We start from the raw sequence: 129,192 nt of genomic DNA, 5'->3' as shown, positions 1-129,192 counted from the left end.
ATAAGCAACCTAGCAGAGCTTCCAATCCATAGGGAATGGTTCTGGTCAGCCCTGAGGTGTGGCAGTTGTGTAACATCACAGCTGATGATATGGAGCAGTGCTGTCCAACGGGACATTCTCTGGTGATGGAAATGTTCCATAGCTGCACTATGCCAGAGGGTAGCCGGTAGACATGGTGGCTGTTGAGCTCTTGCAATGGGGCTAGTGCTACTGTGAAATGGGATTTTTGGATTAATTCAAGTAGCCGCATGTGGCTAGTGAGCACATTAGTCAGTGATGCTATGGAGCAGTAATTAAGAGTTACCTACCTACCATGAACTAGGCCTGCTGGGTTCTTTCTGTAATCCTCCAAAGAGCAACTCACAGGTGCTGTTGTTATCATTACCGTACAATGAGGAAATCAAGGAGCTGCTGCTCCAGGCATTGGTGGCCATGGGAGGAGTGGAATAGGTGTTACTTGGACCCTCTCTCCACCACGCTGAGTCACACTACGTCTCGGGTCATCACTGGTAAAACTTAAAATTGCAGCCAAGCCTCAAAGATGCATGAGTAACATAAAGAGTGAAAAAGAATCTTTCCCTAGTAGGCACACCCTCTAGAGGCCAAGAGAAGCCCCCATAGTGGGTTGACGTCGGAGCTTTCCTCTTTAGTTCATTTTCCCTACCATGCTGCCTCCTCACGGATTTGGCCCCCAAGTTGCGATGGGCGCTTGAAAACTGTGAGTGCAAAAATTAGGTTGGGTGACCCTGGTGCTAAATAGAAAATTTGGAGCTTTAAAGCACGATGAGAAAAATGTCAGCAGCGATAGTTCTGCCACACTTTGACAGTCACATCATTTCCCCCTCCTAGTCAGGGTGCTATTTTACCACAGAGGGCCCACTTCTGTTCACTACCACCACCTGAGGAAGCTTCCCCACATCTCCTTCACCTTGGTGGCAAGCGCGCAAAGTCGGGAAAAGTCGTGCCAGAGGGAGAGGCAGCCCAGTTAGCCCATTGGTGGCAATGGGAGGAGTGGAACAGTTGGCGCTTGAACCCCCTCTAGAAATTTCACTATTAGGTAAAAAGGAAATTTCCTAGAAGGAAGAGCTCACATAACAAATCCCTGCAAACAAAGTCAGACTAGATGAAATTACCTTGTTAGACAAGATGAAGTCATCACAGGAAGGAAAGCCAGTAGATAGGCGGTAACAAAACAGATTATTGGCATCAAGGAACAAAGCCATGTTAGAGACAGAAACCTGAATCAGCTTTCCTTTAGCCTTAAACTTCACAAAAGTATCAAATGTCTCCCTTTTGCTTTTACTTAATCACCTATGTGACTAGGATCGAAGACAGTGAAATGTTGAATTATAGTGTAAGCCATTCATTTGAAAAGAGAAGAAAACCTTGTGCCTTTTCAGTAATGATTTTTCCATGTTTGCTGTCTCATTTTTAAAAACAATCTAAAAAGAGCAACAGAAGTTCTGTATAGAAAATACAAAGAAGCAAAACAGAAAAGTACAAAACACCCATAATGTCACCAGCACAGATGACCAATGTGAATCTATTTAAATAGTTGAAACACACCTTCCTTAGCCTTGGATCTTCTTGTGTGACCCTGATGTCATTCTGACTCACTGTAGCAGCACTATCAGAACCAGGTGATGTAATGGGAGTAGCAGGGACCTTGTCGCCTTCCTGACTGTAATGGGATTGCTGCTCTTCCACAGGATCCGGTGAGTCACACTAAATTGGATGTGCTGTAAGCAAGCTAAAGTCTCCTCTTACTTTTAGTTTACTGAAAAGTTCTTTAAGCAATAATTGATGTTGAATTTTATCAACTGTCTTTTCAGCATCTCAACATGATCCTAGACTTTTTACCATTTGGTGTATTGCATTAATAAATTTCTTTACATTTCTCCATTAGAAATACTCATTTTGATGATTTTTAACATACTTCAATACTTAATTGCTGCATTCTTCCTTAGGTTTTTAGATCTATTTTCATAGAAGAATATCATGTAGGTCCTTTTCAAGAGCTGATTCCTCTTTTTTAATATTTTATTTATTTATTTTTAGACAGAAGGGAAGAGGAGAGAGAGAAAAACGTCAATGTGTGGTTGCCTCTCACACACCCCCTACTGGGGACTTGGCCTGCAACCCAGGCATGTGCCCTGACTGGGAATCGAACTGAGACCCTTTGGTTCGCAAGCTGGCGCTTAATTCACTGAGCCACACCAGCCAGGGCAAGTGCAGATTCTTGAAGTTTATTTTTTTCCTGCTTTTATATTACCATCTTGAAAATGTTATAGAAAGATTTCTAACATTGTCTACATTTACGAATACTTAAAAATGCAGAAAAAACACAAAACTCAGAGTTGAAGAATGTGGACCATACACATTTTGGAGGAAAAGTTCTTTCAAAATTTTCATTTCTTATATTGTCATTTATTGCAGGTTTCATATTTCTTTCTGAGTCCTTTTTGGCTATTGACAATTTCCAAGAAAACCATTCATTTCATTAAGGTTTTCAACTATTCTTGTGGACTTTATATATTTTCCACAAAATATCTACATTCATAGCTTATATCCCCTTTATATTTTCTGGTGTGTACATTATTTCTCATTTTCCATTATCTTGCCAGAGGTTCATCTAGTGTTGTTGTTTAATAATAGAACAACATCTTGAATTAAATTTTCAATTTTTTTTACTGCTTTGTGAATCATCAATCTTATTTACATTTATTAAATCCTTACCCCTGTTGTCAGTACAGAGACTTTCTTGTTCTTTTTATAACTCTTGAACTGGCTAATTGGCTTACTTATTTTTAATGTTTCTCAGTTAGTAATGAAAATATCTGTGACTATTATAAATTTTCCTTGGAATACTCTTCCGGCACATGACATAAGAAGTACAGATGTGCCCTGGCTGGTGTGGCTCTGCGGATTGACTGCCAGTCTGCAAACCAGAAGTTCACAGTTTGAATTCCCAGTCAGGGCACATGTCTGGGTTGCAGGCCAGTCCCCAGTAGGGGGTGCTCAAGAGGCAATCACACATTGATGTTTCTCTCCCTCTGTATTTCCCTCCCTTCCCCTCTCTCTAAAAGTAAATAAACAAAATCTTTTTTAAAAAGAAGTATACATGTACAGTGATCTCATTCTTCTTTTCTAAAAGGTCTATAATTACGGTTTTAATTTTTCTGTACTCAGGTATTTGCTTGGAAATGTATTTGACAATCGCAAAAGAAACAGAAGCCCAAAATGAAATGATTAAAAATATCATTTTTATAGGTCCTGTGAGGTGAATAGTAAGAGAAAAAAGTATAACTATAAAGTAAGACATTCACTTAAAATATGAAGACTCTTACAAGGTATGGATCACTTTTCACATGCTAAAAATGATTTAACAAAGAACTTGATAGCTCAATAAAATAGGTGGAGCACAGAACTAGATACTATTGTTTTTGCCTCTTCACATACTATCTTTACTTTCTTATACTTTTCAAAATATTGTATCAATTTAGTCTTTATTTTCATGCACAATTTTAAGTATTAAACCTCCAGAGAATTCATATCAAACTTGTTTCATACAAGGCTCATTTCAGCAACTCCACATATGGGCGCCTAATAACTTATTAGTAGCCGTGGTAATGATGACAAACAAAGCAGTTTCAATCATTCTGAGTATGTTACTATTGACTTCTGTTCCTAGCTGAGAGAATGTAAATAAAGGGTTGAGATTATTGTTGCCCTGAGCAATACAAAAGGCATTGAGTCTCCTGAGACAGGAAAAGAAAATTGATTTTTCCATGTTTTTACATACTCCACAACAGTATTAAAAAGCAGTTTGTTGGTACATAACTATTGATCTACTGCTCTGGAGGGCTAATGTGAGATCACATGAAAACATGTGAGTTGTTCTTTTGATTGATGCGAGATGTCTTTTTAAAGTTCATCAGAGCTGTAAAAGCACGTGGGGATATGCACACTCCATCTAGTGCCTTCAATAAAACAAGAGGCAGAAAGAACCAGTATTGCTTTTAAATCTTGACCCTGATTGTTGTTTTATTGTCACATACAGGTATTTCATAAACCTGTAACACTTAAAACTAGTAAACTGTGAAACCATTTCAAATATAACTTTACTCTGTAAATTTCTGTAAAGATTTTATTTATTTTTAGAGAGGGAAGGGAGGGAGAAAGAGAGAGAGAGAGAGAGAAACATCAATGTGCGGTTGCTGGGGGCCATGGCCTGCAACCCAGGTATGTGGCCTGACTGGGAATCGAATCAGCGACACTTCGGTTCGCAGCCTGCGCTCAATCCACTGAGCTACGTCAGCCAGGGCTACTCTGTACATTTTTATTGGGTTTTGAGAACTGTATCTAGCCGTGACATTAAAAGAAATCACACCTTTAATAGCTGAACATGTAAATTTTATAAGATTTTATAACCTTGAACTTTGTAAACTAATGGTTCTACTCATTTACAGTATTTTCTAAAATAGAGGTTGTAGAATTTTAAATAAATGTGATTATTCCTCATTTAAACGGAAATGAAACTGATATTCTATAAAATAAACAATATCAAGCTGTTTATAGTAATTAGTCTAATATTTTCAGTATAATTAATAGATAAAAAATTATTCTATTCTCTCTAAATTGTCAGTGTTAAGATGCATGACAAGATAAAGAATTTTGTCTATTGTGAAAAATAACTATATTTTAACTCATTGGTTCTCAATGGGGGTGGATTTTTTCTTCCAGAAGACATTTTGGCAACGCCTGGGGACATTTTTGGTTGTCACAAATGGGGGAGGTGTGCTACTGGCATCTAGTGGGTAGAGGCCAGGGTTGGTGCCAAACGTCCCACAAACTTTAGAAACATCATTTAGGCCTTCATATGGTACCTTTTCTCTCCATGTGTTTGAGCTATTGGAAATAACTCACGAAAGGCACAGCAGGAGATAAAGGGGAACCAGATTGGTGTGTATGCATGTAAAATCAAGCATACTATAAGATTTTAACATAATTTGTTCCATATTCTGATATTAGTAAAATGAACTCATTTATCTTTTTATTAAGACAGCTATAAGAAAAAAAATAAGCCTGGTTGCTGGACCCAGGCCAACAGCCCATGATTAATAAGCATAAACACATCTAAAACTCACTGTCATTGAATGTTTCTACATTCCATTGTCCTTCTTCTCCCTGTCATTTACACATGTCCACATTAAAATCTTCATTTACACCCCAGTGCCTATGTCAGAGAATCTAAACTCTTGAATCTGTAAGATCTGAACCTAATTTGGGCTTTCCAGATGTATCAACACTAATGTCCCTGCCCCGTCTTCCTTTAGGCCATTCTGCCAGCTAGTCTGTGCAAGTGGGCCAGGTCCTACCTCTGTTCTTTGTGTGTATTTGTTTGCACACTATTTCCTTAACTTCAATACTGTGTGCTTTCCCCCTTTTTACCTTGAAACATATTAGCCATTGTTACAGGCCTATCTCAATATCACCTCCTTTGAGAAATTTTTTGGTTTTTATTATAGATTTTTCTTTGTTTTAAACTTGTCCAATCTACTAACTTTCTATCTTCTCGTTCTCCTGTGTTCCCATAGCATTTTGTTCACATTCATACAAGCATCTATTGCTAACATGACTTCACTTTTCTATCCTACAAACCTTAATTCCTGGAGGGCAGGGACTGGTTCAATTCTGCATTTCTCATGGCTCATGAATATTTGATAATTCCATAAAACTGAATTGACTGACATGAATTATAAACTGGCATTCTAAGAAGCTCAAGGCTGTGGAAGTAAAGTATCATGAGGCATCATTGCGATCTTTTTTTTCCATTCCTAGCCAGAGAAAAACAACCTCACTATCTTTGATAAACAATCCTGGGCTTTGGAATGTTTTTGTCTCTGTTTTCATACCGTATGCCCTTTCTAAGATGAAAAAAAAACCCAAAAACAACCCTGAACATACAATACTCAGAGAGCTCATCAAATTTTGTAGGTTAATCCTGGCTGGCGTAGCTCTGTGGATTGAGCACGGGCTGGGAACCAAAGTGTCCCAGGTTCAATTCCCAGCCAGGGTACATGCCTGGGTTGCAGGCCATAACCCCCAGCAACCGCACATTGATATTTCTCTCTCTCTCTCTCTCTCTCTCTCTCTCTCTCTCTCTCTCTCTCTCCCTCCCTCCCTTCCCTCTCTAAAAATAAATAAATAAAATCTTAAAAAAAAATTGTAGGTTAATCAAAAGCCACGGCCCTTGTGCACTTTGTCTCTTTTTTTCACAGGGTAACATTTTTCTAGTTCAGAGAAAGTTAATCACCACTGTGTGGAAATAAAGATTAATTCAGACAAACTGAGTGAGTGTAATCCTGCCAACTTAACATTCTTAAAGTAGGAATTTAAAGGAGACTGTCTTATATAGAATGCATGTGTGCCTGTCTGCATGCTTCATCTTGTGTGTGAAGACCAACACATTAAAATGAGTCCCATGTAGTAAAAGCAAGAGTTTACTGACATTTCTTCCTAGATGTTTAACTCTTTCCAGTGTCGCTTGATTGTTACACAAAGAGTATTCTCATGGTTTTGGTAAGACACGATTTTCTTCTAGGCTAAAATTATTGCAGCCATGCTCTGTAGAGTAGCATTTGTCATCCTTGATCATCTATTTGGTTGACAGTTAGTGTGGCCCAGCTGCGGTTAGCCTTGCCTGTAGGTACTTCCTTTGCCAACCTCTATAAAGAGGTGGAGGGGCCATCGGGCCATGTATCTTTTAGGTTAGATGCTCTTGTTTTCATAACAGAATCTTAAACTAACCTCGTTCCAGTTGATATACAAAGCATATGAATGAATCAACATATCAAAGTTTCTGCCCTTAAGCTCTGGCCAGCAATAATGACCTTCGTCGTTCTATTGTCTGAAAATCATCAAAAGCTTACAGTTAAGAAAAGTTGTTTTTGAGGACTGACTAAAAGACATGCATGCTAGACCTCTATTGCTACAAATCTGAAATGTCAGATAGGATGTTGTAGCCACTCGTCCATCCTGCACCCACCACAGACCTTGTTACTCTATTATAGAACTTTTTCCTTCTCACTGTGGACTCAGCCACAAATCTTCCACAGGCAGTGATTAAACCAGATGACATGTGAGTTGAGACTTAGTTGCCATCATGGGGAATGGTGATCTAAATGCTGTCCCAAATAAAGCCTGTGATCTCAAATGCAAAGGGAGTGCGGGTGCTTTGTGATTGTGGCAACAGTTTACATGGCAGATAGCTACATAAAACTTCTTACAGTACTGTGTTCCTGCTTCATGCACAGTATCATGATAAAGAATCAGGATTTCACTATAAGTCATACAAAAAAAACTGTGCTTCTCAAAAACAAACAAACATGGACCTGGAGGGTAGTATGCTCACAGAAATAAGACAGAGGCAAATAACGTAAGATCTCACTTATATGTGGAATCTAGAAAACACTAACAAAAGCAAAAAAAGAAAAACTCATGGACACAGAACAGATTGGTGGGTTGCCAGAGGCAGGGTGAGGGGTGGGGGTAAAATGGGTGAAGGAGGTCAAAAGCTAATTCTAGTTATAAAATAAATAAGCCACATGATGTTTTGTACAGCACAGCAACTATGGTTAATTACACTGTATTGTAGATTTGAAAGTTACTAGGAGATTTAATCTTAAAAGTTCTCATCACAAGAAAAAAGAATCTGTAACTATGAATAATGATATATATGAACTAGACTTTATGTGATCATTTTGACATGTACACAAGTACTGAATCATTATGTTGTACACCTGAAACTAATGTTATATGTCCATTTTCCCTCAATTTAAAAAAAAGGCACTTACCAAGTTTTTTTCCATCTATTAACCAACCCTTCTGTACCACAACTTCTTTAACTGTCTCATCAATTCTTGTCCCATCCAAACTCGAGTGGGGGTAACTTTAGGCTGTAAGCTCCTAATGGTTTTCCTGTCACTGGAGCATAGTACCCCATAAATGCAATGTAAACCAATAGCCGAATGGCTAATGGAAAGTGCCCCTAAACGAATAGGGAATAGCTGAATGGCTAATGGAAAGTGCCCTGCCCACGGGAGTGCCTCTGCCCCCAGGAGTGCCGGTTCAGAGATTTCAGGACAGAAAAAGAAGGGGGGGGGCGGGAAGCCGTTAATAACCGCTTCACTTTTTTCGTGTGGGCCCAGAATTGTAAATGAAGGAGGTAAAGAGGAGTAATCTCGGGGCAGGAGATCATAGGCAGAAGCCTAAGTATGACATTGTCGCCACAGGCCTAGACAACAGGAGGGCACTAGGTGCCTAGGAAGTCATTTTAAGAACACAGCAAGAAGTATTGGAGCGTGCTTACTCCGTGCTAAATGTCAGCTGAGGGACTGGTAGGAACACAGTTCCAGTACGTTCCCAGTTATGTTTCCTATCCAGATTCTCCTCATAGCTGTGGTGTTTGGAGCTGGGAGAAATATGAAGACAAGTGAATTATTAGACGAAGATCTAGAACCCGCAGGCTGGTTTCATTATACACGTGCCGCTGACGTCCAGGTCTGAGACCTGGATGGTTTTCTTAGGAAACTCGTGGGCCCCGCCCACTCCTCCGCTGCTTGCTAGGACCAAATATCCCCAGCGGAGGCCGAGCGAGAGGCGTGGACTTGGTCCGCAAGGAACCGAAAGTGAGTGGCCTGGGAACCCAGGGGGCGGCCACGACCTAATGCGGAAAAATAAGCAAGGAGCGCAGTGAGCCAGACCAATGAGTCTTGACGGGTATCAAGGCAGAACCTCGGGATTGGCCAGGACAGAAGGGAAGGAACGCCCACCGGACTGGAGGGGCGGGACCTGGAACCGTGGGAAGGAGCGCGGGCGACCGCCCTGCCAGTAGGGGCGTGGCCTAGGCGGGGCCCAGGGGCAAGGCCGAAAAAAGTGGGACTGTAAGCCTTAAAGGGCGTGGCCGCCAGTAAGACACAGTTGGTGGAGATGGTGGGAGGGGTAAGCTCAGGCAGAGAAATTTTCTGAGTTAAAAGCAGGAACTAGAGCACAAGGGAGAGATGTGGAGTCAGTAAAACGAGGGTGGCCCGAGGGAGTAGCTGGGAGGTGAAAAGATTCAGAGCTGGTACGGAAACACGGATGAAGAGGCGGAGCCAAGGGGTAGCGTACCGGACACGAAGGACGTCACAGGGAGGGGCGTGGTTGTAGGCGGGGAGCAAGGACGCACTTTGAATGTGAGGGCGCGCTCCTGCCGTGGGGCGTAGCTTTCTCCGTCACAGAGGCGTCACGAGGTTCGTCCGGCTGGAAGCAGGGTTGGACCCAGGCGGAAGGCAGGGGCGCGGCCAAGTTAGCGCGCAAGCGCGCAACCGCTGGAGAAGCTCGGAGCGACCTAACCAGGAAGCGAGACCGGAGCGGGGGCGGGGGACTGCGTAACGTGAATACGCGAGGTGACGTAATCGGCGTGAGGGGCGTGGTGGAACGCTAGGGGGCGGGCCAAGATGGCCGCGCGCAGGACCTTCTCTTTCCAGTGGTGTGGGCGGGGGTTTGCGCTCAGAAAAAGGTTCGGGTAAGTTTCCACGGGGATGTGCAGCGTGGGCAGCAAGAGAGCCTAGCTTGCTAGAGAGCTCAGGGACCCTTCCACATATTCTACCACGCTCTGCGATGCGTCCTGGAGTCGGGGCCCCTGTTGACCTCGCTAGGATGGCCACATTCCGACGGGACTTGGGAATAATATTGGGGAGGAGGCAGGTAATCGTTTCTTTCCTACTCTAGTCCTGTTCCTCCACGCTGAGTGTCACTGAACAGGTACACCCCCTTGGCGTTTGTCCATTTAAAAGTGGAACAGCTGTTCCAGAGCATTTGGGAGCTGTGGGCGTTGCAGTTCCAGAAACCGAGGCGCCTCAAGCTGGACTCACTCAGACCTGCATTGTTGATCTTTCCCCTGTGTAAGGAAGGGGGTACAGAGAGATTCACAGCCATCCCCAGGGCGGAAGGGCAGTAGCATAGCTGTGTCATTTGGACAACTCTGAGCCTTCTCTACTTCTCAATTCTTCTTTTCTTTTTCTTTTATACCCCGTCTCGGGAGCTGAAGGGGAAGAACCTACAACATGGAAACTTTGTTGGTGCCTGTGATCCTTTGTGGCGTGAGTTAAAAGCTACTGCTTTGAAGCTACTGGAAACTTGTTTTAATAAGTGTAATTCCCCTCGTTCAATTTTGCTGAGAAACCTTGAGAAGTATGGGGAGATAACGAAGTTGTGTACACTTTAATTTGGGTAGGATTTATTTTCTGTCAGTGAAAACCACGTTGCTTTCTGCTTTCCCTTCTTCCTTTACTTGCAATCTGGTCATCTCCACTGTGCAATTTGAAAGTCTTGCAATTTAATTTAAAATTGTTGGAATATGAGGAAAAGTCAGAAATCTCTGATGGGAAGCTGCCCCATACCCTACCCATAATCTGCCCCTGAAGCTTCAGAAAGTTTCCTGTACTGAGCCTTCCTTGGCATCTACAGTGAACCAAAGTTCACCCCACCCACCCTCCCTCCCTTCCTGGCCCTGGTAAAGAGCTTCACTGCTCTTGACTATTTGGAAATGAAAATCTGCAGCTTTCCAGGGCTCTTCTCCTTTACTCAAAAACTGTAAACTCAGTACTGGACTGAAATTCACCTAAAGGCCAAAATGGGACAAGGGCTCCATTCCTGTGCCTGTGTACACATACCATGCAAAAGGCTAGCACCACTCACAGCTGAAACAGTAAACGTGAATTGTGGCTGAAGATAAATACTGGCAAAATCTGACCGAAACAGGGAAGTGCATTTCACCTGTCAGCAAACAGCCTGCTCATTTGTTTTGTATTTGCTTTCCTTCAGTGATGTTTATCACATCCTAAATTGTCCATTTAGGTGCAGTTTCAGTACTGGGGACTGTTTTTAGCTAGTCATCAGGTATCTGATTTTAATTAGCATTCTATTACAATTGTATGACAGTGAAATGTCGGTTGTTTTAATGTTTTCTCATTTATTGTCCTTTAGCTATACAAACATAAAGAGCTACAAAGATTGGAGTATACTGTTCCTCAATTAAGGACAAGGTAATATTTTTTTTTTGTAAGTTACTTGCATTATGTTTATGTTTCAATCTCAGACTAGGGATGCTAGCAAGGCCCTTTGTGTTGGGAGATGTTACTCACCTCAGTGGATTCCGCTGGTGGGCACTGGCCACTCTGGTTTTGCTGCTGTGCCACTGAGCACTCTGGGACTCAGGAATATGATGGAGTCCCCTCCTCTGCTCCTGACACCTGCTTCTTCTCAGTCCTTGCGGAGACCCTCAGAACAGCCTCCTTAACTCTACCCTCCCTCAGGCACAAAGCAGAGAAAAATTGGACTAAAACTTGGTTTGTCCACCTTTAAAGAACACTCACCTGTATCCTTCCAGATGGGTGCCTTTGTCCAGCCCCAAGACCCACTGTTCAATATTCTGAATACCAAAGGGGCCACTCCCTGGAAGTCCATATACTCTCTAATTCTTTCCTTCTCCCTTCCCCTCCATCTCCTCCTTTTTCCTTCCCTCTCTCTCCCTCCCTTTGGAGTCCAGGGTCCTGGCTCCTCCTAACTTGCATTGCATTTTACAAAGGGAGAGGACTCTACTAGACTCTTGAAAAAACAAGCCACCTTATTTATGCACCAGCCACCATGCAATGCCTCCCGACCACCCACTGGAAACCCACTAGAATGGAGGGAGGACACGGGCTCTGCTGTGTTCCCACCGAGGAGTGTCACAAATACACAGCTAATCACAGGAACAAGGCCTGGCCCTGATTTGGCCCTAAGGTGCCCAGAGGGCCCAAGGAGCCCCTCTGGACCACTGCTGGTCCCCAGACACTGCTAGCATCATTGCCTCATCATCTCCTTCCTGGTGGTTTTCACCATGACATAATAGCTCCGTGACCCCTTCTCTTGGCCAGGACGCCCTGGTAGAATTTGGGTCATTTGACCCTGCCTGCCTGATGCCCACCTGCCCGGATTACTGGACCTACTCGGGATCCTTGACAACCCCACCACTCTCTGAATCTGTCACTTGGATCATTAAGAAGCAGCCTGTACCCCTGGCTGGTGTGGCTCAGTGGAATGAGCACCAGCCTGTGAACCAAAGGGTCACCAGTTCGATTCCCAGTCAGGGCACATGCTTGGGTTGCAGGCCAGGTCCCCAGTTAAGGGTGCATGAGAGGCAACTGCACGTTGAAGTTTCTCTTTCTCCCTCCTTTCCCCTCTGTCTAAAAAAAAAATACATACTTTTTAAAAAAGCATTATGATCAGGTACATTCTTTACATTTCCTCATATGAATATTCTAATTTGCCCCTTCAGAACAAGGCTAGGCTCAGACTTTGAGATCCATTCTTAGCATCTTACAATGGTTATACATTTATTGTAAAAGGTGCTAACTTCTCGTCTAATTTGGGTATGAAGTAGGAAATGCTTCAGTTAACCAGAGAAGTTAAAACATAGAACATAAGCTTTTTGCTTTCATTCTTGACAATGATATTTATTTTACTGTATATGCATTGGGTGGAATCTCTATAATAAAGTTAAGACTCTTTTAAATGAAAAAAACTGGCCCTGGCTGGTATGGCTCAGTTGGTTGGAGCATCGTCCTGTAGCTGAAAGGTTTTGTGTTCAATTCCTGGTCAGGGCACATAACTAGGTTGCAGGTGTGGTTCCTGGTGCGGGCAGGTATGGGAGGCAACCTGTCGATGCTTCTCTCTCGCACTGATGTTTCTCTCCCTTCCTCTCCGAAAAGCAATCAAAATATGCCCTCAGGTGAAGATAAAATAATAATAATAGTAATAATAAATGTAAAAAGTGAAGGACAAAAGCAGCTGTTTTAAAACCTTTCCATTTCACCCTGGCTGGGGAGCTCAGTTGGATAGTATTGTCCTGATAGGCCAAGGTAGCAAGTTCCATCCCTGGTCAGGGCACATACAAGAATCAACCTCTCTCTCTAAAAGCAATAAATAAAAAAAATATTTTAAAGTGTTTTTTAAATGTTTAAAACTGCCCTGGCTGGTGTGCCTCATTTGGTTTAGAATGTCATCCTGTAAACCTAGAGAACATGGGTTTGATTCCCAGTCAGGGCACATACCTGGATTGTAGGTTTGGTTTCAGGGTCAGGGCGTGTGACATGCAACCAGTGGATGTTTCTCTTCCTCTCTCTGTCCCTCTCTTACCCCTGTCTAAAATCAATGGGCATGTTCTTGGGTGAGGATAAAAAAAATGTTTAAAAGCTTTTAATTTCCTTAAGGGAATTTTACTATGGAATCTCAAAGACAGAACCCCACAATGCCTATGTAGAAATTTTATTGTAAATTAGGAGTTTGGACTTGCTATTTGTTTGTCCTTTAGAAACTAAGTTTAACTGGTGATCACTACATCAACACACAAAATCCTGTTTAATAAACTGAGCTACAATAACTATTTTTATGTGTTTATATTGAGTTTTTATTCATTACATTTTTTTACAAGAACAAGATTCCCAATTCTTTTTTTTTGAAGGCAGTGTAACATTGAAATCAAAACCTACCAAATACTGGGGACCCCCCCCAAAGAAAGTAAACAGTAGGCTAATATCTCCCAAGAATATTTAGGGGAAAAAAGAAAGTTAAATCAAATATTAGGAACAGAAGCCAGAATACATCAGAAGAAATATATACTTGCTCCAAATGTAGGGTTTTTTTCAGTATTGCAAATGGTTCAGTATTCGGAATGATACAGTTATGATCAATATACTTCATCCCCTCAGCAGATCTAAAGGGAAAACTCGTATTTTCATTTCTGTAGATTCCTAAAACATTTGACAAAATTCATCATCTGTTTCTTTTTAATTTTAATAAAACAAATGAAAGGAGAATTTCTTAACTTCATAAAGTATATTAATCTCAGCTCAAAAGTAAATAGTATGCCTAGTATGGGAAGGGTAGCCACTCATTCCAGTATTTTTAGCATTTTAAGTATTGAATTAAATCCCAGTAGTAGCCAGTAAAGCTAGACAAAAATAGATAAAGGAAATTACAGAAACAGTGGAGTCACATTAATTTATAGAGGTCAACTCCTTTGACATATAAAAATCACAATGAAAAGATATAAGAAAGAGCCCTACTTATAATAGAACCTAAAAAATTAAAATACCTTGGAGTGAACTTAACAAAATGTCAACAATAAAACTGGAAAACATTCCTAAGGGACACAATGAACTTCAACTAATAGAATTCATACCATGTTATTAAATAGGAAGACATCATAAAGGCATCTTTAATGCCTGTCCCCTTATGTTATTCTCCAGGAATTGTTTATTCTCCATAAATTTAACAATGGTTATGTTGTGGGGGCTGTCCTGTGGTAGTATGTTTCGCAGCATCCCTGGCCTCCACCCACTGGATGCCAGCAGTACCCCTAAGTAGTGACAAAAATATCTTTAATGTCCACTGCAAACTTACCAGTCATAATATGCTAATTTCCAATATCCACTGACTAATGAAATCCATATGTCTTGGCATGAGAAGAAACAGACATCATCAATAGCCATGAAAATGGGTTTTAACTAATCGACATGTTGATTTACCAGTAAAAGCATATGGGTGATTCACTCACCCATGCTTGTAGCTCACCAGCAGAAGAATGGTTTGTCAAGAGGGTCATTAGCCTCAAATCAGAACAACACCCACTAGGTTATATTGTGGACAGGATGTGGGAAATTCTGTCGACATTGGAAAAAAATATATAAGAAGTCCATACTGAATGATATTAGGCCATTCAACCTGATGCTATTATCACCTTTAAAAATATGGTAGATATCTATGAAGAGTCATTCTATCATGTAAAATGTCTTAAGAAGAAAAAGGAACTTTTATTTTCAAAATCATATCTAGAAATCATTGCTTAATTAAGGAATTGGTAAAACTAAGTAGTAAATTCTTCAGTTTAGTGCTAGGGATCTCTTCCCCAGTACCTACCAGCTGGCCACCCTCCCCTGTGTCAAGAAGATTGGCCCATCTCAGACCTCAGAAACCTGGTTCTCCCTCATTAACATCTGTTCAGTGTTCTTGCCATTCAGCGGTTCACCTCTTGGGTCTGGGTGCAATCTGTTGCCCATTCTTAGATTTGGTTGATTGTGGGCTTTTACTTTCTACCTCACATCCCAGCATGGGGGTGCCTTCTGCATGAGCCTTGAAGGGAAATTTTCACAAGAACGGGATGATTTACACCCCCTTGAAGCAACCGCCAAACCAAAGCACTATAACCAGTTCCCAAGAGCCTTTGGATACTTTGTTGTTGAACTTGGGGGGATATTTTCAACTCCAGTGGAAAATGTGCTTCATTCTAGTCCAACATTTCCAGTAGAAATGGCCTCAGTGTTCAGAGAAAACACAATCTGCCTATGAACCTGAAAATTATGTGAGTCCACATTAGATCGACATGGTCAGTACTAGATCATAAAATCCTGAATGAATTTCACCACTTCCTTAAGAGCAAAATTGCAAACAGTGACATTAGCAGCCGTTTTAGAAGAATGATACACAAATCCCCTTTATTAGTAAATGTAAATCCATTGTTTTTCCTTAAAAGAGCATTCGAGTACATTATGTTCATTTTTACAATAATGAAAGTGTCCTGTCAATTTTCCATACCCAGAACCAGGTAGTAACCATTATATTTTCTCTCTCTAAATGTCAAATACCAGAGCTGAGGCCTCTTAGCCCCCCTGCCCAGAGCCAAGCGCCTGGGGCCAGCAGTGGGAAGCTGGAGGTTCCCCAGCCTCAGACAGCAGGGGGGTTCCACGAGTTTCCATTGTATGGAGGGGGGGCACTGTCCTGGCATGTGCAGGACCCTGCGCACAGAGGGTGCCCATATGCCGTCACCCCGCGCACTACCCTTAGGGCCCCATTCCAATGATCAGCCTAGCCCTACCTGCTTCAAACCTCCAACTAGGAGGAACGTCTGAGAGTTGAATCGCCTCTGAAAGACCCCCAACAGCACGGCACCACGATCATGGGCAGCTACCTGAGCAGGTACCAAAGCACAGCCAATACCATGCTGCGCCACGCCCACTGCCCCAGCACTCCCTTTCCCACAGTCCGGGCAGCAGGGACCAGCGCCCAGGCTCCTAGGTGCCCACTGGAACCTCTGGGTCCAGACCCAAGCCCCACCCATCATACCGCCCAGCTGCTACTAAACCAGAGTCTGGAAGGAGGTGATGCCCGAAGCTTGGAGGCGCTTTCCCAGCCGGCCAGTAGGTCAGACCCCCGTGGGGCTGTGTTTTCCAAGTCATCAGAGGAGTATCATGAAGCAGTGGCTTTGCAATGCCCACCACCACCCCCTATGCACCCAGAGCCCGGTGACCATCAAAATTGCTCTGCTCAGTACAGAGAGAGCTTCTACACGTGCGCACACACCCAAGATCACCCTGACCCCTACACCAAGGAGACCATGCTGAAGGCTCCCAGCCAACCCAAGAAAGGCAAAAGCAGTTCAGACCACTCTGGTTTGAGACCCTGGACACCAAGAGAATGAGGCAGAGTCCAGGGCACAAGCCAACTGCCTTGAAGCCATCTAGAGAAAGGGGTGATCGTTTCCCTTGTGCCCAGGCCTGGGCCTCTGCTCCTGGAGCAACAGCATCCAGAGGAGGACACTGCCACCACCCTCCCTGAGCCTTCCCTGTCTGCAGCCCACCCTGATGCAAGGACACCACCAGCCCAGGCCACACAGTCACAGCCTCAGCCTAAGGTCACCACTGTGTCCTGTCAGTCAAGGTCCTGAGGCTCCAACCCATGGTTCTTTTGGCCTGGAGAGTCCTGCTCTAGGCCTGCGTGAGTCACGCCCATCCCCAGGCCCCCTCCCACGGCCCCTGCTGGCAGGTCTGCTGAGCCCCACACCCTCCCCCAGCCTCAGCTGGCAGCTCCCATGTGCAGAATCACTGCTGTGATCAAACCTTTGCCTGCCTCCCATCCACCCCTGCTCCTGCCTTTTCCCAGAGCACGCTCCTCAGGGAGGCATCTCTCCCCCATTTGCCCACTTTCTACACTTATGAGTGTGTTCTTATGTTAAACAGCAATTACAGACATCGTTATTATCATGGAGATTCTCAGTCTTTCTTTAAAGATACATACAATAGGATTTCCTCCACGCTACAGTTTCTCCACCTTGGCACTGTTAAGATTTGGGGCCGGCTAAATCCTTGCTTTTGTTGGGTGCGGTCCTCTGCATGTCAGGGTTTAACAGAATCCCGGTCTCTAACCTCTGGGTGCCAGCAGCATACCCACCTTGTGAAAACAATGTCATTGCCGAATATTCCAGGGGCCGAGGTGGAGGCTTGGGGGTGTGTGTGTGTGTGTGTGTGTGTGTGTGTGTGTGTGTCCAAAAAAAAAAAAAACTCTGGTAAGAATTGCTGGGGAACAGTGACCTCTACTGGCAGAAACAGTCAAGCTTGGTCTCCAAAAATGTGGGATTTTGAAACACATCAAACATGCAGAGATGAACAAAATCAAGTGGTGCATGCTTGGAGAAATATTTACCCAATTTTATAGAATGAATTATGCATGGTTTTGCCCTTGTTAATAATCAGACAGTGTAAAGTTTTTACCTAAATGAGCTACTCATTTAAGCTCGCCAGGTTGGCAAAAGGTAAAAATGTTAAATAAGAACACATACTGGGCCCTGGCTGGTGTAGCTCAGCGAAAGGAGAGCTGGCCTGTGAACCAAAGGGTCGCCGGTTTGATTCCCAGTCAGGGCACATGCCTGGGTTGTGGGCCAGGTCCCCAGTTGGTGGTGTGTGAGAGGCAACCACACACTGATGTTTCTCTCCCTCTCTTTCTCACCTCCCTCTCTAAAAAGAAATAATAAATGAAATATTTAAGAAAAAAAAGAACAAATGCTGGGAAACATGCAGACAACTGGAATCTCAGACAGGGCTGTGGGTGTCAGTGGGTCCAGCCATTCTAGAAATGTTTTCTAGAACAGTGTGCGGCTACCAGCAGTTCTCTTACATGAAGACAGAGAGAGAGATGCTCTCCGCCAAACTCTTTGTCAGAGCCGAGAACTGGCACAACCTCAATGCGCATCAGTAGGGAACAGATCGAGTAAATCTGCTATGGGCTGTCAGGTGAGTCCTAGTCCACAGGTTCAAGGGAAGACAGCCCAGTATGTCTAGACTCCTGGGCTATTGAGCCAGATCAGTCTGTGTTGTCTATGGGCAGATGTGCCATGCATTTCAGGATGTTTAGCAGCTTCCTGGCCTCTGTCATGGTGTAATGTTATCGTGGAATACTTGCCATTTACACCAATTACACATATACAAAGTACTACTGCTGGCACAAGGGAAGAAGCCAGCAGCCAGGTAAGAGGCAAACATGAATTTCATGGCATTTTTCTTTTGAGAGTCAGAGAATGTGCCATAAGCCTAGCAAAGTCCCTTGTCCCCCGGAGCCTGATTTCTAAACGAGTGGACACAGAAGACAAGCAAATAAACAGTGTGCACACCATCGAGGGGGCAGAAGTGCGACGAAGGAAAGGAACACGGGAGAGGAACGCACGCGCTCCCTAGGCGCCACAGGGCCCCCGTGGTCTCCTGTCTTCCCCCTGCGTGGACCCATGCTACCCCTCACCAGGGACTCAGATCCCTTACTCGGGGTTTCTTTAGCCTGGCAACTCATGCTTTCATGGGCACCTCAGCAAATAAAATAATAAAATATAAATATCTTCTCAACTTGGAAATAAAGATTTCCAGAAGATTAAAATGGTGCTGAAAAACACACTAAATCCAACAGACATTTTCAATGAAACCGTTCCTGTTAGATACAAAAGCCTTGGACTGAAACTCTACAAATGGAGCTGTGATTTTGAAGGTTCCTTCTCATTTGCTAGACGTGAGACAGGGCATTTCATTCTACCCGGGTTACGAGAAAGGGGCTGAGACCTCAGCGTGTCAATGAAGCCACTGCTGGTGTTTTCAGTAGGGAACTCCTCCTTCTGTGCAAATGTCCTGAGATTGGTGCCACATTGATTGTCGCTGACCCCCACCCTTTCATTGCCAGAACAGTCTCCAGGCACAGATATGACCCGGCAACGTACACATTTCCATTTGCCGCAATACGTGGCCAGGGTCAGTGCCATACCCAGGCGACAAACACTGATAAATCTCTCCAGATGTGTCAAGGGTGTGAGAAATGAGGGAAGATGGAGAGACTGTCAGATTGGATCAGCCTAAAGAGGAATGGGTTCCAGAACAGAAAAAGAACATTAGTGTAAAAAAAAAGGAAATCTGAAGATGCTACAGTTTAACATTATTGAGCCAATGGCAATTTCTTAATTTTCATACATCTGTCATGGTTATTTCACATAGCAACCTTAGGAAAATGGGTGAAGGTTCAGCAGGAGAATTTCTCCACCTCAGCACTACTACAGTTTAGGCTGGCTGACTCTTGCTTGTGAGAGGCTGTCTATATATCTTTTGAAGGATGCGCGGCAGCATCCCTAGGCTGCACACACGAGATGCATGCAGACATTTCCAAATATCCTTGGGAGCAGCGGAGGCACAAACTGGCCCCAGGCTGAGGACCACTCATACACAGAATCTCTCTGTATTATCTTTGCTACTCCTTTGTGAATACACTTTTTTTCTAATTAAATACAAACACTCACAAATACAGGAGCACGGCAGTTATTTTTAAAGTTCCCTGGGCACACTAAAATGATATACAAGAATGAAACAAGGCAATGATGAATAATGGTTCTTACTGGCTTCACTGTTAAAGACAGGACACATACACATGTACTTAGAACAATAAGGAAGAGCTGAGCTCAAATGCAAAATAATGGAACTGTCAACGTAAGGGTGCTCTGAATACTTATCAAAACTTTCTAAATCTTGGTTCTGTTGTATCTTCAACTGTATCAAGTATTTCTTACAATACATCCCACTGTACTAGTGTCTTAGGAAGCACCATTTCCATCCTTTACCCAAGGTTGACATTAGCAAAAAAAGGGAATAGTTTTAGCTGTTTCGGCTCTTCTTCAACAGAAGAAACTAAGCATCCCTCCTGCATGATGCTTCCGCCAGGAAAAGTCAGTCTAAGACATTAAACAAACAAAAGTCAATCTAGAACATTAAACAAACAAAAGTCACTTGTGCTCAACAAACAGCAACCGCAGAAATCTGATTGCAGACGTGTGTGTATATTTTGTTCAGATGCAGGCAGTTGAACTAGCAATGAGTAGGCACACCTGCTAACACAGCAAGGGGGAGGGGAGGGCCAGGGGAAGCACAGCACGGCTTCTGGAGGTGGCTGCAAGACCAAGGCCCTAGAAGAAGATGGGGACACGCTCAGGGACTGGGGCTTCCTCCTGCTTTGCATGGTGCTCTGAGAAATCAGCTGAAGTCTTGTCCACCCCAAGAGTATGAAAGTGAGGCTCAAGGAGGGAGAAAACCCAGGCAGGGGGCAGCTGCTTCGACTATGGCCATTATCAGTCTTAAAAGACCTCAGCACAGAAAAACTCTTGTGGCTGTGTATGGTGACAAATGCTAACCAGACTTATTGTGGGGATTGTTCCCCAATATATGCAAATGTTGAACCATTGTGCTGTATACCTGAAGGTAGTACAATGAGGTAGGATGGTTACACCTCAGACAGATAAACTGAAATGCCATTAGCACCGCTCAGTAGACAAACTATGCTTTCAGGCTGTACATAGAGATGGGTCTGCTGGAGTTCTTTCAATTTACTTCAATGACCATTTTGACCAATTGGAAATATTTGCATCCAATTTTCCCAAATGTTTTTACCTTTGCAAAAGTGATTTTAACACGTACATGAGTGACTTCCTTCAGCCAATCACTGAAAAGGAACAAGTGTGGAGAGCCCTGGTCTGAGGGGGGGTGTGTGAGAACTGGCTGCCCTGCCGTTTCCCTCCAATGGGCCGGGCAGGGCCAGCCCCGCCTCCAGTGGGCGCTGGGAACGGGCTCTTGTTTCTGCAAATCAAAGGACTAAGCAGGAGCTGGGCCGTGTCTGTCCAGCACAGAGTGTTAATCCCCTTACCATGGGTACAGCGCTATGTTGTTCCTTCTCAGGTCACAGGACTTATCCCTGAATAACTGGGCAGAGGAGGAAATCCATTCTCTGCCCTCCGCCATTTCACTCAGAGACAAACTGCCTTGCCAGAATTAGACTTGTACCTCTCTTGCAAAAAATACATTATTGTAAAACATTTTGAGTAAACTTGAGAAATATTCTGAACTTTCAACTGAGGGTAAAGCTTGCTTAGAAACTACGTTCAAAATTGTAATATTCCTGTCACAACTAGTAGATAAATAAGTCTTACAGATCTAATGAAAAGTATAGTGATGATGGACAACAATACTATACTGTAAACATTAAACTTGGTAACAGACTACTTCTTAAGTATTCCACCACAAAAAAAGAAATGATAATTATGGGAAATGATAGAACTATTACCTAATGCTACAATGACAACCAGAATATATAAATATGTCAATTCCAAATGTACACCTTAAACTTACACAATATTATATACATTTCGATTTGTAAAAATCCCTGTGAAGCTGTTTTAATAAATCTGGCCTAAGTCTTATTGTAAAAACTTGAGCCCTGACTGCTGTGGCTCAATGGGTTGAACATCATCCTGCAAACCAAAAGGTTACTGGTTCAATTCCCAGTCAGGGCACATGCCTGGGTTGCGGCCCGGTCCCTGGTTGGGGTGCATGTGAAAGACAGTTGATAGATGTTTGCCTCTCACATTGATGTTTCTCTTCCTCTTTCCTCCCTCCCTCGTTGTCTCTGTACAAAAAATATTTCAAAAAGAAATGGTACAGCAGTGCATAAATATTGTTTTGATTAGCAATTTTTCATTTCATGTAAAGCTGAACATTTTATATATAACATGGTCATTTGATTTTTTGTAACTAGCTTAGTGATACTTTGTCTTTTTTTCTGCCAAAGTGTTCATTATTCTTAAAATTTTTTGCACCAATATGTGTCTGTACAGACATTGTAGGTTATCAGTTTCCCCTTTCAATTTGATATGATTTGTTTTGCATTTTCCTTGCAAGTAGTCCTGTATTTCACATCACCTACACATCATTTTAATTTTTTCTCCTGTTTTTCAACAGTAATACCTAACTGTTGATGTCGTTGTTGTTTTGTCTCATTGTAGTGGCCCTATCAGAACTACAACATAACGGTGAGGAGCCTCGTCGTCTTCTCTACTCTAATGGGAATGCTGATGTTCTACAGGGTCTGGTGACTCACTTTCATTAAGATGTGTCTAGCCCTGGCTGGTGTAGCTCAGTGGAATGAGCACGGGCTGCGAACCAGGCATCGCAGGTTCGACTCCCAGTCAGGGCACATGCCTGGGTTGCAGGCCACGGCCTCGAGCAACCACACATTGATGTTTCTCTCTCTCTCTTTCTCTCTCCCTTCCCTCTCTAAAAATAAATAAATAAAATCTTTTAAAAAAAGATGTGTCTTGAGATAAAGGTGTCTACTATTCTTAGTGTACTAAAAGTTGTTTCTATCAAAAATTGATGTTGAATTTTATTGACTGCCTTATCAGTATATATTAGTATGGTCATTGGGTTTTTACCAATTGGTGCATTATACTAATACATTTCTTCACATTGATCCAACCCTTAGAAAAGTTCATTGTGATGATGTTTAACATGCTACCTTACTTATTTTGCTATTTGTTTCCCTTGGATTTTTGGATCTATTTTTACAAGAAGAATAGCACATGGGCTCCTTTTCAGGAGCTAAATCGTGATGATTCTTTTTTGTCGTTATATTGCCATCTTGAAAATTGGATGCAAATATTTCCAACATTTTCTATAAAGAGAAATACTTTAAAAGCATAAGAAATAAAAACTTTACAGGCAAATATTCTAGACCTTGCCTATTTGGCACAAGGAGTTTTCTGAAAACTTTTCATTGTTAGTAATTTTAGATTTTATACTTCTTTCAAAAGCCATTTAGGCTCCTTATAATGTCTAAGAAAATTATTTAATTCATTCAGATTTTTTCAATATTCTTGTGAGATATATCAAATATTTGCCATAAAGTTTACTTGTTGCTATGTTGGTAGTGAATACATTAATTTTTTTCATTTTTCATTAGACTTGCCAGAATTTTTGCTATTTTTTTTTGTTGTATTATCAAAGAATGTGTTCTTGGATTAATCTTCTATTTTTATTCTTTCTGGTTTCTGGTTTATCAATCTTATTTACATTTACTAAGTCCTCCCTCCAGTTTTTAAATTTGTTTGCTATTATATTGATAATAACTCTTGAATTGACTGATAAGGTCCTTTATGTTTAGCTTTAGTTACTAATGGAAACATCTGTGGCTATTAATTTTCCTCTGAGTACTGGTATGGCCACATGATGTAACAACTATAGAAGTACAGTGATCTCACCCTGACCTGTGTGGCTCAGTTGATTGGGTGTTGTCCAGGTCAGGGTAAATGCCTGGGTTGCAGGCTGGTCCCCAGTCAGGGTGCATGTGCGTGCAAGAGGCAGCCAATCAACGTTTCTCTCTCACACATTGATATTTCTCTCTGTTTCTTTCTCCCTCCCCTCCCCTCTTTCTAAAACTAAGTAAATAAAATCTTTAAAAATGTACAGTGATCTCATTATTATAAATTATCAAAATAATATAATTACAATTTTTTGTAACCCAGTAATTACTTAGAAAAGTGTTTTCCAAATTTCTAAGTACTTTTCAGATTTAACTATAAATATATATGTATATATTATATTCTAAATGGTATTCTCATTGCCCTGGCTGTTGTGGCTAAGTTGGTTGGAGTATTATCTTATAACCCCAAAATTGCAGGTTCCATTCCCAGTCAGGGCACATGATGCCTGGGCTGTGGGTTTGATCCCTCATTGAGGGTGCATGTGACCCCTGCCCCCTACCGTCATGTCTATGTCCAGTCCTGGTGTGTATGGGAAGCAACCAGTCGATGCTTCCCTCTCACATTGATGTTTGTCTCCCTCCCTTCCTCTCTCTTAAAAAAAAAGCAGTGAAAAAATCATGTCCTCAGATGAGCATAAAAAATAAGTGAATAGTGTTCTTATTAGTCTCAAATACATTAATATGTTTTCCATCTTAGAATTTATAAGAGGAAGTTTGTATGGTTTTCCCATTATCTCCAAATATATTTTATTAAAAACTTCAAATAAGCATCTAATAATATTCTTTTTAAAGGAATCAAGAATGAACACTACACAGAGTAAATTTCCAATACTTATAATAGCATTATATGTGACTATTTTACATTGTTTTAATATAGATATATCATAATATGAAAGATCTATAAAATGGAAAATTTCTCAAGGTAATAAGATTTTGATATCAGGATAAAGCAAATTTCTGGTGATGGGCCGATGTACTTATATGTTTGGATTTGTTTGACAACAACAAAAGAAATTGTCAGATGTATGGCCCAAGATGGCATGATTCAAAATATCAACTTTTTAAAAAGACTTTATTTATATATTTTGAGAGACAGGGGAAGGGAGGAGAAAGAGAGGGAGAGAAACAGCAATGTGTGGTTGCTTCTCACACACCCCCTACTGGGGACCTGGCCTGCAACCCAGACATGTGCCCTGACTGGGAATCAAACCAGTGACCCTTTGGTTCACTAGCCGGTGTTTAATCCACTGAGCTGCACTAGCAGGGCTCAAAATATCAACTTGTATAGTTCCTGTCAAGCAAATAGAAAGAAAAAAACTCAAGTGACAAATATGAGACACTGTCAATAACTTGACTCAAATCCAGAGATACCATATGTTACATATCACATAGAAAGTACAAAAAATGAATTAATTGTTAAATAGCTTGATGAAAATCTCAATCTAATAGATGGAAAACAGACCTGCATACTAGAATTCTTGCCTCTCAATGTACTGTTTTTACTTTCTTATACTTTTCAAAATCTTGCACAAATTTAGTGTTTGTTTTGATGTACAAGTTTTAAGTAGTGAATGTCAACAGGATTCGTATCCTTGTAACTTGCTTCCTACAAGGCTCATTTCAGCAATTCCACAAACAGGAGCGTAATAACTAATTATTAGCAGTGGTAATGGTTAGAAATAAAGCAGTTTCAATCATTCAGAACATGTTACTATTGACTTCCAATGTTCCAAGTTCACAGAACACAAATAAAAAGTTGAGATTACTGTTGCAATGAGCAATACGAAAGGCACTGAGTCTCCAAACAGGAAAAAGAAATAGATTTTTCCATGTTTTTTCATATTCCACAACACTATTGAAAAGCAGTTTCTTGGCACATGACTATTGAGCTACTGCTCTGGAAGGTAAATTAAATATGAGGTCACACAAAAGGAAAACACATGAGTCATTCTTTTTACTCATTCAAGATGCCTTTTAAAGTTCATCAGGGTTGTAAAAGCATGTGGGCATATATGTAGGTTTTATTTACCTGTAATAAAACAAGAGGTAATGAGAACCAATGTTGTTTTTTAATTTTGACCCCAATTATCACAAACAAAAATTTACTAAATGTATAGCACCCAAATCTACTACAGTAAACCATGAAATAATTTAAAATATGATGTTACTTTGTACATTTTTATGTTTTTGGAAATATATCTGGCTGAGACACTCTAAAAGAAATTAAAATACCTTTAATTGCTGAATATAGAAAACTTTTATAAGATTTTAAAAACCCTGCACTTTTAAAACTAGCATCTACTATATTTAGCACCACTCACTAATTTTCTAGAAGTTTTAGGGTATTAATCAAATCTCATTCTTCACCATTTAATTAGAATTAAATGGATATATAATAAACAATTTGAAGAGATTTATAATAATTACCCCAATATTTTCAGAACAATTAGAGAGGTAACACATGATTCTATTCTCTTTAAGCTATCGTCAGATTAAGATATACTCGTTTAGGGGGAATAAAACATGTTTGCCTTTCTAACAAACCTATTATATTTTAGTCCAGTGGTTCTCAATCAGAGGCAATTTCCCCCTCAAAGAACATTTAGAAATGTTTGGAGACATTTTCACTTGGTAGAACCTCAGGAGGCCGGGAGTTCAGTGGCACCTAATCCGTAGGTGGAGACCACGGATTCTGCTAAACATCCTACAATGCACAGTACAACCTCCACAGTAAAGCATTGTCCAGGCACAGATGTCAAGAGCACTGAGTCTGAGGAACCCTGTTTTAAGGTAACAAATGGTGCTACTTTCATTGTATAGATGCTTTTGGGTCAGGGACCACATATTCCTAGTTTCCCAATATCAGAAACAACAACCTAGAGTCTAGTATATTGGAGAAAATAGTTGCCAGTGACAATATTGGCATCATCACTCTTCTTGTTCACATGTTTAAATAAATAAGCCACATGTCATGTTCTGTGGAAAACCTCCTAGCTGTAGGTGTAGTGAGTTTTCTCCTTACCAGCTTAGTTACCAATGATCAGGTGCAATCTTGAATGTTGCATAGAAACTACTTAGGAGTGCACAGTTTACCTTGAAGAGTTCTCAACTTGGACACACCAGTATTATATTGAAAGAATGCAATAAGTTTGATTTTAATTAACTTTTTACACTGCTTGTGCAAGTGAAGTTAGACTTTGACCTAAGTCTCTTCTCTTTTAAAACTGTTTTCCCTATGGTGACTACAGCATTTCAGCTGTTCAAAGCTCTATATTTATGAAGGTTTCTTTCCACATTGCCACCATCTGTGTAACTTTTCAATTTGCAAATTTCACCAATCTTTGTCTCCCTTTCTTGACTCCCATTCTTCTTATTTGGGGTTATTTCCATGAACACAACTAATAAGTACAAAGAAAGGACCAGTTAAAGACCTAACTAATATTTCTCTAAAGATTACCATTTAATAAATTTCTGGGATACCGATTAAATGAGAGATCAGTCTAACATATATAATATATAATTTTTTCATCACACATATTATAAGCTTATCATTTATCATTTTCTCTAAATTCTGAATACATTATTATAATAAGTTCATTTATCTCACTAAGATGGTTAATTATAGAGTAGAATAATTAAATCTATTTTCTTATTTCTACTTAAATTTCAAGATCATTACCACCATAACTGATTAATTTCACGCTCCCTTATCTACTTTATCTAACTTGCTCAATCAAAATTTCATTTTATTTTTCTGTTTAAGACTTATAGGGAAAAAATCTAGACATTTTGATGGTTGTCAGATGGGAGGGGTTTGGAAGATGGGTGAAAGGTGAAGGGATTAAGAAGTATGAATTGGGCCCTGGCTGGTGTGGCTCAGTGGATTGAGTGCCAGCCTGCAAACTAAGGGGTCGCTGGTTCAATTCCCAGTCAGGGCACATGCCTGGGTTGCAGGCCAGGTCCCCAGTGCGGGACGCATGAGAAGCAACCACACATTGATGTTTCTCTCCCTCTCTTTCTTCCTCCCTTTCCCTCTCTGTAAAAATAAATAAATAAAATCTAAAAAAAAAAAAAGAAGTACGAACTGGCAGTAACAGCATAGTCATGGGGATGTCAAGGACAGCACAGGGAATGTGGTCAATACCATTCTAATAACCATGCATGGTGTCAGAGGGTATTAGATTTATCAGGATGATCACTTAGTAAGTTATATAATGTCTAATCACTGGGGTGTACACCTGAAACTAATATAATATGGTATGTAAACTAATTGAAAAATAAAAAATGATTTACATTTACAAAAAGAAAAATCTTGCCTTCATTTGTACTCAATTTTATCCCCTTACATATCCCCTTCTTGAGTAAACATTTAACTATTAGTATTAAGTAACAATATTGAAATTCCTTTCTTTAAAAGGAATTCATTTATTTACCCCTAGAGAGAAGGAAAGGGAGGGAGAAAGAGAGGGAGAGAAACATCAATACGTTGTCAATTGGAGATATGGCACCCCAGGCATGTGCCCTGACTGGGAATCAAACCAGTCACTTTATGGTTTACAGGCCAGCACTGAGCCACACCAGCCAGGGCTGAAAATTGTTTACAAGAAACAAGACTACATGGTTGCAGCACCTTCCTCTTGGGACCAGTAAGTTGATTCCCATAAAGGCTGTTTGTGGAAGAAGCCAATTCTCTTCTCCTTGTGTCCCCACTGGGGTCCTGCAGGCCCTCACTTTCCTGTAGTTTATGACATTGGGGCTGTTTGGAAACTCCTCTAACTAAAATGCATGTATACTGCCAGTATCACTGTGCGTTCCACTCACTAGTACCTAATACCCTTGCACTTGATAAGTACTTATAGGTTGCTTTTAAATAATAATGTTAAATTACAAATTTTGATGGAAAGTAGAGTTTGTGTATCTTTGGATGTATCACATGATTCCAAAAGATCTAGCTGGTAACTAAGAATAAATGATTATAGGATTTAAAAAAATTTTTAAGTAATTTATTTATTTTAGAGGGGAAGGGAAGGAGAAAGAGAGGGAGAGAAACAGCAATTTGCAATAGACACTTCAATTGGTTGCCTCTCACATGGCCCCAACCAAGAATGTGTCTCACAACCCACTCATGTGCCCTGACTGGAAATCATGACCGCAACCTTTCTGTTCACAGGCCAGTGTTCAATCCAGTAAGCCACACCAGCCAGGGCTGGATTTAAGAATTCCTAATAATATAAGGGTTGCATTTCATGGCCCATCAATATTGGATTGTTGAATATCACTGAACTGAGTAATCATAATCATAAACTGGATTTCTAAGTAGCCTAAAACTGTTATAAATGAAGTATCTTGAGGTACACCATATTTTTTTCTCATTCCTTAACAAAAAGAAAAAAAGCACTTTCAGGATCTACCATAAACAAGGCTTTGGAATATTTTCATCCTTATCCTGGTCTTTTATGGTCTATTTTAAGATGAGAAAATCTTATGAAACTAGGGTATTCAAATGGCTCATGAAATTTTGTAGGTTAATTAACAGCCATAACCATTAGGAACTTTGGCTTATATTTTACAGGGTAACATGTTTTAACTTCAGTGAAAGTTAATCACTATCACTTGGAAACAAAAATTAGACAAACTGAGTGTCATTTTGCCAGTGTTATATTCCTACAGTGGGAATTTAAAGGGCAGTCACTTAAATGAGATGTACGTATGCCTGTCTGTGTGTCTCATCCTGTGAATGAAGACCAACAAATCGTAATGACTGCCATGTAGTAAAAGCAAGACTCACAACAAGTCTTCTGGTATTTCCACATAGATGTTTAAATATTTACACTAACTGCTTCTTGGATGTTACATTGAAAGTTTTCCATGGTGTTGGCACATGATGCTTATTTTTCTAAGCTAAAATCCTTGCAGCTAGAAAAATCTAGTAGAACTTTTTTGGTCTTTAATCACCTAATAGGCTGCCCGTTGTAGTTTGCTCCAAGGTGTGTAGCCTTGCCTATGTATACTTTGTCTGCCACCCTTTATAAAGAGGTGACAAGGCATCGGGGCATTGGGACACTTTTGATAGGTACTCATTTTCATAACAGAACTTTAAACTAGCTTCCTCCTCAAAGCATATAAATGGATCAATGTCTCAAATTTTCTGCTCTGAGGTTTTGACCAGTGACAATGGCCTTGTATTCTGTACCACATAGGATAATTCTCAACACCCTATAATGAGAAATGTTGCTTTTAGAGACCTGCACGCAAGGCCTCAATTCCTACGAATCAGAGATGCCAAATAGGTTGTTGCTCACAGCAGCCACTCACCCTTCCTGCAATGTTAATCCCAAAACTTTTTCATTCTGAGTGTGGGCTCAGCCACAGAGCTTCCCAGCACAGCTATGCAGGCAGCTTCTGAGAATACATCGGCGTTGAAATGTAAGTTGAAATTTACTTGCCATCCTGGGTGACGATAGTGCAAATGCTACCCGGGATTCAGCCAGACCATTCACGACTTCTGCTCTTTACTCAACTGAATAGGAAAGTTTGGATAGTTCACAGCATCGATTTAAAGCACTGTGCTTTGTCATTGTAGCAATGGTTTCCACTGAGGGGAACTGTGTAATTCCTTATGACACTTATTTTCCACAGAGCTCCCATCACCTTTATGAGGGATCAGGATTTCTCTTGGCACTAAAAATCAAGAAAAACTGTACTCCAGACAAATCAAACAAAAACCCAGCTTTTATATCTTATGAACATAGGAAAACCTTTAAATTATGGTCATTCTCTCTATGGGCATTCCAAAGTTTACAGTCAAATCTCTGGCCCACTTTAACGAGGACATTTTCCTCCATGCTCACAAGGACAAAGGATCCACTGCATTGCCTGCTTGTTTGTCTTATCATTGGCTGAGTTATTGTCTTTCTGTTAAGTTCCCGTTTTCTTGATTCTTTCACATATGTCTTTAATCCGATAATGCCTATATTTTCATAAGTTGCATCAAGTCATTTGTGAAGAAGTCAGCTATTGTTAACTACATAAATATTAACACAGTAACTTAGCATGTATCAGGTCCCACTTCCTGTTATTTCTTAATGGCAACAAATGAATGCCATTTAAAACATTTTATATAAATGAAGCAGAGTTCCCAGGGTCAGAGTGAGCCTAATGAAAGTGTTCTATTGAAAAGTTGTTCTTTCTCTGTGTTCCTTCTAGTGCAACTTTAGTGAAAGTTCCCACTGTCTTCAAGACAGAAATGGAATAGAGGATGGGAAGGGAAGAGAGGGGAACTAATATGTGATCTTAAAATCTTTATTGCTGGCATATAAGGAATTATATGTAGTCAATCTTGCTACTATGGAGGGAAAAATATAGCTGTCTACACAAGTTAAAGGGGCATGCGTTCAATGAAGATTTATTGGTAATTTATTGTGTAAGGGGCTGTAGTAAGTACTCTAAAATTGGCTTCCTATGTGTTGTGGCCAAAGATATTCCTACTAATCAGATTAAGAAGACCTGTGGTTACTGTCAAATGACAAAACAAACAATCTACTAACTGCTTTGATGTCCTTTATTCAAGGGAATACAGTCCATGGGTTGAGGGGGTCTAGCGCTTCCCAATCAGAGGAGCTCTCTTCCCGAGGGATTCCAGGCAAGAGCAAGTTTTGTAGAATATTAGAAGAGGCAACACGGAAATGGCGCAGGATGGGCCAGAAGGTCGGCGATTTTTTTATGAGGCAAGCAGGTCCTATTTTCTAGGGTAAGGTAAGCCAGCTAAAGCTGACTCGGACAATTGTGATTGGTGTGTGTTAGGTTTCCTTAACAGGCACGCCCCATAAGTCCAGGATGACTTAAGTTTACATTGGTGACATGGGCTGGGTCACCGGGGTGGCCTCCATTTTGTGGGTCCCAATAATACAAATTAACTTTACCATTACCAAGTCCTTTTCCATCTATCAATCCCCTTAACACGCATTTCTTTCTAGTCATTTCTTGTATCAAAACCAAAGTTGAGGCAACTTCAGGCTGTAAACTCCTTGAGGTTAGTCTTATTTATCACTGGAGTATAGTACTTGATAAAGATCATTTGAATGAATGAATGACTGAATGGCTAACAGAGAGAGCCCTTCGCCTAGAAGTACCCATTTAGAGATTTCTGGACAAGAAAGAACTCTGGTTATAACCTCTTCAATTCTTTTTTCCTTCTGGACCCAGAGCTGTAAATGGATGGAACAAGGGTCACATGAGTACTAGACTTATTGGGGTGATCACTTCATAAGTTATATATAAATGTCAAATCACTATGTTGTACACCTGGAACTAATATAATATTGTATGTCAACTGTTATTGAAAATGTTTAATTATTTTAAAAATCTCTGGCCCACCTTCAACAACTGTTTTGGATCTGATGGTGAGCATAATAAAATACTAAAATTCTCATTGGCTTCTTTATTCTCCATCCATTTAGTTCCCCTTTCCTTGGCCCCTTCAATTATTTCTTTTATCTAGTAATGTCTATATTTAGTAAGCTGCCTCAAATCATTGGTGGAAGAAGATGAGGTAGGACTAACTGTATGAGAATCAACTCAGTAATTTATATAGGCTGTATTTGGATCAATTTCTAAGTTAACTTTTCAGGCGAAAATGAATGACAGCTGAAATATTTTATAAATGAGTCAGGATTCTCAGGGTCATGATGTTCTACTGAAACTTATTCTTTCCTCTGTGTTCCTTCTAGTGTAACATTTTGAATATTTCCACTGTCTTCAAGCCAGAAATGCAATGGAAGATGGGAAGAAAAAAAACTAAATATGCTATCATAAAAGTTTTATTGCTGACATGAATAAATAAAAGTAGCAAATCTTACTGCTAGGACATGGGAAAATGTTATCTTTCTACACATGTGAAAAGAGCAAATATTCTATGAAGATTTACTGAGATTTATTATTTTAAAAAGTGCAGTGTTGTATTCCTATAACAGTGGTTTCCTGTTTGCACCCAAAAGCATTCCTACTAATCAACTGAAGGAGACCTGTGACTATCAAATTCTTTTCCACTTGTCAACTACTTGCCACATCATCTTTAATGTTCTTGTCATAATTGTTGCATCTAAACCCAAACTTGGACAACTTCAGACTGTAAGCTCCTTGAGGCTCGTCTTATTTGTCAGGGGAGCATGTACTCAATAATTATGATTTGAATGGATGAAACATATTTCTGTACAGGGGTAGAAAATCTGGTTAGATCCTCATCACTTTTTTCTTGTGGTGAATGGAGAGAGTAAGGCTAGCTGAGTAATCTCTGAGCGCAGGCTGGGCTGCAACCAGTGTTTCAGTCTAAGTGTGTTGTCCCGACAGGCCCTAGACACGAAGAGCTCACTGAATGCCTAGGAAAGTTCATTTGGAGGAGACATCAGGAAATACAGGAGTTTCCTTTCCTCCTCTCATCTGCCTGAGGGACTAGAAAGAAGTTCAGAGGGTGTGAAAACTGGCTCGAAGAAACTCGGGCGAAGTGGACATGAAAACTAGCAGGAAGGAGCACAACTGCTGACCTGTCCAGTCTTTGTGTTTCCCTCCTGAGCCACCTACTCTTAGTATATCACATTGGTGTTTGGAAATGGTAAAAACCCGAGGAAAGTCACTTTTTAAAACTAGGCCCTTAAGCTTGTAGGTGTTTTTTAAAATTGTTGTTCAAGTACACTTGTCTCCCTTCTCCCCCCACGATGCCACGCCCCAGTCATCCCCGCTTCCCGCCCTCACACCTACACACTTTGGCTCTGTCCATGTGTCCCTCATACATGTTCTTTGACAACCCTTCTCCCTTGTCCCCCCATTAACCCCTCTCACCTCCCCGCTGGTTACTGTCAGTTTGTTCGTAGTTTCAGTATCTCTGATTCTATTTTGCCTGCTTGTTTGTTTTGTTGATTAGGTTCCACTTATAGGTGACATCATATGGTATTTATCTTTCACCGCATGTAAGTCTGCAGTTTGACTTTGCTGGACAAAATGACGCCAGTGCTCGTGCTCGGGCAGGAGGTTTTCTCTAGAGACAAGTTGGGGGGGGGGGCGCCCACGCGACATCGAATTCCTGCGACCAAGTCCCGCCAGGGAGGAGGGAGGGGCAGGAGCAAGGCGCGGGCGGGATAGGAGGGGCGGAGCTGGAGGGGAGTGGAGGGGCAGAACCAAGGTGTGGTGGGCCCTAGGGTAGCTCAGCAGCAGGCCCCAGAGAGGGATGTGACTGTGGGGAGATGGAGCTGGAAAAGCCAAAGGCAGAGTGGCACTTTCTGGAGTGGCGTGGCCAGGGCAGCAAGTAAGGACGTGGAGGTGGAGTGACCAGTCAAATGGGGCGCGGTCTAGAGGTGGGGGCGTGGCCAAGACATTGGGGCATGACGAGGGGGCGTGGCTACGATGGCTAAATTTGCAAGCTGGAGTCTCGGGAGCAAGATTCCTGCTCTTCCGAAAAACGCTCAGGTAAGGGCCCACTGCAGTGTGGCGGTGTGGAGCGGGGCTACTACAGGGACTGACCGACTGGGGAGGGCTGGACACTCCTCACGCCCCTCCGGGTCCTGGAGCTAGTACAGCTGTGTGCGTGTATCGCCGCGGTCCCGGTGGGTTGCCTGGTGGACTGGGTAGCCTGGCAGGGCATTACCCTCCCTTCCTCCCGTCCCCCCTCCGGCCCCGGCCCCGCAGCCCTCTTCTTCTATGGGAGTCACCACGCAGAGGGCTGCACTTCCTTTAGGGTTATTTGCACTTGACGGGGAAACAGATGCCCCAGGGAATTTGTAGGGGGTGTGAGGACAGTCCCTTAGGAGGGAAATTTGCTAAGGATCATTGGCTGTGAATAACTCAAGAAGCTGTGAAATGGCTGGACACGGGTAAGGACTACAAATCTGAGATTTCGGTTCTACAAGCCAAGGCACGGCTCGCTGGGACTGACTTGGGTCAGGATTGTATTTCTTCCCTCTCCTGACTATGCCAGGGTTTGTGGTTGGAGTCACAGCCACCCCCTGCCCCACCCCAAGGCAGGGGATCGGCATGACAGCTTTGTTGAGGGGACCAATCTCAGGCTTCTGTGTTTTGCAACTCCTTCTTGCATTTTTGTTTTGTGCCCTGCCCCAGAATTGGAGGAAAACCACCGAAGTACAAATGCTGATGGCAGTGAGTCTTTGTGGCATTCGGTGTTAAATGCTGCTGCCTTGAGGCAGGTGGCAAACCCTTAATATTCATGTAAATGCTCTCCTTTTCCAAGCATTTTAACTGGACAAGTTGGAGAGGTGCAAAAAGTTAATGCGTGCACCTTAATTTGAATAGAACTTGTTCTCTCCCAGCCACTGAAACCACGTTGCTTTCTGCTTCCCCTACTTCCATTACTGCTAAATCTGATCGTCTTTACTCTGTTAAAAGTCTTGCTGGAATGTGGAAAGGAGTAGCTAGATTTCTCTAGCGAGAGAAGCTGCCTCATACCCTACCCCGGATCTGTCCCAGTGCATCCCTCAGGGCAGTCACAGTTCTTGGATATGTTAGAAATGAGAAACATTTCAGCTATAGAGGGCCTTCTGCCTTTACTCAGGTGATTTTTACGTCAGTACCAGGACTGAAATTCACCGAAAGGCCAAGAGCAGCAAGGGTACCATACTCTCTGCCTGTACATACCTCCCTGGAGTCAGGGAAGAGGATGTGAAGGTTTATTTGAATGCAGTAAAGACTGAGTGAATTGTGAGCAAAGGAGTGAATGTGAATATTTTAGAAATCTGATGGAAGGAGGATAGGCTACACTTGGGAAGTTAGTTGCAGCACACTAAGTAGTTACTAAAATGTATTTTGAAACCTTTGGCAACCCCAGATTAGAAACATACTTTCAGGAAAAAAAAAAGTGGGTGAGAGGAGAAAGCTGCACTTTCTCAGTCAAGACATGGAAACATAATCTCTAATTTAAATTCAGAGAATGACAAGAGGCTGACTTCCTTTCTAAATCAGGAGGTGAGAAAATTAAGGGCCAATCTGATAAGGATAAAGAAATTTTTTTAATGTAATCATAACCTTTAGTAGGAACAGCTTTGCTGTCTGCTCTTCATATGTATAATTGGGTTAGTGAGGCAGAGTTCAAACTATTTGTCATTTAATAAATACATGACTCATGAATGACTTCTTTCAAAGCTTTCAGAATTTTCACTTTTCCACACATATCTAAGTCTGCAAAACAGCAGATAAGAGATGTGTTAGTAAAATCCAAAGATATACATAAATAATGAGATATAGCAAAGTCACGTAGTATAGAAAACTTAGCATTCCTGAGGTCCATCCAGTCTATGCTTCTCTAAAAATTAATATGAATGGGACCACTTTGAAATGGGATTAGAGCTGTCCTCCAAAGGAACTGCCTTGCTCGTCTTACTCTTCAAACCTTTGAATGGTTAAACCTGGGCACACAGCCTTTGGACTGGGCTGATGGCATTGTATACCAAACAACTGCCAAGCTAATAGGAAAGTAGACATGACTATATGACAGAAAATGAAAGACATTCTTTAAACTTAGCATCACTCTGTTCACCTATCTATAGCTATAGAAATTCCTTCCTTAGCTTATTAACACCCACAGAAATGCCTTTTATTCCTGCACTTACTCTCCTTTCCTTTCTCACAAAAACCCCTTGCCTTCACCACTTCATCAGTACACTATTTGGGTTTCTGCCTGAGTCAGTGCTTCCTGAATAGCTATTCTTTCAAATCTCAAATAAACACTTTGTCACCTCTCACTTTAACCTTTTATTTTTAGGTTAAAGCTTCCACCTTCAGGGATAGACTTAGGTAAGGACAAATTTTCTGTGAAATCCGGTAATGTTGTAGTAGTTTGTCGTTATGTATTATGTTTGATAATTAAACATTATTTGTGGTTTCACAAGCTTGCATTTCATGAGATCCTGGGTAAGTTTAAATAACCATCTCTATAACTTTCGATGTAACAGAGAGGATTGGCTTTAGGCTTGAGTATAAATAATCTCATGTATTATAGATAGAGATATCTATAGAGATATTGTAGCCCAGCATTAGCTATACTGAGTGTCTGTTTATTTGGATTTTCCTGGAACCCTCCTTGCCCCTGGCCTTCCATGCTCCATTCCTTTCTTGATTGCCTTTGACTGTTCCTTCTCCATTTCTTGGCAACCTTAATCACTCCATTTTTTTCCGGTATCCCTCTCTACACCTGTTACTGCTGGAGGAAAGGGGTGTCCCTTCTCTCTCTAGCCTTATAGCCTCTCCTGAGCACCAGAGCTGTATTGCCAATTCTCCTACACCTTTCCTCCCAGCCCTACCTTGGACCTTAAATCCACTGTACAATTAGATGAGGACTGTTATCTTTCCCTTCCCACCTCGTGCCAGGTTCTGTTTCTCTGATCAGGGATGTATCCTCATTCTACCATCAGCATCATCCACCTGTAAAATCACAAAGCCACCTTCAACTTCTTCCCTTTTCTGTCCTCGAGTTGAGTGCAAAACTTACAGGTGTTTTGTTTTGCTTTGTTTTATTTTTACCAAAATGGTGATCTCTTGAATGCAAAGTGCCTTGTCCATCTCTACCTCTGTGCAGTTCAGTGCTTCATATTCTCCACTTGGATTGTTGGGATTTCATTTCAAACTCCACATGCCCAACTCTGAGCTACTAATTTCCCACCCCAAACCTGTTCCACCCACTGTTGTCCTCATCTCAATTCACGACAACTCCATTCACTAACTCCATTCAACTCCATTCACTCCATTCACATTGTCCTCAACTCAATTCACTAAGCAACTTCCAGATGCTTAGGCCAAGAATTTTCAGTCATCCTTGACTCTTCTCTTGCACATTTTACGGGCTGTATTCCCAAGGTGTAGCAAACACCCAACCACTTCTCACCACCTTCACTGCAATATCCTTAGTTCCAGCCCTGGATTATCCTGAATGGTGTCTCTGCTCCGTTCCTGCCTCTCATCCCAGTCGATTTTCAGTAGAGCACCCTGAATGATCTCTTAAAAATATAAATCAGCCCTGGCTGGTGTAGCTCAGTGGATTGAGCACAGGCTGCGAACCAAAGTGTCGCAGGTTCGACTCCCAGTCAGGGTACATGCCTGGGTTGCAGGCCATGGCCATGACCCCCAGCAACCGCACATTGATGTTTCTCTCTATCTCCCTCCCTTCCCTCTCTAAAAATAAATAAATAAAATCTTAAATATATATAAGACATAAGATTATGTCCCCCCTCTGCTCCAAAAACTTCATCGTGTCCCCATTTCGCTTAGAGCTGTAGTTCTGAATTGGAGGTGATCCCTGTTCTCCAAGGGCCCTGTTCTCTCTTCTGCCATGTCTGGAGATAGTTTTGATTGTCACAGTTGGAAGGAGGGTACCACTGGCATCTAGTGGGTAGAGGCCAGGGATGCTGCTAAATGTCCTACAATGTACAGGTTGCCCCACCGCCGCCACCACCACCACCACCACACACACACACACACACACACACACACACACACACACCTGAGTTGGAGAAAGAACCTTTACAATGGCCTGGACGTCTCCTCAATCTGGTGTTTGTTATCTGTCAGCCTCATCTCCTCCTACCCTCTTCCTGTTTGATTCTACTCCTGCCCTATTGAGTTCCTTTTCCTCCCTTGTATGTGCCAGACATTCTTCTGCCTCGGGATATTTCCACAGGCAATTCCCTCTGCTTGGAATACCCATCTCCCCGATAGTTGTATAATGAATTCCTTCACCTCCTTCAATCCTTTGCTCAATTTTCACCTTCTCAATAATTCTTCCCCTGAGCAATTTGTTTAAAGAGCCAACACCCCCTCCCAATGGCACTCCAAATTCACCTTATTCTGCTCCACCTTTTACTGAACATACTTTGTCTCTACAACTAACTTATGTATTAAATTGTTTATTATCTATTTTTCCTTACTGGAATGTAAGTTCCACAAGGGTAGAGTCTTTGTTTTGTTCTCCATTGAACCTAGAATGATGTCTGGCACTTAATAGGTGTTTGATTGGTATCTTGGTGAATGAAAGAATAAAAGAGTGATGGGATTGAATGAAGGATGGTTGAAGGAATCACCTCATCACTGGCTTCCCTGGCTCCATTGTTTGCCCACTCCCATCCATCATGCACTGTGCTCATCAGAAACCATCTGTGCTTCCTCCTATACGCATGAAATAATATCTAAAAGCCTTCCAGTTCCTTGGAAATTCACATTCTACAAATGAATCTCAAATCCCCAACCATCCCTACTTTCTAATGTGTCCCCTGGGCATCTGCTTGGCCAACACATTAACAGACTTGGAATTATGGGATCTTTAGATACATTTTGCTTTCTTACAAAAATAGGATTTTACAGGATTTAATTTATGTTTTTGTCAAAAAGCACAAGGTAATCTTCAGAGTCAGTGTCTCCTACAGTAAGATCAGCAGTATTCTTAGGAGACAAACAGAAGTTCAGTCTTCTAGACCACTATGTGCAGTCCACTACTGGGTGGGCTTTGTGGAAGAGGGCAACCTAGAAGGTGAGGTTGATTGACATCCAACCCTCTGGAGCTCTTGTGCCCTTGTAGTCCTAGAGAGCCAGTCTGGAAGTGGACGAGAGACACTTACTATGGGTGAAGTATCATCAGCCACCAACCACCCTTGGCATTGTGACAGGCAGCGTGACTGCAGAATGCAGAGCAGTCCCCAAGGCATGAACACTGCCTTGGAATTCAGCTCTAGCCTTCTGTGCCAGCTCAGCCTTGCCTTAGGGCTTTCCTGATGGCTCTGGAGCTAGACCAAGGATCAGTTACCCAGACTGCTCTAGGAGCCACAGTAACGGGTCTCAGACCCTCTCATGGCCCCTTGTGCAAGTCCAAGAGCATGCCTACTCATTTTTACAACTCTCTTGGTAGTCAGGCATGCTGTTGACCTTGTCTTATTATAACATTCTCTTTGAAGGACAGACCAGCAAGTCCCTTTTGTTGAGTATACCTTGTTTGTACTTGGCATTGTGTTCCCGGAAATCACTACATCTCTTTTTTAATTTAAATTGTAAGCAAGAAAGGAGTCCTTTTCCACATGGTTACTCACCATGCCCCCTGACACTGGAATTGATTACTGAAAAAAAAAAAAAAACAAGGTTCTGCCAATTTCAGCATCAATTGTCCGATCTGGCCTTGGCTCCTAAGCACCCCTGTCACACTCTGTCCTCATCATTGCTGGCAGTATCCCTGTCCATTTCTCTGTCTTTGCCCTTGCTGTTAAAATAGACTCTCCTATGGCACATGGTTCAGATGTTACCCTTCCTGAAACTTAGAGTTTCTTCCCTTTGTTCTCAATGAGTTTAGTCAGGGCTGTCATCACACCTGGCTTTGATTAAGAAGTATTTGTTTAATTATGTTAAGTGAAATAAACCATACTCAGAGAAAAAATATATATAATTCCACTTATATGAGGTATGAAGAATAGTCAAATATATAGAGACAGAAAGTAGAATAGAGGTTATTGGGTTTGGGGGTGGTCAGGAGGAATGAGAAGTTAGTTATCTTTCAATAGGTAGAGTTTATAGAAGAAATTATTTAAAAGTTTTGCATATAGATACTGGTTATGGGTATACAACATTGTGAATGTATTTAATGCCACTTTAAAAAGTGAAAATGATAAATATTATGTATATTTTACCACAATTTTAAAAAGGTAACTAAAATAACATAAATTGTTAGTTTAAATAGTTTTTCCTCGTATGTTACAAGCTTGTGAGAATAGTAAGAAAACATGACCTTTTTATCTTTACCCAGCACACTGCTTTGGATGAGATAGTCACTCATTATTGTTTCAATTTGGGAATGGAAGTCAATAGAAAGAAGAATTGATGTACATTTTGACATGCCTGCTCCCTCCAAACATGTATATATACAAACACACACAAACCTTAAAAACAAAGGTGACTTTAACTTGGTTTGAAAATTTCCAACCCCTTTCATCAGTGCATCAAGGCATACTTTAGGTATCACTGCCTTAAAGACCCCAGGAAGGGAGTCAAGCCGGCAGGTAAGGAGCCTCCGTGGGGTTCAAGAAGTTCCACCAGTGCCCTTTCATGTGGTGACCTACATCTCTGCTCCCTGAGGTCTGTGTGTTCATTGGCAAAGTGTTGCAGACAGCATGAGGCTGGAAGCTGGCTCCTTGTCACACCCCATTTTACAGTACTTGTCCAGGCACTTGGATTAATAGCTAATTAAAAAGAGTTCTGCCTGGAGCCCTCAGTTGTTCTTTTCAGGGTAGTAGCTGTTTCCTGCCTTCACTGGACACACCCCACCTTTCCCTTGGGTCTAGCATTCTGCCCTGTAGCTCAGATCTGGTGGAGTTGAGGGCAGTGGTACAGGGTACAAGAGTTAGTTCACAGCCAGTTAATAGCCAGTGAAATACATGAAGAGAGTAGAGGGTGAAATCAGAACAGGTGCCTCCTTTCTCTGCACTGTGGGGGATCCTAAGGTGCTTTTTTTATATCTTACACTCTTCTTGGAAAGAAGGTATGAACCGTAAAATTCAAGTCTGTAAGTACTTTAGTGGCCTCTCAATTTCTCTTTGTCTGCTATTTGGCAGCTGTCCTCTCCTGGCATAGCCAAACTGTTGAGAGGCCTCTAATAGGCCTAAGGCACAATCTGAGGAAGCTCTAACACCTACTGAGAACTGGATTGGTGTGTGTTTCCCTTCCCGTGCCATTTGCGTTATTTTATTATTCATGTAACATAAAGTTAGCCATTTTAAAGTATATAATTCAGGAGTGTTTAGTACATTCACAGTGTTGTTCAAACACCACCTCTGTCTAGTTCCAAAACAATTACATCACCCCCCAATAAAACCCCATACCCTTGAATCAATTGCTCCCCATTTCACCCTCCCCCAACTCCTGGCAACCACCAAACTACTTTCTATCTCTAGATTCCCCTTTTCTAAGTATTTCATATGAATGGAATCGTACCATATGTGACCTTTTTTGTCTGGCTTCTTTCACTTGGCATCATGTTTTTGAGGTTCATTCACATTGTAACATGTATTAGGACTTAATTTCTTTTTATGACTTTGTTCATCTTTCATTCCAGCACCCAATACACTGCCTGGAGCAAAGGAAATGACAGTAAATGTTTGAATGAAAATGAATACTGACAGAATTCCCATCCCTGTAAGACCAGGTTAGGTTCATATTTGGGTAGGTTCCTCTTTCAGATCAGGCAGAACTTTGGGGGTCCTTCTGATCTTATAGATAGAGATATGAGACCCTGCTCTTAAAACACAAGCATTTTTTTATTTTTTAAAAGATTTTATTGATTTATTTTTAGAGAGGGAAAGAGAGGAAGAAAACATTGCTTGGTTGTCTCTCCCACACCCTCAACTGGCAACCTGGCCCACAACCCAGCAATCAAACCAGCAACCTTTTGGTTCATAGGCCAACACTCAGTCCACTGAGCCACACAGGCCAGAGCTAAACACAAGCATTTAAAAATGTTTCCAATGTACAAATAAACCTACAAATGGGTGATGGTGACATGTAGAAAAAGGAAAGAAACCCTAATACTGAGAACATACTAGCAGTCATTTCATTATTCTCAGTTCTTGAAATTAGGATCAAGGTCTTCCCTATCACCAAGGTCTTCTCCACCTATTCATCAAGTAGCCACCATGTGCCAGGCACTGTGTCCCTGAGAGATGCAGCTGTGACTAAGAGAGAGAGAGTCTCTTCCACCATGGGGCTTAGATACTGGGGAGATGGAGTCATAAATTACATTTCCGATGAGGCATTTAATTCCGTTGTGATGAGCTCTATGACCAAGAATAAGAGTACACTGCAATCATGAAGAGAAGCACGGTCAAGGGAGGCTTCTAGGAAGTGATGTTGGGTGTGATTATCAAAGTGTAGATTAAGCAGGCACTGAGGGAGTGAGAGTGGTCCAGGCAGGAAGGATCCTCGGGTGTTGGAAGAACTCAAGTCCATGTGGCCAGTGGGCAGAAAATGGACATGACAGACCGCAAGGGAGTGTTGTGCTGGGGCGACTAGTGAGTTTCAGGAATAAGACTGGCTAAACTCTTGACTCTCATTTGGGCCTCCTGCATCCCCACGGTGTGTGCAGATAATCTGAGTGTGGTCGTCCTACATAGAGGTTTCCACGTGATCCGTGGTCTCTAGTACTTACAGCTTTTCCTCCTCTGTCCTCCTGCCTCTGGGTTATTAGGTTCCTGCAAGTTCTCTGCAATCTGACCAAGACCTCAAGCCAAAGATGGTGGTGATGAGTAGCCTGAGAGTCATTCTTCAAGCCTCTCCATGCAAAACGGTGTGGAGAAAATTCCAGATTCTGAGGTCCACACCCGTGAGGCCCTGCAGCCTCTACACTTGCACTTACAAAACCCGGAACCGAGCCTGTGAGTACACTGCCGTCTCAAAGCAAGCAAGAGGCTTATAGTTTAATAACAATCAAGTGTGTCAAGGATTTGTACATAGGATGTCACGGGCATTCCAGAGTGGGTTTGTATGGACACATAACATGTGTAAGTCTGAGGTGTGCCATATGGTGATATCATGCACTTGTATATTGCAAAACGATGACCACAGTAAGAGTTGGGAAGTGCTTTTCTTGACCAGTTTTAATATATTTTAAAATATTTATTTATTTTTAGACAGAGGGGAAGGGAGGGAGAAAGAGAGGGAGAGAAACATCCACGTGTGGTTGCCTCTCACACACCTCCTACAGGGGACCTGGCCCACAACCCCCAGGCATGTGCCCTGACTGGGAATCGAACCAGTGACCCTTTGGTTTGCAGGCCGGCGCTCCATCCACTGAGCCACACCAGTCAGGGCCAGTTTAAGATTTTAAAATGATATCACACAGAAATAGGACAAGGGAGATATCCCAGTTCCAAGTACTTTGGAACCTGTTCTATATTGTTTCTTGTTAGCATTGTCTTTTTATTAAGGTTAATCTACTGATTGTGAATGATTTCTGTGGATCTGAACTTTCTAGAAAATGTATATTAATGCTTTCTAGCAGTTCAGAACAGTAGCTGCACACTCTGGAGTATTCTTTCCCGAGTTAGCAATTGCAGTTACTTCTAGCTGACCAACTTGTCAAGTGTGTGTTCTGCTGTAAACACAGCAGATGGTCTTTGCTAAAACCTCTTGCATCTCATCCCCTGCAGAAATACCAGTTACATCCATGTCTCTATGAGCCAGGGATTCTCTGTTGTGGCACTACTGACATGGGTGGGTGGTTCTGTGTAATTGGGGTCTGTCTTGTGCACTGTAGGACGGTGGATAGCATCCCTGGCCTCCACCCACTACATGCCAGCAGTAGCCCTTGCCCATCGGTAACAACAGAAGAGGTCTGCACACATTACCAAGGGAGCTCTGGGGGACAAAACTGTCCCTGGTTAAGAACCATTGAGATGATAGCAGAGGATAACCTGTGTATTTGTGGAGAGATGAGTTCGAGTTTATGGAGAGATGAAAGGGATAAGTGTATCATTGAAGAGGAATTTTTTATTTATTTATTTATTTATTTTTAGAGAGGGAAGGGAGGGAGACAGAGAGAGAGAGAGAGAAACATCAATGTGCGGTTGCTGGGGGTCATGGCCTGCAACCCAGGCATGTACCCTGACTGGGAACCGAACCTGGGACACTTTGGTTCCCAGCCTGCGCTCAATCCACTGAGCTACGCCAGCCAGGCTGAAGAGGAATTTTTTGTACTTTCCATTATTTTAAAGGGGTTAACTCTGAGTTTTCAAATGTTAGTTTTCTTCTAGGACTGGGTTTCTCTACTTTTTTCTCTTTGTGTTTGGTCTCTTTTGACCTTGTATGCATACAACCAAAAATATGTAAGAAAAGAATGCTTATAAATTAGGAATGATAATCTAGCTAAACCCAAGGACTTGAAACTGCTCCATCAATATATTTTTATTGTAGTGTATTCTGTTTCCTCCCACGTTGACTATGTTCTCATTAAAAAGAACTAGTCATTAATCATTAAAAGATTAGAATACAGGAGAGGGGAGGGAATTTCAGGGGAAAGGGGGAAAGGTTTATAGGAACAAGTATAAAGGACACATGGACAAAAACTGGGGTGGGTGGGGGTGGAAATGGGAGAGAGCGGGGAGGGCTGGGGGGGTGGGCTGGGGTGAGGGGAGAAGGCGGAAAACTGTACTTGAACAACAATTAAAATAAAATTTAAAAAACTTGAAAACAAACCAAAGAAAGATTAGAATAAATAAAAAGAACTGGCCAGAGTTAAAATATATTTCTGGTTGTTGGGTGTGGCTTCCTACCAGCAGGCCCACATCCTACCCAGACCGGTTTATTTTCAACACTGGCACTTTGAGGCATAAAGTGGAAAAAAGTACTCATATTATCTAGTTAATAAAGTTACTTTTTAAACAGGAAGTGGAAAAATATAAGTCTAAAATCCAATATGCTCATAGTTTTAGGATAGTTTTGCTTCTGTTTTGCTGACCAAAAAAAAGTAGTGGTGCCTTAGGAAAGTGGAGCTTCCCTTAATTAAATTCCCACATCAGATGTCCTTCTTGGTAAGTTGCTAAGAAGCACAGGCGACAGTCACTGTTTGATTTAGTTTTTGTCATATGACACCCTCTCTCCCTGTTTTCACCCAGGACAATAGTATGGTCCCTACTCCCTGGGCCAGTGGGCAGGTCTTTTTCTGATGTTCTGGTATAAAACCAATATTCATTGTTTCTGGCAGCTCAGTACCCCAGTAGGAGGCCCTGTGTGTGCTGACTTGTGACCAAGAATGACCCAAGAGTGTTGAGGGTTAGCAAAGATAACTAGAAAGTCCTCCTGGCAGCTGTGCTGGTCCTGGGATGGTTATCCTCATCACCATCTTTCTCATCATCATAGGCTCAGTGTCTCCCTCAAGTGGGACCATATTTAACACGGGGTGAAGCAGATGACGCTGTCAGTGAAGGAGGAGGATCTGGCAAATTCAGAAAGCAGCATCACACTAGAGCCCTGTGCTCCCTGCTTTACTTCACTGCCCATCCTCCGCCCAGGCAATCCCTGGCTGTAAACTCCAATTGCTGGTTGCTGTTACCTCAGGTGGCAGGCAGTAAATGGTGACAGTTCTAACTGTGGAGACTGGTAACATGATAAAATATAGATAAAAAGCCTTGCACCTATATCCAAGAGGAAAATAAAATCAGTTTCAATTAGTGTATCATCCTGTGAAATTTAGTGGAATTGTCACATGAAAGAAATTTAGGCATCAGATCTTAGACCATGAGAAAATAAATTTAATTAGGCTGATTCTTAATTTAATGAAATACAAAGACTATCATCCAGAATGGAAATGATGCAGATTTGTTTTATTCTAATGATTGTTAATGTCATGGTCTCTTTACTTTTAGAAGAAAAGGGAAACATTTCTTTTCATGACAATCTGGAATAGAATGGTACTGTATAAAATGTAGCCACTAGCTCTGGCTGGTGTGGCTCAGTGGACTGAGTGCTGACCTGAGAACCAAAGAGTCACAGGTTCTATTCCCAGTCACGGCACATGCCTGGGTTGTGGGCCAGGTCCCCAGTGGGGGGCACGTGAGAGGCAACCACACATGGATGTTTCTCTCCCTCTCTTTCTCCCTCCCTTCCCCTTTCTCTAAAAATAACTAAATAAAATCTTTTAAAAAATAAAAATAAAATAAAATAAAATGATGTTTTTAAAAAAGAAAATATGTTGGTGAAACATAGTATATAGGTGAAACTAATTTTACCAATATATTTTACTTAACCTAATGTACCCAAAATATTATCACTTAAAAATTAGATGACTATAAGAATTATAAATGAAATATTTTATTTTGTTTTTTACTAAGTCTTCAAGGTTCCTAGGTGTTCTGCATTTACAGCACATCTCAATTTAAACTAGTCACACTAGCCGAGTGGAGACCATGTAGACAGTGCAGGTACAGAGAGCACTTGCCTAGGACTAACAGCCAACAAATGGACATTGAATGTAATGTGGGGTTGTCAGGGAAGGGGCTTGAACTGACCTTGAGAGCCTGGTAGGGTTTTCAGGAATGAGAGAGAAACAGGCAGGTGTGCTCATGTGAATGCAGGAGGTGTTCTGGGGTACACCTGCTTGCCTAGTTCAGAAACTATGGGTGAGAGGTAAGATTAGAGAGCTTTAGTGTCAACTTGTTTGGTTTTTTCTATCAGTAAAATAAGCATTAAGTGCCTCCTTTGAGCCTGGTACTGAGTTCAGCCCTCGGCCTGTAGAAAAAGTACAGACCTCTGGCACTAAGTACTTAGAGTTGACACAAGCCCTTTGAACAGATAAAGTGAATGCACATTGCATGAGGCATGTTTGAGTGCTAAATAGTGTGAGAGTGAATGCAGTGTGAGTTCAGCGGAAGGAAAAGTCATAGTGATTGGAGAAAATGTCAAGGCCAGAGTTTGGGAAAATGGAGTAGAGGGGAGTGAGAGAGAAGGCAAAGCAACCAAGAGGCATGGTATGAAGCTGTGGGCAGGGCAAGGCAAAGAGTTAAACCTGGAAGATATTTAAAGAAAAAATAACGTGGTCAGTTGGGTAATATGAAATAAAGATGAAAGGAGAATGAAATCTTCCCAGTGATGTTCTTAATCATTTTCGTTCAATCTACAAATGACCCAAAGCCAGCTCAGTTCTGGCTTGCAGAGCAGCCGGGGAGGCAGATAATTACACATGTGTGTGTAGTGAAGGACAAATTACTTTCATTCCACCCTAATGAATTCTTAGCTGAGCTCCCAAGACAGACTAATCAAAGAAAAACAAACAGAATTTTAATAACATGGATACCAGGCCAAGAAAGAAAGAGAAAAAAATGTTTTGGGAACAAGCTCACATATAAAATGGTTTTATATAAAACATCAACTGTCTTGTTTATTTTGATAAACAGCAGTACCAGCTTCACTTGTAATGCAGTCCGTGGCATTGGAAAAAAAGCATTCTGTGATTGTTGATTATATTATAAGTGCAAAGGGAAGATAAATATTGAAAAACATTTTCTTAAAAAAAAACCATGGATACCTCCTGTATACATAGGAGTGACAGAGACCCAGGGAGACTGAGTAAATCCTCAAAACGATGCAAACCACCACCTTATTCAAACCAAACCCTCTCAGTAGTCCTCACAAACTCTGGGTATTTATAGTCTAAATGTCCCCTTGCCATCCTTGTTTCTTCATATGCTCTTGGGGATAAGCCGCTGTGGGGCCCCTCAACTGCTTAGCTCCTGAGTGCTTATCAATGAGAATAGATGAGATGACATCCTCACAAAGTTTATGTCACTCATATCAAAACAACTTTACTTATAAAAACAAATTCATTCTTGGATCAAAACAACTTTGCTCTTAAAACCAATTTCTATTTTCATAATAAACAAGTGGATTTTAAATCATATCAAACTGATACACAACAAGTGTGAATTCTCAAGTCTGCAGCCACAAGTCTGAATATCTCAGAGGGGAAGGTGTAAAGACTCTGCTCCAGGCATATTTAAAATTGAATCAGGGCTGTTCTAGGTGTTTAAAAATATCACAAAATCCAATACAACTGTTTACTTGTTATCCCAACAGTAGCAGTTCAATACTAAAATTAAAGGACATGTATCAAATATGGCACTACAAGACAACAAAATAGGAAGAAGATATGGCTCCTGCCTGCAAGGAATTTGCACTCTAATGCAATTATAATATGAACATATTGTACGAATTCATATACATGTTCTGTTTTAGATTTCTGAAACAGTTCTTGTTCTTCACAAGTTCTTTCATACTAAGAGAGAAAACCCAATACATTAGTTTCAGACCTCTCTAGGGATGAGAGTACTGCATTATATTAAAAAATAGAAAGAAAAAAAGTGAACACTCTGAGTTTGCCTCTGCTTTTAGATCTAGACCAAGATTTCTCCACTTCGGCATTGTTAACGTGTGGGGCCAGATAATCTGTGCATTATGGGATGTTTAGCTGTATCCCTGGCCCCCACCCACTAGATGTTGGTAGCATCTTCTTCCAGTTATAACAACCAAAAATGTCTCTAGACATTGCTGAATGTCCCCTGGGGGTATAATCCTTCTGTTGAGAACCAGTGGTCTAGAAGCTTCCTACAGAGCTTCATGTCTATACTGCTGGGGCACTTTTTCCTAAAAAGACAAGGTTAAGATCTTGCACTTCCAGCTTTGGGTAACTACTTCAGAGAGAAGAATGTTCCCTCTCTAAGACTAAACCAGAGGCAAGTTTCTGTGTTGTTTTTAATGGGAACAGGAGTATCAAGGACCCTGTCATACACAAGGAGGTTTGACTGGACAGCAGCTGCCTTGTCACTTTCTCAAATCCTTGTTTAAACTCATTTTTAGCAGTGGGGTGAGGAGCAGAGGGTCATCAGTAATGATTTGTCTCAATTCATATATCTTATAGTTCTCCTGTTGGTCTTAGTTTTACCCACCCATGGTACTTCTAAAGGGCAGGGAACTCTAACACCCGAAATCATATATGTGGGTTCAATTCATCGTGCATGGAAATCTGAACAGATCTATCTGTGTCACAAGGAAGTCTGCTGAGATTTATTTATCAGGGACTTGCCACAAACACTGTGACAAAACAGAAGGGGTTTATTTGCCTGCATGCATCAAAGCTCAATAAAACACAAACAGGAGTTTGCAGCGAGAAAAGTAAAGGTTTATTTAAGGAAATGGCACCAAGACCAGACACAGGTGAATAATTCTCAAAGACCTGGCTCCCTCATGGCTTGGATGAGGACTGACAATATATGGGACAAATGATTAATCATAATGACTAAGGGATTTGGGGTCGTGGGCTCTACTGATTGGTTGGGGTCAGAGAAGGAGTAGTGATCGTTGTATCAGGTCCTGATGTCAGCCACAGGGTCATTTTGTCCAGTTTTGTGAAGACGTGGTGGGTAGGGACATTCTGTTTTTATGGGCCTGGAGCTGAAGCACAATGAGATCAAGATATTATCTTTAATTTGAAAGTGTCCCCTAATCAACACACCTACGGTTTTATTCCTAAGACCATTTGATGCCAACCAGAACCTGGTGTTCTAAGGGCCTGTACCATGATATACTGCACACCCACTCCCTTAATCACCAGGTTAGAACATCCATTAAGTGAGTGGGCGTGCAGTATGCTATGGTACTATTAGACTGGACAAAGCCAGCACGAATTAAGGAAAAAGTCACATTAAAGAAATGAAGTTCCTGTGCAGTTCCTATACCTGGTGCTTGAATCTTTGGTAGAAAAATCAGCATCAATGGTGCCACCAGTGCCCATGTGGGACAAACTGTATATATATACCTTAATATATAATGTCCATAGCTATTCATGTTATGAACAGAACTCTAGGAACCTTAGCAATGATAATATTCTACCCAGGTTTTGCAGAATACCTAATCCTCAAAGCTTCCTTACACAAGAGGTGAATTCCACATGCACACTTAAGTAGAACCATATCAATCCTCCAATGGGATTCATCTCTCTCTGGTTCTCTTTGCTCTGACAGAAGTCTGTGCAGCATACTTCTCTGCTGCGATTCAAGAAGTATTTGAGTCTGTACTTAAGGGCTTAAGTGTGTCATGTCCCCCATCTTCCTCTTTCTTCTGAAATACAACTGCTTGGTATGTCATCCCAGGTAAGGGACATCCTGATGACTGTCCTGATATGCTTTCTCCTAGTGCACCCACTCTGGGAGAGGACGGACCTGGTCCCGGGAGGTGAGCGCCAGTCGCCCATCAACATCCGGTGGAGAGACAGTGTCTATGATCCTGACTTAACACCACTCACCATCTCTTATGACCCGACCACCTGCCTACATATCTGGAATAATGGATACTCCTTCCTTGTGGAATTTGAAGATTCTACAGATAAATCAGGTGAGAGCCAGACTGGTAGTCTCATATGGAGTTAAAGGCACAGTTTCACGTTGGCACAGGCCACATGGTACTGTCTCCATGGGAGCATGGACCTCTGTTGTTAGCAATGATGACACACGTTGGACTTACCTTTTCAATGTATGAAAATAGTCCCTTCTAGTTTTACGCACATTATCTTCTAGTATCAGTAGTATTTTTATTAATAAATATGCATATCTCTAAGTATAGATTTATAATTGATATAGAAGATAGGATGTGAAATTAAAGCTATGTCCAAAATTTATTTTGCACTGTTTATGAATGTGTACTAATTTTCTGTGTGCTTTACAAGGCACTTTTATGTTAAATAACAGGACTTTTAATCTGATTTAATGGATCAGATTTCAATACCTTTGAAATGGTGAAAAGAATATTCGTGTGTGCAGGAGGTTATAGTCTTTTTTTTTTTTTTAGAGACAGAGGGGAAGGGAGGGAGAAATAGAGGGAGAGAAACAACAATTCGTTGCCTCTCATACATGCCCCGACCAGGGACCAAACCCACCACCCAGACATATGCCCTAGCCGGGAATTGAACCAGTGACCTTTTACTTTGTGGGAAAATGCCCAACTAACTGAGCCACACTGGTCAGGGTGAGGTTATAGTCTTAACAAGTAGTTAAGACTAGTGGCATATTAGAAAAATGGAAACCCACCTTCTGATAATTTTGTTAATTAAGCAACATTACCTAGTTGAAAAGAAACAATTTTACTTATATCGTTCTTTCCTTTTTTTTTTTTTTTTGGTGTGGTGGTGGCAGTGCAGTGTGGCATGGGGTAGTGTGGGTGGTTGGTTGTTGTTGGTGGTGGTGGTGGTGGTGATGGTGTGGTGGGGTGTGGTGGTGGTGTAAAGGAAACAATTTTAAAACATTTTTAAATTCAAACATTATATTGATTTTGAATCTTTTTTCCTTCAAACCAGATCTAAAGTAATCTGAACAATTTCACAGTTTACCTGAAACTTTACAATGTGATGAATTCTGTGCAGATTTCTTTTTTCAAGTCAAATTTGATGGTATCAAATAGTCCTAAGTAGATTGAAATAATTATTAGCTGAAATAGTGTATCTTAAAGAGAGGTGTTCAACCAGTGGCAATTTTGCCACCTCTTCTTTCCCAGGGACTGGGGACACCTGGCAATGTCTGTAGGCATTTCAGTTGTCACAACCGGAGGGTGGTGATGTGACTGACATCTAGTGGATCAAGGCCAGGAATGCTGCTAAAGATCCTACAGTAGACAAGGCAGCATTCATGAAGTTATCCAGCCTCAAATATCATTAGAGCTGAGATTGAGAAACCCTGATCTAAAGGAAATTAATTTCCTCTTATGAGTATGAGGAAATGAGTCCATGAAAGTGCTCATGAATGAAGCAAAAATACAAATTAAAGCATAAATAGAGATGTTCACTCCTGTGTTTATCCTGGCTCTAGGATTCTCAACCATACCTTGGTTTTCCTTGTATTTTCATAGTGATGCTCTGAGACCTACACATGGCCCTCTGGCCCAACTGCAAACAGGCTGATCTTTGGATGGGATTCATCTCTCTCTGGTTCTCTTCCCTCTGACATACTTCTCTGCTGTGATTCAGGAAGTATTCAAGTCTGTCCTTAAGAGCTTAGGTATCTCTATGTTGTCATGCATTTTCTTCTTTCTCCTCCACGGTAGTACCTGATCCCCAAACCCTAAACATCTTATTTATATTTCTCAAACTAGAAATTACTCCTTTTTCTCCAAATTCATCAGTATCTATGAAATTATTATTTCATAACTTTTGTAACCTCTAGAGTTTGCCCCATTTCAACTGGAAACCTATAATATTACATTTTGTGTAAGGATTCCAGGAATTTTCATAACAGCAAGCTAAAGTCCTGTGTTCCAGGTGACCATCTTGCACTATGGCGAGCTCTACTTGTCTTCCATGAAGCTCTACCATTACTCCTGCCAGAGATAGACTAATGGACAGACTAAATGTACAGAATACCAGCTCTCATATGTTCACTCTGGATGCATAGCAATCCCCTCAATTAATTAATCTCAATCTGAGTTAGGTCCTTAGCAACCTTCTTTCTTCTGAGGATCCTAAATGGTGGTCAGCCTTCTAATGACCTTGACAGTCTAGGGACTATTGCCAATATATTATTGCTTCGTGGAGTTAGAAAGCTTGGGGAGTTGTTTAATGGATTTCTTAATCAAGTAAGTTAATCCCAAGACAGTTCAAGGCAAATACCTTTTTGGTTTTTTGTTGTTGTTGTTGTTGTTTTAAAGATTTTATTTATTTATTTTTAGAGAGGGAAGGGGGAGAGAGAGAGAGAGAGAGGCAGACAGACAGACAAACAGACAGACATCAATGTGCGGTTGCTGGGGGTCATGGCCTGCAACCCAGGCATGTGCCCTGACTGGGAATCAAACCTGCGACACTTTTGGTTCGCAGCCTGTGCTCAATCCACTGAGCTACACCAGCCAGGGCTTTGTTTTATTTTTTAGTCATGTTTTTTCTCATTTGAACAATAGATCCAAGAATTCTTTTTTTTATATTTTATTTATTTATTTTTTAGAGATGGAAGGGAGGGAGATAGAGAGAGAGAGAGAAACATCAATGTGCGGTTGCTGGGGGCCGTGGCCTGCAACCCAGGCATGTACCCTGACTGGGAATCAAACCTGCGACACTTTGGTTCGCAGTCTGCGCTCAGTCCACTGAACTACGCCAGCCAGAGATCCAAGAATTGTTATCCACCCATTTGCATAGGCAATCTCCTATGGAAAAGCAAGTGACCAACATTTTCTTCATAATAGCTCTCTAGATACCTCCAGACACAACAAACTAAGTCATTCCTTAATCTTACCTTCCTTAGGTGAGTTAGTGTCACACTCTTTTTACAAAATGCAAGAAAAATTGTAGAGAGGTTGCTAATTCTCCACTTCTTTTATCAGTAAGGACCAAAAGAGATAACTCCTTTGCATTGTGCTTTAATAATTATTTTTTAAGATACCATCAATCTTTAATAAGTACCTAACTTTCTACCTCTTTCTTTTTCCATATTTCAGTGACTGCCTCCTATCTCCTGCTTATTCTTCACTGCTATTTCTCCATGCTGTTTCAGAATAATCAATAGCATTCAAAGAGGAAGAAAGAATGAATGAACATAAAAAAATAAAGAAAAATAAAAGAAAGCGAAGGCATCCTAGAGAGAAAGAAAGGCAAGAAACAAGTCTAATTCTAGATAAGAAAGGATTTAATAAATACCAATGTCTATAAATTTCCCTCCAACAAGTAGGAAATGCTGCTACAGTGTGCTTTACAAAGAACTGAGGATAAAGTGTGCAAAGGAAGGAGCTGGATAAGGTATGTGACAAAAACAAAACATGCCAAATCTTATGGGATGCAGCAAAAACAGTGCTTCGAGGGAAATTTATAGATGAAAATGCCTGTACTGGAGAAGAAATTTCTGAAATCAATACCCATGCCTTCTACCTTAAGAAACTAGAAAGAGAAAAGCAAACTAAACCCAAAGCAAACAGAAAGAAGGTCTTAATAAAGGGCAGACATCAGTGAAATCAAAAGTTGGTTTTTCTAAAGATCAACAAAATTGACAAACCTTTAGCTAGGTAGACCACAGGGAAAAATAAGAGAAGACCCAAATTACTAAAATAATAAAGGGACATATAAATAATAAAGGGAAAATAAAGGGACATCATGACCAGCCTTACAGAAATTAAAAGGATAAGAGAAGGCAAGTGAGCATCTCATACCTCTGCCCTCTGCTGGGCATTGTTTTGTTACTTGGCTCCCCCAAATAGGACACAGTTATTGATTCTAATAAGCACATATAAGGTATGCAAAATATCATAGGAAAGGGCACTGAATTATGCCTGGGCTGAGTCCCATGGATGATTCCTGTAAATGATCACCTCCAAAATTATTCCCCTCAGCAATCTCACCAGGCTTTAAAGAGAAGGAGTGATGGGTCCTGTTCTCTTAAGGATGCTTCCTGCCCCATCTGGCTTCCCTTACTTCACACTTTTAGGAGCATCACCAAAGAACCTAAGAGCTTTCACAAACATTTTAAGTTCTCCTTCCCTATTTTCGGTCCTACATCTACTTTTTTGGAAAAAACAATGTAATGATTTTTTAGTAAATTTACAGAGTGGTGCAACCACGAGTATAATCTCATTTTAAGCGTTTCCATCATCCCTAAAAGTTTCATGCCCATTCCTGCACTTCCTTTTATTTGTATGAGGCTTGTGTATTACCTTTCCCTTCACCATCCCTTTCTCTGCCAGCTCCCTCACCTCCACATTAAAAGCAAAAGAAGAGAGTGAACATAACATAGGCTGGTTACCTGACACTCTGCTAGGTGTTTTATATTTGTTATCTATTTTTTTACAAGTTTAATCTCCTCTCATGTTAGAGCACAAAAAGAACAAAACAACAACCTCAAATAACAATATAATATTTGACATATCTTATGACCACTTTGCTTTCTAATTCACTATCTTTTGTCTCCCTTCCCTGCCCCATTTCTTGCCAACTGTACTTGCCCCTCTCATCCATGCATCTTCTTTGAATGACCTTACCCTTTTCCTTGCTCTTGCTGAGGTTACCAGTGATGTTTCAACTAACCAACCCAACAGACGCTTTACAATCTATTTCTTTAGTTCCTGGTTTCATCGAGGATTTTCTAAATGTCAGGCACTGTGCCAAGTGCTCAGAATAGAAAGAGGAAGAAGGGATGGTTTTGCCTTTAAAGAACTTACAATGTGGTGGGGAGACAGAACTGGCGGCACCACCTCTCCTGTCCAACCTATTGTCACCCAGTGGGAGTGTGTGCCCAACATGGTCACAGTGTCTCATTCTCAATGTAAGTTGGAAGTATGGATTTTTATGTGAAATCATCCAGCTTTAAATGTTGGCAATGAATGTAAAATTGTCTTTAGTATTGTGTGGGTGAATCCAAACACACCTGAAGACCAGTTCTAATCCCCACCCTTGAAGCCACCTATTGGTGACATCTCCTCTCTGTCTTGCTCATCATCTTTGAAGGAGACACACAGTAAGTGTCCAGGAATTGTGTTGCCAGTGTGTTTCTGGGAATAGGATAGAAAAGGTGGCCCTCTCCTCTGCCGTGGTCACTTAACTTGGGTCAAGAATTTCATTTTAATTCAACAGATCAGATTGAATACTTGCCAAACTTGTGCTGACAATATGGAGTTGCCACAGAAAAATAGGAATTTTGGGGAAATATTTTATTTTTATATCAGAACACTTTAGTTTCATCCTCCTATTAATTTAGTGAATTGATGTGGGATTATGCTCTGCCCCTCTCCTGTCCCCCCAAAGAAATGTAGTCTTGCTCACTTCTTACAAAACACCTTCTTTTTAAAGAGGAAGTTAGGTAAAATATTTTCAACAGCCAGTACAATACATAGCAGACCATTATATGACATATCCAGTGTATTTGGTCCTTGGGAATCCCTGAACTCCATCATTCATGTACATAAAATTCAACAAATGATGTGATGAACTCTAAAGATCATTAAGATAGATGACATGCATGGTTTTCGTGTTGTTGTATTGGTTTAGCCATGGACAGACATCACCAGGGGCTGATTAGTTGGAAGAAATGAGGAACTCATATGCTTTAGCAAATTCAAGCAAAAGAAATCAGCACCACCCCAAGCCTGAAGAAGGGTGACTTAAGAAACTCATATCCAAATATTTTCCCTATACTGTAATGTATTGATTTCACTAGTTTCAGAAAACTTTAGTCTAAACAAAAGGTATTCATTATCTAACACAGTGAAGTTAACGGTGAAGTGTGTGTATGATTCAATTGTTCACTGTGTCCAAAGGGAGATATGTGATCATTTTAACTTGCAAATATCCTATTCCACTTCAATGAAAGGGAAAAAAACAGTAGTATCTATGAAAATTGAAGAGCAAAGTATCAGTGCACAAAAAATAAATAGAGTATCTTTTGTCTGCATATTTCAGTTCTATGAGATTGCATTGGATAAATATGTTGAGACGAATATGCATTTTACCATACCCGCAAAAAAACTGGTTACAGTAAATGTAGAATATAAAAATAAGTCAAGAATTGGCCTTTAACAATTGTATGTAGCTTGGAGTGTAGTTAAGTCTCAGTCTCATTCAGAGTGCAGATCCCCCCCTTACACATGTATTACCTGCGTGGAACTCAAGTCTATAAATACTTGAATATAATACAGTGTGTTCCATTTAAGACAGTTCATATAGAAGGTTCACGCACAGATTCAGCCTTCCCCTTGCATCTCCCATGGCATCAAAAACTATCTCCTAAATTGTTGGATGTGCCATTTCAGTGATCAAGGGAGGACCTCTGGAACACAACTTCCGATTGAAGCAGTTCCATTTTCACTGGGGGGCCATCGATGCCTGGGGCTCCGAGCATACCGTGGACAGCAAATGTTACCCAGCAGAGGTAGGTTGAGAAGCGTGAGAACCGGGACAACTGTGGAGAATTGGCGATAGTTCTGAGTTACTAGTTCAAAGAAATTCTCAGGAAGGACCAGGTGATGCCTATAAATCTAAATAGCTCTCTCAGGGGCTATCATTCCCAGTTATTACACATGAAATGATAACTGCCCTCATCTCAAATAATATAGCAGAAATGAACCTTATGTTTCCAAAATGGCATTCTTTTAGAATTCTAAGATAAATTCCAATCACAGGCTAAAGTAAAAACCCAAGCAATAGTGCAGGGCCACCAGGTCCAATTAATTCAAGTGATCAATGATGGGAACCTACCAGTAAATGAAGGCTACGACAATAGAAATAGTGAAATAGAGCAAGATTTAGCAAGTGTTTCTCAAATAGGAGCAACAGGACTTGAAGCATGGTCCTCTTCAGGAGAGAAGAGAGGAGAGGAAGAAAATTATGACCTTGAGGGTCTTACTTGGGAGGCTGGCTAATAAAGCATTCACAAATGATAGATGAGAAATAATTTGTAGTGAAATATAAGGAGCACATAGGCACAGAGAATTTCTTCTAACAAGTTTTTCCCTAACTTAGTTTTAAATGTTACCTTAAAAACAAATATGTTTTAACTGGTTCTCCCTCAAAGAAATGTGTCTTCAACTCCTGTCTAATTTGAACAAGGAGAATCAATTTCTCTCACAATAAATATCTCTCCTTTATATGCAAACAGTTTGGGACATGAGTGTTTCATGCAAATCAGGATGAGAATGGACAAATGTTGCTCCCTCACTGAAATGTTACTCCCTCTGTTATATGTAATTTATTTTCTCCCCAAATAAATGTCTCTATTCCAAAGTAATATTAATTTTCACTGTTGCATGCATTTCTTCTTGTTCTTTATTTCTATCTCATTTTATACCACACTGTTGTATGCTTTCCCCAGTGGCTTTATCTTGGGTGAGGAAACATGTTAAAACATTGTATATTGCATAGTGCTGTCTGTTTTGGAGCCATCCTATGTGGTCATGTGTCAACCCATCTTTTAATGATGTTTCAGCTGCACCTGGTGCATTGGAATGCAGTCAAATTTGAAAGCTTTGAGGATGCAGCACTGGAAGAAAATGGTCTGGCTGTGATAGGAGTATTTTTAAAGGTAAAAAAAGTTACTAACTTTAAATGATGTGTAGTATTCTAGGATGAAAGGATACAGCATTGCATTGCTAAGTTCTAAGAATATTGGGATACAAATAAATGCTGGTTAAAATACAAGATTATTATGAAAATACTTTAAATGTTATAAAAATGCACAGTCCAATAGCATAGTCACAAGCCACATGTGACAATTGAGCACTTGAAATATGGTTACTTCGGCTGTGGAACAATTTTTAATTTTTCATGAATTTAAATTTCAATTTAAGAACTGATAGCTAAAGGGAGGGGCACTGTTCCCTGCAGGCATCCTGAACCTGTCAGCAAGCAGCCTGCTTATTTGTTCTCTGTCTAGTTTAATTTAGTGACGTTTATAACATTCTACATTACCAGTTTAAGTGTAGATTAAGTAGTATGGTTGGTTGGTTTTTATGTAATAATCAGGTGGTTAATTTTAACTATAACATTCAGTTATAGCTTTAAAAGTGAGGTGTCAACTGTTTTTAACATTTTCTCATTGCTTCTTCTTTAGTTAGGGAAACATCATAAAGAGCTACAGAAATTGGTGGATACATTGCCATCAATTAAGCATAAGGTAATATTTTTTTTCCAGCATCACTTAAAGTGTATTTTATGTTTCAATTTCAGAGTGGAAATGCTAACAAGGCCCTTTGAATTCGGAAATGTAATTAATGTCAGTGTAATTGAGGTTCTCTTTGAAAGTTCCCTAGATGACAACTTGCCATTTATGATGCTTGTGTGTTGAGAATGCCCCTGTACCTGGGACACCTTTCAGGGGGCAGAAGGGTTTCCATTGGTGGGCACTGGCCACTCTGGTTTTGCTGCCATGCCACTGAGCACTCTGGGACTCAGGAACATAATGGGGTCCCCTCTTCTGCTCCTGACACCTGCTCCTTCTCAGTCTTTGTGGAGACCCTCAGAACAGCCTCCTTAATTCTAGCTACCCTCCCTCAGGCACAAAGCAGAGAAAAGTTGGACTAAAACTTGGTTTGTCCACCTTTAAAGAACACTCACCTGTATCCTTCCAGATGGGTGCCTTTGTCCAGCCCCAAGACCCACTGTTCAATATTCTGAATACCAAAGGGGCCGCTCCCTGGAAGTCCATATACTCTCTAATTCTTTCCTTCTCCCTTCCCCTCCATCTCCTCCTTTTTCCTTCCCTCTCTCTCCCTCCCTCTGGAGTCCAGGGTCCTGGCTCCTAATTTGCATTGCATTTTACAAAGGGAGAGGACTCTACTAGACTCTTGAAAAATGAGCCACCTTATTTATGCACCAGCCACCATGCAATGCCTCCCGACCACCCACTGGAAACTCACTAGAATGGAGGGAGGACACGCGGGCTCTGCTGTGTTCCCACCGAGGAGTGTCACAAACGTACAATTCATCGCAGGAACAAGGCCTGGCCCTGATTTGGCCCTAAGGTGCCCAGAGGGCCCAAGGAGCCCCTCTGGACCACTGCTGGTCCCCAGACACTGCTAGCATCATTGCCTCATCATCTGCTTCCTGGTGGTTTTCACCATGACATGATAGATCCGTGACCCCTTCTCTTGGCCAGGACGCCCTGGTAGAATTTGAGTCATTCAACCCTGCCTGCCTGATGCCCACCTGCCCGGATTACTGGACCTACTCGGGATCCCTGACAACCCCACCACTCTCGGAGTCTGTCACCTGGATCATTAAGAAGCAGCCTGTAGAGGTTGATCATGATCAGGTGCGTTCTTTCCATGTTTCTGTGTAAGGAAATTCTAGTCTGCCCCTTTAGAACCACGCTGGGCTCCGACTTTGGGCTCAGTTTTTAGCATATTGTAACAGTTATACATTTGTACTAAAACGTGCTAACTTCTTATCTAATTTGGGTATGAAGCAGGAAATGCTTTGGTTAACCAGAGAGAGAAGTTAAAACACGAAACAAGCTTTTCACTTCCATATTTCACAAAAAACAGAATCGGAAAAAAGAGCAGAAGCAGAATCACAGAAATGGAGATCACATGGAGAGTTATCAGCTAGCAGGGGGAGGAGGAGAATGAGGGAAAAGGTACAGGGAATAAGAAGCATAATGAGTAGGTATAAAACAGACAGGGGGAGGTTAAGAATAGTATGGGCAATGGAGAAGCCAAAGAACTTACATGCATGACCCGTGGACATGAACTAAGAGGGGGAATTGCTAGAGGGAATTGGGGGGTACTGTGTGTAGGGTGGCAAAAAGGGGAACGTTGGGACAAATGTCATAGCATGATCAATAAAATATATTTTTTAAAAAACTTCAGTTAAAATTTGAAATAAGCAAAACATTTTTGGTGCTGTTACACCAGGCCTTTCCTTTTTCATTGTCTGGGCTGATGTTTTGCCCATTTCAGGATGAAGTTCCTGGGATCAAAGATGAAGTAACTCATTCTTGGCAAATGGCTAATATGTGGGGGACAGGGCCTTTGACCCTCAGTTCTTGGGTGCCAAGTGCTCAGCTGGTTTCACCACCTGCTGGTGCTCTCTTCCCCACACAAGTACATCTTCCTCCTTGTCCAGTGGTGAAGGCATTCCTGCCCAGAAATAAGTTCTTCTGTGTCCAATTTTACAGGAATGTCTGAGTTGTAAAAATGAAAGTAATTTTTTCATGCAGTGAAGCTGCTTTTCCATTGAAATTATTTATGCTTTCTGTTTCTATTTCTAGCTTGAGCAATTTCGGACCCTCCTTTTCACTTCCAAGGGGGAGAAAGAGAAAAAAATGGTGGACAACTTCCGTCCCCTTCAGCCTCTCATGAATCGCACTGTCCGCTCATCCTTCCGTCACGATTACGTGCTCAATATACAAGTGACACCCAAGCCGACGACCAGCCAAGCGAGCCCCTAAGTGCCCATTTCTAGGTGGTGTTTGCACTAATACACACTAGCTTTTAAAAAATTAACTAAGACTATTCTAAACACCTGCATTTACTACTAATTATAAATGTGCATCTCTTGGTTTGGCAGTGCTCCTTCAGTCTTTTATTGATAATGATGTTTAGCACTGACATAGCAGCAAGAGACACAAGTTTCTCTTAGAGCAACCTGTCTGACATTGTTGAGCTGGTAAGTCACAGACACTGACCATCCAAAATACAGGCCTTTCAGAAATAGCTGCAGGGCCCATTCTGGTACTTCTTGGCTGAACATTGGCCATGGTTTTAGGTACGTTTTATTTCAAAACATGGATGACTTTTCTTTTATAAGGCCTTCTCAGTGAGCAAATTTGCCCTGATCTTTAGTTATCCTACTAGTACATGATATGCCTCCTTACTTATTATCAATTTATGATATAGAACAAATATTTTGCAATCCTAGGAAAACAAGGACTTACTGATATCTAAGGATCAGGTATCTTACTTAAAGGCTTGATCATATAGAAAGCATATGCAGTGTAGAACATTTTAAAGATAATGCTTAAAGTGCCTAGAATTTAGAATTCTTTCATGATATGTCTACAGAAGTATTTTTCAAATGACTAAAATATAATAATCTATAGTTTATACTATTATTTTTGCATTATTTGTACATTGTTTCATAGACTATGATAATATTTTTCACAATGACAGAACTATTTTGGCTTCCCTTGAAAAGTGTCTAAACTCTATTTTATTCCATTAGTTGAGTTCTATGCAAGGCAGGTGATCAAAATAAATCTCCCAATTTATACAGTGGCTTAGAAGACTTTTGCTACAGTAGTAGGGGAAAATCTGGTCAAGCAGGCTAAAATCTAGATAATTCTACATATTCTATAGAATCCGTGCCTCTATTGCCCTTGTTTGTAAATATCTTGAAATGTTGCTAATTGCCAATAAGCCTGTGTTCAAGCACAATATTGCATTAACCAATAGTATTTCTTTCATTAATATGCCAGTCATCTCATCTACAAGATAGGGTTGGATAAATACGTCGTATACTTAACACTACTGAACCATACACTGAACAAGGTTAAGATGGTAAGTTTTTTGTTGTGTATTTTACCACAATCAAAAATAAATAATAATTCAGTAGGAATAAAACAGTTGGAGTTGTATGCATAAGTTTAAGGGGATATCTCTGCTCTAAAGGAGCTTAGAAGGGGGATAAAGGCATTTGCTTCTAGGGTACATGCCTTTCTGGGAAAGGGAAAGCAAGTATTCACTGGGAAATGAATACAATTTTTTTAAAATGTTTTATTTATTTATCTTTAGAAAGAGGGGAGAAGAGAGGGAGAAAACAGGGAGAGAAACATTGATAGGAGAGATGCTTTCTGACTGGAGCCGAACCCTCAATCCTTCGTGCTGTGGGACTATGCCTAACCACATCAGCCAGGGCTGAATACAATCCTTAAAAAGATGAATGTGGGACCCTGGTTGATGTGGCTTGGTGGATTGAGCACCAGCCTGTGAACCAAGGGGCCACAGGATGGATTCCCAGTCAGGGCACATGCCTGGGTTGAGGGCCAGGTCCCCAGTAGGGGGCATGCAAGAGGCAACCACACATTGATGTTTCTTTCCCTGTTTCTCTAAAAATAAATAAATGATATCTTTTATAAAAAGATGAATGTGGGGAAAAAGTTTGTGTTAACTAAACGACCTGTTTCAAACCATAGCTATCCTAAAAGGGTAGACATACAAGATATGCATTATTTTTCTCACACAGGTTTCTCTCCTGGGCCTCTTGCAAACTCTTAATACAAAATTCTATTGCAGTGAGTTTCCAAATTGCAATGAGAAGCAATTTACAGAACACTTAACTTACCTTTATATGTTAGAGATACAAAGAGTATACAGCTGACCCTTGAGCAACATGGTTTGAAATGTATGGGTCCACTTATACATGAATTTTTTTCAATAAATACTTATAGTACTGTAAATGTGTTTTCTCTTCCTTTTTTCACATTTTTAAATTGTTATTTAAGTACAGTTGTCTCCATTTTCCCCCACCATTCCTCTCCACCCCAGCCATCCCCACTTCCCACCTTTGATCCTACCCCCTTTGGTTTAGTCCATGTGTCCTTTATAGATGTTCCTGAAATCCCTTCCCCCTATTCCCCCCATTATTCCCTCCCACCTCCCCTGTGGTCATAGTCATTTTGTTCTTAATTTCAATGTCTCTGGTTATATTTTGCTTGCTTGTTTGTTTTGTTGACTAGGTTCCACTTATAGGTGAGATCACATGGTATTTGTCTTTCACTGCCTGGCTTATTTCACTTAGCATAATGCTCTCCGGATCCATCCATGCCGTGGCAAAGGGTAAGAGCTCCTTCTTTGTTTCTGCTGTGTAGCATTCCATCAAGAAAATGTACCAGAGTTTTTTGATCCACTCATTTACCAATGGGCACTTAGGCTGTTTCCAGCACTTGGCTATTGTAAATTGTGCTGCTATGAACATTGGGGTGTATAGGATCTTTTAGACTGGTGTTTCAGGGTTGTTAGGGTATAATCCCAGCAGTGGAATTGCTGGGTCAAAAGGCAGTTCCATTTTTAGTTTTCTGAGGCATTTCCATGCTGTTTTCCACAGTGGCTGCAGCAGTCTGCATTCCCATCAACAGTGTATAAGGGTTTCCCTTTCTCCACAGCCTTACCAGTGCTTGTTGTTTGTAGATTTGTTTATGATGGCCATTCTCATGGGTGTGAAGTGGAATCTCACTGGGGTTTTAATTTGCATCTTTCTGATGGTTAGTGATGGGGAGCACCTTTTCATGTGTCTCTGGATCCTCTGTATGTCCTCCTTGGGGAAGTGTCTGTTCAGGTCCTTTACCCATTTTTAAATTAGGTTGTTTGTCTTCCTGGAGTGGAGTTGTATAAGTTCTTTATATATTTTGGTGATCAAATCCTTGTCTGAGGTATCATTGGCAAATGTTTTTCTATACAGTTGGTTCTCTTTTCATTTTAGTACTGTTTTCTTTACCCATGCAGAAGCTTTTTATTTTCATGAGATCCCATTTGTTTATTCTTTCCTTTATGTCCCTTGCTCTAGGGGACATATCAGTGAAAATATTGCTGTGTGGAATATCTGAGATTTTACTGCCTGTGTTCTCCTCTAGGACTTTTATGGTGTCACAACTTATATTTAAGTCTTTTATCCACCTTCTTTATGATTTTCTTAACATTTTATTTTCTCTAGCTTACATTATAGTAAGAATACATATATAATATACAAAATATGCATTAATGAAGTATTTATGTTATAAGGGCTTCCAGTCAACAGCAGGTGATTAGTAGTTAAGTTTTGGGGAAGTCAAAAGTTATACACAGATGTTTGACTGCGCAGGATGTCAATGCCCCAACCCCTGCATTGTTGAAAGGTTAACTGTTTAGGGTGGGGCAAAAGTAGGTTTACAATTGTTCATATGGAAAATAATACAATAATAAATAAATAATAATACAAGAATAAACTCTGTGTTTCATGTACTCACAACTGTAAAACTACTTTTGTCCCGCCTGTATTTATAGGGTGTTCCTCAGTTTGCTACTTCTGATTTACTTACACCTCATGTTCTGGTGTAATTATTAACAGCACCCTCTTTCACTCTCAACCATGTCCTGATTTGCATGATAAATTCTTGGTCACCTTCCCTGCAGAGATTATGGAAACTTCCTTGGAGGTGTGGTTTCATGCATACTTTAGTCATCTGCCCTCCAAAGGGATAATATAGATTCCCTGGCTACTGCTATACTCTAGTAGGAAACTTTTTATGTGTTTTATGCCTCCAAAAGTGTTTTACTTGTACCTTCCTAGACCTGGAGGGGGAAAATGGGCTTGAGATCTGTCAAACAGCTTGAGAAAGAATTTTGTATTTAAATTGCTGCTCATCTTTATTGAATAATGCTAGATTAATAAAAAACAATTTCTTTATCATATTAATATTTATTGAATGACTTTTTCTTACTATTTGTTTTGAGTATGGAAGATATCTGCAAAATTAGTGAGACATCCTTTAACATATAGATCAGAAAGTGACTACAAAACTCATAAGGAATTCACTAGAGAAGCAGGAAAGGAAAGAGCCACCTGCTCCTCCTTAGCTCACCTCGTCCTGTGAAACCAGGGCATGGTCTGCTGACATCACCAGTAGGGCAAGCTGCCAGCCCGTTTCTCCTTTCCCGGGGCTACCTGGTTTAGAGTAATGTTGGCTATTGTAAAACCAGGCATCCACCTGGAAAAAAAGTTTAGGAAGCTGTCTTTCTGGGAGACACATTCTTTGGCATGATATTAGGAAAAAATACAGTATTATAATCACTTTAGGTGTTTTTCTGTGTCACTAGAAGAATCAACATTATTTACTTGATACCTATTCTACTTAATGTTTTACTCTTTTTAATTCAACTTTGTTGGTTAAGATTTTTCATGTAAGATTTTATTGATCAAAATGGATATAGTTCATTTATGTGAATATGCTCTCATTTTATCATATAATTAGTACATATAAACAATACCAGCTATGTTACAGATAAATAGTAATGCACTCTTGTATTTATGGACTTAGTGTTTGTGCACCACCTCCCTTAAGGTGATAATGGTATTAGGATTTAGAGCCTGTGGGGGTTGATTAGATCCTGAAGGTAGAGACCTTATGGCGGGGTTAGTGCCCTTTTAGAGGAGACCCCAAAGAGCTTTCTCACTCTTTGCACCATGTGAGGACTAAGCAAGAAGATAGCTGTCTATGAATCAGTAAGGAGGCACTTAGCAGACACCGTATCTGTTGGCAACTTGATCTTAGACTTCCCAGTTAGAACTGTGAGAAATAAATTGTGGTTATTTATAAACCACCAGTCTTTGGTATATTGTTATGGCAGCCAGAACTGACTAAGATGTTGTCAGTATATGTGCACTTTTATTCCTGTTTTTTAAATTCAACTAATCTTCAGAAATGTAGTAATTTGGTTTGGGTTCCTGGTGGGCATATCAGTTCTGCCACCATTCATTCTCACACTACCAGCAGTTGTGTTGCTTTGAACTTACCACTATATAAAAAAATCAAATAATAAGAACTGTCACTGGATAGTTTTTTCCTCCAAAGAAAATTTTTCATCAGTTTTTACAAATCACCATTTTTGATATTAATATGCATTCATAAGTACTTTTATCTTGCTATTTTTTAAGTTATAATGTAATCTGGAAAAATATATAAGGCCCCTGGCATAGCAATGAGGGTTGGAGAGGCTTGAGACTCCATTGTATGTCTTTGAATAAATATAATACTGAAATTAATCATAGGTAAGGAATGAAATTTTATTTACTTATTTATTTATTTTCAGAGAAAGGGGAAAGGAGGGAGAAAGAGAGAGAGAGAAATATCACTGTGATTGAATCAGTTGCCTCTCACATGCCCTCAACCCAGGCATGTGCCCTGACTGGGAATTGAACCAGCTACCTTTCAGTTCTTAGGCTGGCACTCAATCCACTGAGCCACACCAGCCAGGGCAGGAATTAAATTTTCTTTCCTGAGGATTTCTGCATTGACCATTGAGTGAATCCTATAACCATTGTCCTACTACAGCAAGAAATCTAATTGAAAGAGTCCAAGCCTGGCGTTTGGAAAGTAGACATTTTTTTCTTGCTATCCTTTTATGCTTACAGTAAACAAAAATACATTTGTGGATTATTCTTTGGTCACTTTATAATAACTGAGACTTTATTTAGTAATAGCATCATCTACTACATCATTTATATGAGTAAAATATTTTCTTTTTTAGATAATCAGCTATTTTCTACTAACAATCTAAGTTAAAAATTCAGGCATTTTCCCATAGAAGGGGCAAAAACTGAAATATACACACGAGAATAAGTAGATGTATTTCAAACACCAAGGAAAAATAGGAAATGTGTGTTATAAGATCACCTTGTTCTATTTATTGGACTATCGTAGCAGAATGCATCTTTGCATTAAACTTTTACATTACTTTTATCTCATGATCTATCAATTCAAATGATGGTAACTGTAGTTTGGAAATGGAATTGGCTTTTTAAATTAGGAGTACCTTCCTAGAAGACATTCTTTCTTATTGTTATTACCTGAAAGTTTGGTGCAATTTATAAGAAGTGTTACAGATGTTTTCAGAGTGGCAGTGATTCTCAGCCTAAGTCCTGGTCACAGGAAATAGCAAAATTGGTGATTTGCACAGCCTACATTCTGTGCCACTCAGAGCATTCTCTAGTATGGGAACATAACTTTGAAGTCTCTACCTTCAGGGAGTTTAAGATATAGTGCAAGAAGCAGACTTTTGAAAGCAACAAAGTGCAATATAATGTGATAAGTGTTATGAAAGGTGAAATACCTATGCTGGGAGCTCAGGTAGGGTGAATACCTAACTCACTCTTGAGGGGGTCAGGAAGTTTTCACGATGATGATATAACAACGAATGTGTCAGGGACAGTAGCTATTGCCAGGCACTTTGCCAACATGCAGCATACCTTTGGAGGTATTATTACTGTCTTGATTTTTACAGATGAGAAAACTGGGGACTAGACATTAAGGAATTTACTCGATCAGAGAGCCAAGGCTTGAGTTTCCTAGTCCATCCAAGTCCAAAGCCTAAGTAAGTCTCTAGTCACTGATGCACTGAGCTGAACAAGATCAATTTGCAGATGTGTTACTCCAAGTGGCTCTGTAAGAGGGTGTAAGGCCAGGCTTCAGGCAGAGTTTGGGCTCCTGTTGAATGATTCCAAGGAGGCACTAGGGGAAGCAGTGGCAGTTTAGTAATTGGGTAGCTCAGTAATTTTGATTTGGAGCAGAGAGTAACAAAGCCAGGCCAAGGAGTTAAGTTCATCCGTAGAGCCGTAGGTAGGTGTGAATGGAAGGGGGTGAGTCTGGGGCTTTGAGGCGCTGATAGGTGGAGTCGTGGCAGGAGGCAGAGCCGGGGGAAGTAGGACTCGGGAGCAAGGCAAGCTGCTATAGGTGGAGTGAGGTGTCATTAATGGGTGAGGAGGAAGAGGGAGGAGTGTGACTTTAACCTCCAGGCTACCAGACGTTTCACTGGGGTGTAGGGAGAGGTAGGGTTAAGGTACTGGGGAAGCGCTAGGAGGGAAGAAATACTTCCAGGGAGGGGTAGACATTTTTGAGAAGGAGACATTTATCTGTACAGGATTTCAGAAGACGAGTCACTCACGGGAATCTCTGGCTTTGCGTCTTGGGTCTGCCTAGGGAGAAGTACTTACTCTCCCTCGCCCCTTGGAGAGAACGCGCGGACCTGCGCCTGCGCGCGGCCGCATGCTCGCTGGCTGGCTCTCTATCTCCAGCCTCTCTCTGTCACTCTCTCTGTCAATCTCTCTCTCTTAACCCCGCCTTTTCCGGCAGCCCTTGTGGGCGTGGTGGCGCTGGCAAGATGGCGGCGCCCGAAGCGTTGATACTTCCGGAGAAACCCAGGTAAATTGAGGTGAGGGAGATGGGCAGGCCAGAAGAGGGGATTGAGCAGGTTGCTCCTGGATATGGAGGCTGTGAAGGCGGGAAGGAAAAGGGAGCTAGGCAACCCAGGCGAGCCAGCGCGGCAGCTCCATCCCCTCCCGGGGCAAGGCGCGAACTATCCTGAACGTCCATGGGCTCGGGGAGTCAAGGAGGGGAACAGGTGTCCGGGTGGAGAAGACCTGCCGTTGGGGCTTGGCAGGGCGAGGGATGGTGAATGCGTGTTTTGTCATCAAAACGCGAAAGCAAGATGTCCTGCCCGAGCAGCCGAGCGCAGCGCTGCAGGTGCAGTCACTTACGCCGGAGTGTGCTTGTCTCCTTTCTCCAGCCACAAAAAATACAGGGCCGCCCTGAAGAAGGAGAAACGAAAGAAACGACGTCAGGAACTTGCCCGATTGAGAGACTCAGGTAACCGAGTCCTTGTCCTGTTTTCTGTGTATGAAGTTGCCCTCCGCACGACCATCCTGGCTTGGCCCAGTGTCAGAAGTATGCCAAGTGCTGTATCTGATAAAGAATGGCAGTGGCTACTGTTTCCGAAGTAAAGTGATGCTAGACACATGTCGGGAACAATGTTACAATACTAAAGAGGGGGAAAAAAGGCATCGTGAATCATCACCCACTGGTTATATGTAACTATTTATAAAGTATCTAATATTGCAGGTGCAGGCATCATGAATTACAGCAGCTAGTAGAGCCCTTGCACATAGTAAGTATTCGGTGGACACTTTTCTTTGCAAAACCAGCCGGAGTTGAGGATTTGAGCTATTTTGCAAGTTTCTCCGAACTTGAGTAATATGAAACCCTTTGTAGACTCAAGTTATTAGTAAGATACTATTGAAATATATAAGCATAAAACTAGCTATGAAACTTTTAACTCTGAAACAATGTATTTACAAATTACAAAAGTAAGTGAAATTACATATCCAGTAAAAGTCAAACCTGCAATAACTCAGTGTTACAAATGAGGGGAGACAGATGCTCACAACATGAATATGGTACCGTTTGGAGTTTGAAAAGCTGCCACTACTACCATTGCCCTGGGGTTATTTATGACTTTTTAAATTTTCTGTTCAAATGCTTTGGAACATTCATCTATACTGGCCGTGGGATCACTTGTCCTTCACATGGCACAATCTAATATTTATATATTAAGCCTGCATGTTGAATAAAATGAAATTCGTAGTACTAACTAAGCTATAAAATTATATTGTAGTTATAAATGTGGGCAGAAGCACTGAAATCACCCTGGAGTGCTGGGCTATAGTGATTGCCATCCCCATTATCCAGAAAACCCTTACCCAGTTTTCCTGACAATTCTTGAAGACCACAGACCATGGCCTCAAGTAACCGGGATTCTCAGGCCTTGAGAAACATAGCCATAAAGGTTTTATTTACCAATGGAGTTGCTTAGTAATTATTTTAGTGGCAGTGCTTACAGTATTTAGAATGGAAAGAGCAGTGTGTTTAACTGCAGCCTTTATTAGCATCTCCTTTTTCTTTATTCATTCAAAACTGGTCCAGTAGAGGCAGGATACATCATCAGGGATAAAAGGAAAAACAGGGTAGGTTGGAGTTAATGATTCTCTTAGTGATCCCCTCACCCTCTTCAAGTTCTCAGCTACCTTTGTTCATTAACCTGTTTTCTTCTGATGCCTTTTTTAAAAGCTCATACTTTTTTCTTTCCATTTTAAATCCCGTAACTGTTGTTTGTATTGCATTGATTTTTTTTTTTCCCTTTGACTTTACAAAGTGTGTTCGGAATGAACCTTTGTGGAGAGGCAGATGTATCATGTCCTTTGGTCATGAAGTTTAGTCAGTTGAAGGATGCAAGTCACAGGTTTGTTCAGAATTATATGGCTGATTGCAGATCTAAGATTTAAGTACTTGTCTCTGGACTACTGCTCCTACTTTTGTCCACTCCATCTTCACAATTCTTTGCTAAACTGTTATTCATGAATACTGTAGCCTACCAAACACTGCTGTTCATTGCAGCATATATTGGGCGAGTAAACATTACCCCGAAGGGTGTAATATAAGATATGCTAAAGAGTTTCTATAAGAATAAATTGACAAATAATTGGTAGAAACTTCTGGAATCTCAGCCTCTCAATTACAGGTAGCCTCTTTAGCACCCAGTTCTACTTAAAATAACCTGAAATGAGCTGCCTTGTCAGCAAGTTGCAAAACTGGCGGGATTCTGTATCTAGTTATATGTGTCATCAGCTACCAATATTGTCATTTTTGATGCTCACAGTGTTCCAAATTTGGGCAGTTGGAGCCTTATTAGAAAGTATTAAAAACAGGATCATACCCTAAGTGTACCTAGATATTTTCCTGAATTATTGACTAAGGTTTTGTAATACTCCATTTAATAAATCATTTAAACTCCCTCAGGTCTCTCACAGAAGAAGGAGGAAGAAGAGAAGGAAGCTATTATTGAACAACAACAACAAGAAGAAGAGAAACTGTTGGAGATACAGAGGTCAGCACTGACTGAAACCCTTCTCGTGAAGCCAGTTATTTGATTTGAGTATTATGTCTCTACTAATAAGTATGGGTCTTCTATATAAGACCTTGTTCCACATAGGTCTTATAAAATACCCTGGATAAGCTACTTCAATCTCTAGCTGACAGGCTAAAACTAGATGTTGTCTTTTGTTTTTAATGGAAATATTTTTCACTGATTTTACTAATTTGTAAGTGTTTATGAAAAAAATCAAAATAGCCCTGGCTGGTATGGCTCAGTGGATTGCGTACCGACCTGCAAACTAAAGGGTCATCGGTTCGATTCCCAGTCAAGGGCACATGCCTGGGTTGCAGGCCAGGTCCCCAGCAGGGAGCATGTGAGAGGCAACCACACATCGATGTTTGTCTCCCTCTCTTTCTTCCCTTCTCTAAAAATAAATAAATAAAATCTTTTTTAAAAATCCAAATAATTAAGAAGTGTAAAAAGTGAAAGAGCTTTCATGAATTAAACATACTCAGATAGTCACCATTAAGAATGTCAGAAAGTGTAGATGTACTATATTTCTATATTAATATAATAGGATGATATTATACATATCTTTCTATGAATTGCTTTTTTGCTAAGTATGTAGGCCATTTCTTTGAGTGTTGATGCAGATTTAATTCAAGCATTTCAATGGCAACATAGCATCCATTGTATAGATATAGCATAATTCTTTATTCATAATTTATAGTCTACCAATGGACATGTAGGATATTTACTATTAAGTAACACAATGTTACTAATTGATTCACATTCAGGTTTTTTACTATCACATACAAAGTCGCACTGACCATCCATGATTATCTGTCCTTGGTAATTGTCCTGTTATTTCCTTAGGAAAATGCCTGGAAATGAAATGGTCGGGATCAAAGGATAACTACACATACAGTGTAGATGGGCAGGTAGGAAGGGCATCCCAGTCTGCAGTCTGCAGCCCTTCCACTAGTGAATCAAGGTGCCCATTTTCCTATACCTTCACTCACACTAGGTGTTATCAATTTTATAAACTCCTATAGTCACAAGTTTCAAATGTACATTTCTTTCTTAATTAGCACAGTTGAATATCTCTCTGTATATTTTCTTAACCTATTTGTAGATTGCTTCAGTCTTGCATCATTCTCTTGAGATATTTTCTAAGTTTGTCGTAGCAATATTATTACTTGATTAGGGATATTAATTCTTTATCTGTCATATGTGTGATGTGTATTTTTTCTCATTTGTCCTCACTCCTAACTTGGCTTACAGCAATAAGTACCATAATTTGACTTTAATGTTGTCAATTTTCATCATGGTATCTGGCCTTAGTATCTGACTTATAAAGGTCTCCCCCATCCCAAGATAACAAAATATTCTGTTTTTTCTCTGAGTATTTTTATTTTTAACTAAGCACAGTGATGGGAATGTGCTTAATGCTACTCACTTGTACACTTAAAAATGGTTACAATGATAAATTTTGTGGTATGTATATTTTGCCACAATAAAATCTAAAAAATTTTTAAAAGGAGAAAAAACTTTATAGACACTTTCTAGCTATTCAGTATGTTCACTGGAAATGTTGCTTCTTATAATTAATTTACCTATCTAAACACATAAGTAGGTGAAATGATCAAAATGCCAAAAAGAAAAAAATGTAATAGTGATTGGGAACATGGGAGTGGATTCCAGTGCCAGCCCTGCTACTTACTAGCTGCGTTCAAGTTGCTTAATCTCTCTAAGCTTCAATTTTCTTGCCGTAAATATGGAAATAAGTCAACCATAGTACCTACCTCATAGATTCAGGGCAGTTGGATGAGATGGTAAGTACATAGTGCTTAACATACTGTTAGCAGATAGGAGGTGCTGTGATAACTCTGGTTCTTATTATAGATTTGTATAGATTATAGGTACACAGTTGACCCTTGAACAATGTCAGGGTTGGGGCCACCGACTCTCTGCTAGTCAGAAATTCATGTATGACTTTTGATATTTGCAATATGCCACTCTCTGCCATGGCTAAAAGACGTGTTCCTAGAATCTGCAGTTGGAAATGGAATATGTTTTCCCTGTAGAGTGTTTGAAATTGTGGTTAGGTCCTCATGCTTGACATGAAACTTTATTTGACCCCTAGTGTCGTTAAAGAGATACAGAACAATTTCTTATACATCATTTCTGTTTCCAGGTTCAGTGAGAAAATGCAGTCTAGGTTCTAAACATGTATTGGCTGTAAACTTTTGAAATGTAACCCATCTTTAAATTAGAAACTTGTGATACTAGAGGTGCAAGACACCATTTTAAGATAACATTACTCTATAATTGGTCATTTTAAAAAATAAACTAGGCACCTGCTGATGCATTGTTATAACTCCTTGTTATCTTAAAACCTGTAGCTTTCTTTAGTTGGAAGACAAGATCATGATGTGGTTTTATTTTTCTTTCAGCAGTTTCAGTGCTTGAGGCAAACCACAGGAGTCTCTTAAGTGTATACATAGTAGTCCAAAGGTTTATGGCAGAAGATGCCAGGTTTTCCTAGTGCTGCAGTCTTGTAATGGACACTTTTAAAACATAGGAAGGGTAATCATTTCTGAATGCGAAAAGCTGATGTGGCTTCAAAACTCATTACTCACTTTATTGGCACCTAAACATCACTATGGTCAACCTACGGGGAAAATTATCGTGTCATTGCTGTGTGTAAAAGATGTCACAGACACGAAATGTAGAAGTAGTGATTTTCAGCCGTTACCCTTTAGGAACATAGTTGCTGGAATGTAATGCTCTTCTAAGATCATTACTCATGTCTTTTGACCCTCTTGCTCCCACTTAACTACTTTCTAGAATGTGTCTTTCATGACAGTTGAATCATTCCCAGACATGTCATTTTTACTATTGTGTGTATGTGTGTATTTGTAGATTAATGCCCGTTTCTTCTCTGTGAATACATTATCACATTGATAGGCAAAAGTTACATGAGGAGTGGTTGCTGCGGGAGCAGAGGGCACAAGAAGAATTCAGAGTAAAGAAGGAAAAGGAAGAGGCGGCTAGAAAACGGCAGGAAGAACAGGAGGTACAGTATTAATCAGACAACCAGGTGACTGACTAGTTCACCAAAACTCATTCAGAGTTACGTATCTTGAACTTGAAAAAATGGGTATCATCCATTTGACCCGTGCTGTTAAAGTTTTTCATGTATTTATCCTGTATGTTAAATGTTTTAAAACACTAGCCTGAAAAAATCTTGCTTTTCCTTCCTCCCCTCCCTCCCGCCCCGTGAAGAGAAAGTTAAAGGAAGAATGGGAGGAACAGCAGAGAAGAGAGAAAGAAGAGGAGGCGCAGAAGCTGCAGGAGAAGAGAGAAAGAGAGGTGATTCCCGTCACAGGAGGATAAACGCACTGCGTATCCTCTTAGTGAGCAGACGTGGCGAGTAATGGGACTGAAGAATAAGCTGTAGGCATGGCAGGGCTTGGGCTGTTTGTTTGTTTTTTAAATCTAGAAAGTCAAGTTTTTGGTAAAGTGTGCACTAGAGTTTCCTTTTGGTGCTCTTGTTTTCACCTGTGCAGTGGTAGACCTTAAATTAAGGCTTTTCTTCAGCTTTACTCATCTTACCCTTTATACCAAGGATTGGCAAACTGTTTCTGTAAAGGGCCAGAGCATCAACATTTTGGGCTTTATGGTCTGTACGGCCTCTGTCACAAACACTCAGCTCTGCCAGTGTGATAGATTATCTGTAAATGAATGGTTGTGGCTGTGTTCCAATAAAACTTTATTGTTTTATTTACAAACACAGACAGCTGGCTGCTGCTTTACACTGTGTACCACTCTAGAGCAAATGGTGTTTTTCTGAGGTTCTGTTGTCTATGGGTTGACTTAGAGAATAATATTTTATATAGTTTTGACATTTATTCAATTTATGAAAGTTAACTCCTTATGGCATGTCAGCAAGAATTAGTTCATTGGAACAAATCAGGAACTCTCATATTGAGGAATTAGGAAAGTTTTGAGTTATTAAATCTTGACTTCCTTTCCAACCTGGGCTATAACACAATTGTAGCTAACACATAGTTGCTCATTTTTAAAAATCTGTAAGGTTGTATGTACATATCTCCTGTATCTTCAGGATTCTTTTTAAAGATTGATTTGGTATATTTTGTTGCTGTTCCTTAACAGTGTATTTATTTCAGAGATATCACAGCCCATCTCTCCTTGACTCATTTGTCAGGATGTATCTTTTCTTTATATTGCTGAGTTTGAATAGCATGAAATTTGGTAGCTAATCATTTTATCATGGGGAAAATGCATTTATTTACCTTTTGGTCATGACGGGGTAGATGCAGCCTCTATGATATTTGTTTTTTGTGTCTTAGACTACCAGTTAATGCTAGTGCAAGTTTTTAGACACTGTTATTGGAGCACTGCCTTCCATACAAGGCAAGACTACGCTAGTTTGTAGGGGCATGACAGTTGTTTGGAGCTTGTCATTTTTTAATAGAGAGTAACTAATTCCCATTTTAGCAATAGAATGTTCTTCAATTGAGGTCTTTCTGGCATTAGATAAAAGCTAAGGCTTCTGCCCTAACTGACGTGGCTCAGTGGATTGAGCGCTGGCCTGCAAACCAAAGGGTCACTGGTTTGATTCCCAGTCAGGGCACATGCCTGGGTTGTGGGCCAGGTCCCCAGTGGGGAACACATGAGAGGTAACCACACATTGATGTTTCTCTCCCTCTCTTTCTCCCTCCCTTCTGCTATCTAAAAATAAATAAATAAAATCTTTTTTTTTAAAAAAGCTAAGGCTTCTTTTCAAAAAAGCTAAGGCTTTTGTTTCAAAGGAAGTCTGATGAGACATTAAGGAGAAGCGGATAAAATGAAGTAGATTCTAAGCATGTATAAAGGGATATCCAATCTGTTTTCCTCTGCGTGCTAGATGATTCTCTAGTGAGTGGAGATAAATCATCAAAAAATACAGTCTCTGCTCTTATTGAGTTAGTTTTCTACAGGGGAGAGCCAGATGATAAGTAAGCGAACAAATCTCATTTAAGTGCTACAAGACCATATTAAGTGCTGTAAAGAAATAAAGCAGAGAGTCATGTGACAGAGTGACTGGGGTACGGAAGTACTTCTTTAGATTGCCTGGTCAAGGAAGACTTCTCCGAGGAGCTGATATGTGAGCTGACCCCTGAGTGCAGAGATCTCGGAGAAAAAGGGATCTAGACAGAGGGAAGAGGCCTGACCATTGGCCTGGAAGAAGGTCATAGTGCCTTAATCCTAGAGACCAAAGAAGAGAGTGGCAGGGGAGGATGTCAGGAGGGCCGGCACGGCCAGATCATGTAAGGCTTCCTGGATTGGAAGGAGGAATGTGGATTCTATATGTTAAATGTAATGGGAAGCTATCGAAGGGTTTTTAAGCAGGGTTCGACTTCATGTAACTTATATCTTTACCTTTAACAGATAATTCTGACTTTTATATGAAGAAGGGGGATTGCGTGGGGCGTGGGGAGTAATGATGAAGGAGGCAAGAAAGGAAATAGGTGACCATTCAGAAGGCAGCTCTTCCAGGTAGGACATGGCGGTGGTTTGGATGAGAGCAGTGCTTAGTATAGAGAAGTACACGGATTTGGGGTGTATTGAGGCAGAGTTAACCGGAGTCTAGCTGGTAAACTGAATGTACAGGCAGGGGAGAGAAAGAGAGGGGAGTTCAAGTCATGTACTCATAGGTTTTTAGATTGAACTGAAATGGGGCATTCAGAGGGGTGAGAAGTAGGGAAGAAGTAGAGTTTTCATTTGAGCATTTAAGTTACTGAGGACCCTTACATGACCAGGGAGAGTTATGAGGTAAGCAGCTAGACAGATGAGTCTTTTATGTAATACTTTAAGGGGCTAGGGAAGAGAAGTCTTTTGACTATAATTTCAAAACTTGTTTAAATGCCCGTGAGACCAAATCTACTGGCTGATGGCAGGACTTCCTTTGCCTTATTGAAAGGTTTGAGGTTTTCCATGATCCTCATTACTACTGCTCATATGATATTTTAGCATCTTAAATTTTTATGGTGTTCCACTAACATTATGTTTTATTTATTTTTTAAAGATTTTATTTATTTTCTGAGAGACAGGAAGGGAGGGAGAAAGAGAGGGAGAGAAATATTGATGTGCAAGAGAAACATTGATTGGTTGCCCCTTGTACACCCCCAACCAGGGCCCTGGCCCTCAACTCAGGCACGTGCCCTGACCGGGAATCAAACCGGCAACTTTTTGCTTTATGGGACAGTGCCCAATCCACTGAGAGCACGGCTAGCATTGTGTTTTATAATATTCATAATACCTCACCTCAAAAACTAGAACATGATATATATGCTCAAGCATACTAAATATGATTGGTACTATTATAAGATGATATTTTCAGTATTTTTACATTCTGAGCCATTAGATGCCCTATTAGAATAAAAACTGAAATGTATATCCTTTGAAATCTTTTCAGAACATACGTGTTTTAGAAAGCAAATTAGAAGCTGAAGCTTTTTGTATGTGTGGGTTGTTAAAAATTGTTACACACGAGATTCTTAACCAGAGGAACCAGATGTGACTTAACTGACTTCCAGGTTTTCATAAGTCCTGTGTTTGCACCATTTGTAGGAGGCTGTACAGAAGATGCTGGAGCGGGCTGAGAATGAGGTATTTCCATAACCTTTCATTAAGAATTTGAGACTGATGAGCATTTCTTTAAAAACAATACTTCCAGCGATGTTAATTTCTCAGTCGACTGTTTAGATCATGTCTGAAATACCTGGGATCGCTTTTGCGGCTCTTTGGTTTATGTGACAAGAGCCACAAAACTTATCGATGAACAAAAGCAAATGGTATCGAATTACCACTGTGGGCTGTACTTGGTTCTAGTCCTTAATATACAGATGAGCAATAGCAGACTCTTCGCCCACGGTGATCTGTCTAACCTGCTTCAGAGTAACCTTGATTTCTCTCAGTGGTGCTTCTCTACAAGTCTTTCAACCGTTTTCCGAGTGGATGGACGAAGGGAAACCTTCGTGACTGCTCCTGGTAGCCATAGTGACGCCTGATGATGGGCAATGACTGGGAGCCAAGAGTCTCAGCACCATTGTTTGTAAAGTCTCAATTGCATGTTACAACTTAAGTGTGTATGTCGTTAAAAGAATTTTTATTTTTAAGTCTTCCTTTTTGACCAAAATATTGGAATACATTTTAAACATTTAATTCTTCGTGGATTTTTACACCACCAGTAAAGTCATGGTTATTTTCAACAGTTGGAAAATGCTGCCACATGGCAAAACCCAGAACCACCCACAGAGTTAAGAATAATGGAGAAAGACCGAGCTAACTGTCCATTCTACAGTAAAACGGGAGCTTGCAGGTTTGGAGACAGGTAACTAATTTGCTTTATCATGGCCGAATTAAGTGCATCAAAATGTTGAGGTGTTAACTAATTTGCTTTATCATGGCAGAATTAAGTGCATCAAAATGTTGAGGCGTTTGAGTTCTGTATTTGGGGGTGACTCGGACTTGAATTTGAGGTGTTCAGAGTCAGGCGTCTGCTGTGTTCTTGCTGCTTCTCCACATCCCCATCTTTCCGTCCTCTGCTCCCCATGCACCGCTCGCCCACAGCCAGTTTCAGGGAGAGGGAGGGCTTCCTTTGCATTCTTTCCAAGCTTTATGAAGACCTCTTGCTTTTTGTTTTCTCCCCGTGCTTGCATTAGTTCACGCGAGACGACTTGGATAAGGAAATCGACTATTTCAAGGGACTGGGGCGGCCTGGCTTTATTTTTTGAATGGCAAACACTGTGCACAAAAGGGGCTTTAAAAAATTGGCATGCCTAAAGGGGTAGCTGTGAAAGACAGGATCCAAGTGAGGGGAAGAAAATTATGCTGATTTATTCTAGGTCGGCTCCAACTCAGGAACAGATGCCAGGTGCAAAAACTGGCTTTAGTGGCTGTCACTTTTGAAAAGTTACTTAAGCTCTCTGGGCCTTTGTTCCCTCATCTTCAAAATGAGGATTAAAAATAGTACCCCCTTATAAGGGGGTTGTGTGGCAGAAATGAGTGAGTGCAGGGGAAGCAGGTAGAACAGTGTCCTGCAGATGGCAAGCACTCTCAGTGCTTTTTGTTTTCATTGCCCTTACTCTCTGAGACACTCTCATTCCCGGCTTCTGTTGCATCAGTGTTTCCACAAGACATTCATGTGGAGAACTAAGTGTTGAGGTCTTCATTCATTTAGCAAATATTTATTTGTACCAACTATGTGCCAGGCAATGGTGATTTTTATAATTTGGCCTGTTTGTGAATGAATAACTCAAATTAGGTAAATAATTCATAATGGTGAATGAATCCATCCGAGGCAAAACCTAATTATTAGTACGCATTCTGCAAAAGAAAAGATCTAATCACATCTTAGTGTCCTTTTAATTCCAAAAAGAGATATGAATAGGCAATTGAATACGCATTCAGAAAAACTGTTGTCTCTCGTGTTTATCTTATTCATACAATTACCCATGCTGTAAGTTCATTTTCTTCTTTGAAAATATGAACCTTCTCTTTTTCTTCTTTTTAAATTTAAACCTTAATACTATTTTATATTTTTTAAGAACAGTGGTCCTCAACCCTGGATGTGCATTAGAATAATCTAGAAAGCTTTAGAAAAATTATGTCCTACCTCAAATTGAGTAAATCAGAGTCTCTAAGACTTGGGCAGCCTTAGTTGAAATGCCCTCAGGTATTTCTAATGTGTCGCAGGATTGAGAGTCCCCAGTATAGGGTGTGTAACTGCTTTTATATTTTACATCAGTGTGTGGTTGCCTCTCGAGTGCCCCCTACTGGGGACCCGGCCGCATCCCAGGCATGTGTCCTGACTTTGGTTCGCAGGCTGGCACTCAATCCACTGAGCCACACCAGCCAGGACCCCTTTTATATTTTACAGTAGGATTATATATTCCCAGAAGGTCTGTGAAACCATTTACAGGATCTGGTCAATAGTGAAAGCTTCCTCTTAAGGAACTGGGAACTAATGAAACTTTATTTCCCTTTGTACTTTTATAGGTGTTTTCCAAATGTATGGTCATTTTCATTGAGAAATAGTAACAACTGATGTAAAACACTCCCCCACCAAGGAAAAAATGTACAGTGAAATTACCTTTGAAAGACAATAGAGACTCAATCTGAGTTCACATTTGTATGGGTGGTTGAACCAGATTGCGTTTGCGGGGTTCCGCATTGATGATATAATGTCTAATGTTTCTTCAATTTTAAGACTTGTTGTCATCTGATTCTGGATTCTCCTTCTGTTGGGCATAAGACGGAAAGGGAGATATCCTAAATGGTTTCAGGAAATTACTAGATAGTGCTGATTTGCAGAAAAGGGAATGGCCTGTCAGGCTCTCAAAAGTCACCCCTGAGAGTTGTTTCAAGGAAATACTGATAGTGGTCAGATTAGTTTGTGAACATTCCTAAATATGTTGATAAGCCTGTACAAAATCACCATCACAACTATCAAAAAAGAATAGGAGTGATTTGGATATTTTCATTGTGTTGGGTTGTGAAATCAAATTCAATGAAAGTAGCAGCTACAAAATCTAGCACCGTCCCTTCAGACAAAAACACTGTGCCCCTTTTACGGGGAGCTGCAGGGGACCTGCTCCAGCTCACGGAACTGTTCTGTTGCGGCCTGCCACGTCATTAGACGAACATGTCCCTGGCTTAAGCATTTCTTTGGTGGGTTTTGTTTTTGCCAGTAGTAGAGTTCAGTTCTAGAACCTTTCTGAAGTTGATATTTTTTTGGAGTCACAGCTTTGAGGGGAGTTGATATTTTTTTCTCTTCAAAGAATATACTTTCTGATGAAAGGTAAAACTTATTTATTGGGAGTAGTCATGTATACCTTACATATTTCCAGAAGCAATTTAAAGAAAACTCACAGTCTCCTGCAGTAAGTTTATTAAAGTAAAACAAATCAAAATCAAGGAAAGGAGGGGAAAGTGGGTTGTGAATGTGCAGTACATTTGGCCCTGGATTTGAATACATCGCAGGCAGATGACGAGCTGTACAGTTCTTACCGAAAAGGAAGAAGGAGCGGTATCTCTGGAAAGCCAGAGATTTTCCCGGTATCGGATTCTAAATGTTTCTCCCATGAAATAACTCTATAAAGACACTGAGTAGGAAGGTGAACAATAACTTTGATAAATGTTTTGTTAACTTTCAAATGTAATTTTCATGAGAATTTCTTACAGAAGACCTTTAATAAGTGATTGACCCTAACTGCACTATCTATCTGAGGACAAGGGTGGGGAACCTGATGTGTTCCCTCAAAAAATAGAAAAAGAAGTGCAGTCAGTTAGCTTTACCTGAGGGGGCGTTTGGAGCCCCACACCATTTATTGGCTGTCCTTGGGGTGGTAGGGTGATGTTTAAGTAGGTGATTTTGTGGCAGTCTTACTTGATTTGAATATCTGGGTGATCATAGGTAAATAGCATCTCCTAAACAAGGAGTTCTCAAACATGGCTGACCTTCAGGACCAGGTGGGGAGTTACTTTGAAAACATGGGCCCCCCATTCTTTGAGGTCTGAACAGACAGTCTGGGGCAGGAACTGAGAAATCTCAGTTTTCCCTGCGTGATTCTCAGAATCACACGGGCTTGGTACCACAGCATTAGGCCGCCTTCTCAACTCTCTCTTGTCTCAGCGGGCTTCTCAGTAGGAGCTACAGGGCTGGCCCTGAATACACTCACACCGTATGGCCTCTCTCCAGGCGGGGGGGTTTTGCCCTAGACGGGGACTTTGGCTCTGTTTCAGAACTTACAAACACTCTTCTAACGCCCTGGGAACTACAGTCAAGTTCATTCAGATGTAATAAGCCCGTGAGCAGAATGTTAACCTTGTTCACTTGGTTTCTTCTTTAATTCCGCCTGTGCTTCGTACTTGTAAAATTCTGATTCACTGCGAACACTGCCAGCCAGGTTGAATCCCCGCTCTGCACTGTCAGCAGCTCTACTTGGGAAGGTGGATCTCATCAAAAGGTCCCTAACGGAGTAATGTAGGAGGTCCTTTGGAAAAAAGACAATTTCACATTAGTGAACACTGATGGCACATTTCCGAGCTGGGCACAGTGAGTGCAGGGCGTTCTGTGTGCAGTTATCTCACTGGGTGTGTGGATATATATTACAGACGTGAAAAGTGAGGAGGAGGTAACCATCTCATCATTTCAGGGCCATTATTTTCTCCAACACATGCCTAGTTCTTCAACGTTTTTTTTTTCTTCCTAAGTTCTGGGGATTTTTGTTTCTAAAATGTTTTTCTTTATCAATTTTTAAACTAGAAGCCTAATCAGGAAAATTTTGATGATTTGGAATCTTGAACTCCATTCCCCCACCTCATTTTCTTTTAGGAGAAGGAGTAAATCAGAAAATAAACTCATACAAAAGGTTTTTTAAAAAATTACTCAGGTATGGCTTGGTCCATTTTACACTACGAAAATTGTTCTTCATAATGGTTAGCCTTCAGTGAAATAAGAATTAATTACATTTACCACACCGTAATCATGAACAGGCCTTAGGAGACTGTAGGTTAGCTCAGGTCTTTTGGATCCTCTCTTACCTACCAGCCGTGTGAGTTGGGTAAGTGTGCTTCTCTAGGCCTCTGCTGCCTTGTTCGCAAAGCAGGGGCAAGTACTGGCCCCAGCCCCAACTGTCCTAACAGGTTGCAAGGATCAGAGAGGTAAAAATGCCATGAAAACTATGAAATGCTATACATGTATGAGATTGAAATACTCTATTAGCTGGAAACTTAGATTACCCTATTCTCTAGGCATCAGGTTAGTTGAAGACTATATAGAAGCACGATTGTGTTATTTTCACCTTCCTCCTAAGTCCTTCATAAGGTATCTGAATGGCAAATGAACTTGACAAATAATTTCCAACTTCCCATTTTAATGACATATATTGGTCAGTCTTAGAACAGTTTCCTTAAGTGTTGAAATTTCATGTCCGAATGGGTTTTATTAACAGTTAAGTGGAAACCGTCAAGTTACTTGAGTCTCTATCTCCAGATTTATTTGTTTTAATATTTATTTTTAGAGAGAGGGGAAGGGAAGGAGAGGGGGAAGCATTGATGTGTGGTCGCCTCTCTCGTGCCCCCTGCTGGGGACCTGGCCCGCATCCCAGGCATGTGCCCTGACTGGGACCCTTTGGTTCGCAGGCCAGCACTCAGTCCACTGAGCCACACCAGCCAGGTCTCTGTCTCCAAATATAAAGCAAGGTCTTTACGTGTGATGCGTAACTATTGGGCTACTGAATGTAAACTTGTGCTCCCTGTGCAGGTGTTCACGTAAACACAATTTCCCCACGTCGAGCCCCACGCTCCTCGTTAGAAGCATGTTCACAACGTTCGGAATGGAGCAGTGCAGAAGGGATGACTATGACCCCGACGCCGGCCTGGAGTACAGCGAAGAGGAGACCTACCAGCAGTTCCTGGACTTCTACGAGGACGTGCTCCCCGAGTTCAAGAACGTGGGGAAGGTGATCCAGTTCAAGGTGAGCATGCACAGTGTGCCCGAAGGGGATGGGTTCGGTCCCTACTGAGGTACCTGTCGGGATGGGGCAGCAAGGGCTGTCCATCTGGGGGGGCATGTGCGACGGCACAGTGCCTGGCCTGGTGTCGGCCACCCAGCCACTCAGCGAATGTAACTTCCTTCTCTAGGCAGAGGTACTACTTACATGTACGAGCATGAGAGCTCCCGGGTGCCAAGGACTAGATGGGAAAGGCTCTTTGATCTCTTTGGTACCTTTGTGGTCTACCTCTTCCTGCCAGTGAATTCTCTGCAGAAGATCCCTACAGACAGCCATCCCAGCATCCAGTTAGTTAGAGGCCACCTATGATGGACAATGCCCTCTCTCCTTCCCTCCCTCTTTCCTCCCTCCCTCCCTCTCTCTCTCCCTTCCTGTCTCCCTCCCTGCTCCCCTCCCTCCTTCCCTCCCACTGTCCGTAGTGGGTCTCACCTAGAGCTGCAGTGTACACGATGTGAACCACTCCACTTATCAAGTTTGTTGTCACATGGTTGCATTATGGTGAAGGTGCCACCCCAGGTGCATGTTCTTTCTTCTGCAGCTATCCTAGAATGTGCATCTCGATTCCCTTTTTTACGTTGTTTTTATTCACTGGATAATTTTAATACTGAACACAGTATTCCCAGAGTTACATTTTGGTTCAGCATATGGGATGGAAAAGCGTTCAGATTGCACAAAATCATTCTGACACATTCCTTAAGGCAAGAGTAATGTCAGATGCACTAACCTCTGCTCATGGGACTCGGCAGTTGAACCCTCCCACAGTGAAGCCTCCTACTTTGTGATTTGATCAGATGCAGTCCGGAATGATTATTTTGTTAGGGCAGAGAAAATGTCCCATGCTTTGGCAAAAGATAGGAATAGAGTTGTTTATTTTCCTGCTTATTGGAAATGACAGTTGGAACAGCCAAGAGCAGAACAACTGCTAACCAGCAACACTCATGAAATTCAAGGTTATGATTCTTTCTACCGACTTCAAGGTTTTTAAAATTCGTCAAAAAATTTCTTTCCCCTTTGCCTTTTATTTCTGTTGTGTATGCATTCTGGAACAGGTCACCTGACCTCTCTGTACCTTTTCCTCATCCCTAACGTGAAGACATTGGACAACATCAGTGGTTTCCCTTGCAAGGTCCCGACATTATACTGCTCCGCGAGCTTAGTGCTGGAGCCACTTTCAGAGCTTCAGACCCATTAGAGGAAATCACATCACTGGCTGCAACAGGCCACCTCCTAACCACGGTGTATTCTTTTTTATTTTGTTTAGAATTCCATCAGCCAAGCTCATGCTAACCACATTGGCAATTATAAATGGAAAGCTGTTTGTTTAGGAGAATTTCCAAAGCTTCACATTCATCATGGAAAATTAATAACAGGGTCTCGGGAACCACTGGCTTAAGTGATCTCTAAGGTCCCTGGCACGGCTGATGTGGCCTCCCAAGGTATAAACTTGTTGGTCCTTATGGATTCGGCCTATTTTTGGATGCTCTAATACAAATACACTGGAACAAATTTGTAAAATTAAACATTTATTTTGAAAATAAAAGCTAAACAATGCTATGAATATTGGAGGACCTTTTTGTACCATTTCAAAAAACCAAGTCATATCACTGTTGAAGGCCATAATCAAATGTTCAACTTAGCTAGTAATAGGAACAGTGCGTATTGAAATGAGAGATTATTCACACCTATCAAGGAAAAAAATTTTAAATTCTCATAATATCAAGAAAGGGCAAGGATGTGCGAGTTAGTAAAACCACTTCAGAGGGCAGGAGTTCGTCAGCACCCAGAGGAGTTGCAGGCGCCCAAATCCGCACGCTGCTTGTGGGCACGCACACTGGACAAGTCTGCACACCCACAGACACGTGCTGCAGAGTGCTGGCCGCCGCACTGTTTGCTGATGAAAAATTGGAAGCGCCTTGGATATGTGTCATTAGCGGAGGAGCAGACAAGTTAATTTGATCATTTGATATATCCAGTATACAGTGGTTAAAATGAGTCCTTAAGTTTATGGGATTACGTCTTGAAAAAAGAATGTGGAATAAGTACTCTATATATAAAATTTGAAAATGTACAAAGCAATGCTATACATTGTCAATATATATGCATGTTTCTTGGCAAATGTACACATAAAAATGTGTATACCCATATATACATAGTAGACATGTGTGTGTTTTATGTCTGTGTCTATTTTATACCTGTGTGTGGGGGTGGCTGTAGATCCTTGTGTGTGTGGTGTGTGTATTTATATTTGGCATGTGACGGATACACCCAACCTTGGGATACCGTGCTCATGTACCTGATGGAGGAGGGAGTGTAAGATGGAAGAGCTTCAACTGGGTCTGTAATGTTTTATATATGGAAACCTTTTCTGTCAAAAAGGAAGGGGGGTAGTGTTAAGTCTGGGTGGTGTGTGGATGGGCTGGTGTCTGTTCTCTGTACTCTTATGCATATGTGGAACATTTCATATCCCTGGGGAAGAAAAGGACCTGGGTGAACAGAGATACGATCATTGGGGTCTGCACTACTGCTGTGTGCTGACGTGTACCTTAACTAGACGTGAGAGTGGCATAGTGCCTCGAATTTGGACTCTTCAGTTGACAACTGGTTACTACTTTTGGTAGTATCGGCCTGAACAAAGTGCATCTGGTGATTGAAGGGCTTCTTTTCCCTAGTGTTTTTGGTTTTTGTGTAACGATGGAATTCTTCGTTGCTCCTTAGGTCAGCTGCAACCTGGAACCTCATCTGAGGGGCAATGTGTATGTTCAGTACCAGTCGTAAGTATTCTGAACTTAAATGTCACATTTTGTCACAGTGCAGTGATGTGATTACGTTGAGGTCTGCAATTGTTTCCACTGCATTTATAACTTTCCTATGCATGGTATTTTAAAAAATGTCAATATTAAGAGCCGATATAGAAATATCAAGGGATTTGAAAATAATAGATTTGGATTTCATTCTTTGTATAAGTACATAGTTTTGAATCTTTTATAAATGTCATTTTTTTAACCTCAGATAATTTTAATAATTAAAATACAAACTGAAAGGGATAACTTAGAATAGACAACAGAAAAGTATAAATCAAGAGTACAAGTTGGGAATTGAAGCCCCAAGTAATCTTAGTGTGCAGTTAGTGTATCATTCTGCTTGTTTTGCTTTTTGCCTGGGCTGTGCTATGGCTAATGGGTTAAATTAAGTCTTGTAATAAGAACAGCAATCTTAGCTGAGACACAATGGGCTGTGACAATGGAAAATACTTATGCATTTTTAATGCTCCAGTCTTTTGATTTAAGAAGCTTTGACTCGAGCCAATTTCCAGGCATCAGAACCTCTCAGAGGGTTAGTAAAATGAGTTCCTTGATCAATTGTGAGCTTCAGGAGCTTGAAGGTTCTAACGAGTACTCTTTCAGTAGTACAAAAAGTGAGATTGGTGATCCTACAATCAACTAATAAAAGGGTTAATTAACAACAGGATTAATATGTGTATTAGCATGTTACTATAAAGTGCGTCCTTTAATCTGTGGTTTGCAGGGAAGAGGAATGCCAAGCAGCCCTTTCTCTGTTCAATGGACGATGGTATGCAGGACGACAGCTTCAGTGCGAATTCTGCCCGGTGACCCGGTGGAAAATGGCAATTTGTGGTAAAATACATGACGATTTCCCCCTAGTTGTTCTACACTTACATAAAAGGACATTCTTAGTGGGGAAAAAAAAACACAGTCTTTTAAAGGGGTGAAGCATAGCTTTGACCGCACGCAGCAGGTGAACCAATATCATTATATAAAGGACATCACATTTTAGATCTGTGACAGACCTTGGGGCCTGTTTATGCGTGAGATGATTGTGGTCACAGTGTATTGGTGGCAGAGCTGGAGCTGAATTAGGTCTTCTCATTCTCAGTCCTGGGCTGTGTATCTGACACTTCAGGAAGCCTGGGAAGTTGTGTCCATGGGGAGCCACCTTCCCTTACCACGGTTTCAGGGCTTTTTTGCTGTTCGTTTGCTCCCTTCACTTGAGTTACGTTGTTTTCCCCATCTTTATCCCTAATGACTCTTTGGTCATCTTTGCCACCTAAAACATCACCTATCACCTTGCCTGTCTTACTTGAAATACATGCTTTGGTGCAATAGGTTGATTCTAACTGTAGGATGTGGTGAGGGTACATTTAGTCAGACTGACTCATCGACAGTGGCCCCGAATCAGGAAATGAGTCAGTTCTTTGAATAGCCGGCAATGTGGACAGCCTCGCTCTTGTTTGATTTGTATTGGATGGGCTCAGCCAAATTGTATTGCTGAGCTACCTGCTTGTTAGCAAACACACGGAGCTATCCATGCCTTAAGGGAGCACGTCTCTGACCCTTTATTTTGCTTTACACTTGCCTGCTTAACATGTCTTATTTAAAAATCTATAATTTAGAAAGTCTGAATCTTTGGCAACCTGGTCTTAATGGATGCTGTCACTTAAAAACCACTTATTCAAGAGGAAAAAAAGATAGATCTTGGAATCCCTTGCTTTGGAAAACCAAAAGAACAATTATAGCTGAAGTTGAAAGGCTTGGGGACTGAAAGAAGTAGAACTGTTTTCTTTATAAAGGCAGTTACTTTTGTCAGTTCCTGGCAGTTCCAGTATGATTTCAGTGAGGTGCTTCTCAGTGTGACTGACTCCCCCAAAGCAGGAGGCTATTTCACTTGTCTTTCTTCAAAATAACAGCTTGGTTATTTTTCCTAGTTACAATGATGTTGAGCATTTTTCCACGTCCTTGTTATTGGCCATTTGTGTGCCTTCTTTGGAGAGATGTCTAGTCAGACCCTTTGTCCATTTTTAATTAGGTTATATATCTTTTTATTATTGAGTTGTATCATGAGTTCATGATTTATTCTACAGACAAGTCCCTTATCACAGATGATTCGTCAATATTTTCTCCCATTATGTGGGTTGTTATTTCACTTTCATGGTGTCCTTTGAAGCACAGAAGTTTTTTTGTTGAAATCCCATTTATCTATTTTTTCTGTTTTTTCCTTGTGCTTTTGCTGTCATATCTAATAACCCATTGCTTAGCCCAGTGTCACGAAGATTTTACTTGTGTGTTTGTTTTACAATTTTATAGTTTCGTGTCTTACATTTAGGACTATGATCCATTCTGACTTTGTTTTTGTATATAATGTGTGATATGGAGGTATTTCACTTTTAACTGTTTTACACATTTGGAGAATTTACTGCTTTTACAAAGAAAGTTTGAAAGCCCAAGAGGATCTCTGAGTTCAAATAGACTTCATTTTTGACACGAATCTTTCATATTAACCGCACTTGGTACATTTAAAAGCATTAAGCTAGTGTTTACCATCTTCTTCTTCTTAAGGTGTTGATTCGGGATTTACATTGTCAGTGAATGGAAGGTGAGCCCCCAGAAAGAACTGGGGTCACCGCTTGTTCGGTGGCCCTGCACACTGTACTCCAGCAGACAAACAGGATATCCTGGCTAATTCAGACTTCTGATTTGTTACTTTTCACAGTGTCATTTGTTAGAGCACTTGAATATATTTGAAATTCTGGGAACCAAAACTGTGACATCGATTTGTGTGAGCCCCTTTTAAATAATACACGGAAGAAAATAGTTCTGTCACATTCCAACATGAGAAATGTACTTTCTAGGAAGGATAAAATGCCAGCCATAAATGCTGTCTCCTCACTGTGCCCTTGCAGGTTTATTTGAAATACAACAGTGCCCAAGAGGAAAACACTGCAACTTTCTTCACGTGTTCAGAAATCCCAACAATGAATTTTGGGAAGCTAATAGGGACATCTACCTGTCTCCAGATCGGTCTGGCTCTTCCTTTGGCAAGAACTCAGAGAGAAGAGAGAGGATGGGCCACCATGACGAGTACTATGGCAGGCCCAGGAGGAGGAGAAGCCCCAGTCCACCCCGTTCCTACAAAAGGAATGGGGAAGCTGAGAGGAAAAGGAGAAGTAGCCACAGGGAGAAGAAATCTCACAAACACACGGCAAAAAGTCGTGAAAGGCACAGTTCACGAAGTAGAGAAAGAAAAAGGGACCGCAGCCGGGGCCGGGGCAGCCAGAGCAGGAGCCGCCGGAGCCGGAGTCGGACCCGGAGCCGGAGCCCCAGCCCCACTAGGTCCAGGAGTCGTGGCCGGAGGAGGTCAGGTAGCAGAGACAGAACTATTCATAGTCCCAAATCCAAATAAACTGATTTTGTTTTGAAATGATTGCATATCTTATTTATTACGGCTGCTGCATAAGGGCTCTGAATTTAAATGGGTTAGCAAGTCTGGCAGAAAACCCTATGTCATCTGCAAATCTTAAAAATACTTATTCTTTGGTAATTTATATGCTGAAATGTATAAACATGAATATTGCTTGTAATTCTAAACCTAACAGATAAGTGGTTAAGCCCTGGCTGGGGTGGCTCAGTTAGTTGGGTGTCCTGCAAACCGACAGATCGCCAGTTCAATTCCCAATTAGGGCACATGCCTGGGTTGTGGGCCCAGTTCCAGTTGGGGACGTGCTAGAGACAACTGATTGATGTTTCTCTCTCACATCAATATTCCTCTCCCTCTTGTTCTCCCTCCCTTCCACTCACTAAAAAAAAAAAATAATAAATAAATGAAATAAAATAAATAAAAAAAATCACTTAACACTGGAGCATTACTTTAGTCTTTTTTCTTTTCCTATGGGTGTGTAACCATTTTTTTACAGAAATGTCTGCAGTTGAATATGCTTTTTCTCACACCAAATATTGTCATATTTTCTTCAAACCCTATTCTTAATGTTATTTTTACTCACTGGATAGTGTGGATCTATCAATTTATTCAACTATATCCCTCTTGTTGGATTTTAACTTATTTTAACTCTATTAAAGAACCCTGCGCTGTGAACAAACAACCCTGTGGTGCATTTTCCTCACTTTCATACACCTCTGATTGTATTTCCTGAACACAAATTACATCAAGACATATAAATACTGAAGTATTTCCAAATTGCCCTTGAGAAAAGCTATAAAACCATTGTCAGTAATAAATGTTGCTATTCCTACACCCCACATCACTTTTCTCTTTGCTAATTTGGGAAATTTTGTGTTTTAACTATTTGCATCCATTGGCTAACTCAAAGAGTTTTCTACATTTAGTGGCCATTAAATTTGGTTGTTTGTCCTTTATTAGTAATCTATTGGATTTTTCTACATACAATAGCTGAATACCTTTTTTTATGGTAAAATTCAGTCTCTCCGTTTTAAAGAACTAAAGGGTAGTCAATTTTTCCCCTCCCTCCTACCCCACATTTCCAGTCCTTCCTTGGCTAGAGGTTTCCCATTAGGGTGTTCTTTTTTATAGTGTAATGGAGAGTTCTTTATATACAGGTCATTGCCACGTAATATGCCTGGTGTTACAGCAATTCTGGTAAAGTGGTTAGAGAACATTCTATTTAAAATGCTTAAGATAAAATACTGTTCTTAGATTTCAGAGCATAAAAAACGCTGTCATGCTTCCTCATTAATTTTTAATTTGCTTATTAACCTCCTTTCCTCCTAACCTCCTTAGAGATCTTGAATTTCAGAGTATATGGAATTTGGCGACTTGGAGATTTGGAAATAGAGATTTAAGGACACACAAAATAGTGAAGGTAACAAATAGGAATAGTAATTTCAAGACTGGGACTTCTGAGTGATCTCTGTTGAAAATGAATCCTTTAATCAGTAGTCTATAAAAGGAAGTGTGTGGTCCAGGATACATTTTAAAAATTGATTTGTTCCAGCTTTCAATGCCCTAAAATGACTGAAAATTTTCTGTAATTATCTACAGGATTCACTAATGCTAAATAATTATCACTAAATTCAATATTTTTCAATACTTTCCTAAGGACAGCCAAGTTACTCAAAGTTGAATAGTCTAGTAGATCGCGGAGGGGGAAATGTCATGGAGGATAAATACCAGCTTGTGCTCAAGGTTATTATGAGATGTTGGTGACTTTCCCAAGTGTTAATGGGCAGTGCGTGTGCTATGGAGGGGAGAGAAGCAGCAATTTTTAAACCACTGACTGGTTCATTATCCTGACAAATGTCCATCTCAAACTTAAATTTATTAATGTTTTTTAAACTTATAACCTGATGACTACTTATGCTTCAAACATTCCAACTACATTGCCCGCAGGCCATAGGCTTGTTTTCAGTGTGTTGGAAGCTCTTTCCAGCTGCAACTCTCCTTTTCTTCCAGCAGACTAGCAACTTCATTTCATGGTAGTTGTTTCCTCGTCTTAGACATCATTTCAGTTTTGTAACATTTCTGATCTGTAGTCCATAGGAGGTCCCTTAACTAAGCTTGCATTTGCTGATGAGACACTAGATGGCAAAGTCAGCCCGTTCGGTGAGTGTGCTGCCGCCTCCAGTTCATGGGGGGATCCACTCGATTTGGAATACCTTTGAGTACCTGCAGTCGAGTTGCTGGTTCAGAAAGACTAGAAAAGTCAAGTGCATCAGGTTTTAAAAGCAGCATTTATTGATTGAAAATAAATGTGTAGATAAGCTCTCAGTAGCATGGAATCCACATTATTTTTTAATAGACTTGAAGTATGTGTGTGCTTTTAACAACCACCACATTCAAATGGAAGTGAATTTTCAACATTTTACTGAGAAAAAAAAGTTAAAATTCTTCTGTTAGCAGCTCTCCATAGTTTGACAAGCTTTTAGAAAGAGATAAAAACACACTACAGTGGTGTACATTGAACATTTATTACAACTAATTGGCAATGGGATAAGACAGTGCACACGTGGCCTGAATATTGGTCACAATCACAACAAAGCTTAATCCAGCCCAGCAGGTACAAATGAAAGTGTAAACTGTGAGGATGTTTACCTATGGAATATGTATAAAAGTGACATTGATGCAGCTTTTAAAAATATAGGGCCCACTAATGCCATTTGACCTCACTCAGCTCTCACTTTTATATGAAATATGTTTTTATTTCTATAAGATTTCCCATAACTAGAGAATGCTATGGAAGGGCAGGAAGCTGCCCCTAAAGTTTGCGGCACTTCTAAGTGGAGGGAAGCAATAAGGGTGAGCGAAGTAAATTTGGCTGCAACAAGCACCCCAGAAGGAATGTTAGTGCTTTAAACGACTTAGGCAATATGCTTTGTGAAGCGAGGAACTCATTTTCTGTAAGACTGTCATGAAGATTTCCTGGTAAATCAACATTTCCATTTGGGGACATCAAAAACAATCCAGTGAAAGGGCTAAATGATTACCACCCAAAATTTATCTCAGGAGTCAATTACTTAGCCTTAAAAATAACATGCTATTATGAAATAGTCAATCTGTGTTCATCCCACCTTTGGAATGCCAAAGAAATAATTTTTAGTGTAAACAAAATTCCAATTTAGTCATGTGTTTTCCCTTTGTTTCCAGGTGTGTAGTTTCCAGTAAGGGTCTTTGGTATAATTTGGCTTTTAAAGTTTCAACGTAAGAGTTCGATTTTTATTCATTTGATATGTGATGCCAATTCCCTTTATTCTCATATAAACTGAAGTGTACTGATCTTTGGTTTCATAAGTTTCCTTTGCCAAAGACAGTATTTAATAAATGTATATTGCCTGATTGTCATTTTCATAGATATAATCAGATTAAGAGAAACAGACCTATAACACTTATGGTATCCAGGTACCTTTCTTTTTCTGTATCACTCAAATTCATGTTTATGTCTCCTAAGTTATGGTTAACCAAAGTTCCCTTTCAAAAAAAAAAATTGTGTAGGCCTGAATGAAGCAGCTTAGCGTAACAGTTAATACTGATAAGACGTCATCTTACACCATTAGCTAACATGGACATGAAGGCAGTGACCATCTACAGTGTGTGAAATGCCACAAGAAGTCATCAACAAGGGAGGAGAGTTATGTCAGTCCAATCTCTTCAAGAACACTACGTGGGGTTTCGGCTTCCTGTGGAGGGAAAATGTGAGACTGGTGAGCAGACCTGCGCGGCTGGAGAAGGTGAAACTGACACAGAAGGACGTGCAAGTTTCAGGGCGGCAGCGAGCAGTTCAGTGGTATGGGCGGACTCCACTACTGCAAGCCAGTGGTTATTTCTGGTTTTGTGTGGGAGCCACAGGATGTTTTCAGCATGCATTAAATATCTGTTGCCTACTGACCTGTGTGCTGGACACTTGCTGTAACACAGAAAGCAGCCAAACCCACAGGCGATTTACGGAATCGTTGCCTGCCTCCAGGAAAGGTTCTCTTGGTGTTAAAATTCAAAACCTCCCGTAAACAAAAATGGGAAACTCTGAATTCTCCTGATTCTTCACATAATTTTGATTTCTGTGCTTTGGGGAGGGGGCCGTCACATGTATTTAGAGAAATGTCTTCCTCTGAGTTTTTACTCCATTTTTGTCCCAGCAGCAAGGCTTCAGAAACTTACCTCCCCAGACCTTCCCAGGGCAACCAATGGCTTCAGTGGAGGTAACGTACATAAAGAATGCTCTGGGATAAAAGATATTTTTGTCCTATGTAACAACCAATACTAACTTGAAACATCAAAGGAAGACAAAGCAGGCATGTATCTAGAAAAAAATTATTTAAAAATTTCCCGAAGTGGCTGATTTTGCACTTCACAAAATAAAAAGGGACCAAGTTGTTCAAATTTCAGGTATTACTAGCAACAATTTTGTAATTAAAAGGCATAGTATATTTTAATGAAGGAAAACAATGTAATTTTTAGTATCCAATAATAAATTAACTTACTTTTGCATCCTGATTGTGGTAAAGCACAAAACAAGGGGAAAAAATACATTAAACCTTAAGTCCATAATATTGAATTGTATGTTAAGCACTACATAGAATAATCTAAGTCACACTTAAACGCTATGGTCTGTTTCCTCATTGGGAAAACAAGGATCATTGTACTTACCTTCATGTACAGAGATTAAGGGATAAGGCTTAGTACCCAACTCACAAAATTGCTCCAAATCTGTTGGCTGTTAGCATTACACAGTTGCAATCTAAATGGAGTTACTGAGCAGTTAGTAGTAAATGAAGTCCTGTAAAGCAACTCTATATATAAAGTTCATATAATGACCTTTTAGTATGTTTGTATACTAATGAAAATGGGTAAAAATCAGCCTTGGTGACATAGGCTATTTTTTATGAAGTATTCTTGCCCCCCAAACTTGAACCTCAACCTAGCCAGAGTACGGATCTAAATAAATATGGACGGTAAGAAAACAAGTTCAACATCGCCACAAGACTGCAATGAGCCAAATACAGAATGGAGGGAATTTTACAGCACAGGTGACTCAGTTAACAACAAAAAGGCGAGGGGGAGAAAGCAGAGGAGCTGTGAAAAACGAAGAGAGGCTTAAGAGACATCAGCTACATATAATGTGAGCCTTGTTTGGAATCTGGTTTTGACGAACCAATTCTAAAAATATATTTTTCAGATTATGAGTGATGCAGTGACTGCTACACTAAGGAGGCAGGTTGTTTTATGAAAAACTGAACCACAATTACCATTAATTTCATGGGATGTGGTACTTAATGTTTTAGGGATACATACTTTAGTTTTAAAGATGAAATGATATGATGTCTAGGGCTTGCTCTAAAATACTGAGGCAAAATGGGATGGTGGTGGCTGATGAAATTAGTAATCAAATCAGAGTACTGAGCTGATGGTTATTGAAGCTGAATGACGTATATACATGAGGATTCCTCATACTATTCTATTTGCATGTCTCAGTTGTCATGGTATAATTTTGAAAGAAAGTCCAATGGAAATGATATAATACTCCCAGGAGTGATGTAAGCCAGCCAGTCTCTTTCATTTTTAATGTCTAGCCTTAAACATTAAATACACTGAATCACATACGTAGTAAAATAAAACAATTTTAAAACCCTCTTCATTTAATGTTAAATACTTTTAAAAATACCATACAATTTCAGTGTATTAATTAAAAGGTTGCCTACATCAAGTTCTATACATTGAACAGTCTTAAGCTTACCCATGTAAAAATGTCCACAATCCTACTCTCTGGAGCTGATTTCTTCTATGTGCTCGCTGCCTATGCCAATCAATCTTACATTGCATTTCTTCAGGAGAACCATGTTGCGTTTCAAATATGCATTATTTAAAACACTTGTCTTTTTAAAAAGACCCAGAGTTATTTACACATTTTATTCCTTTGAGATTTGTACAGATAGTACAGTAGTTTTTTTCAAATTGTGTTTATAACATAAAGTGTAATTTTCACATGTTCACACTGAAACTGTAGCTCAAAATTGCCTAGGAAAACCATTACCCAAGAGTCAAATTCATAAATACATAGAAAGTAGAATGGTGGTTACCCAAGGGCTAGGGGAAGAGGGAAATGGAGAGTTGTTTAATGGGTACAGAGTTTCGGTTTTGCAAGATGAAAATTTCTGGAGATTTGTCACAACAATGCGAATATGCTCAACACTACTGAACTGTGCACTTAAAAAGGGTTAAGCTGGTAAATTCTGTTACGTGTTTTTGTTTTTGTTTACCACAACTAAAAACATTATCTGGAAAAACTAAAATGTGAAATACATTATCAAAAGCGATGGAGAAGAAAAAGTCATTCACATGAGACAAAGTACATGCAATATTTTTATTTCAGACATGCAAGGAATGCTATTTCAGAATCTACTAATTCAAAGCAAGCAGCTGTATACAGAAAACAAAACAAGCAACATCTTGTTACAACAGCTCAACACACAGCATCCAGAACAAACAGGCATGAGACAATGCATATTTATGCAGCATTAAAACCAGGTAAATAATACATTACAGGGCAGGGAGCGGGATGGAGGGGGAAAATGGAAATGAAAGACCAATGTTTTGCAACGCTTTCAATGTATAATGCTAAATTCATTTGCTAGCCCATCCAGGTGCTATGGTGAATGGTGAGCACTGCTTTGCATGCCTGCCTCACACACATTTTCATAGGTCTTCTTTCGGTGGCAAGCCAGTGTAAGCGTCTTGAATTTACTGTTTAATGACAGCTTACTGAACTCAGGCTTTACACTCTCTAGGTATAAATAATGAGTTATTTGGTACTTTCCTTTTATAATCAAGTATGTTGCATGTTTTACTAAAAGTATACACAATAATGATCAATATGAAAGGTTTTAATATTCAGAAATATAAAACCATAGTTAACAAATCATTAAGTATTTTAAATGAAGACAATAAGATAAAACCATAACCGGTATGATATAAGTATTTAAACCTATTCAAACATTCGAATCTGACTATAGAAACTCAGTAGGAATATTTTGAAAGGGTTACTTACTATCAGATATTGCAGGTGAGATTTTTCTGACATAGCTTTCTGATAGTTCTTAAAGGGATTGTTTGGTATTATACAGCACACATGTGATTCAATAAATGTGGCATTACAAATTTCTTAAAAACTGTGCATCTTTTACCTTAAATGATGTAATTGTAGATTTTACTAGTATTTCCGAACACACTTGTAATGTGATACATTAAAACACATTAGCTCATACAGACTATAATATAGTCGCACTAAATATAGTCCCCCCCCCCCCAACATTTGAAGACCAAACCACACTATATATTATGGCACTGCTTATTGAAACCTAGCATTTCAGCTGTATTTTCTTTGGCAAACACTGTAACAATGGCTAGGTTTGCCTCTTACAAGATTAATCACAAACGGTTCACAAGTGACATGGATGTGTTTAAGATGAAATATTACGAAAACATTCATAGGTCACATTTTTTCAGAAGAAATTAAGCTAGCTGCAAGCAGGAGTAAGCTACATCAAGATCACATATAGAATGAAAATAAAACAGAAAAGAGGACTAAGAACAGGAAACAATTACAATTGTAAAGGTACTGATTCTGAAACATTCTATTATTATAAGATGGTCACCAAGCTGAGGATATTTTCTTTCATAAGTATATCAGCTTTCTATTTCCTCTGTGAGACTGCATACGCGTCGAGGAGTCATTTAGTACACTGGGACATTAAAATATTCATGACGTGGCTACAAAAGAAATGCATATGTTCTTATACACAGTATACAAACTAACAATCAGATTTCTAGAAGGCCTAGTGTACAGTAAAGAAGACTTAAATGAAACAAATTTTTGTTTTTGTTGTTTGGTTATGGCTGAATATTTTAACTTCTAAACAATGCCCAGAAGGAGTTCAGATTCTTTTTTTATTAACTTGACCATATTTATATGTAAAATCAAAATGACCTACATCCTAGAGAATCCTACAATATTTTCAGTGTAAGTCATCTGGTCAATGCTGAGTTAACTGAAAATTCGAGCAGAATACTCCCTCCCACCAGCATGTTCAAGTTCATCAGGATTCTGTTACACTAAGTCAAAGAATTTAATCCCTCAATGAAAATCATTACATCCTAAGACAGCCATAAACTGTTTTACAGGATCTTAAAGGAAAATCTTTCCCAAGAAAAAGTGAAAAAGTAGTCACCCATCTGGTATTTTAAGTAGCAACAGATGTTTTTAGCGGTTCCCTTAGCTTAAACACACACACATGCACACCAAAAGACTGCCTCTGAGTCTAGGAATATATTTCTTATTAAACAATCCTTTAAAGAACTGTCCAAACAGATCTGTATCTGTACCTACAGATGTATCTAAAAAGATGTTTCTCACATCAGTGAGGTAACCTGAGGGGAGGTTTTAAACTGACCTTAGAGTGTCCGGAGATGAATTTCTAGGGACTCCAAGAACCTCCTGAAACTAGAGGCAAAATTATGTGCAGATTTCCTGAGAAGAGGACCCGTGGGATAATACCCCCACCAAAAGGCTTGTGCACTCAAAAATTTTTAAAGTCTAAAACTGCTTATTTGAGAGCTTTAAAAATATCCTCATTTCAGTATTTATTCAGCTTGGTGCTTTAAAATGATAGACTACAAAATCATGTAAACTGTCCCAGTAAAATAAGAAACAGATTCTTATAAAATAACCATTAAAAACAAAAGTATCTGAAGAGAAAAGCCATTTAAATTACACTCCTCGGGTAATTCCTAAACAGTTTAAAGAGGTAATTTCCATTTTTTCCCACCCAGAATAGATTATAGTGGAATGAAGCAAGCAGCAAGTTAAAATAATTATAATAAATTAAACCTCCAAATGCTTCATTTCTTCTAGAAGCTCATTTTCCACGGGGAATTCTATATCTGTATCAATGGCATCAGTGAGTCACAGTATTTAATAATACTTTTTGTCAATGAACCACTTTAAGCATTTTCTGTGTAACACAAAATAAATCATGGGTCATTACAAGAGCAAAATTCAATATTATCAGTTAAATGAAGTAATTGGGACTATCCCTTGGGATTTAATGTAATTAGACTTTTCAGGTAATGCTAAACCATAAATAATAAACTTAACAAACTTTTAATTACAAACTAAATTATATATCCTACTACATTTTGATGCATGTCAGTATTCCAGCACGTATTCTAGTATGCTTTCTTACACCTCATGCAACTCTTGTGGTGATACACATTCATTCTATTTTCTGGAGAGAGAATAAGAAAAGTTTAAGTCTGTCAAATAATCTTTCACCTATATAATACCAAATCTTTGAGCATTAATATTATAGCTTTTAATCCTTTTCTCTCTTAATTTTACACCATAGAGAGCATATGCCCGTTAAAAGAAGTTTCCCAAATAGGGCTGAGTACACAGCCATTCCTCCCCAGAGGAGACTTAACTATGAAAGAGAATAAATAATTCTATAGGAACATTTCTCAAGGGTGGTAGACCTTCCACTCCTCTTAGGAAATGGTTGATGACAAACCACACTATTTTTTACAGCCAATGATCCAGATTGTACTTGAACAAGAAATTAGCATTCATCAATTATGAAGAACAGTCTTCATAGAGAGAAAACACTGTATTGGGAAAACATCCTCTGAGAAAAACCCTAAAAAATAAATGTATTCTTTTACTACTTTTAAGTTGCTAGATTTTATTTTTTTAAGATTTTATTTATTTATTTTTAGAGAGATGGGAAGAAAGGGAGAGAGGGAGAGAAATATTGATGTGAGAGAGAAACATCAACTGGGTACCCAGCCTGCAACCCAGGCATGTGCCCTGACCGGGAACCGAACCAGTTTTCAGGCTGTTTGCTCAACCCACTGGGCCAAACCAGCCAGGGTGCTATAACATATTTTAAATAACTTCCCAGTTTAGACTGATAGGCCTGAAAATGTTATGCTATAAACAATATTTAAGGTTGATTTCACCATGTTTATTGAGTTTAGAGAGGGGAAGGGAGAGGGGGAGAGAAACATCGATCCACTGCCTCTTGCATGTGCCCCGACTACGGACAGAACCTGCAACCCAGGTATGTGCCCTGAGCGGGAATTGAACCTTCAACCCTTTTGGTTTATGGGATGATGCTCCAACCAACTGAGCCATGCTGTCCAGGGCTAAGATCGATTTTTAACTAAATGATAGATATGCACATAATTACCCAAGTATTAAACATAACTCTAGTATTCTGGGCCCTGTACCACCAGTACCTCTTAAGAATCATGGAATAATTGTATTTAGAACGAGGAAGGTGAGAGAGTAAACTGTCTCAATTACAAACAAGGGGCCCTGTGCAGAACTGGACCTGCTATCTTCTACCACCCAGGAAACTGAGTTTTTAGATACACTAAAACATCAGTGGTGCAGATTACGTGGGAATGTGGGCCAGAATAAAAATAGAAAAACATTTTTATTCTAGTGATATTACAAATATACAAATCACAAGTTTCCCTTAGTACAGACTCTTGGAGAGCTAGTTTTTGAATAACGATTAGGCATTTATCATTTTCAATCTGAAATGGGCCTTCAATCCTGGCCAATCCTTGTGCTCATCACTGATTCGCTCCCTGTTAAGTGCATTCCAGAGCCTCACATTTCCCTCAAGCTCGCCACCTCTTCCTTTCCTCCTCAGTTCCCGGCAGCTCTCCGCTAGCTCGTGCAGCTTCTCAAAGCCAAGAAAATGACAACACTCTCAACTTCACTCGCCCAGCCCATGAGGAAAAAAATCTACAGCTTTCCCAACATTATTTCCTCAAGAAAGGGGGAAAAACTCATCTTGCCCAAGACCAATGTTTGATTCCGTTCCCATTCATCCTCAATATAGGTCCTTTCCCTTTATCCTATTACTGGTTTTCATCACTCTCTGCATTAGTTCCTTCTCCTTAGTACGCTTATGTTCGACTTTCCTCCATACTAAGAATAATCTTTTTCTCACCCCCTACAAAAAGGACCAGATGTAGTGCGAAGTGTAGGATAACAAACATTTTGAGGAATGGAGTTACACCTGTTCTCAAAATCACCCACGTTCCTTAAAAAAGACAAACTCATTACCTTAAAAATTCCCAGGCATTCACCATACAAGGGTGATACGATGCAAAATGATGTGGGAAAACTGGTAAGCTAGCCATTATCTGAAGGCTTAAGTCCTATTGCTATGAGAATCGCTTAGGTAAACTCGCGGTAGTGAATCTAAAATTGAAAACCTAGTCTCCGATTTCCTCTTTCTAGTACACAATGTAGTCAGAGAAAATAATTCACATTTAGTAAAAAATAAATAAGTGTAATTTGAAGTTACAGCTCTATTCCACTTTTTCTTGCAAAGGGGCTTCATTCATTCCTTGCATATAAAGTAGTGTCCTTTGTCCTTCACGTTCTAGAGATACAGTGGTTCTTTTGATTACCCCTCACTGAATTCTGTGGCAAAGTCCTTACTAACTCTGGAACCCTATTCCCTGTGCTGAAGGCCAAAGGGCTAGAGAGCCAGAAAGTATGCAAACTCACTGAGATCCATTATTAGCAATGAATGGAAAGGAGAATTGAAAGCACTTTTTAAGTATCTTTTAGATGACAAGGCTCACAGTGTCAGTGCTGTTTCACAACCAATTGTGAGGCACTAGGAAAGTCAAGTGATTTTTGTTTTTTACATTAAATTAGTAACGAGTGCCAAGAACAGTAATTGCTCCAGGTGGTGGAAATGGTAAAATGGTAAGACAAATGCTTCACTGTACATGCTGAAACTTTCTTTTTAGCAACAGCTACTCTAAGTTTTACCTGATGGAGTAACACAATGTATACTCTTCCATTCACACAGTGTTCATTTAAAAAATTATAAATTAGAAAATTTTATACTTTTAAATGTACTTATAATACATGCTTATTTTTCACTTCTAGAAGGGGGGGGTCCTCAAACATTTTCAGAATTAATGCCATTAAGTTAATGTCTGGCTCCTAAATCTTTTTTTTTAAATAAAGATTTTATTTATTTTTAGACAGAGGGGAAGGGAGGAAGAGAGGGAGAGAAACAACGACTGGTTGCCTCTTGCATGCCGCAAACCAGAGACTTGGCCCGCAACACAGACCTGTGCCCTGACTCAAAGGGGCGACCTTTTGGTTCGCGGGAAGACACCCAACCCACTGAGCCACACTGGTCTGGGCTGGCTCCTAAATTTTTTCTCACTTAACATACCTTAAGTATCTTTTCCATATCATTACATAGAAACTGATCTCATTTCTTTTACAGGCAGGTATTTGCTGTGATCTTCCATTTGGATCATAACTTGAAATGTCCTAAATTTAATCACAATTTTCCAAACAAGAGACTTCCAGGAATCACTGAATTTCAAATATTCAAACTCTAAATATCTTTATTGAGTAAATTCTTTAAGGCTAATTGGGCACCCCCCCATGCCACCAAAAAAAATCCCAACAACAAATCTTTACACAATAAATCTGTATATGCAAATTCGGACCATTTAAACTATTCCTCCTTTAAGAAATTATCAAATCCCTAAGGTGGATGAGGAAATGGGCAGAAAATTCAAGTGTTCTAACTGCCTGGAGGATATATTCAATTCTGTTTCCTGGTAAAAACTCAATTACCTTAATAGATGTTAACAGATTTGGTGGTTGCTGAGGAAATTAAATTATATAGTGACATCCCACAAGCTTTGTTGTGGGTTACATGCTGAAGTCAACCATAGATTATCTCCCCAGGCAGTAGTTATTGAGTAAAAATAATTTTAGTGAATCAGAGGTAATTTTTCCAGGAATTTACGTGTTCCTAAGGATGTTTGTCCTCCTTTCCTAATATTTAGGCTTTTTTTCCCCCTTGTCTTTCCTCTCCTACTCCGATTCATTTCTATCTATCCATTTATACACTGGACTATATACAGGGTTGGGTACAAAGTAGGTTTACTGCGCTGAGCACGCAACAGTTTACCGTACTAGTATTTATTAATTAGTGTATTATTTTCCATACAAACAATTGTAAACCTACTTTTGCCCCACCTTGTATTATACTGACAAGATGTAGCAGTCTTTAATGTAAATGTGATCTATAAATGGATTCTTTATATGTTGCATGGTATTAAATTAACCCAGGATTTCTCAGCTTCAGCACTGTTGACACTCCAGGCTAGATAATAATTCCTGGGCATGGGAGGGCTGTCCTCATCACTGCTGGATGCTTAGCAGCATCTTCGGTCTTAACCTACTAGATGCCAGTAGCACACCCCCGCCAGTTGTGACAGTCAAAAATGTGTCCAGACACTGCCAAGTGCCCCCCGAGGAGGCACAAGTACCCCCGCCACCCCAGCTGAGAACTAATGAGTAAATCTCATTGTCTCTGGTTGGCGGGTAAGATTATGTCCCACTGTGCTTGCCTGTATTTGTTAATTTTCCTATAATGGGAATTTTTATTGTTTTAAAAAGGCAACAGAAGAAACAGAAGAAACAAATGAAAAAGAATGTATCAGCAGAGCTAAAAAGAACCTGAAGCCTAAAATTTTCCAGAAAGTACTTTGTGAAGAAAAAAATCGTCACCACAGCTAACAGTATGCCCTTTTGCAGGCCCCGATCCTAGGGCTCATGCAAGCAATTTAGTAAATGAGGATCAGCATGGAAAACAGGAAGAACAGAATAGAAAATGTGAGATTGCAAAATAAGAATATATTATTTAACACAAGTTTTTTTTGGTGTATCTATATGTAACTATGGTGATATAAAATGTACTTATTACTGTGGGTTCTTATGAAATGCTTTTGAAAATCAGATTTACAGTTACTGAATCTTTTCAGTTATTCCAACTTTTCCTTATTACAAATAGCCCGGAGTAGCAAAAGTTGGCTCAGAATGAGTTAAAATCAAACACCAGGGAGGGGGATCCTCAAAATTCTGAAAAGCAGACAAATAAAGAGACATGGAAATAAAGAACAAACAGTAACCAGAGGGGAGGGGGAGGGAGATAATAGGGGAAAGGAGGGGAAGGGTCATCAAGGAACATGTATAAAGGACCCATGGACAAAGCCAAAGGGGTAGAATTGGGGGTGGGAGGTGGGGGAAAGTGGTGATGGGACAATGGAGACAACTGTATTTGAACATTAATAAAAAGAAAAATAAATAAAATGGGAAACTAAAGCAAAACAAAACAAAATATATAAACATACAGCAAAATGATTACAACCTAAAAACCAGTGACCAGGGACATTGGCCAAATTGTTTCTTATTAAATGTAAGGTGACAGGCAAGATTTGTTCTCCCTTGTGTCCCCCCCCCCCGCCCCCGCCCCGTATCTACCCTTCTGCATTGTCCATTTCAAACATTAATGTAACCAAACCTCACTTATCCAGAATTTGTTCTAGCAGACTCCAATCAGGTTTACCTAAAAAAAAAATTAAAATATGCTGGCATAAAAGACTACAGCCTGGTTAACTTTCAACCCAATTTAAAAGTAAAGGGTTTAGGCTTAAAGGCTTTAACATAAGCAGTGGTCACTGCAAAGGAATTATAGGAGTTTGTCTAAGAGGATTTGTATCAAAATACTTTTTCCTGTTAAATGATATTTTATGTATTTGAAAGCATCTGTTTTATTTTTTTTATTTTATTTTTAGAGAGGGGAAAGGGAGAAGAAAGAGAGAGAGAGAGAAACATCAATGTGTGGTTGCCTCTCATGCCTCCACTACAGGGACCCCAACCCACAACCCAGGCATGTGGCCAGACTGGGAATTGAACCAGGGCCCCTGTGGTTTGCAGGCTGGCGGTCAATCCACTGAGCCACACCAACCAGGGCAGCATCTGTTTTAAAACAATGTAAGATTCTTGAGTTTCACTAGCATGTCCAAATATTCTTAATTACCAAGATCTTAATTAAAAAAAAAAAAAACACTAAAATTTATTAAAAGTTTTAAAAGACACGAGTTTTAAATATCTCAAGAAATACTTATTAAAATAATTTTAAATTACAAAAGATTTATTTTTTAAAGAAATCAGTTTGTCTATTAAGACTGTTACCTTGCAGTCCGACAGATTACTATTTCTACAAAGATACTGCATAGTATTAGGATAGATCATGTAGCCCCAGAACTAAAAGAAACCAGTTTCAGCAGCACTGTCTAGACGAGGCAGATTAACAATAGCAACTCCAGTAAATCCGTTCATAAAGAGGATCATATTGAAGTAGAAACAAATTCATGAGTGTAATGCTTGCTACCTCACTTATTTTCATTTCTCAGATTGCTTTAGTGAGAAACAACAGCAAAAGCAAACAAACCTCAAAAGGAAGGGCCCACACTTCAAAACGATGCTATTAGTATAAAAAAGAAAGGCTGATGCATCTCAGAAAGCACTGATCAACACCGTCATGCATCCACAGCTGAGGGTTAAAGCCCAAAGCCCAGTAGTTAACTACTTGATCTTCACAGAATCAAGTGAGGACTTGGTATCATCTCACGTGCAATAGTCTTTGCATAACACCCCATTGTATCCATGCCACAAAAATGGTAAATGTAGTAGTTACCAATAAATAAGTTGGGGCTCAAAGGGACTAAAGTCTTAAACTGTTCTTTATCATAAGATATCCTCAGACAAACCTCCCCATTCTTCATTCTGGCTCTATAAAATTAAGGAGCAAAGAAAAACTGTTAAGTGCCTTACTTCACAAAGAAAATACACTCTATATTCCTTTGTTATATATGTGTATAAAAGAAATCCAACTGCGACACTCCCCCTTGCACGCTCCCCCCCAAAAAAGACTAGCTGAAAATAGGTACTCAAGTGGTGTGTGGGGGGAGACGTGTTCCAACTACAGCAAAGAATGTCAGTTTAGTAATCTCAGCATGTTGCACTTTAATTTTTTACGAATCAAGTTAAGTATCAGTGGCATGTTAATAAAATGTTTTAAATTAAGACAAATATTAAAAATTGAATAATGGACAGATTTTTTCTGGGCTTTACCCTCAAATCTAATTATGTATTCATACAAACGAATACCAAAAAGAATAAAGAGTTCGATCTAGAAATGTCAAAACGAAAACCCTTGTTTACCAAGTAATTAAGTAAAATAAAAGATATCTTTACTACATAATCACTGTCTGATATTTTAATGATTATTGAGTAGACAGTTATGTTAAGGTCTCATTACTATTAGATGCTAATAGAAAATCTACTTTAGCAACTACTGTCTGCCCTGTTTGCTGATAAAATGAAGGATTACCTACAGAAAACAAGGATTACCTAAACAAACTACATGACATTTACACTAATGGGTAAAAGGGAAACTTGAAAGAAATTGTTCTGAAGAAAACAAACATTCTTAAGGATAGAAATGTATACTGTACAAATGTTAAAAGGCCTAAAATCAAAATCATTGTGTGATTTGCATGTATCTTTAAGCCAACAGATATTTTCATTATAAATTCAAAGCCACCTTTCAAGCAAAAAACCTGACACTGAAAAGAAAAATCACAAGACAGCTGACCCTTGAACAACCCAGTATACAGGTGATGGTGTCGGAGCCAGCAACACCATGCACCCGAAAATCTAAGTATAACTCCCCCAAAACAACTTAAGTTGTCCCTCAGTATCCTCGGGGAATTCATTCCAAGATCCCTGTGGATACCCCAGATCTGAGGATGGTCAAGTCCTTATTTAAAATGATGTAGTTTACTGCACACAGTCAGCCTCTGCAGCCAGACTCCCCATCGGAGGGTCGAAAATAGTACTGGTATTTATCGAAATAAAAAATCTGCGTTTAAGTGCACCTGCACAGTTCAAACCCACGTTGTTCAGGGTAAGCTGTACATGAAAAACTAGGTAAACATTAATTAACTAGAACTTTTACAAATTTAAGGCTGCATTTAGATAAGTATCTTTACAATTATATTTACAATTTTACCAGCAAAATCATTTCATGACAGAGACCAAGTGAATACTTATCCCAAATTATAAGACCAGAAAAGCTACTACAGATCTTGGTGTTTTGAAAAATCCAACAAAAAATAATTTGAAATACATGATTTATATCTATATATACAATTAAAAAATTCCAACTATGGATAATTTGGAAAATGAAAATTTCTAGTCCAAAAAGTAAAAGATGGCTATCAGCCTTAGGAAATCTATTCTGTTCAATACAAAGAAACCTCCAGGAGAACGACAGTTTTTTGTTTTTTTTTAACTATACTACTGAGAAACACAGAAGTTGGTATCTAAAACAGAATGTTAAAATACACATATCAACACAATACACAAGTAGGGGGTTGGGGAGCAGTAAGAGCAGTGTTTCAGATTTCACACAGCTCTGGGAGTCTCGGAGACCTGGGTTTGGAATCCTGGTTTTGCAACTGCTACCTAGGGCCTCACTGAGCCTCTACTTCCTTTGTTACAAAGGCTCTCATGATGCTTTCTCGGGGCATCCTGAAGATCAGCAAGGATGCCTCCTATCTAGGTGCTCAATAAACATTAGCTATCATCATAGTTCTCTTTTGTTGTCATGGTGTCCACACACGAACTTTTTTTAGTAGTTTGTGGGATGCTTTTTCTCGTCTTATCCCACCATCTATTATATGAACAAAATACTCAAATATTCTTCCAGAGGTGTAATCATGATTCATGTATCAACTTATAAATAAATGCGTCTTAGGAAACAAGTACCTTGTCATCCCCGGAGTTCATGTGACAGTGTGTTGGTGAATAACCTGAATAACAGGTTAGCCTGTTAACCTAAAGCCTTACTGCCACATACAGGCTAGCTTGGCTTCATAAAGGCCTGAACCTGCAATGTATTATAACTCCCTCTAAATTCATAAGGGACCAGCCACTTCTGCCTTCCGAGAACTAAATGGTTAAATTAAGAAAAATGGTTCACTCAGACCACTGAATAGAAAATGTCTTAATGTATTATCATTTTGGTTTATGTACAAAACAATGTAAAGGTAGTCACTGATGAGATATAGGGCCAAAGCTCTCTTCTAAAAACAAGGAACTGTTATGAATGGTCAATTTTTTTAAACTAGTGTGAGATAAGATCAGAATCATAGATATCCTATGATTCTCTCTCCATTCCTACCTTCCCAGCTAAAGATATAAAAATACTACTCCAAAAAGGGAGACATTACTTACTATGATAATACTTCAATAGCAGGAGTATACACACACACACACAGTATCTCACAAATAAATATGAACCTGTAGTAACTTTTCTATCCCCTAGCACATTAAATACTCACAATACATGCTATGAAGTGAACTCAGCATGTTTGTCATACTACAAAGCCTACCAAATTCCCCAGTAGTTTTTTCTTTTCTTTTTAATCTTCACCTGATGGCATTTTTCTCATTGCTTTTAGAGAGGAAGGGAGAGAGAAGAATAGAAAGACAGATCCATGTGAGAGAACCCAGGAACCAAGCCCACAACACAGGTATGTGCCCTGACTGGGAATCGAACCAGCAATCTTTGGCTTTGTAGGACGACACCCAGCCAATTGAGCCACATTGGTCAGAGCTCCCAGTCAAGTTTTCAAAGCAATCTAGACACAAGGAGATATCAGTAGTACCCTAAATATAACTCTCCAGAAAAAAAAAAAAACATTAAAATTAAAAGTTGAGCTTCAATACTTTTAGAAATGTTTTAAGGCAAATGCAATTAATTAGGAAATGAACTTGGAGGAAATACCAGGATCTGATAGAACAGACTATAATTCCACCATAATGCAATATAAAAGTGATCCAGGGAAGGGACAAATATGGAAAATTCCCAATTCCTGATTCTGCTTTTGACTTGATTTTTAGAAAAGTCTAATTAGTGAACAGCAAAACAAGGAGCTGATAACTTTAAAACCAACGTTACAGAGAGGACTATGAGCCTGTAGTCAGCCTATCTGATGTGTAAAAAAAATTCTCCCCAATGACATGTTTGCAATCAATTAATAAACCACCGCAGTAAACTACACATGCGGAAAAGGGGCTAAGCTCAATTCCCTGCTGAACAGCGAATGGCATCAGGGCAGCCAACAAAATGCTTCACCTTTGCAGGTACTTAACCATTGTCTTGGTAACTCAAGATCACTACATGTACAATGCACTCTCTCATAATTTATGGATGTATGGCCCAGATGATGTCATCCCAACTTTGAGCAATCCCTACAAGTGACCCAGTCAGTGAATATCGCAGAGGGATTACAGGCAGCACCTCCCTGTCCCTACAGAGGCCAATGGTTAAGAAGTTATAACAGAGAAGAGATGTACTCTTCTTCCCAACAGAAGTGCTAAAAAATTGGATTTAAACAAAACAAATGAATAAACAAAACAAAACAAAACATCCATACACATAGAGAACAGTTGATGACTGCCAAAGGGGAGGGATTTAAGGCTTCCTTTAATAAAATAAAAAAGCACTTACCTTAATGAAAACATACTATATTTTTTATATTGACTAGTCCCCCTTCTTATGCTATAAACTTTAATTAAAACAATTATCGCTAAAGCATAATTCAACTTGGTACCCGAAGTAAGGTATCATTAAGTTTTTAGAAAAAGGTAGCCTTATCTATGAAGCTTTAAATTTTAGAAATCAAAGGTATGGAGGCATCAAATATACAATTAACCCAGAAGAACTGCAGAAGTTAGAAAGGGAAGGAGGTTTATTAACGACTCTAGTGATATCAAGGGAATATAAGAATGTAATCAGTCATTTGACAGAACACGGTTTGTTACCTAAGATCAAGGAAAAGTGAAAATACCTTTTAGTTAGTTTTTCTAACACAAAACTAGAGGGTTCTACAAAAAGTATAATTATAACACTATTATTTGCTTGGTTACATTTGCACTTAATGGACATGAGGTGAAAATAAAATTGGGAATGAAAATGCCATAATCTTGGTCAACTCCTGATTATCTACATTAAGGAGAAAAGGAGTTATCTTACGTAATTCAGAACAATGGATGGAGAGTTCTCAAATTACCGTTAACTTTTGTTGAATCTTTGCCCTTTTTAAAGTAGTCTGTCCTCTAGAGATTTAGACTGTAGTGTTTTGGGGTCCAAAATGGACCATCAATAAATAAGACAGACCATCTTCAAAGTCAATGATCCATCCGTAGATAATGGAGTTGACGTGACTGACACATATTCCAATCAATAAACTGAACACGGACACCCCATGCCAAGCATGCTTCAGAGTAATTTCTGCAACTGTAAGAATGACGGAAGATGACTGACACTTCCGAAGAAGAGCAAAACATGCTAGTGTCTGGAGGACGCCAAGCTTACCTCCTGCAGTAGATCAGCCTGCTCAATTGCTTTAAGGACATTTTTCTTGGATGTCTCCTGAACTTCCCCTCCCAAAAGAAACTCATCCAAAATAAAATAAGCCTTCTCAAAATTAAAGATGATATCAAGTTCACACACCTGAAAAACAAACACAAAAATAATAATAACAAAAAGCAAAAGGTACCTCTCAACTATCAGGTAGTGAATAAATCTGACCAAAGTGAATCTATCTAAATTCTTTCCAAAAAGGGCAATCTTGCCAAGCATCACTGATTTAGTCAGCTGAATTTTCAAATGTCAAGTACTTGAAAACACAATGCCCTCACACTAAGACCCAACCGCACAAGCTCCCAACACATACCTTTTCTACCCATAAAAACGGATCTTTGAAAATACCTCCTTCCTGGGTAGTGAGATTATAACTGCCAACAAAATCTAAAATCTAGAATATTACGCTTTACAGTTGGACTCCTTTCTATTCCACTATTTTGAACCTCGCTCTCGCCACCATAATTAAATGCGTAGGTCTGTGAGGTCAAGCAATTTTGGCAGTTAACCGATTGACTAGGCACGCTGACAAAAAATAGTCACTCTTTCCCCCTCCCACAGTTAATTTCAAATAGCCAGAATCCAAGACAATCACATAATAAACTTGTTATAGAAAAAATTTAAACAACAAAACTGTGGCACTCAATTCCCTAAAACAAAATATTACTCACACTGCCAAAATACTTGTCAAGTAATTCCACATAACGATGAATTATTTCCAGGGTAATGAGTTCATTGTCCTGATCCTCAATAGCACAGCAAAAATACAGACTAGCGTATCTGAAACAAAAAGCAAACGTGAAAAACATTTTACCCTATAATCATGGTTCCTTAAATATATTTTCATATCCTCTTGTGAAAGACACCATGTTTATACAATTGATTTCCTTTTTTTCAACAGTACAGATCATTTTTCTCCTAGGTTACAAAAGCAATAAACGTATAAGAGAAATTTAGAAAAACATAGGCAAGCAAAAAAGAAAAAAAATCATTCAATCATACATCTAGAAAGAGTAACTATTCTTCCTTTCTATAGATTCTAAAACATAAATGACTCAGGTTGTTCTGATGCTTCATTAAAATAAAATGCACTGTATGACTAATTCAAACTACAAGTAAACAAAGAAAATAAACTCTCTAACTGAAGGAGTTATCGAAAGTATTGTCAACATGAAGTCAATGTTCTAGAATGTTTTATTGAAGTGTAATATACACACAAAGAACAAGTCATAAATGTGTAGCTTCTTAAAAAAAAAGAGTTTATGTATCCGTTTTTTAGAGAGGGGAAGGGAGGGAGAAAGAAAGGAAACCTCACTGTATGGTTGCCTCTTGTGCGTCCCCCACCAGCGACCTGCCCTGCAACCCAGGCATGTGCCCCTACTGGGAATCCAACTGGCTACCTCTTGGCTAGCAGGCCGGCACTCAATCCACTGAGCCACACCAGCCAGAGCAGCTTAATGAGTTTTCAAAGTGAGCCTAACTGTGTACCAGCACCCAGATCAAGAAGCAGATAATTGAGCCCTTGAAACCCCTTTCCTAGCCTCTCCAGGTCACAAACTCCCACCCTCACAGGGAATCAGTATCTTTTCTAACAGCATAAAACTGTTATTTTTAAAAAGGAGGCTTCTAGGATTGTGGAATAGACCCCAAGAAAAAAAACAACAGCTCCAAGTTATCATAGAAGGTAGAGGAAGAGAACAGAGGAAACAGACGCCTGGCCTCAAAATTTCCAAGTTCTACCCTGTTGAACTTTAGGTTCTCACCCTTCAAGAAGGAATAAGGTTGGAAAACTCCTATCCTCCTCCAAATTAGGATTTTAGCACACAGTGATACTTAACCAAAGAAAGCCAACATTTATTAATATACAACTGTTCAAATCATAGCAAATGGTGACCAGGTCCTTTGAGGAGTATTAAAAAAGCATTTTTAAATGATTTAAGTTTATTTAAGGCTTTTGGAAAAAAAATAAAAATCTCAGGCAGTCTAAACAAATTTCAGTTGAGATTGTAATTTTCACTGAGCATCTAAGTGATTTTTAGAAAACACAATGGGCAATTACTGCTCACAGCATTAACGTAAAATATTTAAACGCACACGATCTCGATTCAATGACTTCCTGTTCTTCAGTTTAAGAATAACGACTATTTACGTAACAATCTACTAATTTCAACACTATCAAAAACATTTCATCTGATCTGAGCTTTCCAACAGCAAGCACCACATCGTCCTTGCTTCCAGAAGACGAAGAGAGGCCCAAGAGTACAGGGCCTGCCAACTGGGACCAGCAATCCGGTCTTCAGACCTTCCCACCTACCACACCAACATCCCTTGTCAGACACAGCGTGACTTTTCGTCGTGTCCGTGCTACCTGACTTCTGTGTTTAGGAAGTTATTTAAAATGCTGAGTCCCCTGCAGTCCTAGAGAGGAGGCAGTTAAATGCATTCATTTATCAGGAAGAACACGACAGGGGACCACCTCCAGCTTTAGCGGAGAGCTTCCTCTTTCTCCCAGCACTAACTTGTTTTTGTTTATCTGTTTCAAAGGCAATGGAATATTACAACTCGCCATGCTCCCAGAGCCATGCTCACCAGAGAGAATTTTGAATTTGGGGAAATTGATACAAATGACATGTTATGATGCCCTGAATTAAGACAACTGAAGACTAAAGGTACTGATATTAAAAGTGGTAGATTAAAAACCAGACACAGCGAACATGAATAGAGTGCTAAATGATTCCATTAGAAAGAATTCACTAATAGTTTCAGGTAAAATTCCTTTTAAGGTTTTTTTGGTGTTTTTGTTTTTTCACTTGAATCAGTTTATTTTCTAAGCTTTAAAATGTACAAATTCTTTGCACCCCCACCCATGCAAAAATAGTAAAAGTGCAATATTTAAATCAATACAGTGTAAGTATTTGGCCAAAAGGACTTTTAAAACTAAATGTAGGGAGAGTGGTCGGGGGTAAATGCAGACAACTGTACTTGGACAACAATAAAATAATTTTTTTAAAAAACTAAATTTCATCAGGTAATACCCTACAGCTACCAGTATGTTGACAGTAGATAGGAATTTAAAACAAATCCAATCGGATCGAATCCACAATTAACTGAAGTTTTCATTTTATTCAGCTGTGAATAAAATAGCAGCCATTGTTTTATACAATGTACTACACAGCATCACCTTCAGAAGAAATGATCTGCCTAGTTTGTGCAAAACAAGAGCAGTTACCTTCTGTTAAAAAGATGTGAGCCTTTCAAACTTAGTTCTTTTTCGTTTGTCATAATTTCCAAATAAAGTACACAGCTCCAGCTCCCTATATGACTATGTCTTCCACGAAGACATCATATAGCCACTTACAGACATAATCTTTGGAACATTCTATAGGTTAAAAGGTGTTTCAAGTCTCGAGAATACACATTTGTTATTTTTTTCCTCCTTTTGTCTTGTTTGCTTCATACATCCATTGCATCAATTGGACTCAATGATTTAAAGATGTTTTCAATGTTACTGGTAAGTAATCGAATACTTGCATCATCCTTGTTCCTTATCCACCATACTGTCTCTTTAACTTACAAATAAACATCACTTAAACATTAGTCTAAGGTCCTCAATTATGAGTCATTCGGAAATAAATTTTAAGTATCACCAGGACTGATGTGTCTAAACACCAACCGGTAATATAGATATATACATATCTTAAAGCACATTATCTAAATGTTTGCACCAGCTCAAAATGGAAAAAGAGCCTTCAAATTAAATAAATTCTTCCTTGTAAGTGAACATCTACTTATCAGGATTATAAGATGGTACCTCTTTCCAAAGAGCTTAGGGAAGAAATAGAAGCATAATAAGAACAGGTAACATTCATTGAGTCCTCATCTTTTGTCTTTTACCATTTTAATTCTCACAACAACCCTTCCAGAGAGATATCATTATCACTTGCATTTAAGAAACCCAGGCTTAATTGAACAACCTCCCCAGGAAGTGATTTGACTCCAGAGCCCAAGTTTTCAATTAAAAACTACAGCCAGGAACTGTATTAAATAAAGTAATCCTGCACCTGGCAAAAATTAAAACATATTAAAAGCAGTATTTTAACAGGTTTGAATTGGGAGAGATAAAAACTGTTATACTGATTTAGTGAAAGATTACCAAGAGAATGTGAAGTTTACTCCCTATTTTTAGAAATGATTTTTAAAAATTGAATAACGAGTTCATTTTGTTCTCTTAGTGCATATTTGTAAGTCTAAACCTGAAGTAAAATTAATAGTAGACTAGTAAGAAGAAAGGTATGTTTGGTTATTTTTAGCAGAGCGGATTAAGGCCTACTCTAATTACTGGCACTCAGAGAACATCTGAAAGTTCCTATTCTTATATTCAAAACACATGACTTCTCCACAGTCAGCTAAATATCAGCTGACAGTGGGTGAATGTAGCTAAACTGTTCTCAATGCCCGAGGAGTCTTTAAAAATTCTTTTGTTGGTAAAGAAAATCAGTACAGTACTCTTTGACAAATTCTCAAGTTAGTAATTTGGAGATGCATGGATTTTTTTTATTTTAAGACTTTAATCCATTGCCTCTTCCGTAACATGCGGCTCAAATTAGGAAAAGCCTGCAGTGTTCTGTCTTCAAAGCATCTCAAGAACGTTTATATTAGAGATGAGGAAACAAAGGCCAAATGACTTGTTCCCAATCATAAAGCTAGCTAGTAGTACAAATGAAATAGAACTCAAGTCCCCAGACCGCGTTATTTTTTTTCAGCTATACTAATTTTATCCTCACTCCCCACCACTCCCTCCGGCGAGGGAGATTGTTATGCAAAATGCTCAGGAGGGAGAAAAGTGGGAGAGGACGTGTGGAAGACTGGGCAGATCACTTGCTGATCTGGGGACAGCCAGAGTTCTAGTTCAGATTTCTCCGGAGCTAACTAAGCGGTAATTCTTTTACTTAAAAGATCTTCTCTTCCAGCTGGATAGGGATAGTCACCTGTTCACATCAACAAATAAATATATCCTTAGTACAACAGGTGAGATTTTCAATATGAAATGAGGGGATGCATGGGATGATTAAATTCTAACTTTTGTATGTGCATTTTTATGTCAACAAAGCTGGTTTTTTAAGTGCACCTTTTATTTATAGGGGCTTGATGCAAGTAGCAGCCAGGTTACATTAGCCTTTATAACCTTTAAAAGAAAAAACAATGGCCCAACAAGGGTGGGCCGAAAGCTGCATGTAGGAACACCAACTTGAGCTTTCTGTTCTTCCATTTAACAGGCCATTTCCTTCCGCTGCAGGAATCTCCATTCCTGGGATTCATTCCCTTGCTGGTATTTGCATCCTCCACACGGGGGACTCCTTCCCCTATCTAATAAGCTTAAGTTTCTCATACCTTTTTTTTTTTTTAAACCCTGTCCCCCACCCTAGGTCTACGGGTGGTTACCCCCTCTTCTGTCCTTCAGAGCAGAGCTCCCCAAACAATCTACACTTTCTGGTGGACTGTCTTCACCTCTTCACCATACTTCTTTGAGAGTTCTGACTACTATTCTACTGAAAATGTTCCCACACAGGGCATTTTATGAAATGCTCACGGTAAAAATCTCATCGATTCTTTCTTCACTTTAATTGGACTTTATGTAACACTTGGCACTGGTGACTCTCTCCTCTTCCCCATGTTACTCACCCCTGTATGCTTACCTTCTCCCCCTTTTCTTCCATCTTTCACCTGCGTGATCTAACACAGTATGCCTAATTTCCCCCCAGGCTTCCATGCCTATGCCTGCCGCAAGAAAACTAGGCATCTCATGGAAGTCACACAGGCATGTCTAATTCAACTTATCTACCACCTCACCATTCAGCCTGCCAGTGGAACCAGACATGTGGAATCCCTCCATTCCTCTCCTTCTGTCCTGCCCTCTCCACTTCTAGCAATGATGACCAAGTCTTATAAAATTTACCTGGGGAGCAGCTCTTCCCCACCCCTCCACCCCCCACCAGCTGAGAACACGGCAAGAGGTCTTCCTTCAGGAACTCATTATAATGAGATCTCCAAACAGATCCCTCAGGATGCAGTCTCAGCCCCTCCCCACCCATCCTCTCCAATTACAAAGATCTGTTAAGACAAATCTGTTCTTTTTCCATCCCTGCTTAAATCCTTTGTTTCTATGCTTAAAATCTGAGATGTGGCTCCTAAATCTGTTACTAACTAGCATATGACCTTGGACAAGTCACTTCCTCCCAAATTCTTGGTTGGTTTGTTCTTTTTTTAAAAACAAATTTGAAGTCTGATTAACAGTAGTGATTTTCAAACTCAGGAACCACCTCCTATGCAGAGGGTAGAGGCCAGGTGAGCAGGGGCACAGGAGTCCACTCTGTATTTCACAAGAGCAACCTCACTTCCACTTGTTTCATTCAAGGTTCTATTCCTTGGGGCAGAAAGCATTTTTTGAAAAATCACCTGAAAAGGAATATAATGTTATATACCAATTTTACCTCAATTTTTAAAAAGTCACTTAAATCACTTAACTCGATATTTTAAGACATCTCCCAGCTCTAAAATGCTATGACTTTTCTCATCAAGTACTAAACCAGACACTGGATACAAAATCAGACAAACATGACTAAATTCACTTTATTGGAAACAGGAGTCTACAGTCTTTTTAAAATTTCCAATATCCTATAAACCTCCATTACTTCCTCTGCTATTTCCCCCACAAAATACACCATCCATGACGCACACTTCGAGTGGAATACAGGAGAGCTGAGGTAAAACCTGGATTTCTCTGCAACCCTCTTGGCAGCACACATTGTTAGTTCGCTACACATCCCCCACAGAAGAGAATTTTTCACATGCAGAAACTGTGAAATCGTATGTTAAAAACTGAATGTTATTCCTAAAGGTACAGAAATGGGTAAAAAAAAAACCCAACAAAGTAAATATATTTCTTTTAAGATGAGTAGCATGATCTTGAGAAATTTATTTAAGGTAGTAAAAACTTCAGATACTAATTCAGATCTATGGCATTTTTACAAAAGCTTAGTGCTCATCTAAAATTTTTAAAATCGATTCTCGGCAAAATTATCAGATCTAATCACACCACCACCATAGCAACAAGTGTACGTCAAATTAATAAGCACTACAACAGATCCTGTATACACACAAAAATGGTCTATGTATTCAAGGTGTTTATAAGTGGGTGAGATTCTAAAAGTCAAATAAAAGGCATGCCATTTGTCAGTCATTTACAGATTTTTGGGGATGGGGTGGGGGGGACTGCTTGTCTAAATTCAGGGAATTACTCACACATTTTAAAATACTGATCCTAATTTCCCTTGCAAAGGAATGAATTCTTTGAATTTTTCTAGAAAGGTGAAGCCATTAATTATATAATTAGTTGTAAAACAACTTCCTGATTTTATCACAAAACTGGGTAATCAATCAAAGGAAGTTATTTAAAAAATACAAAGCTTTATCTTAAAACCTTTATCATCCATATCTTTGTTAATCATGACCTACAAATGTTCTCTCTCAAAAGTCTGCAATTTCTACATTAGAAATGACCAAACAGTTGCTTCTGTTATTTCACCTTTCTGAAAAAGAAAAATTATACCTCTTGTAAACAATCTTCAGATCTCGCCACTCAAGAAAGCTGCACATTTTAGGTTTCCGTGCTAAAACAGTTTGAACAAGTTCCCTTGTGATCTTTTTCTTCTCTTTGTCTGATAATGGGACATACCACTTCTGCAGTCGAAGCTTTCCCTGACGACTAAAAAGCAACATAAACTGCATCTGTTAAGATAAACAGAATCAAAATTACACGTAATACTTTGACACAATCAAGTTAGGATTAAGAGAGTATGTCTCACAGTGAAGCTTGAGGGGGGGGGCACGGCGTTTAAATGACCAATGATTAGTGGCCATCAATATTTCTATGCCAGCTAAAATAGCAGGGCATTCTTGTAGAATGAGCTTCCCACCGGATGCAAATCTCCCCACCCCACCCAGTTCCATGGACGTTTGGAGTCTGCAGAACAAAAAGAAAAACAGGCATTAAGTTGAAATGAAAATCTTCAGGTAAAAGAAAGACAACTCTTGCAATTTAAGAAACTGTTGTCCATCTGTGCTACACATTCCACACTCTCTATATGCATCAAAAAAGAATTGTTAACACCAACTGGTTTAGGTACATTTGAAAGAAACAGAAGACCTGCTATTTTTCACCCTGAGGCTGTTCTTGTCCCAGGAAGAACTACTTGTAGGCAGGCTGCTATCACTTAGAATGCTCTCTTCAGTTGATGCTAACATATTTTTTTCAACTACAGTTTGCATTCAATATTATTTTCATACTTACATATTTTAAGTAAAAGATCTGAAATATTAACCAAAAAATCCCATAAACGCATATTTTTCTCAACAAAAGCCTAATTTTTAAGTATCTCTTCTCATCTGACTTTAAAAAAATTCCAACACAAACATGCACACAATAAAGTGGTAATGTATTATGAGAATATTAACCTTTAAAAAGCCAAATTAAGAGCTACACACATTCAGAGGCATTACACAAAACACTTCATTTAAAATTTAAAAAAATAGCATTTACAGATGGAGTGGATGCTGAATTCTAGGGTATTTTTTACACTTACACTATTTTGTATACACTTATTTGGAATCTGCTAATCTGCTGATTAGTCTACATGTTTGGTTTTCAAGAAAAGCTTCTTGTAATTCCACTGGTCTTAAGTGCAAACCAATAAGCATTGTTTCTACGAAGGTAGTTTAAATGTGGAATTCACACAGGTATTTTTTTTTCTCTTAACTATAGTTCCTTTAATAATGTTACTGCAAATAAGATTCCAGCCTGATTCTTGATATTCACCACACCATCTCGAATTTGAACATGGGGTAGGAGAATTGACACAACCAGTTTAGAATAAAACGGGCCCCACGTTTCGCTAAAAAAAAATTACTGCCACTTTTTGTACTACTCCAAACAGACATCAGCAAGGTATTTAGAAATTTATAATGCGGCAATTTTAAAATGGGCTCATCACACCCGACTTAAAACACTTGTACTGGCACAAAATTAACGAATACTATTCGTGGTATCTAAGTGCCTCCCATACAAGTCCTGTTAAGATAGCGGCATTCGAAGAGGACAGCAAGTAAAGCATCGACTGGACAACCTTTAATATAAGCCCATGCTACAACTTGGAAAAGAACAGACCCGTATTCCAGGAGCTTGGTGACCAGGAGGGGTGGGGGCTTGCTTTTGAAAGGAGTAGGGGCTTCAAGGCTGTCTGTATGGGCACGGTCCTATATACACCCCCCCCCCCACCACTTTCTAGCACGAACAAATAATTCACTCTTTAAAATACCGTAAATGATGCGCTAACGTGGGACAAATAGCAAGGCACAAGTATTCTCTCCCTCTTGTTAAAAACAATGCTTTGATTTTACCGCCAATCGCAGGGCACCTCAATTCCTCCAGACTAGTGTGAAAAACAACGGGCTCCGCCGCGGAGCAGGCTCGGGGCCAGCGGTCCCCCGTCCGGCCGTCTCCGCTGCCCCGCGGGGCCGCACTCCATCACCGATGCAGCCCCGGCGAGGTGACAGGCAAGGATCGGGGCAGACAATGGCATCCGCCGCCGAGCAGGGGGCGCCAAGGGTCCTCCGCCGCCGCCGCCGCCGCCGCCCCGGACCGCGGGCCCCTCCCGAAAATGCCCCGCAAAACTTGAGGGGATTCCCGGACCACAGGTGCCGCGGGACCGCCGCCGCGGAGTCCGGGGCTGTGACCCCCCGCATCCCGGGACGCGGACGCTGGGAGAAGTGAGTTGCGGGGCGCCGCGCCCCGCTGGCGGGCCGGGCGGACCCGGGGTGGGGTAGGGTCGTCCGGACGCGCGCGCGGGGGCCGGGGGGCGCGCCCCGCGCTCCCACCCCGCGGCCGGTCCCCGGCGCCCCAGCTCTCCCCTCGGGACTTACGGCGGCCGCGGGCCGCTGGTGCGGCAGAGCTTGGCCGGCGGAGGCGGAGGTTGAGGGGAAGCCCCTGTCGCAGCGCGGAGCAGCCGAAGCCGTGTTGCTGGCGGGGAGGGGACCCGGTGAGTGGAGCGAAGGCTCAGGCGGCTAGGGGAGGGCGAGTCGACAGACCCCGCCCCGGGGGCCGGCCGGAGGAGGAGCCGGGGATGCGGCGAGCGCAGGGGCGGGCCGGGCGACGCGCGGGAAGGCGCTCTGCCGTCGCCCACAGCACCGGAGCCGGCGCAGCTGACCGCCCAGTCCGAGGAAGCCGATTGGCCGGGTCTCTACCAAGAGGGGTGGTCTGGACCGGAAGCCAGGCCACGTGACCCGGAAGCGGCCGTGGCCGAAACCGGCGAGACTGCGCACTCCCGCGTGTGCTTTTGGGGTGCGCGCGGGCGGCTGCCCCAGCTATTCGGTGGCGGGAAGGCAGGGTTCCGTGGTGTCCTTTGTTGACCCCAGTGTGTGGGGTAAGCAAGATCTGGACCGCGAAGAGCCTAGTTCGAGCTCAGATAACTCCCGCGTCCCCAGAGGGTGGAACAGGGAGGCGTGACAGCCGGTGATGGTAATGAACGGAGAAGGAGTGCTGCAACTGTGGGGAAAACAAGTCAGCTCGTGCATGCCTTCAGAGGGCCTTCTGCAGTTACTCTGGCACTAAAGCTGTACAGAAGCCGGCCCCTGCTTCCCATCGCACTGCTACGTTCCTCAGACACTTTTCACCCCAGTCTGTGCAAGCGTCAGCCCTGCGCTTTCCTCTCCCATCCTCAGTGCTGTGGACCTGATGACTGACTGACTGCCCGTTCTCTGCGGAAAAGACCAGACAGCACCTCGTCTTCGAGATCCCGCTGCCTATACACGGAGACGCCCCCTTCCCCTGCCCAGCTGGGTTCCAGTTTAGCCTGGCTGACGACTTGCTCTGCCTGGCATGTCCTTCCTCTCAAATGTCACTTCTCTTAGGAAGCCTCACCCTCAACCCCCGTAAGAACGAATCCCGCTTTCACGCACATGCCCATTAAGCCTCTGTTTAGCTCATCTTGAATTTTATTCATTTTCCATCCTGACCTAGTACACTACCTGGTATATATAACAACAAATAAATGTGAGTTGACTGATAAGCACTATAAAATGATAGTTTTGTTAACAGCCTTAGTGCTGAGCATCGTGCCTAGCACATAATGGATGTCCATATATTTTTTTTTTGAATGAAAGAATGGGTGAATCATCTAGTTCGACTCATCTTTTACAGATGAGGAAAGAGGAGCCCCACGGGATTAAGTGGCCTTGTTTGAGCAAACACGGGTTTCTCATGCTAACTGCTATTCATTACCTAGGTTCTTACAAAAGAAGCTGGAAAATTGCTTTTGTTGAGTTACGCCCTTTTTGCAGAGGTTCCCAAACAGTCGCCAGAATTTTGTAATGGCCCAAAGTGAAAAAGAAATGCTAAGTTTTTCATGAAGCTAAATTTAATCAACCTAAAGGAATCCTTTATTAGGGACTGTGTTCTTTTGTGTGTTTAAGATAGTGTATAATAGGGATTTTAATACTCTTATTTGGCAAAAAAAAAAACCCAAAACGTATAATACCTCCTCTTTTAAGCACTATTATGTTGCTTGGAAAATTTTCTGCTAACATGTATGATTAATGTATAGTGAAGTATTAAAGAGGGGGCCTATCCCAAGCACAGGGCTGGCTTTCTGTAGGTCTTTACGTCCCCTGCCCAAATTTCTCTGTTCAAATAATCATGCCCCAAAGGTACATGTTAATGTCCCATTTCTCCCTTACTACAGAGAACAGATGCCATGCCATGAAAACTTGCCCTCTGAATCCAAACTGATTTTTTCTTTTTCACTACAGAATATATATATATCCTGAAGATTCCTCGAATAACCATCTCCAACTTTAAACTCATTGGTTATGCTTCTAATGTTGGCCTGTTGTTCTGAAAATAGGGACGGGAGACTGGCTGATGACATATTAGCAGTCTCTGGTGTTCCTAGCCAAGAAGAGGTGGGGGTCGGAGGTAGGGAGGGAAAGGCATTATGGGAAAAATAATTAGCAGCTGAAAGCAGCTATTACATAATCTTGGCTGCTTATTAATTTAGCAGAAGGAATGGCTTATTAAATTCTAATAGCAACAGCACAAATGCAAACAACCTAGCAATTAACAGCACAGAGCCCGTTATTTTGTTAGTATGGTCTCTTCTTTTGGCAAGTGTATAAGAACAAAATTTATAGAAGCAGATGGTCTTTTTCAGTAGATTATAGATGGTTTATTCCTCAGTCTTAGTATTAAGTGCTAATTGCGCATTCACCGTGAAAGACAAAAGAAGCTCTGTTACTATCTTTGTTAGTAATTAATCACTTGACTTTGATTCCTACAATTTTTAAATTGTGGGCTTTGTTATATACATGTTTCTTCTCACCTAGCATGTTCTTCATCTGTCATGTTAGTAGGGTATCTTTTTCAATCTTCTGCTTTTTTTATGTGGGTAGTCCTGATTTCTTTGTTGTTAATGATGGTCCAAAAATTATTTTTTATGAAAAGTTAAAAATCAGGTTTTGTACTTGTTTCTCTTTTTGTGTGTGTGTGCAACAGACATTTATTACATAACCATCTTTCATGGAACAAGAACATGTAGTTTCTTGCTGCAAGGCCTCCTGATGTTTCTGGTTTCAATGGCCCTGGTAGGGAAAGGAAAATTCAACAAAGTCAGAAGACAGAACAGATTTATCCTCAAGTAGGAAAGATAACCTTATCCCATGTGTACAGAAGGGGAGGAATTGAAGTATATTTGGTAACTTGCCTTCCATTTAATTTTATTGAGATGTAATTGACATGTAACATTATGCTAGTTTCAAATGTACAATACAATGATGAGATATATATATACACGTATCTCAAAATGATCACCACAGTACGTTTAGCTACCATCACTTTTTTCTTAAATTGTAAAAAGTGCCTAGCTTTCATTTATGCTAAACACAAGAGGTGAGGGTGAAATAAGGAGTCTACCTTCTAACTATAAAATGTTGAAATTTTTTATGTAATCTTTTAAAAGTTTTCAAAAATAGTTTTAGTTTCCTGTTAAATGTGTAATGGCCATATGCTTTTATCTCCTTTCCCTCTCAAAACACCATCAAATGGGAAAAAGAGAGAGAAATGTTTAAAGTATATATCTATAAGGACAATAAGAAAGGGGATATTAGCATGAGGATCTCAATGAGTATGTCAGGGTACCCTGTCACTCATCATTAAACATTGACAATTTAGGTAAAAATTTTAATATGTATATATATGGAGAATATGGAGAAGCAGAAGTGAGATGTTGAAATATTATTGCTAAATCCTCACACACTAACAATAAGAAAACAGATAACATCTAACATAAATCAAGAAATACAATTTTTAGTGTACTCTTAGGTACCAGTACCAAGAAGTAAATTCCAGAAACAATAATGATTCTTTTTCCAGGGACTGAATCTTGAGGTAGGATGTAATAAAGGTCATTATTGCATTTGATTTTGCTGCAGGTTTTACTTAATCTTAAAAAAAAATGTAGCCCTGGCTGCGTAGCTCAGTGGATTGAGCACGGGGTGCAAACCAAAGTGTCGCAGGTTCGATTCCCAGTCCGGATACATGCCTGGGTTGCAGGCCATGACCCCCAGCAACCGCACATTGATGTTTCTCTCCCTCTCTCTCTCTCTCTCTCTCTCTATCTCCCTCTCTTCCCTCTCTAAAAATAAATAAAATCTTTTTTAAAAATTGTAATAAAGTAGATAAAAACCCTTCCGTTAGTGCTAACATTGTATTATGAATTCATACAGAGTTCCTTTAGCTAGTTCATGCTATATTATTTAAATATTATTAAAGAAAAATGCCTTCTAATGGAATTCAGTGCTGAATCAGTGTAGAAAATCACAGTAAGTGTAAAAAATGCTTAGAGTTTGTGACTTTGCATCTCCAAAGATAAAGTTGTTCCCAAGAGAAAAGTGGCCTAAAATGCCGAGGATTTGTTAACCAAAGCATTTCAAAGGGAGAGAGCTGTCACTGCCAAAGTCCTCAACAATGAGCTGGAGAGAAATATGGGACATAATGCTCTTTCTTGAAGCGTGTTTCTATAGCTTTGAATAAAATGCAGGCAAATGACTCTTCCATTTTAATACTGAGTGATAGCAGTGATTCTCAACTTGGGCAATTTTGCCTCCCTCCACCCCCAGGGGACACTTGGCAGTGTCTGGAGACTTTGTGGTTGTCACAATGGGGAAGAGGAGGGGCTTGGAGATGCGGCTGCAATGTACAGGATAGCTCCCGCTACAAAAAAGGTCTCTAGCCTAAAATGTCAAAACACGGAGGAAGTTAACATGCAGTAACTGAAGTCTTTTACAGACATTTCAAAACTGGAACACACGCTATCTTCATATAAGTTATTTTTCTCTCTTAAAGGAGTTGGAGGCATTATTCTTAGTATTTGACACATAAAATCAAACCTAGTCTTTTCTGCTGAAGAGACTAGCCACATATATAAGGCAGTCAGTATTCCTTAATAGTAACTCGAATAAACTATTCAAGTGGGATTTTATTCAGTGGCCCTAGAATATTAATAGAAGTTACCTTAGAACCTGAATTCATGAGATGACTATTTCATCCATTCATTCATTTAACATAAGTGTTTATTTTGTATATACTCTGTGCTGGGCACTCTAGAAGGTAATGGGGTTACAAAAACAAGTGAGACATTGACTCTGTCCTAAAGCTCCAAAACTTTCTTCTGACACAGAATCCCAAGGTTTTTGGAGACGAACCCTGGGCGGTCAGAGGCAATCCCCAATCAAACATATGAATACATTTTCTTTTGGGAAACCCCTAGAGATGCTTCACAGAACCTTAGATATCTTGTATTGACAGCTTTGAGAACTGCGTGCCCTAATGAGCTACTGGGGCTCTTAGCAATCTTTTCTTTTTTTAAGATTTTATGTATTTATTTTTAGAGAGGGAAGGGAGGGAGATAGAGAGAAAGAAACACCAATGTGCGGTTGCTAGGGGTCATGGCCTGCAACCCAGGCATGTACCCTGACTGGGAATCGAACCTGCGACGCTTTGGTTCTCAGCCCGCGCTCAATCCACTGAGCTACGCCAGCCAGGGCTCAATCTTTTCATTCTGAGTTTTCTACAGCACTCTTCAGGTACAGCAGTTTAAGAGAGAGATTTGATATGTTTTCAACAGAACGATTTCAGACAGTATTATTTTGACCTCGTCCCTGAAATGAAATGTTTCAGCATTAATCTAACCCAACTAACCCAGCGCCTCTACGATAGTCTCTGGAACAGGGGTGTCGAACTCATTTTCACTGGGGGCCACATCAGCCTCACGGTTGCCTTCAAAGGGCCGAATGTAACTTTAGGACTGTATAAATGTAACTACTTCTTAACAGTTACACGAGAGCTCGGCACTGCTGCCGAGTAGAAACAAGGTGCCAGGCCGGATAAAATAAGGTGGAGGGCCGGATTCAGCCCGAGGGCCTTGTGTTTGCCACCTGTGCCCTAGAGGACTTGCGCAGACACAGATTGCTGGGCCTCTTACCTGTTAGAGTGTACTGGGACACGGACCTCAGCCACCACCTATGCTGGAACAAAGAAGGTATACATCACCAGCTAAATACGTGACCAGAAGCAACTGAGGCATAGCTGCTGGCATCCTGCTGGAAACCGGTTGAATGAATCCTCACTGCCCTCTCTCCTCTCCCTCAAGCTTTCTATAGATCAGTCCTCCCGGCTCAGATACCCAGGACACCTGGAGCAGATCCACAGGGTGACTCACCCTTCCCAGGGAGTCTGCTGCTCATCTTAAAAACCCTTCTACCGTTCCCTTTGGGGCTGTTGTCCGTCAGTACCCAACACGCCTGATCGCAGTGTCCCACCTTGAAAAAAGCCCTTAATTGGACTTTTCTGGCTCTGAGTCCTTTCTTAGCCACCTCGCCTGCCTAACAATACCCAGAGTTTCTGATTCAACCGTGAAGCTTGAGAACTGCATTTCTACCAAGTTCCCAGTTGCCGCTGATGCTGCTGGTCTGACCACACTTTGAGAACCACTTCTCTACCAAAAAAAGCTATGATCTCTAACTGGAAAGTTCTCAAAGCCAGCAATCGTGATATAATTTTCCCAGACAAAAAAATCTGAAGGTAATTTGAGATCTGAATATTTTTTATAGCTGACCTCATTGAGTCTGATAACATTAGGAGAGTAATATTCCCAGTGATGTGAACCTGAAGCTAAATCTTTAGGAACCACAATGATTCGAATGCCCTGTACAAACGAATGTACTATAATAGTGGAAGGTAAATATTAGAGTGCTTAGGGAAACCTGAAGTTTGCACCATAAAAATAAGATAGTTACTTGAATATTACTAATCTAAAAATACTGTCCAACTACTCTGGCCAAATAGGAATCACCTCTGAAATATGTTGTCAGCAATTATAAACATGAGGTAGAAAGAAGAGGGTTTAGAGGGAGCAGCTAGACAGAATCAATATCCCTGGAGATACTGGCAGAAACCCAATGTGGTCATCAAAATCTGCCCTTTCTCCTCCTTGGCACAGAGTTAGACCCTGTTCCTCAGCCACCCCTGCAGTTGGTTGTGCCAGTGGGCCTGAGATCAGCCAATGAAATTTGGATGCAAGTGATGTCAGGCCAGGCGCAGAAAAGCCTTCCACAGAAAAGCCTCTTTCCCTCTCTCCCTCCTGAACTTCGCTTTTTCCCTGTGGATGTTAACACCCAGAGTGACCTTGGAAGTCAGGCTTTGAAGATGGCTGAGTCTCTGTCAACCTGGGTTCTTAAGTGACTACGTGGAGCGCGCGCGCTCGCGCACACACACACACACACACACACACTACCACATCATCATTCCTACCACCAATTATAGGAAGTAATTTTGTATTAAGCCATTGATTTTTCCAGGTTCATTGGTAACAACTGCTAGCATCTACTGGCCATACCTGCAAACTGTTGCATGCTTAATTACGAAGAGAGGTAGCCATAGTGATGGGGAGAACGGTGACATTTTCAAGTGGATAACTGTTTTTTCTTAATTCTAAACCTGTCTTTTTGTGCTACTTCATATGTCTCATTTACATTGAAGTTCAAAGAGAATTCGCAAACAATCTGAAGTTAGAATTCATCATCTATGAAAGGGGCAAAAAAAGACAGATTTGTGGTTCTCTTTTTCACAATCCTCTGGCAAAAGCCAGAATTTGTATTGGGCAATAGGTAAGGCAAAATTTTAAAAATCATAAGGCTGAAAGAACTATGGAAATTAAAAAGGTAGGGGTGCTCATTCCAGTAAATTGTCTGTAATTGTAGACAAGTGAATAATATTATCATCTATTTCTTAGAATTAAGAAACCAAAATTTACAGTTTATTTGTGACCAGATTATGTTCTTGTGTTCTAAATACTATAGGAGAAAGGTAATTCATTCATCCTTAAAGCACTATTTAGAATATATAGACATTTTAATTGAATGCTTTAGAAAATTTTTAGAACTACTACACATATGTGAAATATAACAAATATAATTTTAAAGGTCATTTCATTCAAAACCTTTGCTTGACAAATGAGGAAATTAAGCCCCCGAGAAGTGAATTGTTCAAGGTTATACTATGTAGTTAGTGGCAGATGAAGAACTAAGATCCCTGTGTTCTGTCTATCTAGGCCATGTTTTCCCCACCACAATACACTCTATATTGCAAATAAACTAGTAGCCCCAGTCTCATTGCTTCTTGAGTTCCATTAGTTTTTTCGGCCACTCCTTCTACTGTAGCATGTAAAGTTTTCTTCTTTTCATCCCCCTTCATGTTGCACTATGTCAGACCAACAAACTACACTATCTCAGACCCTCCCTCCACCTCATCCCATTTAGTTCCTTCTGCACACGGCCGCCTGAGTGGTTTTTTTTTTTTTTCCGAAAATATAAATCCAATAGAGATTTGACCCTTTGCTGAAAATGCTTCAGTTTTTTTATTACCTCATTCAGTATATGCCTGGGCCAGGCGCTCACTGCGTATTGGGGATAAAATAGAGAACGACTCAGATATGGAACTGTCCACCAGATTCATGTGGTGTGATTGGGGTGGGGGGCCCAGTTTACGCTCAGCAGTTCCAATGTAGTGGAGTGTTCCAGGGGCGGAAGGCCAGCCTGCTGTGGGAGCACGTAAGAGTGTCTAACCCAGAGTCTTGGTGGTAGTGATGGGCGGTGGCTAAGGGCAGTTTTCCTGGAGCACACGGCTTTTAGGCCAAGATTTTTAAAAAGTAGGAGTTAGCTGAGAGTAGACAGGGCAAGAGTATTCCACCCAGGGAGAATAGCACATGCAAAGATGAAGAGATGCATCTGCTAGGATGCATCTGAAGAGGTGCATTACTGTCTTAGGGACCTGAAGAGAAGGTCAACGTGGCCAGGTACTCATGGGTAAAGATGAGTCTGTAATGGATAAGAGGGCCATATCATGCAGGACATTTTAAACAAGATTAAAACCCTTGGACTTCATATAAAAATATTGGGAGACGTTGCAAGATTTTAAGCAAAGGCAGTGCCATGATCAGATTTGAGTACTGGAGTTTCAGAAAGCTCACTCTGGATGGAATGGGGTTAATTGTAGTCCGAATTGAGTTGCAGGTAAAATAAGCCATTTTAACGGATACAAACAAAAGCAGCCTAAAAGTGATTGAAAGAGCTGGAAGAGAGAAATCTAGGATGAGTTTCCAGGAAAACTTTCCAGAGTAGCACTGCAGCACTTGACTGCCAGGGAACTGCTGTGCCTGCCACTAGCAGTAAGCTGGAATATTAAGAAGCTGTTTCCATAACTGCTGGCTTCAGGCCTATACCTACTCTGTTGTGATCAAGAAATCAGGAAGCTGCTGCCAGCAAAATGGATGCCATGGGTCTTGCCTCTGTGGCCAGCGACTGGAAACTGGGCTTCCTCTCCAACTGACACTGAGAGCCAAACGTTTCCATAACCATACTTGCCAGCAGAAATAGCAGAG

At 40.3% G+C, this 129,192-nt stretch overlaps 3 protein-coding genes and 1 long non-coding RNA gene across 9 annotated transcripts; 3 read left to right on the top strand and 1 right to left on the bottom strand.

Moving 5' to 3' along the window:
- Positions 1-9,499: 9,499 nt before the first annotated feature.
- LOC123830086 lies at positions 9,500-12,981 on the top strand. Its single transcript, XR_006787693.1, has 3 exons — positions 9,500-10,145; positions 11,032-11,090; positions 11,964-12,981. It is a non-coding gene; the product is annotated as an uncharacterized LOC123830086 (long non-coding RNA).
- A 20,786-nt stretch (positions 12,982-33,767) lies between these two features.
- CA5B (carbonic anhydrase 5B) lies at positions 33,768-62,903 on the top strand. 2 transcript variants are annotated; one of them, XM_045855949.1, is made up of 9 exons: positions 33,893-33,936; positions 36,242-36,273; positions 42,692-42,878; positions 50,188-50,385; positions 56,764-56,882; positions 57,936-58,031; positions 58,560-58,622; positions 59,604-59,759; positions 60,717-62,903. In XM_045855949.1, the coding sequence occupies exons 3-9, from the start codon at positions 42,737-42,739 to the stop codon at positions 60,894-60,896; spliced, it is 954 nt and encodes a 317-aa protein (XP_045711905.1). In that variant the 5' UTR covers positions 33,893-33,936; positions 36,242-36,273; positions 42,692-42,736; the 3' UTR covers positions 60,897-62,903. The 2 variants fall into 2 exon arrangements, with proteins under 2 accessions (XP_045711904.1, XP_045711905.1); XM_045855948.1 differs by lacking the exon at positions 36,242-36,273 and having other exon boundaries at positions 33,768-33,936.
- Positions 62,904-67,727: 4,824 nt separating this feature from the next.
- Positions 67,728-90,008, top strand: ZRSR2 (zinc finger CCCH-type, RNA binding motif and serine/arginine rich 2). The gene is made up of 11 exons (XM_045855953.1): positions 67,728-68,399; positions 68,764-68,843; positions 70,830-70,917; positions 73,876-73,984; positions 74,194-74,280; positions 77,545-77,583; positions 78,189-78,307; positions 83,243-83,456; positions 86,208-86,263; positions 87,018-87,127; positions 89,191-90,008. The coding sequence occupies exons 1-11, from the start codon at positions 68,359-68,361 to the stop codon at positions 89,688-89,690; spliced, it is 1,443 nt and encodes a 480-aa protein (XP_045711909.1). The 5' UTR covers positions 67,728-68,358; the 3' UTR covers positions 89,691-90,008.
- Positions 90,009-92,211: 2,203 nt separating this feature from the next.
- Positions 92,212-120,283, bottom strand: AP1S2 (adaptor related protein complex 1 subunit sigma 2). 5 transcript variants are annotated; one of them, XR_006787682.1, is made up of 6 exons: positions 120,125-120,283; positions 117,756-117,934; positions 110,818-110,926; positions 110,099-110,236; positions 105,350-105,444; positions 92,212-93,436 (listed from the first exon to the last, which is right to left on the bottom strand). XR_006787682.1 is itself a non-coding variant. In XM_045856013.1 (6 exons), the coding sequence occupies exons 2-6, from the start codon at positions 117,932-117,934 to the stop codon at positions 93,389-93,391; spliced, it is 483 nt and encodes a 160-aa protein (XP_045711969.1). In that variant the 5' UTR covers positions 120,125-120,283; the 3' UTR covers positions 92,212-93,388. The 5 variants fall into 5 exon arrangements, 4 of the variants coding, with proteins under 4 accessions (XP_045711969.1, XP_045711970.1, XP_045711968.1 ...); XM_045856013.1 differs by lacking the exon at positions 105,350-105,444 and adding an exon at positions 94,238-94,246; XM_045856012.1 differs by lacking the exons at positions 92,212-93,436; positions 105,350-105,444 and adding exons at positions 95,450-97,523; positions 98,204-98,253.
- Between the last annotated feature and the right edge of the window lie 8,909 nt (positions 120,284-129,192).

Source organism: Phyllostomus hastatus, unplaced genomic scaffold (genome assembly GCF_019186645.2).
Source record: "Phyllostomus hastatus isolate PE091 unplaced genomic scaffold, TTU_PhHast_1.1 phas_scaffold_12, whole genome shotgun sequence".
NCBI lineage: Eukaryota > Metazoa > Chordata > Mammalia > Chiroptera > Phyllostomidae > Phyllostomus > Phyllostomus hastatus.
Note: the sequence above shows the minus strand (reverse complement) of the source record. Positions and strands in the feature narration are given on the sequence as shown.

Bases quoted from the DNA above. Each gene is read 5' to 3' on its own strand.
- CA5B (XM_045855948.1), top strand. From the start codon at position 33,874: ATGGCTAAATTTGCAAGCTGGAGTCTCGGGAGCAAGATTCCTGCTCTT. The intron at 33,937-42,691 runs GTAAGGGCCCAC...CTGGGTTATTAG, and splicing joins CTCTTCCGAAAAACGCTCAG to GTTCCTGCAAGTTCTCTGCA. The intron at 58,032-58,559 runs GTAAAAAAAGTT...CTTCTTCTTTAG, and splicing joins TGATAGGAGTATTTTTAAAG to TTAGGGAAACATCATAAAGA.
- ZRSR2 (XM_045855953.1), top strand. From the start codon at position 68,359: ATGGCGGCGCCCGAAGCGTTGATACTTCCGGAGAAACCCAG. The intron at 68,844-70,829 runs GTAACCGAGTCC...AAACTCCCTCAG, and splicing joins TGCCCGATTGAGAGACTCAG to GTCTCTCACAGAAGAAGGAG. The intron at 87,128-89,190 runs GTAAAATACATG...GTGCCCTTGCAG, and splicing joins GTGGAAAATGGCAATTTGTG to GTTTATTTGAAATACAACAG.
- AP1S2 (XM_045856012.1), bottom strand. From the start codon at position 117,934: ATGCAGTTTATGTTGCTTTTTAGTCGTCAGGGAAAGCTTCGACTGCAG. The intron at 110,927-117,755 runs GTATAATTTTTC...TTTTTGTTTCAG, and splicing joins CTGAAGATTGTTTACAAGAG to ATACGCTAGTCTGTATTTTT. The intron at 98,254-110,098 runs GTAAGCTTGGCG...TTTTGCCTCTAG, and splicing joins AGGCTGATCTACTGCAGGAG to TTTCAGGAGGTTCTTGGAGT.